The sequence below is a fragment of the Vidua macroura genome, chromosome 32, assembly GCF_024509145.1.
Source record: "Vidua macroura isolate BioBank_ID:100142 chromosome 32, ASM2450914v1, whole genome shotgun sequence".
NCBI lineage: Eukaryota > Metazoa > Chordata > Aves > Passeriformes > Viduidae > Vidua > Vidua macroura.
In genome coordinates, this window is record NC_071602.1 from 1 (window position 1) to 128,600 (window position 128,600).

The window sequence follows — 128,600 nt, forward strand, 5'->3', positions numbered from 1 at the left end:
GGGTCAGAGGTCAGCGGTCACTAATGGTCAGGGGTCACTAATGGTCAGCGGTCAGTGGTCACTAATGGTCAATGGTCACTAATGGTCAGGGGTCATGAATGGTCAGTGGTCACTAATAGTGGTCAGGGGTCAGCGGTCACTTATGGTCAGTGGTCACTAATGGTCAGCGGTCACTCATGGTCAGTGGTCAGGGGTCAGCGGTCACTAATGGTCAGTGGTCACTCATGGTCAGTGGTTAGGGGTCAGAGGTCAGTGGTCACTCATGGTCAGTGGTCAGGGGTCAGAGGTCAGTGGTCACTCATGGTCAGTGGTCACTCATGGTCAGTGGTCACTCATGGTCAGTGGTCAGGGGTCAGAGGTCAGTGGTCAGTGGTCACTAATGGTCACTAGTGGTCAGTGGTCAGTGGTCACTCATGGTCAGGGGTCAGGGGTCAGAGGTCAGTGGTCAGTGGTCACTAATGGTCACTAGTGGTCAGTGGTCAGTGGTCACTCATGGTCAGGGTCAGTGGTCAGTGGTCAGTGGTCACTCACCTCACCCACGCCTCCACCCTCTCCTCCTGCAGGTGGTCAGTAGGGGTCAGTGGTCAGTGGTCACTCATGGTCAGGGGTCAGTGGTCAGTGGTCACTCATGGTCACTAATGGTCAGTGGTCAGTGGTCAGTGGTCACTCATGGTCAGTGGTCAGTGGTCACTCATGGTCACTCATGGTCAGTGGTCACTCACCTCACCCACGCCTCCACCCTCTCCTGCAGGTGGTCAGTAGGGGTCAGTGGTCAGGGGTCACTCATGGTCAGGGGTCAGTGGTCACTCATGGTCAGTGGTCAGTGGTCAGTGGTCAGTGGTCACTCATGGTCAGTGGTCAGTGGTCACTCACCTCACCCACGCCTCCACCCTCTCCTCCTGCAGGTGGTCAGTAGGGGTCAGGGGTCAGTGGTCACTAATGGTCAGTGGTCAGTGGTCAGTGGTCACTCATGGTCAGTGGTCAGTGGTCACTCATGGTCAGGGGTCAGTGGTCAGTGGTCACTCATGGTCAGTGGTCAGTGGTCACTCATGGTCAGGGGTCAGTGGTCAGTGGTCACTCATGGTCAGTGGTCAGTGGTCACTCACCTCACCCACGCCTCCACCCTCTCCTCCTGCAGGTGGTCAGTAGCGGTCAGTGGTCAGTGGTCACTCATGGTCAGTGGTCACTCATGGTCAGTGGTCAGTGGTCAGTGGTCAGTGGTCACTCATGGTCAGTGGTCACTCATGGTCAGTGGTCAGTGGTCACTCATGGTCAGTGGTCACTCACCTCACCCACGCCTCCACCCTCTCCTCCTGCAGGTGGTCAGTAGGGGTCAGTGGTCAGTGGTCAGTGGTCACTCATGGTCAGTGGTCAGTGGTCACTCACCTCACCCACGCCTCCACCCTCTCCTCCTGCAGGTGGCGCCGCAGCAGCTCCCGCAGGCGGGGCCAGGGGGGCGGGGCCTCTGCGCTGGCCCCGCCCCAAACGCCATCGGGGGTGGAGCCTCCTGGCAGAGGCCCCGCCCCCACGGCCCCGCCCCTGCACGGGGTGTGGCCAATCCCAGCCACCAGCAGCCCTGAGGGCGGGGTCACAGAGGGGTGGGGTCACAGGGGGTGGGGTCAAAGAGGGGTGGGGTCAAAGAGGGGTGGGGTCAGCGATGGGCGGGGTCACAGAGGGTGGGGTCACAGAGGGGCGGGGTCACAGGGGGCGGGGTCACAGAGGGGTGGGGTCAAAGAGGGGTGGGGTCACAAAAGGGCAGTGTCATAGAGGTGGAGACTGGGGGTCACTCAGGGGTCACTCAAGGGTCACTGGGGGTCACTGGGGGTCACTGGGGGTCACTGGGGGTCACTCAAGGGTCACTGGTGGTCACTGGGGGTCACTCAAGGGTCATTGGGGGTCACTGGGGTCACTGGGGGTCACTCAGGGGTCACTCAGGGGTCACTCAGGGGTCACTCAAGGGTCACTCAGGGTCACTCAGGGTCACTCAGGGGTCACTGGGGGTCACTGGGGGTCACTCAAGGGTCACTCAGGGGTCACTGGGGGTCCCGGGGGGGTCCCCGGGTGTTCCCAGGTGTTCCCAGGTGGTCCCGGGGGGGTCCCGGGGGTCCCGGGGGGTCTCGGTGGGTCCTAGGTGGTCCCGGGGGTCCCGGGGGTTCCGGTGGTCCCGGGCGGTTCCCGGGGGGTCCCGGGGTTCCCGTGGGGGTCCCGGGGGTCCCGTACCCAGCAGGAACGCCGTGGCCGAGCCCAGGCCCAGGGTGGCCAAGGGGTGGAGCCAGGGCCGCGCTCGGGGGCGTGGTCTGCGCCGGGGGCGTGGCAGCCGCACGGTTGGCTCCGCCCCCTCCTCCTCCTCCTCCTCCTCCTCCTCCTCCCCCCCCCGGGGGGGGTCCCTGTGCCGCGAGTAGGACACGGGACCCCCCCCCGGGGGGCTGCGGCCGCGGTCAGCGGGGTCGGGGGGGGTCGGGGGGTCCCCGGAATCGGGGCCGGCTCTGGGGGGCTCCGGACCCCCCAGTTCGGGGAGGGGAGGGGGCTTTACCCGTCGAGGAAGCAGCGCCTGAGGGTCTCCATGGCAACCGGGGGTCTCGGGGGGTCCTGGGGGGGCGCAGGAGGGTCTTGGGGGGGGTCAGGGGGGTCTTGGTGGGGGGCGCAGGGGGGTCCTGGGGGGCTCAGGAGGGTCTTGGGGGGGTTCTGGAGGGTCCTGGGGGGGCTCAGGGGGGTCCGGGAGGGGCTCAGGGGGGTCCCGGGGGCTCAGGAGGGTCTCAGGGGGGTCCTGGGGGGTTCAGGAGGGTCTTGGGGGGTTCTGGAGGGTCTTGGGGGGGGTCAGGGGGGTCCGGGAGGGGCTCAGGGGGGTCCCGGGGGCTCAGGGGGGTCTCAGGGGGGTCTTGGGGGGGTTCTGGAGGGTCTTGGGGGGGGTCAGGAGGGTCCCGGGGGGCTCAGGGGGGTCCAGGGGGGTCTCAGGGGGGTCTTGGGGGGTCACAGGGGGGTCCCGGGGGGGGTTCCCAGAGGGCTCCAGAGACATTTGGGGGATCCCGGGGGGGCTCTTAGGGTCACCCGAGGGTGTCCGAGTGCCCCCAGTGGCTCCGGGGGGCGCTCGGGGGAGTCCCCAGAGCGTTTTGGGGTCTCCCGGGGGGGTCCTGGGGGTCCCCAGGGGCCGCGGTTCCCCTCCCCCCGCCAAAGGACAGACTTTGCCCCCGGCCGGATTTGCCCCTCCCCCACCCCAAAGCCGCGTCCCCCACAACCCCCAAACCCCCCCGAGCCCCCCGAGGTGACCCCCAAACCCCCCAGAGCCCCTCTGAGCCCCCCAACCCCCCAAAATCCCCTAAAATCCCCCCAAAATCCCCCCAAATTCCCCCCCGGTCCCGCTCACCCGCGGCCGCCGCTCCGGCCCCGCCCCCACAGGTGAGAAAAAAGGGCGTGGCCTGAGCCGGATGGGCGTGGCCAGCGGTGGGGGAAAGGGGCGTGGCTGATGGGTAAACGGGTGTGGTCAGAGGGGGCGGGGAGTGGTGGGCGTGGCCGAGAGAGGCCCCGCCCCGGCGCCGCCGGGTCCCGGCGCCCATTGGCTGGGCCAGACCCCGACCCGGGGGGGTCTGGGGGGATTTGGGGGGGTCCCAGGGTTTGGGAGCCCCCGAATTTGGGATTGGCGGGGATTGGGGGGTGCCAGGGGGTTTGGGGGTTGCAGGTCGGGGCATTTTGGGGTCCCGGGTCATTTGGGTGTCCCATTTTGGGGTCCCGGAGCTTTGGGGGGTTTCGATTCGGGGTCCCGAGGCATTTGGGGGTCCGGGGGCATGTGGGGGCCCCGGTTTTGAGGTCCCGGGATATTTGCGTGTCCCAGTTTTGGGGTCCCGGGCTATTTGGGGCTCCCGGGGCATTTGGGGGTCCCGGGCTATTTGGGGGTCCCGGGGCTTTGGGGGGGTCCCGTTTCAGGGTCCCAGGGCCTTGGGGGGTCCCATCATGGGGTCCCGGAGCTTTGGGGGTCCGGTTTCAAGGTCCTGTTTCAGGGTCCCGGGGCATTGGGGGGGTCCCATTTTGGGGTCTCGGGCTTTGGGGGGGGGTCTCATTTCGGGGTCCCGTTTCGGGGTCCCAGGGCTTTGGGGGGGTCCCGTTTCGGGGTGCCGGGGCATTGGGGGTCCCGTTTCAGGTTCCCGTTTCGGGGTCGCTTTTCGGGGTCCCGGGGCATTGGGGGGGTCCCATTTTGGGGTCCCGGGGCTTTGGGGTTCCCGTTTCAGGTTCCCATTTCAGGGTCCCGTTTTGGGGTCCCGGGGCTTTGGGGGGGTCCCGTTTCGGGGTCCCGGGGCATTGGGGGGGTCCCGTTTCAGGGTCCCGTTTCAGGTTCCCATTTCAGGGTCCCGTTTTGGGGTCCCGGGGCATTGGGGGGGTCCCATTTTGGGGTCCCGGGGCATTGGGGGGGTCCCGTTTCGGGGTCCCGTTTCAGGGTCCCAGGGCATTGGGGGGGTCCCGTTTCAGGGTCCCGTTTCAGGTTCCCATTTCAGGGTCCTGTTTTGGGGTCCCGGGGCTTTGGGGGGGTCCCGTTTTCGGGGGTCCCGTTTCGGGGGTCCCGGTGCAGCAGCCCCCGGGGGTCTCATAAATACTCTCGTGTTTGCATTAAGTTACATGGGAGGGGGTGGGGGTGCGGTCTCCCCTGAGTGACAGCTGTCAATCAATCACCCGCGGGGCCTGGGCAGCCCAGGGCGCTCAGGCGGGAGGGGGATGATTGACAGCTGTCAATCACCTGCCGGCACGTCCAACGTGCCGGGGGGGAGGGGAGGGGGGGCTGTCGAGCAACGGCTCCTGATGGTGATGATTGACAGCTGTCAGTGCTGTTGATTGACAGCCGACAGTCCTGATGATCCCTGATTGGCAGCTGCTGCTGATGACCGGCTGCTCTCCGTGCTGATTGACAGCTGTCAGTGCTGACTGACAGTCGCCGATAATGATTGGCGGATGGGGGTGTTGATTGACAGCTGGTGATGATGACTGGCAGCGCTCTGTGATGATGATTGACAGCTGCCAGCGGTGACTGACAGCTGCCAGATGTGACTGACAGCGGTGGGCAGTGACTGACAGCTGCTGGCGGTGATTGGCAGCTGCCTGCAGGGATTGACAGCTGGTGGTGATTGACAGCTGCTGGCGGTGATTGACAGCTGCTGGTGATGACTGACAGCTGCTGGCAGTGATTGGCAGCTGCCGTGGTGATTGACAGCTGCTGGCGGTGATTGACAGCTGCTGGCGGTGATTGACAGCTGCCGTGGTGATTGACAGCTGCTGGCGGTGATTGACAGCTGCTGGTGATTGACAGCTGCTGGCGGTGATTGACAGCTGCCGTGGTGATTGACAGCTGCTGGCAGTGATTGGCAGCTGCCGTGGTGATTGAGAGCCGTCTCTGGCGCTGACTGACAGCTGTCAGTGGTGATTGGCAGCTGCCGGCGATGATTGACAGCTGTCTCCGGCGGTGACTGACAGCAGCCGGCGGTGATGATTGGCAGCTCCCCGCGGTGATTGACAGCCGCTCAGCGCGGGCAGGTGTCCGCCAGGTAGAGCCGCACCTTGCCCCGCAGGAAGCGGCTCAGCACCCCCAGGAGCCGGGGCAGGGTCCGGACCCGCACCGGGGCGGGGGGCGCGGGCGAGGGCAGGGCCTGCCGGGGAGGGGCGGGCTCAGGGGCTGCCCCAAAAAACCCCAAAAAAACCACAAAACTCCCTCCGGAGCCCCCCAAAAACCCCAAAACTCCCTCCGGAGCCCCCAAAAACCCCAAAACTCCCCCCAAAACTCCCTCCGGAGCCCCCAAAAACCCCAAAACTCCCTCCGGAGCCCCAAAACTCCCCCAAAACTCTCTCGGAGCCCCCAAAAACCCCAAAACTCCCCTCCGGAGCCCCCAAAACTCCCCCCAAAACTCTCTCCGGAGCCCCCAAAAACCCCAAAACTCCCTCCGGAGCTCCCCAAAACCCCAAAACTCCCCCCAAAACTCCCCACCGGACCACCACAAACCCCCTCGCACACCCCAAAACCCCCCCCAAACCCCACCGGGGAGCCCCTAGAACCCCCCAAACCCACGACCCGACCAGGGCTGGGACCACCAAAAGCCCCCCAGGAAACCCCCGCCCGCCCCCCCAGAGCTCCCCACGCTTGTCCCAGACCCCAAACCCCCCCAAACCCCCCCGGAGCCCCCCGGAGCCCCCCGGATCCCGCCGTTACCGGCGCGGGCAGCCCCCGCAGCAGCCTCGCCAGGCTCCGCGCGGCTCCGTAGGCGCGGTCCAGGCTGGGGCGCACTCGGGGGTCCCGGAGCAGCTCCCGCGCCCGCAGCACCGCGGCCGCCAGCGCCGCCTGGCCCCCGGCCACCTCCTGCGCGCGGGACCCCGCCTGGCGACACCGGGGGGACACCGCGGGTCACACCCCGGCATCGCCGCCCCCTTTTCTCCGCGGTTTTCCCGGCTTTTTTCCCCCCCTTCCCGTCGCGTTTCTCGCCGCGTTTCGCCGGATTTCAGCCCGTTTCTCCCGGTTCCGACCCGTTTTGCCCGCTTCATCTTCGTTTCTCCCCAGGTTTTTTTTTTTGCCCGTTTGCCTCCGTTTCTCCTGGTTTTCCACATTTCTCCCTGGTTTTCCCTCTGTCTCCACTCAGCCTCACTTCTCCCAATTCCTCCCATGCGTTTCCCCCCCCATTTTGCCCCGTTTTACCCGTGTTTCACCCCATTATTCCCAATTTCTCCCCCGTTCACTTCTTTTTTCCCAGGTGTTCCCCGTTTCCCCCATTTCTCTCCCATTTCACCCCAACTCTGCCCCATTTCCCCCCGAATTTTCCCCCCATTTCCAGGGTCCCCCCCCATTTTTCCCCATTTCCCTGGATTTTTCCCAATTTCCCAGGGTTTCTCCCCATTCCCCTGGGTTTCCCCCCATTTTTCCCCATTTGCCCGGGTTCCTCCCGGTTTTTCCCCATTTCCCGGGTTTTGCCCCCGTTCCCACTCACGTCCAGGCTCCGCCAGAGGTTGAAGTTGACGCCGGGGTCGGGGACAGCCACGGGCTCGGGGAGGTCACAGTGGGGGCCACACCCGGCCTGGGGGAGGGGGGGACACGGTGACACCCCCGCCACGACCCCCGAGACCCCCCCCACCCCCAGGGAGCCACTGCGGGGTCCCCGTGTCCCCACCCGTGTCCCCAACCCCTCAAAGGTGTCCAACACCCTCAGGGTGACCCCCACGATGTCCCCGTGTCCCCCCCCATGATGTCCCCATGTCCCCCCACGATGTCCCCATGTCCCCCCCATGATGTCCCCATGTCCCCCCCACGATGTCCCCGTGTCCCCCCACGATGTCCCCGTGTCCCCCCCACGAGGTCCCCATGTGTCCACGGGGGTCCCACCTCCCCCCCAGCCCCAACTTGGTGTCACGCCCCCCTAAATGTCCCCACGCCCCCCAATGTCCCCACTCCCTGCAATGTCCCCATGTCCCCCCCGATGTCCCCACGTCCCCCGATGTCCCCACGCCCCCCAATGTCCCCATGTCCCCCAATGTCCCCCCATCCCCCAATGTCCCCATGCCCCCCCGATGTCCCCATGTCCCCCAATGTCCTCATGTCCCCCGATGTCCCCACACCGCCCGATGTCCCCACGCCCCACAATGTCCCCACGCCCCACAATGTCCCCATGTCCCCCAATGTCCCCATGTCCCCCAATGTCCCCACGCCCCCCAATGTCCCCATGTCCCCCAATGTCCCCATGTCCCCCAATGTCCCCACTCCCTGCAATGTCCCCACGCCCCCCCAATGTCCCCACACCCCCGATGTCCCCATGCCCCCCAATGTCCCCACTCCCTGCAATGTCCCCAAGCCCCCTGCTGTCCCCACACACCCCGCTGTCCCTGCACCCCATAATGTCCCCACGCCCCCTCACCGCCCCCCGCTCGGCGTCGCGGGCCTCCAGGATGAAGCGTTCGATCACTCGGGGGTCGCAGAGCGAGGGGGGCCCTCGGGGGGGGGCTGGGGGCGCCCCGGGACCCCCAACAGCAGCAGCAGCAGCGCGCACAGCCCTGGGGGGGGCGCGGGGGGCGGGGGTCAGCGGCCGCGGGGGACACGGGGACATCCCCACGGGACGGGGGCTCGGGGCCGCGGGACCCCCGAACCCCCGGGACCCCCCGGCCGCGGGACCCCCGGGACACCGGAGTGCCCCCCCTCACCTGAGTGCCCCCGCCCCCGGGAATGTCCCGGGATGTCGGGGACCCCCCGCCCACCCGGTGACCCCCGAGACACCGGGGATTCCCCCCCCCCCCACCCGTGTCCCTGCCGGACACCTGAGCGCGCCGGGCACACGTGGGGACCCCCAGACCCGCGGACCCTCCCGGCCACGCGGGTCCCGCACCCCCCCCTCCCCGCGACCCCCCCGACCCCCGGCGGGTCCCCCCCGTTACCTGCGCACCCCCCCCCGCGCCCGGTCCCGCCGCACACGTGGGTGTCCCCCCCTCCCCCGCACACCTGGATCCCTCCCGCACACCTGGGTCACTCCCACCCCCCTCCCCGGGATGTCCGATCCCCCCCCCTCCCCCGACCCGAGCGACCCCCCCCCGGCCCCCCCACTCACCCGCCGCCCCCATCGCCGGCTGCTCATGGCACGGGGGTCCCTGGTGGCCCCGGGGCTGTGGCCGTCCCCCGCGCCGCGTCCCCCGGCCCCGGCCCCGGTTAATGTTTGATCCGAGGGGCCGCGGGGCCGGAAGGGCCCTTGGGGGGGGGTTTTCCATCCGCTCCCCCCCTCGCCCCCCCCAGACCGTCGAGGAAAAGGCCGCGCCGGCCGCCGCACGTCGGCCCCTGGCCACGGGCCACCCCCGGCCCCGGCCACGGCGCCGGCGAGGCGGGGGGGGGGGACACGGGGGGGACACGGACACGGGGAGGGGGGGCTGGAATGGGGGGACACGCGTGGGGGGACGGCGGGGGGGGACACGGGAGGGACAGGGACGGGGGGAGCCGGGCACGGAGGTGGGGGGACACGGAGGGGACACGGAGGGGACACGAGGACGGGGGACACGGGGGGGGACAGCGGGGACAAAAAGGGGGTGACAGGGGATGGGGAGCGAGGCATGGAGGTGTGGGGACACGGGGGGGACACGGGGGGGACAGGGTGGGGACACGGGGACAAGGAGCCGGACACGCAGACGGGGGGAGCGGGGATGAGGGGACAGAAGTGGGGACAGGGGGACGGGGACTGGGGACACACGGGGACAGGGATGGGCACAGGGAGGGCGGGATGGGGGGGACACGGGGACAGCGATGGGGGACAGGGATGGGCACAGGGAGGGCGGGATGGGGGGGACACGGGGACAGTGTCCCGGGCACGGAGGTGTGGCACGGGGACAGCGGCGGGGGGCACAGGGACGTGGGGATGGGGACAGAGGAGGGGACAGCGGCCGGGGGACACGGGGGTGACACGGAGGTGACACGGGGGGTGACAGAGTGGGCGTGGGGACGGCGACACCGGGATGGGGGGACACGGACGGGGACAGAGGCACGGCGACACGCGGCTGCGGGCGAGGGGACACGGCCGCAGGGGCGGCACGGGGACACGGGGACACCCCGCCTGCGGGGCCGTGGGACCGCGGTGACACGCGCGGGGACACGGGGACGCGCCAGGCCGGGGGATCCCGGGATCCCTCGGGCCGGCGGAAGCGGCCGAACAATGGGGCAGCGTCACTGTCGCCGTCACTGTCCCCGTCCCCAGCGCCACCGCGGCCCCGGGGGCGGCCCCGGGGACCCCCGCGCGGGGAGGGGACACGGGGGACGCGGGGGGGGGGACACGGGCACGCGGGAGGGGATGGGGGGGGGGACAGAGGTGACGCGGGAGGCGACACGGGGAGCCGGGGGACGCGGAGCGGGATGCGGGCGACACGGCGGACACGGGGGACTCGGGAGGGGAGCCGGGGGACCCAGGTGACACGGGAGGTGACACGGGGGACCCGGGAGGTGACGCGGGCCCCCTGCCAGGCCGTACGTGCGGCTCCGCACAGCCCGGCCGCGGGTCCGGCGCCAGCGGGGCCAAAGGGCACCCGGGGGCGGGGGGGACGGCGACAGCGACGTCACCGACGCCGCCGGGTCCCCCCGTGGCACCCGGGAGTCCCCCGTGGCACCCGGATGTCCCCCCCGCAGGGACACCCCCACACGGCCGGGACTGCCCGGGAACGGGGGCTGCGCACCTGGGGGTCCCCCGGTGTCCCCTCTGGTCACCTGCCACCCCCCGCGGTGCCCGGCGGTCCCTTCGGTCGCCCGGGTGTCCCTCTTGCCACCTGGCTGTCCCTTTGTCACCAGCACCCCCCTCATTTTCCCACCCTCTCCTCCCCCCCCCCCCCCCCCGTGGACGTTTAATGTCCCCAGTGTCACCTGGACCCCCCCAGGTCACCCAAGTCCCCACATTTCCCCCTGGGGTCCCCCCCCGGCCACCCACAGTGTCACCCACAGTGTCACCCGGACCCTCTCCCTGTGCCCCCCCCCCCCCCGGTCCCCCGGGTCCCCCATTGTCACCTGGGGGGTTTCCTGCCCCAAATGTCACCGATGACGCAGAGGAAGCCCCAGCCCCGCCCCCCACCAAATCCCCCCAAAAAGCCCCCGAGGCGTCGCTGCCGCCGCCACCGACTTTATTCGGGTGTCACGTCCCCGTGTCCCCCCCAGAGTGCCCGACGCTGCCGCGGGGGGGGGGTTCGGGTTGACATCGAGGGGCTGGGGGTGACATCGCGGGGGTGGCCCCGGCCCGCGGCGGTGGCGGCTCGGTGGCCTCGAGCCGCCGGTGGCCTCGCCCGCGCCGTCCCCGAGGCCAGCGGCGGCTCGCGGCGGCCTCAAACAACTCGCGGTGGCATCTCGGTCCTTGCCGGCTCCTGGTGGCCCCGGGGTGCCCCCCAGACCTCCGGCGGGGCCCCCGCGGCCGTGGCAGCCTCCGGGCGGGTTTTGAGGCGGCGGAGGCCGGGGCAGCGGGACCGGAGCCCCCCGGGACCCCCCCTCAGGCGCAGGGGGCCTCCCTGCAGAGGCGGATGTGGATGGCCGAGTTGTGCCGGGGGGGGGTCCCCGTCCTCGCCGTCGCCGCCGCCGTCGCCGGTGTCGCCGCGGGCCGGGGGGGCGCCGCGGCGGGCGCGGGGGGGCCGGAGGGGCACGGAGGAGGTGCTGGCGTGCAGCCGCAGGGCCCCCCCCGCGCCCGCCTGCAGCTGCAGCGCCAGGTTGATGGTGCGGGGCACGGCCAGCCCCAGCCCGTGCAGCCGCAGCTCCCCGGGACCCCCGCCGGGACCCCCGCCCGGCGCCAGGAGCCGCTGGCAGCGCCGCAGCTGCGCCCGGAAATCCGAGCGTGACGTCACGAACACGTCATTGCTGCCCGGGCCGCCGGCGGGGGGGGATGGGGAGCCCGGGGGGGGCGGCCCCGGGGCCGGGCCCCGGCGGCGGCGGCGGGGCCCGGGGAGCCCCCCCGGCGGCGGGGACGGAGCTGCGGGGCGGCCCGAGGACATTCTGGGGGGGGGGAAATGGGGAGGGGGCGTCAGCGAACCCCCCGGGACCCCCGAACCTCCCCCTGCCCCCAGGGACCCCCCCAACCACCCCCGGACTCCCCCAAACCCACCGTGACCCCCCGAACACCCCCTGACCTCCGACCCCCCCCCCCCTCCCCGGGACCCCCTCCCCAAAATCCCCTCCCGGCCGCACCTCGCGCGTCCCGCGCCGCCGCCGCTTCCGCTACGAGGCCACGCCTTCCCCGGAGCCACGCCCCTTCGGCGGGGACACGCCCGTGTAGGCACCGCCCACGCCGGACCACGCCCCCCCGCGCGTTTATAGGGGTTTTTGTGTTTTTTTTTTTTTTCTTTTTAACGGGGAGCGCTCAGCCCCGCCCCCGGATCCGCCATTTTGGGGTTTTTAATCAACGAAACCGTTAATTGCTGCCCCGCAGGAGGGGCGGGGCAAGGATGGTGGCGTGGGACGGGCTTAACGGAAGCCACGCCCCTTTCCACAGTTTGCGCAGCTGACAGGCCACTCCCACAAAGGGGAGGAGCCACGCCGCACAGGACACGCCCCCTCCCCTGGAACAAAGGGCCGCGGCCCCTTTAAGCGCCGCCATGGCGGCCGCGGCCAATGGGCGCGCGCGCCGCACGGCGGGCGCTGATTGGCCGCGGGCGAGGCCCCGCCCCCCCCGGCCGGCGCTGTCCCGGTGCTGAACGCGGCCATGAGCGGCGGCGTCTACGGCGGCGGTGCGGGGGCGGGGCCTCGGCTCGGGGGGGCGGGGCCTCGCGCGGCGGGGCGGGGTCACGGCGGGAGGGGCGGGGCCAAGGCGGGGGGTGCGGGGGCAAGGGGAGCGTGAGGGGTGGGGGATGGGGGGGGGGTCCCCGGTGTCACCGTCGCTCCCCCCCCCTCCCGTGCGCGGCGGGCGTCCCGGGGGTTTCTGGGGGGGTCCCGGTGTCACGGTGTCCCCGTGCCCTCCCCCAGACGAGGTCGGGGCTCTGGTGTTCGACATCGGCTCCTTCTCGGTGCGCGCGGGCTATGCCGGCGAGGATTGTCCCAAGGTCGGTGTCACCGTGCCCCCGCCGTGTCCCCCCCCCCCCGCCCCCGGGACGGACAAGGCCACCGTGTCCCCAGCATGCCGTCCCAATGGCCACGGTGTCCCCAGGGCCACCCCCTGGCCAATGTCCCCATTGTGGTGATGGTGCCACCGTGCCCGTCATGGTGACAACGCCACCGTCCCTGTTGTGGCGATGATGCCGGTGTCCCCATCGTGGTGACAATGCCACCAACCCCATCGTGGTGACAATGCCAATGTCCCCATCGTGGTGACAATGCCAATGTCCCCATCGTGGTAATGATGCCCTGTCCCCATCGTGGTGACAATGCCACCAACCCCATCATGGTGACAATGCCACTGTCCCCATCGTGGTGACAATGCCACCGTGCCCATCATGGTGACAATGCCCCCAACCCCATCATGGTGACAATGCCACTGTCCCCATCATGGTGACAATGCCGCCATCCCCATTGTGGTGACAATGCCACCGTGCCCATTGTGGTGATGATGCCCTGTCCCCATCGTGGTGACAATGCCACCATCCCCATCATGGTGACAACGCCGCCATCCCCATCGTGGTGACAATGCCACCGTGCCCATCGTGGTGACAATGCCACTGTCCCCATCATGGTGACAATGCCAATGTTCCCATCGTGGTGACAATACCAATGTCCCCATCATGGTGATGATGCCAATGTCCCCATGGTGGTGATGATGCCCTGTCTCCATCATGGTGACAATGCCACCGTGCCCATCATGGTGACAATGCCACCAACCCCATAAGGGTGACATTGCCACCAACCCCATCGTGGTGACAATGCCACCATCCCCATCCTGGTGACAATGCCGCCATCCCCATCATGGTGACAATGCCACCGTCCCCATCGTGGTGACAATGCCACCGTGCCCATTGTGGTGATGATGCCCTGTCCCCATCGTGGTGACATTGCCCCCAACCCCATCATGGTGACAATGCCACTGTCCCCATCATGGTGACAATGCCACTGTCCCCATCATGGTGACAATGCCGCCATCCCCATCGTGGTGACAATGCCACTGTCCCCATCGTGGTGACAATGCCACCGTGCCCATCGCGGCGACGATGCCGCCGTGCCCGCGGCCCGCCGCGGTGGCATTGTCACCAGGGCCGCGGTGTCCCCAAGGCGGATTTCCCCACCACGGTGGGGCTGCTGTCCCCGGACGAGGTGTCCCTGGAGCTGGACGGGGACAAGGACAAGAAGGGCGGCAAGGTTTATTACATCGACACCAACGCCCTGCACGTGGCCCGCGAGGGCGTCGAGGTCCTGTCACCCCTCAAGAATGGCATGAGTGAGTGGGGGACATGGGGACACAGGGGACAGTGGGGACATGGAGGGACATGGAGGGACATGGGGACACAGGGACAGCGGGGACATGGGGGCACTGGGGACATGGGGGACAGTTTGCACATGGGGGACAGCGGGGACATGGAGGGACAGCGGGGACATGGGGACAGCAGGGACATGGAGGGACAGCGGGGACATGGAGGGACATGGGGACACGGGGGACAGCGGGGACATGGAGGGACATGGGGACATGGGGACAGCAGGGACACAGGGGACAGCAGGGACATGGAGGGACATGGAGGGACATGGGGACATGGGGGACAGTGGGGACATGGAGGGACATGGGGACACGGGGGACAGCGGGGACACAGGGGACAGCGGGGACATGGGGACATGGAGGGACAGCAGGGACATGGGGACATGGGGGACACGGGGGACAGCGGGGACATGGGGACATGGAGGGACAGCAGGGACATGGAGGGACATGGGGACATGGAAGGACATGGGAACACAGGGAACAGCGGAGACATGGAGGGACATGGGGGACAGTGGGGACAGGAGGGATGGGGGGACATCGGGGGGGTCACAGGGGACCAGGGGACACAGGGAGAGAGCGGGGACAGGAGGGGCAGCACGGGGACATTGGGGGACACAGAGGGAGACACTGGAGACACCCCAGGGACAGCGGCGGGGGAAGGGGACCCCGGGGCCGTGCCGGGGTCACCGATGTCACCCCCCCGTCTGTCCCCGCGCCAGTCGAGGACTGGGAGTGCTTCCAGGCCATCCTGGACCACACCTACGGCAAGCACGTCAAGTCGGAGCCGGGGCTGCACCCGGTGCTCATGTCCGAGGCGCCGGTAGGTGCCGCCGCGGGGGGGGTGGCTGTCCCCTCGGTGTCCCCTCGGTGTCCCCAATGTCCCTGTGCTGCAGTGGAACACCAGGGCCAAGCGGGAGAAGCTGACGGAGCTGATGTTCGAGCACTACAACATCCCGGCCTTCTTCCTCTGCAAGACGGCCGTGCTCACCGCGTATCCCTGCGCCGCGCCGCTGTCACCCCGTGTCACCCCTGTGTCACCCGTGTCACCCCTGTGTCACCCCTGTGTCACACCACTGTCACCCACGGGTCACCCCTGTGTCACACCTGTGTCACCCCTGTCTCACACCTGTGTCACCCCTGTGTCACCCACGGGCCACCCCTGTGTCACCCCTGTGTCACCCACGGGCCACCCCGTGTCACACCTGTGTCACACCACTGTGTCACCCCTGTCTCACACCTGTGTCACCCCGTGTCACCCCTGTGTCACACCTGTGTCACCCACGGGCCACCCCGTGTCACCCCTGTGTCACCCCTGTGTCACCCACGGGCCACCCCGTGTCACACCTGTGTCACACCACTGTGTCACCCCTGTCTCACACCTGTGTCACCCCTGTGTCACACTGCTGTCACCCACGGGTCACCCCTGTGTCACCCCTGTGTCACACTGCTGTCACCCACAGGTCACTCCTGTGTCACACTGCTGTCACCCACGGGTCACCCTGCTGTCACCCCTGTGTCACACCGCTGTCACCCACGGGCCACCCCGTGTCACCCCTGTGTCACACTGCTGTCACACCGCTGTCACCCACAGGTCACTCCTGTGTCACACCACTGTCACCCACGGGTCACCCTGCTGTCACTCCTGTGTCACCCCCGTGTCACACCACTGTCACCCTGTGTCACCCCTGTGTCACCCCCGTGTCACACCGCTGTCACCCACGGGTCACTCCTGTGTCACACCACTGTCACCCACGGGTCACCCCAATGTCACCCCAGTGTCACACCGGTGTCACCTCAGTGTCACCCCAGTGTCACACTGCTGTCACCTCTGGGTCACCCCAATGTCATCCCCAGTGTCACCCACGAGTCACCCTAGTGTCACCCCTGGGTCACCCCCGGGTCACTCCAGCATCACCCCTGTGTCATCCCCGGTGTCACCCTGGTGTCATCCCATGTCACCCCTGCAGCACCCCCAGGTCACCCCCAGTGTCACCCTGGGTCACCCCCAGTGTCACCCCCGGGTCACCCCTGCGTCACCCCCGGGTCGCTCCAGCATCACCCCTGGGTCATCTCAGTGTCACCCCCGCTGTCACCCACCCCTGTGCCACACCCTGGGGCGTGTCCGGAGCTGTTGGGCGTGGCCGGGGGGTGTGGTCAGCGGTCAGGGCGTGTCCCCTCCCCGTTGTGGCCCCTTGACCGGCGCAGCTTCGCCAACGGCCGCAGCACGGGGCTGGTGCTGGACTCGGGGGCCACCCACACCACGGCCATCCCTGTGCACGACGGCTACATCCTGCAGCAAGGTGAGAGCACACCTGGCACAGGTGAGAGCACACCTGGGGCGGGGGAGGGGCTCCGGGGACACACCTGGCACAGGTGAGAGCACAACTGGGACACACCTGACACAGGTGAGAACACAGCTGGGGCGGGGGAGGGGCTCTGGGGACACACCTGGCACAGGTGAGAGCACACCTGGGACACACCTGGCACAGGTGAGAGCACACCTGGGGCGGGGGAGGGGCTCCGGGGACACACCTGGCACAGGTGAGAGCACACCTGGCACAGGTGAGAGCACACCTGGGGCGGGGGAGGGGCTCCGGGGACACACCTGGCACAGGTGAGAACACACCTGGCACAGGTGAAAGCACACCTGGGGCGGGGGAGGGGCTCCGGGGACACACCTGGCACAGGTGAGAGCACACCTGGGACACACCTGACACAGGTGAGAGCACACCTGGGGCGGGGGAGGGGCTCCGGGGACACACCTGGCACAGGTGAGAGCACAACTGGGACACACCTGGCACAGGTGAGAGCACACCTGGGGCGGGGGAGGGGCTCTGGGGACACACCTGGCACAGGTGAGAGCACACCTGGGGCGGGGGAGGGGCTCCGGGGACACACCTGGCACAGGTGAGAGCACACCTGGGACACACCTGGCACAGGTGAGAACACAGCTGGGGCGGGGGAGGGGCTCTGGGGACACACCTGGCACAGGTGAGAGCACACCTGGGACACACCTGGCACAGGTGAGAACACAGCTGGGGCGGGGGAGGGGCTCTGGGGACACACCTGGCACAGGTGAGAGCACACCTGGGATACACCTGGCACAGGTGAGAACACACCTGGGGCGGGGGAGGGGCTCTGGGGACACACCTGGCACAGGTGAGAGCACACCTGGGGCGGGGGAGGGGCTCCGGGGACACACCTGGCACAGGTGAGAGCACACCTGGGACACACCTGGCACAGGTGAGAACACACCTGGGGCGGGGGAGGGGCTCCGGGGACACACCTGGCACAGGTGAGAGCACACCTGGGACACACCTGGCACAGGTGAGAACACACCAGGGACACACCTGGCACAGGTGAGAACACACCTGGGGCAGGGGAGGGGCACTGGGGACACACCTGGCACAGGTGAGAACACACCTGGGGCGGGGGAGGGGCACCAGCGACACACCTGGCACAGGTGAGAGCACACCTGGGGCGGGGGAGAGGCTCCGGGGACACATCTGGCACAGGTGAGAGCACACCTGGGGCGGGGGAGGGGCACTGGGGACACACCTGGCACAGGTGAGAGCACACCCAGAACACACCTGGGACACACCCAGGGTAGGGGAAGGGCACTGGGGACACACGTGGGACACTCCCAGGACAGGTGAGGCCTTACCAGGGACAAGTGCAATGGCCACACCCCCCAGCCAGGTGAGCGCACACCTGTCCCAGGTGAGGGGAGGGCGGAGCTGATGCTGGCCCCGCCCCGCAGGCATCGTGAAGTCGCCGCTGGCCGGGGATTTCATCTCCATGCAGTGCCGGGAGCTCTTCCAGGAGCTCAACATCGACATCGTGCCCCCCTACATGATCGCTGCCAAGGTGGGCGTGGCCGCGGGTGGGCGTGGCCAGGGGACAGCCAATCAGATGGGACAGGGCAGGGTGGGGCTGACCAAAATGCTCCTCCCACTTGTGGGTGGGATTATCCTTAGTCCCACCCTTTTTGGGGTGGGTCCGTTTAGCCCCACCCCCTTCTGGGCAGCCAAAATGTCTTAGCTCCGCCCAGTTTTGGGGGGTGCACCCTTAGCTCCACCCCTTTGACGTCACACCCCCATTCGGCCGTCCTGTCCTTTAGCCCCCTCTCCCTGAGTGACGTCACCCTTAGACTCCTCCTCTTGCCCCACCCAGGGGAGGCTCCACCCCTTTCCTTTAACCACACCCGTTTAGCCACGCCCCTTTAGTGCTGGCCACGCCCCCAACTCCCGGCTCCGCCCCCTCTCCAGGAGCCGGTGCGGGAAGGGGCCCCCCCGAGCTGGAAGAAGAAGGAGAAACTGCCGCAGGTGTCCAAGTCCTGGCACAACTTCACCTGCAACGTGAGTGGGGGGATTTCGGGGGTCCCCGAGGGGGGTGCCGGCGCCCCCGACCCCCTTTCTCGGGGTCCTGTTCCCCCAGGAGGTGATCCAGGACTTCCAGGCCTCCGTGCTGCAGGTCTCGGACTCGCCCTACGACGAGCAGTGAGTGCCTGGGGGAATTTTGGGGACGCCTGGCTGGGGGGGGGGGGATTTTGGGGCGGGGGGGGGGGACCCCAAAACCCGCTGCTGCTCTCCCCCCAGGGTGGCGGCGCAGATGCCCACGGTTCACTACGAGATGCCCAACGGCTACAACACCGACTACGGCGCCGAGCGGCTCCGCATCCCCGAGGGGCTCTTTGACCCCTCCAACGTCAAGGTTTGGGGGTCTCGGGGGGGCCTCTCTGAGCGGGCTCAGGGGTTTTGGGGTCCTGGGGGGTTTAGGGGACCCCCACGCCTCGGGTTCTGCCTCCCTGAGAGCTCTGTGACTCTTCCAGTGTCAGGGTTCGAGGGTCCCCAGCGGGGTTTTGGGGGGAACAGGGAGGTCCCGCTGGGGGGGGGGGGGTCCCTGGGTTTTTGGGACCCCCGTGACCCCCTCCTTTTCACAGGGCCTCTCGGGGAACACCATGCTGGGCGTGGGGCACGTGGTGACCACCAGCATCGGCATGTGCGACATCGACATCCGGCCGGTGGGTGCCGGGACGGCGAGGGGGGTCCCCACCGGGACGGGGGACGTGGGGAGCAGCGGGGACACCCCACATCCCGCTGGTGTCCCCCCCTCCCCGCCAGGGTCTGTACGGCAGTGTCATTGTCACCGGGGGGAACACGCTGCTGCAGGGCTTCACCGACCGCCTGAACCGGGAGCTGGCACAGAAAACCCCCCCGGTGAGGGACCCCCGAGTTCGGGACCCCCGAGTTTGGGGGGACCCCCGAGTTTGGGACTGGGGCTTGGGAGGGGCTGACGGAGACCCCAAACCCCCCCTGCGTTCGGGACCCCAAACTCTCCCCTAAATTCGGGATGGGGGGAGCCGGGGGGGGGGGGGGGGGACCCCAAACCCCTCTGAGGGACATTTGGGGGTGGGGGGGGGACCCAGACCGGCCCTCAGGGTTTCTCCCACTTATCACCAGTCACTCCCAGTCACCTGCAGTGGTTTCCCAGTCACCCCCAGTGCCTCCCAGTTGCCACCAGTGGTTCATAGCTGTCCCCCCAGTGATTCCCAGTAGCCACCAGTGGTTAATAGCTGTGCCCCCAGTGATTCCCAGTGCTCCCAGTGACCCCCCCCTCTCTCAGAGCATGCGGCTGAAGCTCATCGCCAGCAACAGCACCATGGAGCGGCGCTTCAGCCCCTGGATCGGGGGCTCCATCCTGGCCTCGCTCGTGAGTCCGGGGCTCCCAGGGTACCCGGGGGGGGGTTTTACCCTCCAGAACCCCTCAGACCGCCCCAACCCCAATTGCAGGGCACCTTCCAGCAGATGTGGATCTCCAAGCAGGAGTACGAGGAGGGCGGCAAGCAGTGCGTGGAGCGCAAGTGCCCCTGAGGGGCCTGAGGGGCCTGAGGGGGGGCACGGGCCGGGAGCCAATAAAACCCCGCGCAGCCCACCTGGAACGGCCTCTGGGGACGCGCCGCGGGGGCTCGGCGGCGGGGGGGGGGGAGTGGTTGCCGGGGGTCGTTGCCGGGGGTGGTTGCCGGGGCTCGTGCCCCGATTCCGGCGCTTTTCGCCCCAAAAAACGGCGCTTCCCGCGCGCTCGGTCACGTGACCCGTGAGGGGGTTGTGGGCGGGGGGGGGGGGGCGAGGCGAGGCGCGCGGGAGGCACGTGCCGGGACGGGGGCGCCCAACCGCGCAGGCGCGAGAGCGCGTGACACAGAAGGCGCGGGAAGGCGGCGGGGGGGGCGGGGTGGGGCGAGCGCGAGGCGCCCGCGCGGCTCTCGCGGGGATTCGCGCGCTGTTCTCGCGAGAGCCGCGCGCGCGCCCCCCGTTACCGGGCGGGGGGGGGGGAGGAGGAGAGAGCCGGTTCGGTGACGTCACGAGCGAAACGGTGACGCGAGTACTCGGCCGATGGACTGAGGAGAGACCGGCGCTGGAACGGGACGGGGAGGGTGTGTGTGTGTGCGTGTGTGTGTGTGTGTGTGTGTGTGGGGAGAAGGCGCTCGCCCTGCGCACGCGCGGCCCCCGCACGGACTCCAAGTGCCGGCAGCCTCCGCGCGCGCGGCGAGGCCCACGCGCAGGGCGGCCTTACCGCGCCTGATCGTCTTTCCAGCCGCCCGCCCTCGCCGTGCCCGCCGCTCTCCCCTCCCCCAGGCCTTCAGCAGATCCCCCCGCTCCCTCCTCCCCTCCCCTCCCCCTGCCGCCGCTCTCTGCGCAGGCACTCGCCGCGGCCACCCCAAGCTGTTGAGGCCCCCGCTCTCTCTCTCCCCGCGCGCCCACTCTCGTTATTGGCCGCCGTGCGCCCCGCAGCCGCTCCTATTGGCAGAGCTCCGTGGCCCCGCCCCGTTCCGTGGGCGTCCCCGCGCTCGGCCCCGCCCCTCGCCTATATAAACCCCGCCGGGCCGCCGCGGCGCTGCCATCGCGGGCGGGAGGCGGCGGGCGCGGAGGCCCCGCGCGCGCGGCTCCCCCCGCTCCCCCCCTCCGGCGGCGCATGCGCGGGGGCGGCGCGGCGCAGCGCGCAGGCGCGGGCCGGGCCGCCATGGCGGCGGCGCCTGAGGCCTTCCTGGTGCCGCCGCCGCCGCCGCCTCCTCCCGCCGCCGCCGCGCCCCCCCCGGGACCGCCGGACCCGCCCGAGCCCCCGCGGCCCCGCAATGGCCTCCGCGCCGCGGGCGGCGGCGGCGGGAAGCGGCGCAGCAGCTGCGGGGCGAAGCAGCCGGCGTGGAAGCGGCGGCGCCGCGCGGCCTCGGAGTGCGGCCCGGTGCTGCCGTCCGAGTTCCTGCTCGGCGGGAACATCTTCGACCCGCTCAACCTCAACAGCCTGCTGGACGAGGAGGTGAGCCGGGCGCTGAACGCGCGCACCCCGCAGTCCTCGCCGCTGCCGCAGCGCGGCCGCGACCCGGTGGAGATCCTGGTGCCGCGGGACATCACGGACCCGCTGAGCCTGAACGCGCCGGGCGAGGGGCTGCGCCTGGCCTCGCCGGCCAAGAGCGCCCGCCGCCGGCATCGCCACCGCGGCCAGCAGCGGGCCAACGCCGCCGCCGCCGCCGGCGGGCCCGCCGAGGAGCCCGCCCGCCCCGCCGAACCCTCCGCCGCCTCCACCGCCCCGCCGTGCCCCGCCGCCCTGCCCGCCGCCGGCCGGCACCGCAAGCGCCGACGGACTTGCAGCAAATCCGAGGGGCCTCGCCCGCCGCCGCCCCCCGCCGCCGCCGCCGCCGAGAAGCCGAAGCCCGCCGGGAAGGCGGCGCAGCGGCCGCGGCACCAGGTGCGCAAGTTCCAGTACGGGAATTACTGCAAATACTACGGGTACCGCAACCCCGACGTGGAGGACGCGCGGCTGCGGGCGCTGCGGCCCGAGTGGTTCGCGGGCAAGGAGGTGCTGGACGTGGGGTGCAACGTGGGGCACCTCACGCTGAGCATCGCCAAGCGCTGGGCGCCCGCCAGGATGGTGGGGCTGGACATTGACGGGCGGCTGATCCGCTCGGCCCGGCAGAACATCCGCCACTACCTGTCCGAGGGGCTGGGGGCGGACGGCGAGGCCGCGGCGGGGGCCAGGAAAGGCTTCCCCGCCGCGCTCCTGGCCAGCCGGGGCCCCATCGCCGCCCCGCAGCTCCCGCCCGACGGGCCCGGCGCCGCCGACTTCCCGCACAACGTCGTGTTCGTCACGGTGAGCGCTTGGGGAGGGGGTGACCAGCGGGAACGGGGGCTCGGGATGGTGCTGGTGGGTCGAAAAGAGGTTTGGGCAGCGCCCCTGCATGGGGGGAGTCTCGGTGGATTTAGGAACGGGGGTTGCAGGGGGCGTGGAAGGTCAGAGGAGGCTGGGATGGAGTTTTAGGGGGGTCTCGGTGGGTCTGAGGGGGTGACAAGTGCGTGTGGGGGTTTGGGGTGGGCTTTGGAAGGGCTCAGAGGGTCTGAAAGGGACGTGAGGGATGTTTTAGGGGGGTCTCGGTGGGTCTGAGGGGGTGACGAGTAGGTCTGGAGGGCTGGCGAGGGTTTGTGTTGGGTTTTAGGGGATCTGGGTGGGTTTGAAGGAGCTGGATGGGTCGAGGAGAGTTTTCAGAGGATCCCGGGTGGGTTTTGGGGGTCTGGGGAGGCCTGGGGAGATAACGGGAGGTGGGTTTGTGGGGTGCCAAGCGGCGCAGGGGGATTTTGGGGGGTCTCGGGTGAGTCCAGGGGGCTCTTAGTGGGTCTGAAGGGGTCACCAGGAGGTCGGAGTGGTGCGGGACCCCCCCCATTCCATCCTTGGGGTCTGTGTGGGGCAGCTCTGGGCCCCCAAGACCCCTGAGTGGGGTTCAGTGTGTGCCTCCCACCCCCCAAATCCCTGTGGGGGACTGAAATCCCTCCGTGGGTACCCCAAAAAACCCTTCCGTGGGGCTCAGTGTGTGCCCCCCGCCCCCCAAAACCCTTCCGTGGGGCTCAGCCCCTGCCCCCCGCCCCTAAAACCTCCTCGGGGGGGGGTCTCCCCACCCCCTCATTCCCCCCCAAATCCCCCTGTGGGGCTCAGCCCGTGCCCCCCACCCCCTCATTCCCCCCCCATAACCCTTCAGTGGGGCTGAGCCCGTGCCCCCCACCCCCTCAGACACCCCCCAAACCCCTCCGTGGGGTTCAGCCCGTGCCCCCCACCCCCTCAGACACCCCCCAAACCCCCCTTTGGGGCTCAGTGTGTGCCCCCCACCCCCTCATTCCCCCCCCATAACCCTTCAGTGGGGCTCAGCCCGTGCCCCCCACCCCCTCAGACACCCCCTCATTCCCCCTCTGTGGGGCTTAGCCCATGCCCCCCACCCCCTCATTACCCCCCCTGTGGGGCTCAGCCCGTGCCCCCCACCCCCTCATTACCCCCCTGTGGGGCTCAGTGTGTGCCCCCCACCCCCTCAGACACCCCCCAAACCCCCCTGTGGGGCTCAGCCTGTGCCCCCCACCCCCTCATTCCCCCCCCATAGCCCTTCAGTGGGGCTCAGCCCGTGCCCCCCACCCCCTCAGACACCCCCTCATTCCCCCTCTGTGGGGCTTAGCCCATGCCCCCCACCCCCTGAAACACCCCCCAAACCCCCCTGTGGGGCTCAGCCCGTGCCCCCCACCCCCTCAGACACCCTCAAACCCCCCTGTGGGGCTCAGCATGTGCCCCCCACCCCCTCATCCCCCCCCCATAACCCCCCTGTGGGGCTCAGCCCGTGCCCCCCACCCTCTCATTCCCCCCCTGTGGGGCTCAACCCGTGCCCCCCACCCCCTCAGACACCCCCCAAACCCCCCCGTGGAGCTCAGCCCGTGCCCCCCACCCTCTCATTCCCCCCCTGTGGGACTCAGCCCGTGCCCCCCCACCCCTCATTCCCCCCCCGTGGGTCTCACCCCGTGCCCCCCCGCCCCCCGCCCGGCGCTGAGCCCGCCCCCCCCGCAGGGGAACTACGTCCCGGAGCGGGAGGAGGCGGTGGGGGCGCAGCGCCCCGAGTTCGACGTGGTGCTGCTGCTGTCGCTCACCAAGTGGGTGCAGCTGAACTGGGGCGACGAGGGGCTCAAGCGGCTCTTCCGGAGGGCGTTCCGGCACCTGCGGCCCGGCGGGCTCCTGCTGCTCGAGCCGCAGCCCTGGGAGTCCTACCGCAAGCGCAAGGGGCTGACGGTGAGGCCGGGGGGGCTCCGGGGGGGCTCCGGGGGGGCTCGGGGGTTTGGGTCCCGCTCGTGGAGGTCCAGGAGTGGAGTCGGAGTGTCAATGTGGGGGGGTTGGCGGGGGGATTTGAGGGGTTACGGAGGGGTCTGGGGGGTTATAAATGGGTCTGGGGGTGATAAAGGGGTCTGGGGGTGACAAAGGGGTCTGGGGGGGGTCATTGTTGGGTTATGAAGGGGTTTGGGGGGTGATAAATGGGTCTGGGGGTGGTAAAGGGGTCTGGGGGGTCATTGTCGGGATGTGAAGGGGTCTGGGGGGTCATGGGGAGGGTTATAAAAGGGTCTGGGGGATCATTGGGAGGGCTATGAAGGGGTCTGGGGGATCGCAGAGGAGTTGTAAAGGGGTCTAGGGGTGATAAAGGGGTCTGGGGGGGTAACAGGAGTGTTATAATATGGTGGGGGGGTCATTGTTGGGTTATGAAGGGGTTTGGGGGGTTATAAGTGGGTTTGGGGGGGGTCATTGGGGGGATTATAAAGTGGTCTGGGGGATCGCAGAGGAGTTGTAAAGGGGTTTGGGGGGGTTATAAATGGGTCTGGGGGTGACAAAGGGGTCTGGGGGGGGTCATTGTCGGGTTCTGAAGGGGTCTGGGGGGTCATTGGGAGGGTTATAAAGGAGTCTGGGGGATCGCAGAGGAGTTGTAAAGGGCTCTGGGGGGTTGTAAAGGGGTCTGGGGGGATCTTCAGGGGGCTCTCGATGGGGTTTGGCAGGCCAGTGATCTTTGGGGTGGTTTTGGGGGGTTTTGGGGGGGCTTTGGGGCGTCCTGGGTGGCGTTCCAGCAGTTTGGAGGGGCTCCCAGGACACTTTGGTGCCAGAATTGGCTTTTTTGGGGGGGGTTAAAAGCTGCCCCCTCGGGCTCAGCGGGGCCGGGGGGGTTCGGGGGTGACTCAGGCGGGTTTGGGGGGCTCATTTAGGATCCTTGGGGGGGGGGGGGTCTGGGGTCCCCAGGGAGGGGGGGCTGGGCTGACCCTTCCCGCTGGCCCAGGAGACGACGTACAGGAACTACCAGCGGATCCGGCTGCGGCCCGAGCAGTTCCCGGCGTACCTGACCTCGCCTGAGGTGGGCTTCGAGCGCTGCGAGCTCCTGGGGACCCCCCAGCACAGCGCCAAAGGTAGGGGCACCCCCAGTTTGTGGGGGGAACCCCCGAATCGGGGTCAGGGTTGGGGAGGCGCCTCAGATCCGGGGGGGGGGGGGTGTGTGAAGAATTTGGGGTCCCCCCCCCCCATCTCACCCAATCCTTTCCCCCCCACCAGGCTTCCAGCGGCCGATTTATCTCTTCCACAAGGGACGAGGTGACGCTCCCTGAGCCCCCCGAAACCCCCCCGGGCTGGGGGGGCCCTGACGCGGTGGGGGTGGGGGGGGGGGTCGCTCCCCACCCCCCACCGGATGCCAAACGGGGGGAGGGGCTCTGTTTGCCCCCCCCTCCCCCCAATTTTTGGGGTGTTCCCTCCCCCCCCCCCGGCGTTTGCCGTGGTTTGCTCTGTGCGAGGGGGGGGCCCCGGAATAAAGGAGGTGATTGGTCAGCGGGGGGGGGATCGTTTTTTTTGGGGGGGGTGGGAACAAGGGGCACGCGGCACATCCGAAGTAACGACTTTATTTTTTTGGGGGGGGCGAAAAAAAAAAGGGATTTGGGGGGGGGGGTTGATGTTCCTCAGCACCCCCCCCACTGCTGCAGCTTGCGGTACATGGCGAAGGCGGCTCCGGGGGGGCGCGGGAGGGCCCGAGGGGGCTCGGGGGGCGCGGGGGGGGGGCAGCCAGGGCCACCCCCCACCCCGGGCGGCGCCCCCCGCCAGCACCCCCAGCTGCGGCCCGGGCACCTGGGGGGCGGCACGGCAAAGGTGGGGGTCCCGCCAGCACCGGGGGAGGCACCCCAGGGTGGGATTTGGGGTGGGGGTCTCACCTGCGGGGGGGGAGCGGAGGGGGCCGGGACCCCCCTGCGCGGCGCCGGCGGGGGGGGCACGGCCAGGCTGACGAGGCCGCGGAAGAGGCGCTGGGCTGGCGGCACGTTCATGGCTGAAACCGGGGGATTTCGGTCAAACCGGGGCACCGGGGAGGAGGAGGGCCCCCCCTCCCCACGGCCCGCACTGACCGGCGGCCGCCGCCCCGCCCAGCGCGGAGCGGGCGGCGAACGAGCTGCCCAGGAGCGCGGCCGCGGCCCGGGGCGCGTCGAACGGCTCGGGGGGGGGCCGCACCGGGACCGCCCCGGCTGCTGTGCAGGGTGGGGGTCGCCAGGGGGGCGATGGCGACCCCCCCTCCGTCTTCATCACCCTCCTCCTCCTCCTCCTCCTGGATCGCGGGGTCGGGCGCGAAACGCACCTGGGGGGGTGGGGGGGGGAGAATTGGGGGGTCACACCGGCCCTGGCCCCCCCGCGCTCCGGTTTTTGGGGTGTCCCGGCCCCTCCCGCCTGTCCCGGGGCTGTCCCGTTCACCCTCCCCCACCTGCCGGTTGCCCCCCCCGCGCCCCCCCCGCCTCAGGATCCCCCCGGGCGGCGGCGGCGGCGCCGGGAGCGCGCGCGGCCTCATGGCGGCGGAAGCCACGCCCTCTTTCCGCCGGTGGCCACGCCCCTGCCGCTGACCTCCCCAACATGGCTCCGCCCGTTCCCTCGGTGGCCCCGCCCTCCCCAACATGGCCCCGCCCCTTCTCTCGGTGGCCCCGCCCTCCCCAACATGGCGGCCGCGCCTCGGAGGCCGCGGGTTCGAGCCCCGCCTCGGCCGGAGCCGCCGCCCCCCTTCCTTCACCGCCGATTCGCGCGGATTTCCCCCCAAAATTAACACGGCGCCTCCCCCGTGCTGTAAAAATCGCGGGTTTATTAAAAAACGCCCCGAATCGCGCAGGAAGGCCGAGAGAGCCCGGCGGCGCTCCGTGCCTTCCTCCCAGCGAAGCAGCAGCGAGCGCGGAGCCCCGGCCCGCCCCCCCCCCGAGCGCCTCCCGGGAGCCCCCCCCGGGCTCAGGGCGGCCCCGGGGGCGGCGCGGGGGGCGGCAGGCGGGCCAGCTGCTGCGGCGTGGCGAGCGCCCGGAGCAGGCGGTTCTCCCTCTCCAGCGCCGCGCGGCGCTCGCTCAGCTCGCGGATCTGCTCCCGCAGCGCCTCCACCTCCTCCCGCACCGCCAGCAGCAGGTGCGACTTCACCAGGTCCTGCGGGGACAGCGCTCAGGGCCAGCCCCGGGACCCCCGAGCCCCCCCCGCCGTTTCCCCCCGCTCTCACCATGGCCCTCTCGATCTTGTTGTCGATGGCGGTGACGCCGCTCCCGGCGCTGCGGACAAGGCCGGGGTCAGACGGACAGACGGACAGCTCGGGGGGTGCGGGAGGGGCAGAGCTCTCCCCTCCCCCCCCCCGTTTCCTTCCCCGGTTTTTTTTTTGGGGGGGGGGGGGAGGGGAACTGGCGCCCCCCCCCCCGCACCTGCCCGGCCCCGCCCCCAGACCGGAAGCGCGCCGCCGGAAGCCCCGCCTTACCCCTCGTCTTCGCTCTCCTCGCCAGCCAATCCCAGGCGCGCGCTGAGCTCGGCCCCGCCCCCTGGGCGTGGCGAGGGGGGTTTGGGGGGCAGCGCCTGTAAACAAAGCGGGATTGGGGGGCTCGGGGGCGTGGTCGCCTCCGGCCCCGCCCCCAGGAGGCCCCGCCCCCCTCACCTGCTGCACGAGCTCCGCGAAGGCCCCGAGGGACCGGGGCTGGTGGGGGGCGGGGCCGGCCCGGGGGGCGTCCAGCGACACCGGGACCCTCCCGCCGCCGCCGCCCCCCCGCGGCGACGCGTCCCGCTCGTAAAAATCGCGGCACAGCCACCGGCCCCGCCGCAGCACCTCCCCCGGCGACAGCAAGCGGACGAGGCGGAACCGGGAGCCGCTGGGGCTGCCGGAGGAGGAAGACGAAGAACCGGTGGCGGCGCCGGAGGCATCGCCGGGCGCGGTCCCGCTGCCGCCGCGGACGCTGGTGATGGCGAAGCCGCTTTTCTTGCGGCTCATGGGGGCGGCGGCGGCGGGAGGAGGAGGAGGAACATGGCGGGGCCGGCCCGGAGCCGTTACCGGCGGCGGCGGCGGCGGCGGCGGCAGGACCCGGAAGTGGGAACCGGAAGTGATGTTGCGCTTTAAGGCGTTGCCGGGCCGCGCGCGAGCGCGCCCCGCCCCAGGCCACGCCTCCCGGGGCGCGCCCTCCGCCCACGTGACCGCCCGGCGCCCCGCGGGTCCTCCGCGCCGCCAGGGGGCGCCGGCGCGGCCGCGGCGCGTCCCGGACGCTGCGTCAGCGCCAATGGAGCGGCGCGAGCGGGAGGCGGGAGCGGCCGGTGAGGGAGGAGGGGAGGGATGGGGGTGGGCCCGGTGCCCCTCCCGCGCCCGGTGACCACCCGCTGCCCCTCCCCCGCAGGCCGCTAGACCCCCCCCGCCATGGGCCAACGCCCCCCGTGAGCCCCCGGCCCGGGCCCGGCCGTGCTGGCGGCGGTGGGGGGGGGGGGTGCGGCGCAGGATTCCCCCCCCCCCCCCCAAGCCTGGGACCCCCGCGAGAGCGACAGGTAACGAGGGGCGGGGAGGGCGGGAGGAGGCCGAGAGCCCTGGGGGGGGACAGAGCAACCCCCGAAGTCCGGGCGGGGTGGGGGTCAAGGGGGGACCCCGGGATTGCGGGTAATTTGGGGAGGGGTGGTCTGGGGGTGCTGGGGGGGGGGGTCCCGACGGGCTGGGGGGGATCCTCAGCGTCGGTGTGAGGGGAGGGGGACGGGTGCCCAGAGGCGTTCGGTGGGTCCGGGGGGCACCCCGGCATCAGCGCGGAGGGGTCGGGGTGGGGTTGGGGAGGCGGCTGGCGGGGGTCGGGGGGACCCCGGGACCCCTTAGGGTGGAGGGAAGCGCAGAGGGACCGCGGCTCCGGGTGCGGAGGGGGCTCCTGCGGGGACCGAGGCGGCTGGGGGGTCTGGGGAGGGCGGCGGCGGGACCCGACGCCCAAGCGGGGGCGCGGGATTTGGGGGTCGCGGTAGCCACGGGCATGTGGAGGGGCGGGGGGGGTCTCAGGACTCGGGGTCCGGGTGGGTCTCGGGACCAGAATTCGGGGGCCGGGGGGTCCCCGGTCCGGGGGGGGGCGGGGTCTGAAGGCCCCGCCCCCAGCCATGAGCGCCCCCCCGCGGTCGGAGCTCGCCGCCGCCGCCGCCGCCCTGCTGCGCCTGGGCGAGGAGCGCCCCCCCGCGGCCGCCATGAGCCTGCTGCAGCGCAAGGGCCGCCCCGAGTGGCGCCCCCGCGAGGAGGAGCCGCGCAAGGGGTGAGGGGACACCGGGGACCCCCCGGGACCACCGCAGAGGGACACAGAGACCCCCCCCAGGACTGCCCCGGGGCCACACCTGTACCGCTGGGACCGCCCACAGGGGACTCCGGGAGCCCCAGGACCAGCCTGGGGTGGTCTCCCAGCCCCTCGTAATTCCCCAAAGAGCCCCAGCTCCCCCTTGCCCCTTCCCTGACCGCCCAACGCCCCTCTGCACTCCTGGCAGACCCACGGCTCGCCTTCTGCACCTCAGAACCCCCAAAAATGCGGGGCTCAACTTCCCCCCTGTACCTCAGTGCCCCCTGCACCATAGGAGCGAATTCCCTGAGAATCCCTGAGGGGGTCGGGGCGTCCCCAGAGATTTTGGGGTCGCCCTGACCCCGCTGTGTCCCCTCCCCAGGGTCCCCAGGGCGCGGGAGGGGGGGTCCCTGCGGCGCCCGCTGCGAGTGGGGTTCCTGACCCTGCCGGCGCCGCAGGAGCGCGGCCCCCGGCCCTGCGCCCCCGGCATGGCCCCCCGCTCCCTGTCCTGCCACGCCGTGGGGCTCCCCGACCCGGGGGTGCCCCTGCGCCCCCCCGGGCCCCGCACCGGGGCCCCCGAGGGCCGGGGCCTGGAGGCGCCGCCCGCCAAGAGAGGAGGTGAGTGGACCCGGCAGGGTGGGAGCGTGGCGGGGCTGGGGGCAGCGGAGGGGACAGCGAGGCTGGGGGAGCAGGAAGGGCTCCCGGGGAGGTCGGGGTGGCAGGGAGGGGACACAGGGAATCTGAGGGGACACTCAGGGCCTAGCAGCCCCTGACGGCCTTCCCTTCCCCAGGCACCCCCCGGGGGGGCTGCGTGCGGCAGACGCCTCCTCTGAAGCCCTCGCGCAGCCCCCAGACCCGGCTGTCCTCCGGGGCGCCCCCGCCGCCCCTGGCCGAGCAGGGCGAGGTGGAGGAGCCGGTGTACATCGAGATGGTGGGGGACGCCCGGGGGGTCCCTGGGGGGGAGCCCCGGCGGGGGGGGCCGGGGGGAGCGCCCCCCACCCCCGCCGAGGAGCCCGAGGCCATTTACGAGGAGATGAGCTGCCCCCTGCCCGCGGGGGAGGGGCCGGGACACGCCCCTTTCCCGGGACACGCCCCCTTCCACGGACACGCCGCCCACGCCCCTTTCGGCGGCCCCGTGCTGCACTCTGGCCACGCCCCCTACACCGGACACGCCCCTTTCTCCGGGCACGCCCCTCATGCCGGCCGTGCCCCCTTCATCGGCCACGCCCCCTTCTCCGGCCCCGCCCCCATCCCGCCGCCCTTCCCCAACCTGCTGCCGCCCCGCCCACCCCCGCTGGCCCCGCCCCCCGAGGGCGCCTCGCGCCTGCCCCTCCCCTCGCGCCGCGAGGGCCCGCCCCCCGCCCGCGCGCGCAGCCACTCCACGCCCCTCCCCCCGCACCACGCGCCGGGAGGGGCGGGGCGCGAGCGCGGGGGGGCGGGGCTCGGGCCGCTGCCCCTCCCCCCCTCCGCCGAAGCCCCGCCTCCCGGGAAGCGCCCGCCCGCCTATGAGAGCCTGCGCGGGGGCGTGGCCTCGGGAGGCACCGCCCTTGCCCGCGAGGAGGAGCCTCCCCTTCGCCGGGGGGGCGGAGCCTCCGCCCGCCGCGGGAAAGACAGCGAGAGTGAGTGACAGGGGCGGGGCGGGGCTTGTGGCTGGGCCACGCCCCCTGGGCGGGACTGACAGACACCCCTCCCCCCCCTTTTGGCAGAGGCGCCGGAGCCCCCCCGGGAGGAGCGGGGCGGGGCGGGGGCGGCTCCGCCCCCCTCGGGGATCCCGGTCCGGGCCGAGGGGCCCCGGGGGCGACCCGGGCCCCCCCTGCCCTGCCAGACCTTCCCGGCCTGCGGGAGACCCTCGGGTACGTGTGGGGTCGGGGGGACACCGGGGGGGACAACGGGGGGCACCGGTGGGAGGAGGTGACATAAGGACACCGGGGGACACCGGGGGACACGGGGGGATGAGGTGACATAAGGACACCGGGGGACACGGGGGGATGAGGTGACATAAGGACACCGGGGGACACGGGGGGGTGAGGTGACATAAGGACACCGGGGGACACGGGGGGACACGGGGGGATGAGGTGACATAAGGACACCGGGGGACACGGCGGGGGCACCGGGGGACGCGGCAGGAGGTGACATAAGGACACAGGGAAGCACGGGGGGACACGGGGCGGGGGGGGGGGTGACATAAGGACACCGGCCTGGGGGTGCTGTGGAGCGACACGGGGCACGGGGGGACAATGTGAGCGCCCCTCGTCCTGCCGGGGGGGTGGCACCGTGTCCCCCTGACGCCCCCCCCCACTCCCCGCAGAGCTGCCCGGGGGTCCCCGCCTGGGCCGCTCCGCCTCCACCTCGGGGGTGCGCCAGGCCGGGGCCCCCCCGTTCCCACGCGGCCCCCCCTCATCGCGGCCCCTGTCCGGAGGGGTCCCCGGGGGGGGCTTCCCCGCCGCCCCCCGGCCGCGGGACGGGCAGCTGCAGGAGGTGATCGACCGAAAGCGCTGCGTCTGCACCGAGATCAAGGCGCGGGGGGGGCGGGGGGGGGGGGCTGTGCAAGCAGGACAGCCTGCCCCCCCTGCCCGCCCCCCCCGCCTGGAAAGGGGGGGCCGCTCCCGAGGGGCGCCCCCCGCCCCCGCCGCCCCCCGGGACCCCCCCCGGCCCGCCGGCCACACGCCGTGCTCTGGGACACCGCGATCTGACCCCCCCCGGGGTGCCTGGAGCACCCCAAATCCTGCCCCCGAAACTTGGAGGGGGGGGGTCCCCGAAATCATGGGGGGGGGCTCCTAGGGATAAAAGGGGGGGGGGGTCCTGAAGTGGGGAGGGGGGGGGCGACACGGCTGGGCCGGGTTGGGGACAAACGGGGGTGGGTATTTATGGTGTGCTGAGCCCCCCCCTCGCAAATAACGGGGGGCGCACCCCGAACACAAAGTGGGGGGGGGGGGATGGAGACCACCCCTCCCGCGGTAACGGGGAGGGACCCCAAAAAAAGGGGGGGAAAAAAAACAACACCCCAAAAAGTGGGGCGAGTTCCAGCCCCTCATTACGGGGGATTAACCCCCCCCCCCCCCAGTGCGGGGGGACCCCCATTAAGGGGGTGTCGAGCCTCAATATCGGGGAGCAGCTCCCCCCCTGCGAGCCGAGGGGGTCCCTGTGAAGGGGGGGGTTCACCCCTGCCGGGGGGGCCCAGCCCCCCGAAAGGGGAGGGTGCTGTAACTGCTTTGCAATGTATTTATGGGGGGGGTATTTATGGGGGTGCATCAAGCAGGGGCCGGGGAGGGGGTTCGGCTCCGGGGGTCCGCGGTGCGGCCTGTGGGGGGGGGTGGGTGGGTGCGGTGCTGGAGGGGGGGGGGGGCGCCCCCAGTGCGGGGTGGGGGGGGGTGTGTGAGAGGGGAGGGGGGATCTCCTCTGGGATTTTGGGTGGGGGGACCATTGGGGGGGGGGCAAAGGGCCCCCCCAACCCTTTCCTGGGACCCCCCCCCAGGCCCTCTGTGCCTCATCTCCCCCCCCACCTTCGCTCCCCCCCAGCCCCCCGTTACCAGAATTGCCTTCGTCCCCGCGGGGTCCGGGGGGGCCCCAGTTTGGGGGGGGGGGTCGTGGGGACGGGGGGGTTTTGTAACGTGGTTCTGTGCACTATTAAAGAGAGATGCAGCTGGAAACGCGTGTTGGTGGGGAGCACCCCAAAAATGGGACTGGGACCCCCCCTCACACACACACAGCCCCTCAGAACGCGATCAGAGCCGGATAATGGGGGATTTCGGAGGAAATTACCCCAAATGGGTTGGAGGAAGAGGTAATAGTAGTGAATTTGTGGGGAAATGACCCAAAAGGAATGGGAATAATAGTGAGTTTGTAGGGAACCAACGCAAAGGAGGGAGGGCGTGGGTAATAATGATTTTGTGACCCAAACGGGGATGGAGGAGTGGGAATAATAGTGAAGTTTTGGGGGAAAGGACTCGAAATGGAGGGGAGTAATAGGGATTATTGGGTGAAAAACACCCACATTGAAGGGAATTTATAGGAAAATGACCCAAAGTAGGGAGCCTTCACCTCGGTTTTGGGTATAAAATCCCCTTCAGAGGGGTTAATAATGGGGGGAAGACCCCGAGTGAGGGCATTGAGACTCCCCAGACCGTCTCGTGTTGTGCTGGAGAGGAACAATAACTGAGACTTTGGTAGAAATGACTCAAAAAAGGATTTTTTTCCCCTATTTTCGTGAGGGGGACGGCGCTGAGGGGACGGAAAGGGCGGGATGAGCCAGGGGTGCGGGGCCGCCCGGATCCCCGGCACTCACAGCGGGAGGAGGTGGGACCTGCCGGTGCCGCAAAAATGCTGGTTTTGTTGGTGGAAAATGCTGGTTCTGGTGGTGGAAAAATGCCGTTTTTCCGCGAAACCTGCCCAAAACGGGGCCGTTCCCGCCCCGCGGCGGCGAACCCCCTCAGGGCGGGGGGCGGGGCGGCGCTGAGGGGACGCAAAGGGCGGGACTCCAGGGGGGCGGGGCGCCGCGAGCGGCCAATCAGCGGCGGCGCTGCGGCGGGGGCGGGGCCGGCGGGAGCGGGAAGATGGCGGCGGGCGGCGGCGGCGGCGGCACCGGGCAGGGCGCGGGGCCCGGCGGAGGCCCCGGGGCCCGCAGGGGCAGCGCGGGCCGCGATGCGGAGGCCGAAGTTTGGTGCCGGCGGGTGCGGGAGCTGGTGAGCGCGGTTCCCGCCAACCGGCTCTGCTTCGAGTGCGGCCAGCGCGGCGTCACCTACGTGGACATCAGCGTGGGCAGCCTCGTGTGCACCGGCTGCTCGGGGGCGCTGTGAGCGGGGCGGGGCCGGGGGGTGTGAGGGCGGGGCCGTGGGAGGGGGCGGGGCTCATTCACACCCGAGCGCGGTGGGCGGAGCCTCGCCGGCTCCAGCGGTCATTGATTTGCTGCGCCCGGTGGGGGCGGGGCTTGGCTGGAGGGGGGCGTGGCCGCGGCACGTGGCTTCACATGCGTGGGGTATTTTTTGAGAGAAAAAAGCTCCGTTTTGGGTGTTTGTGGGCGCCGCTGGGGCGCTGAGCCCACGAATCCCTCCCCAGGCGGGGACTGAACCCCCCGCACCGCGTCAAGTCCATCTCCATGACGACGTTCACCGAGGCCGAGGTGCTGTTCCTGCAGGCGCACGGCAACGAGGTAAGGGAGCGGCTGTGGGCGCCCGGCCCTGTCCGTGCCGCGCTGCCCGCATCCCCACGTCCCCTCCCCGACCCCCCCCCAGGCCTGCAGGCGGGTCTGGCTCGGCACCTTCGACCCCCGGACGTCGCTGCTCCCCGACTCCCGCGACCCCCAGAAGGTGAAGGAGTTCTTGCAGGATAAATACGAGAAGAAACGATGGTACGAGAGGGGCCGGGGGCGCCTTGATGGGGGGCAGCACGGGGCGAGGGCCCCTCGGTCAATGTTCTGCCCTGCCATGGCAGGTACGTGGCACCAGAACAAGCGAAACCCCCCCAAAGCGCCGCAGCAGAGCCCGGCCCCCCCCAGCTCCTCCGTGGGGACACCGGGACACTGCCGCAGGTGGGACCGGGGCCGCTCCTGGGGGTGCCCGGGGGGGGGGAACGCCGCCCCCTGACCTCCCGGTGCCCCCCCAGCCCCGCCCGGCCGCCCAGCGCCCTCCCCAGCCGGCCCGAAAGGCCAGCACCGACCTCCTGGCCGACATCGGGGGGGACCCCTTCGCCAGCCCGGCCCCCGCGCCCGCCTCCGCTGCCTTCCCCGGTGAGCTGGGGGCTCTGAGGGGCCCGGGGGGGCTCCAGCAGGGCTGGGGAGGGGGTGGGCACGGAGCACGGGGGTCTCCCGGGGGCCTGGTGACCCCCGAGTGAGCGCAGCGCTGTCCCCAGGCCCGGCCCCACCCCGGTCTGCCTTCCCCAGTTTCAACGCCTTCGGAACCAGCCCTGCAGCGCCGACGTTTGGGGGGGCTGTGCCCCCCTTCCACACCCCACCCACCACCACAGGTACCCTGAGACCCCCCCCAGGACTCTTGGGGTCCTCCTGTCACCCTGCGGGGGACTGGGGAGGGGTTTGGTGCTCCCCCCCATATCCTCGGGACACCTGGGATTGATGGGCAAGGGGCAGTTGGGGTCTCCCCATCCCTGGGGGGCTTTGAGGAGGGGGCTTGGGGTCCCACCACCACCACTCCGTGGTAGCCGTGGGGCCAGTGGGGAAGGGTTTGGTGGCAACCTGAGAGGCCTGGGGTTTCTGGGGAGGGGGCAGGGAAGGAGTTTTGGGGCCCCTCCCACCCAGGAATAGCGTGAGCCCCCCTTTTGTGGAGTGTTACGGGGAGGTTTCGGGGTTTCTGTTACTCCCAGGAGTTTTTGGGAACCCCCCCTCCCACCCCCCATGGCTCCTCTCTTGCACCTGCAGGAGGTGTGGCTGCACAGGGCGTGGCCACCCCCGTTCCGCCCACAGGGGGAGGAGCTTCTGCCAGGTACTCCCCCCCCTCCCCCTCACCTTGCCGGCAGTGCGGGACCCTCCCCTCCCCCCCTCACAGCTCCCCCTCCCCCCGCAGCCTCTTCGGGACCCTCCGTGAGCCCCCAGCGCTGCCCCACGGGGGTAAGTCAGGCTTCACCCCCCCCTGCACCCCTCAAAGTCGGGGGGGGGGTCCAGGTGTGACACCTGTGCCCCCTCCCAGGCCACACCAACCCCTTCACGGCCCCCGTGGCCCCCAGACCCTCCACCAACCCCTTCGAGAGCAGCGGCCCCGGTGAGTGACCCCCAGACCCCCCTGTTCCCCGGCCAGGGTGGGCTCCGGGGGTCCCAACTCCGTGTCGCCTCTTTTAGGTGCTGCTTTCACCTCGCCCCCCGTTCCTGGGGGCTTCCCCAGCCCCTTCCAGGCCGATGGTAAGAGCCGGGGGGCAGCGGGGGGTATTAAATACTGTTAAATTATATATATATATAAGCTGCCCCGCCCCCCGACTGACCCATTTCCCCCCGGCCCAGGGTTGCCTTTCGGTGGGTTCAACGTTGCCAAAGCTTCCACCAACCCCTTCGTGGTGAGGACCGGGGGAGCGCGGGGCTGAGGGGGGGTCCCGGGCCCCCTTTCCCCGCCGCTGACCCCCTCGGTGCCCCCCCAGACGCTCCCGGCCCCGACGGCGCCGTTCGCCATCAGGCCCCGGACCACCAACCCCTTCCTATGAGCGCCGCTGCTCCAGGGGGGGCCTGGCCGTGCACCGCCCCTCCGCCGGGACCAGGTTTTATTTTTGTTTCGAGAGGTTTATCGCGATATCTAATATATATATTCGATAGAAACGGCTCCGGTCCCGGTGCGTCCCTCGCGCTGCCCCGCCGAAACCTCCCCCGGGCCCTCACCAAAGATGGCGGCCGCCGTGAGGCCTCCCCTCAGGGCTTTGCCCACGGCAAAGATGGCGCCCTCACAGCCCCCTACCCGCTCTCAGCCAAGATGGCGGCCGGGGCCTCGCCGCTGAGGGCACGGCCGTGGCGGCCTGCCCTCAACAAAGATGGCGCCAAACCCGCAATTAACGGGGCACCGGGGGAGGGGAATTAACGGGGGGGGGGAGGGGAATTAACGGGAGCACGGGGCGGGGGGAGAGGGGAATTAACGGGAGCACCGGGGGGTGGACACCGCCAGCCCCCCCCGCGGGGCCCGGGCCGGGCTCGGCTCCTCCCGCACCTGCTGGGGAAGGGCGGAATTAGCAGGGGGGCTTTGGGGAGGGGGGGGGTCGTGGGGCAGCACAGCACAGCTGGAGCGGGGGCGTCCCCCTTTTGGGCACAGAAAGGGCGAAAACGGGCAAAAACGGACAAAAACGGACAAAAAGCTGAGCAGTGGCAGCAGGAGAGGGGCAGGACTGAACCCCACCCCCCCCAGGTTTTGGTGTCGGCCGGTGACCCGAGTGTCACAAAGGGACAGGGATGTACCAAGTACAATTTTGAGGGGGATATCCACACTCAGAGACAAAATCGTTATTACAGTAATTAGAGTGACAACCGTATAATAGTTAAATATAATAATTTTAATAATAATTAATTACAATAAATTTTGGTCATCCGTATTTTAACGTTCTGCCATCATAATTAAATTACAATTCACTGTAATAATTAACTTATTATGCTCACAGTCCTGTATAACAACTCAATAATAGTGAGAACTCATTATAATAATAAAACTCATAATAATAGCTCATTATAATTAATTATAATATGAATAATTAAGGTCACACCCCCAGGGGGGCAAAAGGGGTTCAGCCCCTCCCCCTTCCCTGCCTCAGTTTCCCCAGCGTTAAGGCACAAGAAAAGAGGGGGGGGAAGGAAAGGTGCAAAGGCGGGACCCCCCCCCCCCGGGGGTTTGGGGGTTTCCCCGGGGTTGGGGAGCTGCCCCCAAGTTCTGGGGGGGCTCCCCGGGGTTTGGGGGGGGTCCCTCAGCAGCCAAAGAGCGCGCGGTGGGCGGCGACGAGCAGCGCCATGAGGAGGCCGTAGAAGAGGGCGAAGAGCAGCCCGGGGGGGGGGCGCCGGGGATGGGGGGGCTTCACCTGGGGTGGGGGGGGGGACCCCGCGTCAGCCGTGGGAGGGCACGGGACCCCCACCCCCCCCCCCCACCCCGAATCAACCTCCCCCCCCAGAACGGTACCTCGGGGACCCCCGAGCGGCGGCAGGGCGGCGTCGGCGGCGTGCGGTGGGCACTGGGGGGGCTCTGGGGGGGAAAGGGGCAGTCAGGGAGGGTTTTGGGGTGTTCGTTGGGGTCACTCGGGGTGGGGGGTCGCACTCACCGCCCAGGGGCGCAGCCGGGCGGCCACGCGGCCCAGCAGCTCCGAGTCCCCCAGCTCGTCCGGGAGTCGCAGCTGCAGCAGCGCCTCGAGGCTCTGTGAGGGTGGGGGGGTCCCCCCAAAACGTGTGAGGGGGGAACAGACCCCCAAACCCCCCCCAAAATACAGGGGGGAGGGGAGGGGTCATTACCTGGCGCACCTCAGCAATCAGCTGGTCGGGGTCCGGGGCGGCTGCGGGGAGATTTTGGGGGGTCAGGGGCTGGTGAGGGGGCACAGGGGAGATTTTGGGGGGTCAGGGGCTGGGGGGGAGGGGGCACAGGGGAGATTTTGGGGGGTCAGGGGCTGGGAGGGGAGGGCACAGGGGAGATTTGGGGGGTCAGGGGCTGGGGGGGGAGGGGCACAGGGGAGATTTTGGGGGGTCAGGGGCTGGGAGGGGAGGGCACAGGGGAGATTTCGGGGGGTCAGGGGCTGGTGAGGGGGCACAGGGGAGATTTGGGGGGTCAGGGGCTGGTGAGGGGGCACAGGGGAGATTTGGGGGGTCAGGGGTTGGGAGGGGACACAGGGGAGATTTGGGGGGTCAGGGGCTGGGGGGCGGCACAGGGGAGATTTGGGGGGTCAGGGGCTGGGGAGGGGCACAGGGGAGATTTGGGGGGTCAGGGGCTGGGAGGGGAGGGCACAGGGGAGATTTCGGGGGGTCAGGGGCTGGTGAGGGGGCACAGGGGAGATTTGGGGGGTCAGGGGTTGGGAGGGGAGGGCACAGGGGAGATTTGGGGGGGTCAGGGGCTGGGGAGGGGACACAGGGGAGATTTGGGGGGTCAGGGGCTGGGGAGGGGACACAGGGGAGATTTTGGGGGGTCAGGGGCTGGTGAGGGGGCACAGGGGAGATTTGGGGGGTCAGGGGTTGGGGAGGGGACACAGGGGGGGCTCTGTCCTACCTGGCTTGGTGGCACTGCGGGGAAAGGAGGGGCTGAGGCAGGGGCTGGTTTTTGGGGGGCCGGGGGCTCCGTCAGGGTCCTGGGGGAGGCAGGGGAATTAAGGCTGCTGTTAATTAGGGCTGAGCCTGGGGCAGAGGGTAACCAATTAACGTGTTAATTAGGGCTGGGCCTAACAAGGCCACCCGGGTCCTCACCAGCAGCGTCGTCGTCTGGGGGGGTCTCTGGGGGGGGGTCCTGTGGGGGGTGAGAGCAGCCAGTGCCTGGCCCTTGTCCCCTGTCCCACCCCCATTCCTGATCCCATTCCCAACGTCCCAAACCCACCCCCAATCCCCGTCCCAGTCCCCATCAATCCCAGTTCCCAAGTCCCAGTCCCCAATTCCCAGTTCCCAGTCCCTGGTCTCAGTCCCTGGTCCCAGTCCCCAGTCCCAGTCCCCAGTTCCCAGTCCCCAATTCCCAGTTCCCAATTCCAGTCCCAGTTCCCAATTCCCAGTCCCCACTCCCAGTCCCAGTTCCCAATTCCCAGTCCCAGTTCCCAATTCCCAGTTCCCAATTCCAGTCTCAGTTCAAAATTCCCAGTCCCAGTTCCCATTCCCAGTTCCCAATTCCCAGTCCCAGTTCCCAATTCCTAGTCCCTGTTCCCAATTCCAAGTCCCTGTTCCCAATTCCCAGTCCCAGTTCACAATTCCCAATCCCAGTTTCCAATTCCAAGTCCCTGTTCCCAATTCCCCGTCCCATTTCCCAATTCCCAATCCAGTTCCCAGTCCCAGTCCCCAATTCCCAATTCCCAGTCCCAATTCCCAGTCCCAGTTCCCAATTCCCAGTTCCCAATTCCCAGTCCCCAGTCCCCAATTCCCAGTCCCAAATCCCAGTCCCATTTCCCAGTTCCCAGTTCCCAATCCCAAATCCCGTCCCAAACCCCCCGTACCTGTCCGACTCCTCTCCTCTCTCTCCATCCACACCTCCAGGTTCTTGGGCGTCTCCGGAAGTGGGGACCACCCTGCAGGGAGAGGGGGCTCAGATCCCCCCCGACTGCTCCCTGAGCCCCCAGACCCCCCCGAGCCCCTCACCTGATACCCTCGTGGGTGTCACCTCGTGGGGTCTGGCCCTGCTGCCTCTGGGGGACAAAGGGGGGCCCAGGATTGGGGGGGGAACCCCAAAACTTGGGGATCAGAGAGGGCTGGGGGCTGACATCACCTCGGGCAAGGGCTCCTCCTCCAGCTGCTCCGGGTCGCTGTCACCAGCTGTGGGGACAAGGGGGGGGGGGTGACAGGGGGTCCCCAGAAGGTGACAGGAGGTCCCGGGGGGTTTTGGGGATCCCACTCCCTCACCTGCCCCGCCGCGTGTCTCCCTGTGCTGCCGGGACGGCTCCGAGGACTCATCCGTGGACTGGACGGTGCCAAAGGGGGTGCAAGGTGGGGGAGTAGGTCGGGGGGGGGACACCCCAGATTCCCCCCGTGGCCCCCGAAATGCCCCCAAATCCCACCTCGTTCCCCGACCAGCGCTTGCTGCCGCTGTCGACGCTGTGGAAGCCGGGAGTCCAGCCCCCCCCGCTGCCGGAGGGGACACGGCTCGTCCGGGGGGCTGCGGGGGCAAACAGCGCTCAGAGGACCCCCAAAAACCCCAAAAACAGTGGGGTCCCCCCTCTTCGAGCCCCCCCTTTACCATGCTGGGGGAGGATGGGCGGCAGCCTCGGCTTCCAGGTACTTGAAGATGTGGACTTTGCCCTTCAGGCAGATCTGGGGGGGGCACAGAGGGGTCAGCTGGAGCTTTTGGGGGGTCGGGGGGATCCCCCGGGCCCCCCCTCACCTGGGCGGGGGGGAACTGGAGGGGGTTGTTGTCCGCCAGCAGGATTTGGAGGTGCCGGAGCCGCCGGAAGCAGCGCGGGATCGCGGACTACCCGGTTTGCAGGAGAAATCCAGCCGGACCAGGGGCAGTTCCGAGAGCTCTGGCGGGGGGACACGGACACGCGGGATCGACACGGGATCGAGGGGACCCTCCCAAAGCGGCGGGACCCCCACCCCAGGGCCCTGACCCACCCTCGGGCAGCGCCGCCAGCTGGTTCCGCCGCACGCTGAGGTCCCGCAGCGCCCGCAGCTGCCCCAGCCCCGGCGGCAGCGCCCGCAGCCGGTTACAGCCGACGTCTGCGGGGCGAAACGGGGCTCAGCGGGGTCCCGGCCCGGCCCCGCGGGGCTGGAGCCCGGCCCCGGCGCTCACCAGCTGCCGCAGCGTGCGCAGGGCGCCCAGGTTCGGGGGCAGCTGGGCCAGGCGGTTGTTGCTGGCGTTGAGGACGCGCAGGGGCAGCAGGCACAGGCAGGCGGGCAGGGAGCTCAGCTGGTTGCGGCTGCGGGGGACACGGCGCGTCACGGGGCGCTGCTGGATCCCCCCCGCTCCCCGAGTCGCCGTGGCGGGGCTGGAGCGTACCTGAGGTCCAGGTGCGCCAGGGCCTGGAGGTTGGCGATGGCCGGGGGACGCTGCGCAGGCAGTTGTGGTACAGGCTCAGCCCCTCCAGCGAGACCAGGCGGCAAGCGGCCTCCGGCACCTCCCCGAAACGGTTCCGCGACAGGTCTGGAGGAACGAGGGCGACCCGCGGGAAGGTGTGGGACAGCGACGGGGACCCGTGGGGACGCGGCATTCTCGAGGGGGACTGATAGGGACAGGACATTTCCAGGGATAGGAACAGGGTCAAGGCAGCCTCAGGAAGGGGACTAATGGGGACCCCCGGGATAAGGAGGGGACGCAGATCCCCGCGGACAGGGGTGCTGATGGACCCCGAGCCGCCCAGCGCGACGGGCAAACTGAAGCCGCCGGACCGCCCGGACCAGGCGCTCCGGCTCGTCCCGTCCCGGCGCCTCCTCACCCGCCTCCGGCACCTCCCGCGGGCCTCGGGCTCCGGCAGGCGCCGAGGGAGGCGGGGCACCCGCAGCTTCCCCTGGGCGGGGGGAAACACCCCGATTCACCCGGGCTGGGGGGAAGGGTCGGGGGTCCTGCCCCGGGGCCGCGGCCTCACCGGCCTGTGTGGTGTCGCTGAGGTCCCAGCGCCGCGCGCCGCGCCGCCGGGAAGGCGCGCAGCCGCCGGCCGGCCAGACTGAGGGTGCCGGAGGCCTCTGCTTCTTCCAGGGCGCGCTCAGTGCCGGCTCCTCCGGGCAGGCGGCCCAGCGGCGGCGGCGGCTCAGCCGTGACAGCCCCCACCGCCCCCGCCGCCATGGCGGCCCCGAAGCTCCGCTCGCCGCGGCCCGCCGCTGCCCGACTGAGCCCCCGGACGCTTCCGGACCCCCGCCAAGGGGCGGGGCCAGAACGGCAGCCAATCAGAACGAGGGGCGCGCGGGGAGGCGGCGAATCGGAGAGGGCGAGTGGGGGGGGCTCTGCCAGGAGAAGCGCGGAAGTTCGCTCTTTGATTGATAGGTAGCTTGAGCCAATCGCCATCAAGCACTGGGGGGGTGTGCCGCCCAACTGCAGCCAATCACAGCTGAAGCACAATCTCCACCAATCGCGAGCGAGAACGGGGAGTTCGTTGCCTGGCAACGGGCACGAAAATGTTGGTGGCATCAGCCAATCGAAATGGAGGAGGCGGGCTCAGCGCCCGAGATTGACGTGCTGCCAACCAATCGCGTTGGGATTATAAAAGCCCGGCGCTTGGAAGGGGCGTGGCAGCCCACCATCAGGAGTTACTTACAGCAATGATTGACAGGCAGGGACGGCTGGAGGCCACGCCCCCGGCCTTCAGCCCCGACCCACCGCCCCTCTTAAAGGAGCCGCACCGTTTAAAGGGGAGGTCCCGGGGGTCCCATTTTGGGGGGCCCCCCCCCTCGAGTGCGGGGGCGCGGGGCGGGCTCCCCCCAGAACCTTGGCGCACACGCTCCATCTCTGCACCCTTTATTTGCGAATGCGCGGGGGGCGTCCCCCCGGCGGGGCGGGGGTCTCAGGGGGTCGCCCGGCACGGCCTCTTGCTGAGGTTCCCCAAAACCTGCTGCTGCTGCGGGCGGTAGGGCACCACGAAGGCCTCGGGGGGGCAGCAGGGCCCCCCCGTCCGCCGCCAGCCGCCCCATCAGGATAGCTGGAGCCTGGAAGGGATTTGGGGAGGGGGCGTCAGGCCCTGGGGGGGGGGCACGGAGAGCCCCGCGGGGTCCCCCCGGGCACACGCACCTTTCTTGAGCGCGGGGCAGGGGCGGCAGGGCAGCTGCAGGCGCAGCGCCGCGCCCTTGGCGGGCTCAGGGACCCCCAGGGCCCCCCGACTTGTAGAGGGCGAGCACCGAGACCACCGCCCAGCCCGGCTCCTGCGGCGGCCCCCGCGACACCGACTTCACCGTCCCCGTCAGCACTGCAGGTACAGGAACGGGGGGGGGGGGGGGGGGTCAGGCACCCCGAAACCTCGGACACCGCCGGGGCTGGGGGGTTTGGGGGGGGGCCGGCCCCGCTTTCTGCCTCAGTTTCCCCCTCGCGGTTCTGGGGAGTTCTCCAGCGCCCGGCCGGCCCCCCCGTTCCGGGTTTTTTTTTTTTCGGGGGGTTTCTCACCGAAGTCGCTGCTGCAGAAGTTGCTCTGGAGGGTCCCGGCGCGGCGGCAGCGCTGGGGGCAGGGGGCGGCCGTGGGGGGCGCCGCCCGGGGGCTGGGGGGCGCCTTCCCCTTGCCCCCACCCCGGGGCTTTTGGGCGGGGGTCTCGGGGGCGCTGCCCCGCTCCCGCAGGGTGTAGGTGGCCGAAAAGCCGTCGGCGGTGACGCTCAGGTCCGACACGAACTGCACCAGCAGCTCCGGGGAGCTGGACACGATGGGGCTGGGGGGGCACCGGGGGTCGGGGGGGGGTCAGGGGGGATTTGGGGGGGGGGGGGAGGAGTCCAGGGGTGGCCATCGGGAGGGGTTTGGGGGGGGGGGTCAGCGTGAGGTTCGCGGGGGTCCGGGGGGATGCGGAGGGGTCGGGATGGTTTGGAGGGAACGGAAGGAATTCGGAGGGGTCGGGGTGGGGTGGGAGGGGGGTTTGGGGGAGTCCCGGGTGGGTTTTGGGGGAGTCCCGGGTGGGTTCTGGGGAGTCCCGGGTGGGTTTGGGGGAGTCCCGGGTGGGTTCTGGGGAGTCCCGGGTGGGTTTGGGGGAGTCCCGGGTGGGTTCTGGGGAGTCCCGGGTGGGTTTTGGGGAGTCCCGGGTGGGTTTTGGGGGGTTCTCAGGGGGGGCCAGGTCGCTGTCAGGGGGGATAAGGGTGGTTTGGGGGGGGGGTCGGGACAGTTTGGGGGGGTCACGCGGGGTTGGGGCAGGTGGGGGGGGGGGGTTTGGCCGGGTCTGGGGAGGGGGCGCGGGAGCTCGGGGGGGGCTCACCCGGGGGTCTCCTCGCCGCAGAAGCGCCCGAGGCGCCGCGCGTCGTCCCGCGCCCCCCCCCTCGAACACGGCCACGTAATCGTAGCGACAGTGGGGGTCGGGCTCCACGTCGAACTTCCCGAAGCGCAGCTCCACCACCTGCACCCCCCCCCCCCCCCAAAAAAAAAACCCGGGCTCAAACCCCCGGCCCCGCATCCCCCCGGACCCCCCCGGCTTCCCTCAACCCTCCCAGACCCCTCCCCAAACTCTCCTGAGCCTCCCCGAACCATCCCGGTCTCTCCCCTTGTGACCCCCCCCAAAAAAGGATTTCTGACCCCCACCCCCCCCAAATCCCTCCGGCCCCCCCAAACCCCCCCCAGGCTCGCCCAGCCGCCCCCCCCCCAACACCTGCAAATCCCCCCTGACCCCCCCCCCCCTCAATCCCCCAAATCCTCCTGACGCCTCCGAACGACCCCGGTGTCACCCAACCCCCCCCCCCAAACGCGCTCTGAGCCCCCTCCTGACCCGCCCAGGACCCCCCAGACCTTGTCGGGGGGGGCCACGATGTGCCAGGAGCAGCTGATGCCGGGGGGGTAATTCTCCTCCGGCCAGTTCGGGGTGCTCAGGCTCCCCTGGGGCTTCTCCAGGCGCCCGCCGCAAAACTGATGCTCTGGGGGGGGGTGGGCAGGGCGGGGTCACATTTTTGGGGGGCACAGACACGTTTGGACACACCCCCCCCCCCACCCGCCCACCTCCCGCACCGCCGGCGTCTCCTCTCTGTCCCTGAGACCCCCCAAAATTCGGGGGGGAGATTTTGGGGGGGGGCTCCGCCAAAACCACCCTGGGACTGGGGGGGAAGGGGAGGAGATGGAATTTGGGGAGCGAGACCCCCCCCCGGGAATGTTTTTGTAAATTTTTTTTTTTTTTTTTTTTGGGGGGGGGGGGGGGGTCGTACTCACCGTCAAAATAGTGCCAGGACTCCCCGAAAAAATGGGGTTTATTAAAGACCCCCGAACGCCGCCGTCCCTGGGGGGGCCCTGCAAAAGGGTTGGGCTGGATTGGGGGGGGCCTGGGGGGGTCCGGGGGTCTCCACGGGGCTTTTTTGGGTTGTCTGTGGGGTTTTTTTTTGTCCACGGTGGACATGGGGTTCCATGTGGCTTTGAGGGGGGGGTCTCTGTACGGATTTGGGGGTCTTGGAGGGGTTTTGGGGTCTCTGCCGGCAGTGCTCCCTGCCCCCCTTTCCCCCTCAGCTTTTCCCTCCATTTTGTGCCATAGTTTCCTTCATTTTTTCCTGACACTTTGTCCCATTTTTTCCTCTGGCTTTTCCCTTCCAACTTTTCCTTTCTTTTCACTCATTTTTCCCTCAGTTTTTTTGAAATTTTTCTTTACAGTTTCCACCCCCCCCATTTTTTCTTTTCTTCCTGTTTTTCTCCTTATCCTTTCACGCTTTCCTCTCCTTTTCTCTTCGCCTTTCCCCTCGTTTCTTCCTTTGCACTTTTCCCTCATTTCCCTGTTTTCTCCTCACACTTTCCCCCCATTTCTTCCTCGCACTTTTCCTTCATTTCCCTCTTATTTTTTTCCCTCACATTTTTCCCCAGTTCCCCGTCTGGGTTTTCTCCTGTTTTCACTTTCACACCTTTCCCTCCTTTCCCACTTTCTCCTCATTCCCACTGTTTTTCTCCTCACACTTTTCCCAATTTCACAGCCCCCCCCTCGCCGCTTTTCCCTCTTTTCCCACCTCACTCCAGGATCTCCTGGAAGGGCTTTTGGCCTCTCAGCCCGCACGCTTTTCGGGGGGGTCTCCGTGGGAGTTTGGGGTCTCCGCAAGACTTTGATGCTGTTGCTGAGGGCTTTTGGAGTTCTCCACACTTCCAGGGATCTCTCTGGGTGGTTTTGGGGGCGTCCCCGTGGGATTGTCCCTGCTCCCCGCCGGCGGTGCTCCCTCCCCGTTGGTTTTATTTTTATTTTTTTTTTTTTTTGGGGGGGGGGGTCTCCCCCCGGCCCCTCTCTCACCCACCGTTGCTCGGGGGGCTGCCGGCGCTGAACCAGGCCAGGAAGCCCCTCCCGGCCGTGCCGCCGTCGCTCTCCATGTGCAGCCGGAGGCGATTTTGGGGCGCCCGCAGGGCCCCCGGGCGGAAGGTGCCGCAGAAGCGCCCCAGGAGCGGCGCCCCGGGGCCGTGGCCCCCGAACACCGAGAGGGCGTCGAAGCGGCACAGCGGGTCCGGCTCCAGGTCGAAGACGCGGAAGGACAGGGTGGCCACCTGGCCCTCGGGGACCTAGGGGACACTGGGGGGTCACCAGCTGGCCCTGGGGCAGCTGGGGGGGGGTGACGGGGGTTTTGGGGACCTTGGGGTGTCACCACCTGGCTGGCCCTCAGGAACCAGGAGGTTCCAGAAATGTCCCAGGGAGGACTTTTGGGGTGTCACCGCCTGGCTGGCCCTCAGATGGCATTTTGGGGTGTCACCGCCTGGCTGGCCCTCAGATGGCATTTTGGGGTGTCACCGCCTGGCTGGCCCTCAGATGGCATTTTGGGGTGTCACCGCCTGGCTGGCCCTCAGATGACATTTTGGGGTGTCACCGCCTGGCTGGCCCTCAGATGGCATTTTGGGGTGTCACCGCCTGGTCTTCACGGACCTAGGGGACCACGGGGGCTTGAAGGGCCGGGGTGGACATCGGGGGCATCCTCAGCAGAGCTGGGGACGTCGGCGTGTGGCCGCTGGGCCCTTGGGTTTCTGGGGGGGGGGGGGTGGCACGAAGCCACACCAGGGGGACACGTGGGAAGAGCTGGGACGACCCCAGCGTTTTGGGGTGCCCTGGGGGCGTTTTGGGGTGAGCGGGGCGGGGGCGCCGCTGGGTTTCGGGGCGCCCCGCGGGGTCCGTACCGTGATGGTCCAGGTGCAGTTGCTGCCGGGGGGGGTAATGCCGGGGGAAGCCCTCGCTGGCGATGAACCCCGACTCCCCGCGGTGGTCCCCCCCGCACGGGAATACCGGGAACACCGGCCTGGGGGGACAACGTTGGGGGGAGGTCACGAACGGGGGAAAACGCGAGCTCGGGGGTCCCGGATCCCCGGAGAAGGGTCCCGGGCTGTGCGGGATCCTGGTTCCGGGGAGTCTCGGGGCAGTCCCGGGGCTCAGGGCAGCTCCTGGCTCGTGGCTGGGGCTCCGGACCGAGGAGCGAGAAGCTCCCGGTGCGCAGGGTGGGTGTCCGGAACCGCGCGGGGGTCCCGGACCGGGAACGTCCCGCCTCGGGCCAAGCCCTGCCCGCGGGGGGCGGCGATCCCGTCCCGGGCTGCCACGTTCGGGGCGGGGGGGGGGAGGTCCCGTCCCGTCCCGTCCCGGGGGTGCCGAGTCGTGTCCTGTCCCGGGGGTCCCGTCCGGTGCCGGGGGCGCCGTTACCTGGTGGCGTTGAGCCGGGGGCTGGGCTGGGGGCTCGGGGCCGGCTCCTGCCCCGCGGCCGGGCTTGGGCTGAGAGCCGCCAGCGCCCCGAGCAGCAGCAGCGGCAGCGGCGGCGGCGGCGGCCCGAGGCGGCTCATGGCGCGGCCGGGCCGGGGCGAACGGGGCCGGAACGGGGCGAGCGGGACCGGGGGGGGGGAACCGGGGGTACGGAGAGGGACGGGGGGGGGGCGGGAACGAACGGGAAGGGGCGTGGCCTGGTAGCGACACGCCCGAAGGGGGCGGGACTCAGGCGCCGGGTCCGCGCTGCCTGCGTGGGGAGGGCGGGGCTTTGTTAAACACCACGCCCATAAATGGAAGGAGGCGGTGCCTCTGCGCGTGGGCGGAGACGCCGCTCGGCTCCGCCCCAAGGGGCGTATCAGGGGCGTGGCCCGGAGCTGCCAGGCTGGAGTGGGCGGGGCCAGCAGAGAGGAGGCACCAGAATGGGGGGGGCGGGGGGGCAGAAATGAGGCGCTTCTTTTTAATTAGCGGGATCGCCATTAATTAGGGACTCCCCTGTAAGAAGGGGGGCCCTCCAGACCGAGGGCCCCTCCCACAGACACACACACGCGGGGGGGGGAGGGGGCAGTGTGACAGCAGCTGGGGGCCCCCCCCCCCGGCGGGGAGACCCCCGATTGTGGGGTGGGGGGGAGACCGTGATTGTCCATTTGGGGGAGGGGGCGTCCCCAAAAAATCCCACACCCCCTACGGGACGGGGCCCCGCGCCTTCAGGTCGGGAGCCGAGCGCTGGCGGCGGACACGGGGCGGGGGCGTGCCCACGGCGGGGGGGGGGGACCCCCCGTCCAGGGACCCCCGGCGGGGACGCCCCGAGGGAGGGGGCGGCGGGGGGGGGCTGCTGTTGGCCTGGAGGGAGTCCCCCCCGCCCCCCCAGGCCAGGCGGTGCTGGGGGTTGCTCTTGAAGGGGAAACGCAGCTTGGAGTCCTGGGGGGCCGGGTGGAAGCGCGGGGGGCGGCGGGGGGGCTGCAGGGGCTGCGGGCCCCCCCCCATCAGCCGGGCCTGCTCCTGGCGCAGCCAGCGCAGCCGCCCCCGCCGGAACGCCGGGTCCTGCTCCATGAGCCGGCAGAGCCGCGCCGCCGCCGCCGACGGGGGCGAAGGGGGAGGCGACCCTCCGTCCGTGCTGGGCTGGGGGCGGTCCGGGGGACGCTCCTGGGAAGGTTCTCGGGGGGGCGGCTCAGCCTCGTCACCATCGTCCTGAGGAGGGGAGGACGGGGGGGGGTTAGAGGGGTCTGGGGGTGCTGTGGGGTGGGAGGGACGTTTGGGGGCGTCAGGGGATGGGAGGGGGGGACTCGTGGCGCTGTTGGGGCAGCTGGGATCCGTGTTAGGGGGTTGCGGGGGTGCCGTGGGACGCACGGCAGGGTGGGGGGTGCCACGGGAGGCCGTGGGTCAGGCCGTGGGCAGGCAGCCCCCACGGCGGGGCTCACCGGCGGCAGCGGGATGACGCGCTCCATCTGCCCCACGCGGTCGCGGAGGGCGCGGATCTGCTCGTCCTTGGCGCTGTTCTGCCGCTTCACCTCCCGCAGGATCCCCGCCAGCCTGTCCAGGTGCAGCCGCAGCCCCTCCACCTCGCTCACCTGCTCGCCGGGGCCCTCGTCCTCCTCGCCGCCGCCGCCGCCGCCCACGGCGTCCCACACGTCCCTGGCCACAGCGCGCCAGCCGTCGCGCTCGGTGGGCTCGCGCTTGCCGTGGCGGCGGCACAGCTCCCGCAGCCGCGCCAGGCTCAGCGCCTCCAGCTCGCGCCGCGCCGGCCGCGGCTCCCGCAGGGCCACCTCGAGGCTCAGCTCCCGCACGGCCTGGGCCTTCAGGTCGGCCATGGTCACCCACGGTGACGGCGACGGCGGGGTCGGGGAGCCGCGGCGGCGCTGCGGGATCTGGTAGACGCGCAGCGGCTCGCGGCGCTTGCCCGGCGCCGGCAGCGGGAGCCCGGCCCGGCGCAGCACCGAGCGCACGGCGGGCGCCGGCAGCGCCTGGCGCAGCGACGAGATCAGGCGCCAGCCGGCCTCGTAGCACGGCGGGTCCTCGGTGGCGGGGGGCTGCGGGGGGGGACACGTTGAGGGATGGGGCAGCCGCCCGCCGTGGAGCTCGGGCGGCCAAGGGAGCCCTGAGGGACACCCGAAACGCCCCCGAGCCACACCCAGAAGACCCCTGAGACACATCCAGGATGCTCATGGGACACTAAGGGGACCCAGGGCACAATTGTGACACCCAGGGGCCACCCAACTACACCCAGAGGAGCCGGGGGTCACCTCTGACACTCGGGGACTATCCACGGGACACTCGGGGACACCAGAGTAACCCAGGGAAGCCCAGGATTCCCAAATGATCCCCGAGCCCCCCTCACCTGCGGCTGCTCTGACACTTCCTTCTCCAGCTGGGGTTGGTTCTCCAGCTCCTGGAGCCTGAGGTGGGGGACACACATAGCGTGAGCCCCCCCAGGCCACCCCCAGGGCGGAGCCCGGGTGTCCCCAGGCAGTGTCCCCACCTCTGGAGGCGCATGTCGATGCCCTGCTGCTCCAGCAGCTCCCGCTGCGCCAGGTTCCAGTCCGGGGGGGGCCCAGGGGACGCCCCCTGTTCCCGCTCCCGCCGCGCTTGCTCCGGGTGCGTGAAGCGGAACACGTGGTTCTTCCCCAAAATGAGGCGGTGGCCTGGTTTGGGGAGGGGTTGGAGGGGTCACAGGGGGATTTAGGGGAGATTTGGACGGGGTCACAGGGAGTTTTGGGGGATTTAGGTGGGAAATGGGGCTTTCAGAGTGTCATAATGAATTTGAGAGAAAATTTGGGGGTGACACAAGATTTGTGGGAGGTTGAAGTGAATTTGGGGGGCACGGTGAGATTTTTGGGAGGGTTCAAGTGAGAGCCGTAGGGATCTGGGTGGGAGGGGGATTTTGGGGAGACACACAGAGATCTGGGAGGGCTTTGGGGGTCCCTACCCGACTTGAGCACCACCGGCTCCGTCACCTGCTTCCCGTTGACGTAGGTCTCAGCCCCCTCACACGGCTCCAGGGTCACCACAACTTCAGGAGGGGACAACAAGAGGAGGGCGAGTCACCTCCCTGCTAAACGGAGGTGGGGGAACCCCAAACCCCATCCCCAACCGCCCCAAATCCCCCCAGCCCCAGGGCCCTCCCTCTCCCACCGGCACGGGGGAGCGGTACCTGGGGGGGGCCGTGGTGACCTGCTCCAGTGGCAGCATTTGGGGGAGGGAGGGGGGGGGAGAAAGAGCAATTAAGGTGTGCCAGGAGGGGGCTGGGCAAGGGGGGCACCCCAAAAACCGGCGCCCCCCGCCCCGAATTCCGTACCTTCCCCCGAGGGGTCGGGGCGGCTGCGGAAGAGGCAGTGCTGCTCCCGGATGAACGGCCCCCGACAGCTTGATGTCCACATCCACCTGGCCCACCCTGCAAGAGGGGGGCACAGGGCAAATGGTGGGGCCTGGGGGGGGCCCTGAGGGGGCTTGGGGGGTGCCGCAGCCCCCCCCCCACTCACCTGGTCACGCCGTCCTTGATGTGGTACAGGAGGCACTCGGACATCAGCGGGTCCTCGTTGAGGTTCACCAAGTGCGGGGTCTTTTGGGGAAGGGGGGGCACAAAAATAAAAACAGAGTCAGGGTCGGGGGGGCCCTCGCGGTGCGGCCCCCCCCCAGCCCTGTCTGACTTGCCTTTTTAGGGGAGAACACCCCAACGGTGCCGCCGTCCTCCCGCAGAGCCACCCCCATCTCAGCCAGCAGCGCTTCCCTGGGGGGGGCACAGGGAATTTGGGGGGGCTCGAGAGGGCGTGGGGGGCCCAGAGGGCTTTGGAGGGGGTGGGGGGGAAGTGTTGGGGTGGGGTTTGGGGGGGCTACAGGGGCACTGGGGGGTGCATAAAGAGCGTTTGGGTTGGCTGTGGTGAGGCTGGGGGGGGGGGGTTCAGGTTATTTGGGGGGTTGGGGAACATCTTGGGGGTCGTGGTGGGCCCCCCCTCACCGCTCCAGCCTCAGGGCTTCCGTCCGCCGCAGCTTCTCCTCCCACGTCTCGTTGAGCTCTGCGATGATTTTCTCCGTCTCCTGGCGGGAACAACAATTTGGTGGTGGGGGGGTCCCCCACGGTTTGGGGGAGGGGGTCACAGACACCCCGGCTCCCCGTGGATCAGGGGAGGGGCTGGAAGGTGTTTTAGGGTCACCTGCAGTCGCTCCATGGCCTCAGTAGGGCCCAGGGGGGGCTCCAGCCCCGGATCCCCGTTGAGGGTGGGGGATGTCAAGGCAGCAGGGCCAGAGAGGGTGGTGTCAGAGAGACCTGGGGGGAGATGGGGGCTCGGTGGAGGGGGGGAGTTGCCTCCTGCACCCCCATATCAAACCCCCAGCACCACAGCCGCGCGCCCCACACTGTCCCCTAAACCCCCTCTGCCCCCAAACCCCACCTTAGCTCTGCCCCCAAATCTCTTCTCCCCCCCCCCAAACCTCTCTGCAACCAACACCCCAAACCCGTCCTGACCCCCAGATCCCACAAGCCCCTTTAACTCCACCCTCACAACCCCAAATCCTGCCCAGCCCTCACCCTGGGCGCTGAGCAGCTCCCGCAGCCGCGTCACCTCCTCCCGCAGCTCGCGGATCAGCCGCGCGTTCGGGTCCTCGTTGATCACCGCGTGGCACCGGATCTGCTTCGTGCGGTCGGCGTAGCTGGGGGTTAGGGGGACAAAAAGGGGCAGGATCAGGGCTGGGACCCCCACACACCTCCCCGAGCCCCAAAACCCAGCGGAGCCCCCTCCCTCACCGCAGCGTGCTCAGCGTCTCCTCGTAGTTGCTGTCGGCCGGGCTCAGCGCCGCGATCATGGCCGTGCGCGAGTTCCCGCCTGCGGGGACGCCGTTAGTGGGGGGCTGCGAACCCCGAAACGTCTCCTCGCGCTCCCCCACTCCTCTTCAAACCCACCCAGGTTCTCCTTCAGCAGCCACGTCAGCACCGAGTCCCGGTACGGGATGAAATCCGGCTTCTTCTTCTTGCTGGTCTGTTGGGGAGGGGGAAGGAGGAGGAGGACGGTTGCGAGGCCTCCCCAAAAAACGAGGGGACCCCCAAGGGTGGGTGCAGGGAGGGGGCGACCCCCAGACTCACCGCCTCGGCCAGGGCAGAGATGACCTTGCCCAGGGTGGTCAGGGACTTGTTGATGTTGGCGCCTTCCTGGGGAGGGGGAGGAGGGGGGAGCGAGGCTCAGGGGGGCTCTGGGGGGAGTCGCCCCCTCTTTTTGTGGGGCGCAGGGGGTCACTGCTCACCTTGAGGCGGATGCCCTTGGCCCCCGAGGCGTCGGCGCGTTCGCTGCCTGCCAAGTCCACCAGGCTGATGCGGCTCACCTGGGGGGGCAGGGGGATTTGGGGGGATCTAGGAGGGAATTCTGGGGGGAAACAGGGGTTTGAGGGGATTTGGGGGGAATCTGGGGAGCTTGGGGCAGGGTTTGGTGGAACTGCGGGGGTGATTTGAGGGAGAGGAGAGAATTGCTGATTGCCGACGGAAGAATTTTGGGGGGACTCCGGAGATTGCAGGGGGTGATTTCAGGGTGATCCAAAACCGGGGCGGGATGGATTTAGGGGGCGGCCCTCGGGCTCCCCTGACCTTCTCCGTGGTGAGGTCGCTGAGCGGGTCCTGGCGGCGCTGGCTGAACACGATGGTGAACACGGCGTGCGAGCGGCTGCTCGTTTCGTTCATGTTCGTGGCCGCCACCGTCCTGCGGGGGAGTTCGGCAGCACCCTCGGTGCCTGGGGGGCGTTTGGGGCTCGGGGGTGCCCGGGGGGCGTTTGGGGCTCGGGGGTGCCCCTGCGCCCCTCCGTGCCCACACCTGGCCTTGTTGCCGCTGTCCATGAGGTCGGCGATGTCGGCGAAGGAGGCGACGGCGAGACGCGACAGGTCCTGCACGTAGGGTCCGAGCAGGGGGTGCTCCCGCACCCGCAGCCCCCCCCGGCTCTTGGGGTTCAGCAGGTCCCGCACCCGCTCGCAGTAGATCTCCAGGTAGCTCACCTGGGGGCCCCAGCGTGGTCAGGAGAGCCCCCGAAACTCGTGGGGGTCGGGGGTGAAACCGCAAAATGGCAGAGAGGAGAGAGCCAGACTGGGGGCAAATGGGTGGGGGTGTGGGGGGAGGGATCCCCAAAATGGCGATGGGGCAAACTCCCGAAGTGCTGGGCTGGGGGGAAAGCTGAGCCACCAAAATGTTGGGATGGGTGGCAGACCAACCCCCAAACTGTTGTGGGGGGTGTGGGGCAAGTCTGCAAGAGCTCAACACCCAAATTGCCTGGGGAGGGGGGTCTGCAAGGCAGGGGCCGTGCTCTGAACCCCCAAACCCCCCTCACCTCCCCAGAGAAATAGAGCTCAGGGGCCCCTTCCCAAACCCCCGAATTCATCTCACCTCCACAGAAAAAGAAAGCTCAGGTGACCCTTCCCGAGCGACGCGGGCGAACAGATCCTCGCAGAGCTGCGGGTGAGCAGCGTTGAGCTGGGGCTGCGGGGGGCTCCAGCCTTCCCCAGCCCCTCGGGAGCCCCCCCAGGCCCCGGACCTGCGGGATAATCCCGCGCTGCCCCGGCTCCTGCCGCCCCATCATGGTGTAGGACTTGCCGGCGCCGGTCTGGCCGTAGGCCAGGATGCAGACGTTGTAGCCCTCGAAGGCGTGCGCCAGCATCTCCTCCCCAATGTCCTGGTACACCCGGCGCTGCGAGGCGAAGTTGGGGTCCTCCTCCTGCGGGGGAGTGAGTGAGGGACCCCCGGAGCCCCCCGCGGGTCCCCCCCGCGCCCGCCCCGGCACTCACCGAGGTGTGGGACCAGTACGAGTAGTCGAAGGTGAAGTGCTTGGTGCCGTCTTTGGGGACCTTGGGGTTGGTGATGCCTGGGGGGCGGAGGTGACGGTGGCGTTGGGGTGACCCCCCCACCACGTCACCCTCAACCCCCACAGCACCGTCACCCCCCCCCCCCCAAAAAACCTCTCAGTTGCTATTTTTAGCCCGGCGGCAGCTGGTCCTCCGGGCCCGAGGCCAGCACGGGACAAGGACGGGGACGGGCCGGGGTTGGGGGGGGGGGTCCCACACCGCGATCCCCCACCCCTGGGCTGTTCCCTCTCGAGACCTCCCCCCTCCCATGCGACCCCCACTCACTCACAGGTGGTGTTCCCTTGCATCTGGATGACACACTTGGCCTGGCGGCTGCTCTCCCGCGCGCTGAAGGGCCGGACTCTGACCGCCACCTTCACCGAGGCGCCCGCCATGCCCGCGACAGCCTCACCCTGTCGCGACGCGGGAGCGTCACCCCCCGGGACCCCTCTGCCAGGTGTGCGGGACCCCCGCTCATGCCCACCCCCAGCAGCTCCCCAGCTGGGGCTGCGGGGTGGGAAGGGGGGGGGGCCTGGCTCCGTGTTCCTCCCTCAATCCCGCCCAAGGAGAGCCCTAAAAATAACCCGGGGCGGTGCCGGGTGATGAAAGAGCCCCCAGCCCGACCCCCCCCCCCCCCCCGGCACCCCCAAAGCACGGGCGGCCTCCGGCAGGGTCAAAGATCAGGGCTGGGGGCAAAGGGTGGGGTTTGGGGCAAGGAGAGAGGAAGAGGAAGGTGAGAAGCCCCCCCTGGATCTCCCCCCCCCCCCCCGCCATTCCCAGGTGACTCCAGGTCAGCATAAACAGCACATGACACCCCCTACCCCGCCCCCGACCGTCCCTGACCCCCCCAAAATGCGGGCGTCCCACCCCCGGGCCTGAGCCCCCCCACCATGGAAAACAAGGGCTGTGACCCCACGACCCCCAGAGACCCCAGTGCCGGCACGGACTCCCTACAGCGCCCCTAAATCCACCGCTGCACCCCGAGACACCCCCGAACACCACTCCAGCTTCTCTACACCGGGCTCTACACCCACGTCTCCCCATAAACTCACCCTCTCCGCCCCTCAAACCCCCCGACACCTGCTCCTCACCTGCTCGGGAACGCTGAGGTTCCTCAGCTTCCCCTAGAGGTGCCCTAAACGCGTTCCTATAGCCCTGCGCTCACCCTAAACCCAGCCCCTACACCCCTCTGACCCCTTGAACTCCCCTACGGGACCCCCAAACCCGCCTTTTGGGGACCTGAGCCCCCCCCGAGCCCCGTGACACCCCCTAAGCCAACACCCCCAAACCACCCCACAGCCCCTCCAAGCCCCCCCCCCCCGGGATCTCCCTGCACCCACTTTCCACACTCCCAGGACCCCTCCCCGCTCCGGGACCCCCCAAACCTGTCCTTACGCCCCTGGGAGCCCCCCGGGACCTCCCGAACCCGCGCCCCCGCCGCCCCCGCTCACCGGCCCCGCGGTGCCGCATCCCCTCGGCCCGGGGCTGTCCGAGCCGCCGCCGCCGCTGCTCCGGCCCGGGGCTGTCCGAGCCGCCGCCGCCGCCGCCGCCGCTGCTCCGGCCCGGGGCTGTCCGAGCCGCCGCCGCCGCCGCTGCTCCGGCCCGGGGGCTCCGCGGCGGCTCCGGGGCTGCGGCCGCGCCCGGGCCCGGTGGGGCGGGGCCTGGTGGCGTGACGCAAGGGGCGGGGACTCGCTGCCCCGCCCACTCTTAAAAGGGCAACGCCGCGCAGATGAGGCCCACCTCTGGCGCGGCTTTTCCCGCGTTTTTACCTCAGGATTTTCCCCTCACATTTCTCTCTCCTTTTTCCTTCAGGGTTGTGTTTTCTCAATTTTTTCCTCACGCTTTTCTCTTCTTTATATGAAATAATTTTCTCCGCTTTTTCTTAGTTTTTTTCTTTCTCTTTTTTTTTTTTCAGGTTTCCCTACATTTTTTTTTTTTCCGCTCAGAAATGGCTGCAGAAAGCCTCCAAATCCTCAAAATGGCCCCAAAATCGCCACAAGAAATTTTATTTTCAATACTAATGGTATTTTTCATACAATTGCACACCTTATTTCGCAGTTGCCTAGTCCGAGAGTATAACCGCTGGTACTAGCTGTAGAGTTTGTTGCATTGGCAGGCCTGAACGCGTGTGAATTCCCACGAGTAATCCACAATCCAACCGACCGCGGGGGGCCGGCGCACCCTAATTAACAAAGTTCATCGCCCGGCGCCTCCCCGCCCACGCGACCCCGAGTGCCCCCACCCCACCCCTGGCCACGCCCATCCGCCCTGGCCACGCCCCACGCCCGGCGGCGCCGCCCCCTTGCGCGCCGACGTCACGCGCCGGCGGCGCCGTCGGCGCTGGCCCCCGGCGGGCGGGAAGATGGCGGCGGGCGGCGGGGGCGGGGGCGGCGGCGGCGGCGGCGGCCCTGAGGCGCCAGGTGGGGCCGGGGGGGGCCGGGGCGGGGCCGAGGGCGGGGCCGGGGAGGTGTGGGGCGGGGATGGGGGGGGTAGCGTTGTGGGGGGGCTGCCGTGGGGCGGGGTGTGGGGTGGAGATGTGGGGTGCAGTGGGCGGGGCCTGGGGGCCATAGGGCAGGGATGTGGGGAGCAGCGAGCGAGGGATGTGGGGCTCGGGCGCAGGGACGAGGGGTGCGGTGGGGCAGAGACGGGGGTATAGGGCAGGGTTGTGGGTGCAGTGGGGCAGAGACGTGTGGGGTTATAGGGCAGGGACATGTGGGGTTGTAGGGCAGGGACGTGTGGGGTTATAGGACAGGAATGTGTCGGGTTGTAGGGCAGGGACGTGTGGGGTTGTAGAGCAGGGATGTGTGGGGTTATAGGGCAGGAACTGTGTGGTTATAGGGCAGGGATGTGTGGGGTTATAGGGCAGGGATGTGTGGGGTTGTAGGGCAGGGATGTGTGAGGTTGTAAGGCAGGGATGTGTGGGGTTATAGGGCAGGGATGTGTGGGGTTATAGGGCAGGGATGTGTGGGGTTATGTATGGATGTGTGGGGTTGTAGAGCAAGGATGTGTGGGGTTGTAGGGCAGGAACTGTGTGGTTATAGGGCAGGGATGTGTGGGGTTGTAGGGCAGGAACATGTGGGGTTATAGGACAGGAATGTGTCGGGGTGTAGGGCAGGGATGTGTGTGGTTATAGAGTAGGGATGTGTGGGGTTGTAGGGCAGGGATGTGTGGGGTTATAGGACAGGAATGTGTCGGGTTGTAGGGCAGGGACGTGTGGGGTTGTAGAGCAGGGATGTGTGGGGTTATAGGGCAGGGATGTGTGGGGTTATGTATGGATGTGTGGGGTTGTAGAGCAAGGATGTGTGGGATTGTAGGGCAGGAACTGTGTGGTTATAGGGCAGGGATGTGTGGGGTTGTAGGGCAGGGACGTGTGGGGTTGTAGGGCAGGAACATGTGGGGTTATAGGACAGGAATGTGTCGGGGTGTAGGGCAGGGATGTGTGTGGTTATAGAGTAGGGATGTGTGGGGTTGTAGGGCAGGGATGTGTGGGGTTGTAGGGCAGGGATGTGTGAGGTTGTAGGGCAGGAACGTGTGGGGTTGTGGGGCAGGGATGTGTGGGGTTGTGGGGCAGGGATGTGTGGGGTTGTAGGGCAGGGAAGTGTGGGGTTATAGGGCAGGGATGTGTGGGGTTGTAGGACAGGGATGTGTGGGGTTATAGGGCAGGAACATGTGGGGTTGTAGGGCAGGGATGTGTGGGGTTATAGGGCAGGAACCGTGCGGTTATAGGACAGGGATGTGTGGGGTTATAGGGCAGGGATGTGTGGGGTTATAGAGCAGGAACGTGTGTGGTTATAGGGCAGGCATGTGTGGGGTTGTGGGGCAGGGATGTGTGTGGTTATAGAGTAGGGATGTGTGGGGTTATAGGGCAGGGATGTGTGGGGTTATAGGGCAGGGATGTGTGGGGTTATAGAGCAGGAACATGTGGGGTTATAGGACAGGAATGTGTCGGGGTGTAGGGCAGGGATGTGTGTGGTTATAGAGTAGGGATGTGTGGGGTTGTAGGGCAGGGATGTGTGGGGTTGTAGGGCAGGGATGTGTGGGGTTGTAGGGCAGGAACATGTGGGGTTATAGGGCAGGGATGTGTGGGGTTGTAGAGCAGGGATGTGTGGGGCTATAGAGCAGGGATGTGTGGGGTTGTAGGGCAGGGATGTGTGAGGCTGTAGGGCAGGAACATGTCGGGTTGTAGGGCAGGGATGTGTGGGGTTGTAGGGCAGGGACCTGAGGCGCAGTGGGGCAGGGCTGCGGGGATATAGGGCCGACATTCCGGCTGTAATAGGGGAAGGTGCTGAGGACGGTGACGGGGTCCCTGGCCCCGTGTCCCCCCCGATGTCCTGCCGTTGCTCCCCCGCCCCATCAGCCGTTTTTGGGGGGTCCCTGCAGGTTCCAGCCCCTCCCGTGCCCCCCGAGGGGAGCCCTGAGGGCCCCGCACGCGCTCCGAGATGAGCAGCAAGGACCCCCCCGAGGTCTCTGGTAAGGGCAGGGGGACACAGGGGCCGCGGGGGCCGGGGAGGACGCGCGGCGGGGACGCTGAGCCCTCCCCCCTGGCAGAGAGGAGCCACCTGAAGGTTTTCCTGCCCCGGAAGCTGGTGGAATGTTTGCCCAAATGTCCCGTCCTCCCCAAGGAGCAGCTGCGCTGGAACACCAACGAGGTGGAGGGCACAGGGGGGCGTGGGGGGGGGCTCGCAGGAGGAGATGTGGGGACACGGGGACAGAAGGGACATGGGGCGTGCAGGAGGCACTTGGGGATGTGGGGACACGGAAGGGGCGTTAAAGGGGAAGGGGGGGTTGGCTGGGGATGGCTGAAGATGGGGGACAGGGGTAGGGACATAGGACAGGGGACGTCGAGACTGTGGGATGGCGTGTCAGCAACAGCGGAGTGATGCAGTGGGTGGGGGACGGCGGGGACAGGGGACACAAACGGGCCACCTGTCCCCCCCCCAGGAAATCGCCTCGTACCTCATCACCTTTGAGAAACACGACGAGTGGCTCTCGTGCTCCCCAAAAACCAGGTGGGGGGGCCCAGGGAGGTGCCCTGGGGGGCCGGGGGGGTGCCCTGGGGGGCTCCCAGGGGCCCCCTGACCCCGTGTCCAGGCCGCAGAACGGGTCGGTGATCCTGTACAACCGGAAGAAGGTCAAGTACCGCAAGGACGGGTACTGCTGGAAAAAGCGCAAGGATGGGAAGACGACACGCGAGGACCACATGAAGCTGAAGGTGCAGGGAGTGGAGGTAGGAGGCAGGGGGCCCCCAAAACAGAGCCTCCCCCCTGCCAGAAAAAAACCTGATGCCCACAAAAAAGCGCTCCTTTCCACAAAACTGCCCCTGGTTCAGGTACGGGCAGCTGGGAATGCGCGTGGAGGGGCTTGAGGGCGTCAGGACACACAAGAGGGGGGGTCAGAGAGAGCCGGGTGCCCTCAAGGGATGGTTTTGGTGTGCTAGGGACACCCAGTGGGTGGTTTAGGTGGTCCAAGATGCCCAGTTTTGTGTCCAGGGGTGCTGGGAGCTCCCTGGTTGGTAGTTTGGCGGTGTTGGCAGATGCCCAAAATGGGCTTTGGGGGTGTCAGGATCAGCATGGGGTGGTTTGAGGGTGATGGGGATCCCTAGGGGGGCAGTTTGGGGGTCCCACAGGATGCAGGGACCCCCCTCCCCCCCCTGCAAAGGCTGCTTTGGGGCTCTGGTCAGGGTGGTGGGGTCCCCCAATCCGTGCTGTCCCCCCCAGTGCCTCTACGGCTGCTACGTCCACTCGTCCATCGTGCCCACCTTCCACCGCCGCTGCTACTGGCTCCTGCAGGTAACGGGGGGCACCGGGACCCCCCCCCGGCCCGCCGGGCCCCCGGCCCCTCCCCAGAGCTCCCGTGTGTGCCCCCCAGAACCCCGACATCGTCCTGGTCCACTACCTGAACGTGCCGGCCATGGAGGAGTGCGGGCGGCCCTGCGCCCCCCGGCTCTGCAGCCCCCCGCTGTGCGCCGGGGCCCCCCCGATCTGCGCCGCCAGCGCCGACCCCCGCGAGTGGCTCAAGTGGTCCCAGGAGGAGCTGGTGGCCCAGCTGCGCCCCATGTGTGAGTGGGGGCTGCCCCGGAGCCTTTTCCTCGGGGGTTTTACCCACGGTTCGCGGGGAGGAGCGGGGTCGGGGCTTGGCGTTTTCGGGGGGAGGGGGAGACGCCCTAAATCCTCTTTTTTGACAGATTTGTTGTCCCCTCTGTGGAAGTCTGCAGGATAAAGTGGGGTTGGGGAGGGGGAGGATGCCCCCAAACCCACCTGTGGGATTTTGCCTCCCTTTTGCTGTGGGGTGAAGCAGGACTGGGGCAGCACGAGGCTGTTTTGGGGGTTTGAGGAGGACACCCCAAACCTCCTTATAGAGGAACGTTGTGCTAGCTTTCCCACAGGATGCAGTAGGGTGGGGAGGGGGGTGTGTGTGGCTCTTTTGGGGGGCTGGATGGAGAGTGCACTGCACAACTCTCTTCCTGAGGGATTTTCCCCCCTCTCCCGCAGTCCACGGGGTGAAGTGGGGCTGCGGGAATGGGGGGGCTGCCCCTGGGCTGTCCCTGGAGCAGCTGGTGCAGCACGTCCTGGAGCGGCACCAGGCCCGGCCGCCCCCCCGCACCCACGCCTGCCTCTGCGCCGGGGGGCTGGGTGAGACAGAACCCCCCCGGGAACCCCCAAATCCCTGGGGAACCCACTGGGACTTCCTGGGGCTCCTCCAGCTCAGTGGGACCCCCCCCAAACCCCTGGGGACCCCACATGGACTCCCATCCCCCTGGGACCTCCCACAAACCTTCCATCTCTTCCTGGGGTACTCCTGAACCCTCCCTGGGGTCCCCCCACAACCACTGCAACGCCCTGAACCCCCTTGGGAACGCCCAGAACCCCTTGGGACCCCAGAACAGCCCCTGGGACCCCGAAGTGTCCTTTGGATTCATGTAGAACCACCCCAAACCCCTCGGGACAGCCCCAAATTCCTCTGGTCACTCTGAATGCCCCGAGTCTCTTTGGGACCTTCCCAAATTCTTCTCAGGACTCCCCCTGCGACCCCGAAATCTGCCCCGAACCCTCCCTGTCCCCTGCTGACACTCCCCCTTTGCCCCTCACAGGCACTCCCGGCCACAAGTGCAGCAGCACCAAACACCGCATCATCTCCCCCAAAGTGGAGCGGGGGGGCGAGGGGGGCACGCCGGGGGACCCCCCCAAACCCGCCCCCTCCTCCCCTGACACTACCCAGCCTTCCCCAGGCCTGGGGGGGGGCACGGTGCCCCCCGAGGGGCCCCGAGCCCCCCCATTCCCCCCCGCGGGGGGGCTGCCGCTCCTGGTGGTGGCCAGTTTGGGTGGGGGGGCAGCGCCAGGGGGGCCTGAGCAGCCGCTGGGCCTGACCCCCAGCCAGCACCTGGTGACCCCCGAGGGGACCTGTCCCACCGCCCCCGCCACCCCCGGCTGCCTTCGACCCTGACTGCTTCCTCAACAGCCCCCGCCGCGGGCAGACCTACGGCTGCGAGGCTGAGGCCCCCCCCGGCGCGCCCCCCCCGCCCCCAGCCGCGGCCCCAAAACTGGAGGAGGACGAGGAGGAGGCGGAGGAAGAGGAGGAGGAGGAGGGAAAGCAGGGCGCGGCTCCCCAGGACCCCCTCTGTGAACTCAGTGCCGCCCCCCTGCCCCAGCCCCCGTTCCCCCTGCCCTTCCCCGAGCTGCTGGTGGGGGACACGGGGGTCCCACCAAACCTGCGTGAGCCCCCCCACACCCCCCACCTCCCCTCTTCCCCCACGGGCCCCCCCAGCGACCCCCCTGTGGCCATCACCGATTTCTCCCCAGAGTGGTCCTACCCTGAGGTGAGCGCTTTGGGGGGGGGGTGCTCTCCCCCTCAGCCCCTCTCCCATCCCCAGGGGTCCCCAGTGACCCCACCCCTGTCCCCCCAGGGCGGGGTGAAGGTGCTGATCACAGGCCCATGGGGGGACCCCGGTGCCTACTCCTGTCTCTTCGACCGCACCTCGGTTCCGGCCGCGCTGGTCCAGCCGGGTGTCCTGCGCTGCTACTGCCCCCGTGAGTGTCCCCGAGACGGGGTCCCCGCTCCTCGTGTCCCCGCTCCCCGTGGTGCTGACACCCCCGTGTCCCCCCCGCAGCCCACGAGGCCGGAGTGGCCGCCCTGCGCGTGGCCTGTCCCCCCCGGCTGCTCTCGGCTGCGGCCCCATTCGAGTACCGGGCACGGGGAGCGGCGCGGGGCCCTCCCGGGGCGCAGCTGGACTGGCTGGCACTGGACGGTGAGTGAGGACCCCCAGAACGGGGCTAAACCCCCTGAAGCACCCCGTGCCCCTGGGGGGCGGCACCCGGCCTGGGTTCCTTTTGGGGGTCCCGTTGTGGTGACCCCGAACCTGTCCCTCTCTCGCCGTGGGGTGACGCTCTCTGGGGTCAGGGCGTTCGGGGGGGCTGTGGCTGTCAGGGTGCCCCCCTCACCCTCGGGTCCCCCCTCTCCCAGAGGCCCAGTTCCGTCTGTCCATCCTGGAGCGCCTGGAGCAGCTGGAGACGCGTCTGGGGGCCCTGCCTCCCCCCGCACCCCTTCCGCCCCCACGGGGGTCCCCCTCCGAGACCCCCCCCGAGCAGGTGAGGCCACCCCAACACCCGAGTCAGCGCGTGGCCCCTGAAGATCCCCGTGTTTTCTCACGTCCTCTGATGTCCCCAGTGGCCCCTAACGTGCTGTGGTGTTGCCTGGCATCCCCCGTGTCTGCCGGGTTCCTTGGGGTGCCCCATGCTCCCCCAGGTACCTTCATGTTCACAAGGGTGTCCCGATGCTCTCTGGCGTTCCTCGATGTCCCCGCTGTGTCCCGCAGTGGCCTGTAGTTCCCTGGTCACTATCCCCCTCTGCTATCCCCTGCCACCTCGCAGAGTCCCAGGTGCTCCCTCCCACCCCTGTGCCACCCTCTCCTTGTGGCCTGGCGTTCCCTGACGTGCTCCCTGGGACCAGGGGCCGGGGTCATCCTTTGAGGCGCGGGTGGTGGCCATCTGCGAGGCCATGATGGCGCGGCCAGGCTGGTCGGGGACGTCGCTGGGGACATCGGGGACCTCGATGCTGGCGCACGGGGTGACGTTCCGTGGGATGACGCTGCTGCACCTGGCGGCCGCCCAGGGCTATGCCAGCCTGGTGGAGGCTCTTCGGCGCTGGCGGTGAGCAAGGACACCTGGGGACACCTGGGGGACCTCAGTGGCCTGAGGCAGGGATAGCGATGGGCATCCCCCCAAGCAGTGTGCCTGAGTAGAGGTGACCCTCTCCAGCCTGTGTCCCTTCCTGTCCCTGCAGGGCGCTGGCAGTTGAGAGCCTGGAGCTGGAGCAGGAGATCGACCCCCTCAACGTGGACCATTTCTCCTGCACCCCCCTGGTAAGGGGACACTGGGGACATCGAGGGCACTGTGGCCGTGGTGGTGGCAGTGGAGCAGGGTGGCAGGGCTGGGAAGGCGGCAGTGCCAAGGGGATGGGGTGCAGGGTGGTGTCTCAGGCAGGGATGGAAGGGTGCCAGGGCTGGCATCTCGGGATAAGGGACGCCTTGGGGACACGCTGTTGACACGTGCCTCCGTGTCATCCCCCAGATGTGGGCGTGTGCCCTGGGGCACCGGGAGGCGGCGGAGCGGCTGTGCCGCTGGGACCGGCGGGCGCTGGCCGTCCCCCGACACCCTGGGGCGGCTGCCACTGGCCCTGGCACGTGCCCGCGGCCACCTGGCCCTGGTCACCCGCCTCGAGGAGCTGCAGATGTCACCTGTGTCCCCACGCTGTCACCTGCCTGGCCTGCGCATCCCTTCCCCGCTCTCTGCCAGCCCTGACACAGGTACGACGCTGGCACCTTGTACCCTCCCTGTCCTTTGTCACTCTGTCCTGTTGTCCCTGTGTCCAGTCCCGGGCTCCTGGTCACCACCACCCTGGTGTGGTCACTGTCACCCTCTTCTCCCTCTGTCCCCTTTTGTGTGCCAGGGCATCACTGGTCCCCTCCAGCCTTTCCCCTCTGTGTCCTCCCCATGTCCCCTGTCCTCCCCCAGCACCTCTGTGTACCCAGGTGTCCCAAGTTCCCCCTCCATGTTCTTTGTCCCCCCCTTCCTGTGTTCCCCTGTGCATCCCTGTGTGCCCCTTGTTCTCTGTCCTCCCCAGCTTCTTTATGTCCCTGGTGTGTCCCCGTGGTATCCCCTGTCCTCTTGCCATGTCCCACATGTCCCCCCTTCTCCTCGGGGTGTGTCTGTCCAGGACTAAACCCCCTCCGTGTGTCCCCCCCCGTCCCCAGGGCTCAGCACAGCCAGCAGCCTGTCATCCCCATCGGGTCTCTCGGAGGGCCCTGCCTCTGTCCCGCTGCCCCCCGGCCCCCCTGGTCCCTGCGAGGATGAGAGCTGGGGGGTGGCAGTGCCCCCCAGCCCCCCTGAGGATGCCCTGGCCCCGCCCTCCGACACCCTGCAGGTAAAGGTGGGGTTCAGCCAGGGCTGGGGACGCCCATAGTGCAGGAGGGTCCCAATGTCCCCCGTCCCCAGGCCGAGGTGGTGACGCTGGCGCGACAGATCATCGAGGCGACCCCTGAACGCATCAAGCAGGAGGCACCGGGGGGGCCACCGGGGGCACTGGGAGCGCTGGGAGCAGCAGGGGGGACAACGGGGACACCGGGGCCAGCCGGGCCAGCAGGGCTTGGTGCTGCCATGGCCTGGCTGGCCACGTACCTGGAGAGCGTTGACCGTCCCCCCGCTCCTGCTAACAGGTACTCCTGAGGTTGGGGGATGTGCAGGGGCACCCTCTGCTCCCCGTGGGGGTCGCCCACATTCAGGAGCACCCAGGGATGCTCTGGGGGATCCCATAGCCTGGGACATGCAGTATCCTGTCGGGAGGGTCCTGTACATCTGTGATACTCCATGGTGGGGGTCTCCCACATCCTCCAAACCCCAGTATCCCCCTGGGGACACCCCCTGGGACACCGCAGCGTCCTCCCGGGGACACTCCGTGACACTGAAATTCCTTCCTGCGCGTCCCCCATCCCCTCGTGGGGTGCCAGCCCTCGCCCCCTGACCCTCCTGTGTCCTGTGTGTTCCCCAGAGCGGAGGTGGCCTCACGGGGGTCCCCGGGGATCCCCGAGCGGCCGCCCCCCCCTTCGGCCGCGGGCTGGGCTGAGTTCCTGAACGCCTCGGGGGGGGCGCGGGGCGAGGGGGGGGCCGTGGCCCTGCTGACCCTCAGTGACCAGGAGCAGCACGAGCTCTACGAGGCCGCGCGTCTTGTCCAGGGCGCTTTCCGCAAGTACCGGGTGTGTGCCCCCCCCCCCCCTCAGCTCCTGGCACCCCAAAACCCCCCCGGGGCCCCTCCTGGCACTGCTGACCCCCCAACCCCCTGACTGCCCCCAGGGCCGGAGGCTGAAGGAGCAGCAGGAGCTGGCTGCCGCCGTCATCCAGCGCTGCTACCGCAAGTACAAGCAGGTACTGAGGTGTGGGGGGCCCGCAAACCCCCACGGACCCCTCCTGGGCACCCCCCGGGCACCCCAGACCCCCCCCTAAGCCTCTTTCTCTGCCCCACAAGCTGACCTGGATCGCTCTGAAGGTAACAGGGGGGAGTATTGCGGGGGTCACCCAGATTTTTGGGACTGTTTTGAGGGCTCTGGATGCCCGGGGTCCAGAGCACGTGGGCATGGGGGTCCTTGCTCGGGGGTGTTGGGGTGGATTTGGGGTGCCCCTCTCTGTATCCCCTGTGTCCCCCCAGTTCGAGCAGATGACACGGGGTGCTGGGGTGGCATTGGGGTCCCTGTTTGAGGGCGCTGCCACACCGGTGTCCCCCTGTCCGCCCCCAGTTCGCCCTGTTCCAGCGGATGACGCAGGCCGCCATCCTGATCCAGAGCAAGTTCCGGAGCTACGCGGAGCAGAAGCGATTCCAGCGGCGCCGGCGCGCGGCCGTGCTCATCCAGCAGCGCTTCCGCAGCCTCCGCCAGCACCGGTGTGACCAGGGGCACTGGGGGACGCTGGGGACGCAGGGGGCCGGGGGCAGAGGGGTCCTCACCCTCCCCTCCATTCCGCCCAGGAGCACCTTCCTCACCCTCAAGCAGGACCAGGCAGCCCGGAAGATCATGAGGTTCCTGCGGCGCTGCCGCCACCGGTACGGGGATGTCGACGTCGCAGAGGCACCGCAGGGAGGGGACGTGGGGGAGGACTGGCCGGGAGGTGTCACACGGGGGTGGGTGGAGACAGGTGACACTGGGGCTTCGGGGACAGGTGACGCCGTGGGGGCAGAGCCTCAAAAGAGCCTGAGCCTGCCCCAACTCGCGTTCCCTCGCCCAGGATGGAGGAGCTGAAGCAGAGCAAGGAGGTGGACAGTTTACAGACGCGGGGCCTGGCCTCGTGACCCCCCCGCTGCGGATCCCGGCGCTGGGGGGGCTCCACTCCCCCGCCACGTGGGACCCAGGCAATGGGGGACCCTCACTGCCCCCCAGGCGTGGGGGGGGAGCGCCCCTCCCTGCCCCCCCCAGGCGTGTCTGGGTGTCCCCGGAGGGCTCGTGCGGAGGGCAGGAAGGGGGAAGAGCCGCCCCGCGCCCCCTCCCCACTCGCCCCTGTACCTCCCCCGCATGCCCACTCCCCCCCCCCCCCCCCCCGCCCCGCGTGGGCTCTTTGTACAAAGTTCCATTAAAAGACGAGGAAGCGGGAGTGGAAGCCCCGAAGCGTTTTTGTGTTTGTGCGTGGGGAGGGACACTGCGGGGGACACGGGGAGGGAGGGGACATCGCCGGGGGGCGCCGGAGGACCCCGGCCGCGCCGGAGGGACGCGCCCTTTAAACGGGAGGCCACGCCCCCTGGCGCCGGGCCACGCCCCCTGGCGCCGGGCCACGCCCGCTCCTCCCCGGGGGCCGGGCCCTCCTACGTCCTCGACGCGATGACGCACGACGACGCCGGGGACGCGGCGTCACGCATCGCCCCGTCGCAAGATGGCGGAGCTGGACTTGCTGGGCTCCATCCTGAACTCCATGGAGCGGCCGCCCGCCGCAGCCGACGGCGAGACGCGGCGCCGGGCGCGGGGTCAGCAGGGCCGGGGAGGGCGCGGAGGCACCGGGGCACGGGCACCGACCGGGCGCGGCGGGGAGCGGCGCGTCCCGGCCTTTCGCCCTCAGAACCACCCCCCCACCCCCGGCGCCCGCCCTCACGCGAGGCCGCGCCCTCCGCGGGCTGCCGGCTCCGCCCCCGGCGCCCTGGGCACGCCCTCGCCGCCCTGATTGACAGTGGGGGGCTGTCTGGCCACGCCCCCGCCCTTTGCCCTGTTGGTCACACGCCACGCCCATCCCAGGCCACGCCCCTGCCCCTTTCAGAGGCGCCCCCGGGATGGGGCAGGCCCCGCCCCCTCCGCCGCCCCGACTTTTGGGGGGTCACCCCGGCCTGACCCTCCCTGTCCACCCCAGAACAAGCGGCTCGCATGAAGAAGCTGCAGGAGCAAGAGAAGCGCCAGAAGGTGGAGTTCAGAAAGAGGGTGAGTGCAGGGCCGTGCATCACTGGGTATTTTGGGCCACTCCCCGCGGGCCCCCCACAAATTCCTGGGCTCCCCTGGACTGCCCGTGTGTCCCCAGATGGAGCAAGAGGTGTCCCAGTTCATCCAGGCCACCGGGGAGCCCCGGCGCCGGTTCCAGCCCATGAACAAGATTGAGAGGAGCATCCTGTGAGTGAGGCCCTGGGGGGGCACTGAGGGAGTACTGGGGGGCACTGGGGGGCGCTGGGGGGCGCTGGGAGGGCAGTGGTGGAGCAGTGGGGACGCTGAGAGCGCTTGGGAGAGCACTGGGGATGCTGAGGGCCGTGGGGATGGGAGGATCCCGGGGGTACGATGGTGGCACTGTGGGGCAGTACTGCACGTGCTGGGGTTGGACACTGGAGACACGGGGGTGGCCCCAGGATGGCAGCACCCCTGGGGCAGCTGGGGGCCCTCACGGGGAGGGGAGGGACCCCACTGGGGAGCACTGGGGAGCCCCGGTGCCAGCGGTTCCGTGTTCCCCCAGGCACGACGTGGCGGAGGTGGCCGGCCTGACGTCTTTCTCCTTTGGAGATGACGAGGAGAGTCGCTACGTAATGGTGTTCAAAAAGGTGGGCGATGGCGGGAGGCGCCGTGGGGGGGACGGGGGGAGGTGGGGGAACACCGGGTGACGCCGCTGTCCCCAGGAGTTTGCGCCGTCGGACGAGGAGCTGGAGGCGTATCGGCGCGGGGAGGAGTGGGACCCGGCCCGAGCTGAAGAGCGCCGTCGCCTCCGGGTAGGCAGGGCTTGGCGGGATTTAATTGAGATATGGGTGGGGCACGCGTGCATGGCGGAGGGAGGGACTTACATGGGTGTGGCATTGGCTGGGTGGGTGTGGCCTGAGTGGGTGGGGTGGTGTGGGCGGGGCTTGTTGCTGACTCCTCACCTGCAGGAGCTGGCAGCACAGCAGGAGGAGGCGGAGCTTGAGCGCGGCCCCGCCCCCCCGGGCCCCCCCAACGACTACAAGGACAAATACCGGCACCTGATCGGCTCGGACGCTGCCAAAGCCGCTGCCCGCACCATGGAGGCCAACAAGGCGTACGGCTGCGGTGAGCAGAGGGTCCCGCCGAGGTCCTTAGGCCCTTCAGGCTCCGGGAGCCTTGGGGGTGTCCTGCATATCTGGGTCCCTTCCCAGGGAGGTTTTGGGCAGCCCAATACCTGGGCTGTCCGTGGGGCACCGGGGGGTGTCCCTGAGGGCGGTCACGACCACCTGGATCTCTCCTGTGCCCCCCCAGTGCCGGTGGCCAACAAGCGGGACACGCGCTCCATCGAAGAGGCCATGAACGAGATCCGGGCCAAGAAGCGGCTGCGGCAGGCGGAGGACGACGGCGGGGCCGGGGGGGGCCCCGGGGGGCCCGGTGTGTGATGGGGGGTGGTGGTGGGGGTGTACCCCCAGGGGTATTTAACAGCGGGGGGAGGGTGGCGGGGACACACAGAGGGGGTGATAAAGCGCCTCATCTCCTCTCCCGGTCCCCATGTCTCTTTTTGGGGGGGCGGTTGGGGTGAGGGGGGCGCCCCCACGTCCCAGATTGCGTGTGTGCGTGCGTCCCGCTCCCCAGACAAAGCGTGAGTGAGGAGCTCCTGGTACTTTACAAAGTTTATTGGGGGCGGGGGGAGCCCTCTGGTGGGGGGGCCAGCGTGGGCCCCCGCTGCTCTTCCCCCTCCTTCTTGGCCTTGGGGTTTCGGAATTTGCCCCCTCCCAACTTGGCCTTGTCCCCCAGCACCTCCTCAGCCCTGGGAGGGACGAGAGCTCAGTGGGGTGATGTGGGGGCGATCCAGGGGTCAGCAGACGTGGGGGGTTTGGGGAAGAGGGGGAGCACATGTGGGATTTGCCCTCGTGACAGACCCCAGAGGCTGCCACGTCCGTCCCGATGCCCGCCTTGTCCAGGTGCCCAGCCTTCCCAGTGGCTGCTTTCAGGAGCTCCAGCACTGGAAGCGCACGCAGGGAGTTGGGCCTGAATCCCCCCAGAATCCCCAAATCTCCCTGAACCCCCACCCCAACTGAGACAGACCTGGGGCGTCCAGGCCCCAAATCCCTCCTGATCCCCCAAATCCCTCCAGAGACCGCAGGGCCCCCACACATGAACACACCCAGCACTGACCCTTAGCCAAGGGGACCTGGGCATCCAGGCCCCAAGGCCACCCCCTCCAGATTGCTCTCCCACCGCGGGCAGATGGACCCTGATGTTCGGGTGCCCCCCTGCACCTTCTGCCCTTTCCTACCCTTTCCCCACTGCCCCATGACTTTTCTCCAATTACCAGAAATTTATGATGTGAGCCCAGAACCCAACCCCATCCTGGGGACCGTCACCGCCACCCTCCATGTCCCCAGCACTCCTGATATGTTTCACCACAACCCTGAGCCTCCTCCAAGTCCCCACACACCCCCATGACACCCCCCCTTACCCCAGCATCCCCTCCTGCCCCTCCGTACCCTTGGCTGTAAACAAATCCACCTCCAGCGTGAGATTCCCATGGGAATCTGGGATCTTCTGGATGGACACGGCTGTGGGGTAGGGGACCTAGGGGTCAAGGCCAAGATCCTGGGGGTCCCAGCCGGACCCCAGACTCCAGAGACAGCCCCCAGCTCCCGTGGGGAGAACCCCCGAGTCCAAGTGCCCTGAGCTGGCCGCGTGTCCCCCCCATCCCATGGGGGACCCTGAGTGAGCCCAGACCACCCTCCCCAAAACGCAGGACACCCAGAGGGGCCCAGGGTGGGTTCGGGCCCTTCTCACCCAGCGCTGCCTCTGCCCGGGACCCTGCCCCGCTCCCTCCCCCCTGGATTATTTATCCCTTTCCCTTCGCCCCTCCCCCCTGGAGGGACCGTGCTCAAATTCAGTCCCCGCAGGGGGAAACGGGGTGGGGCCACGAGTGCCCGGGGCTGGTGGCACTTGACGATGGTCCCTAAGTGTCCCCCCCACCCCCGGATTTGGGATTATTTTTAGCCCCTCCTCAAAGGTCACTAGAACACGACCCCCAACCGGGGGGGCTGCAGCGCCGCCTGAAGGCCCTGGGGGGAACAGCAGCAGCCAGAAGGGGAGGGGGCGAATGGGGGGGGTGACACGATTTTGGGGATGCAGAGGGTCCTTTGGGGGGGGGGAGTTCGGCCCCTAAGGAGTACCAGGGGTGGGGGAGGGGGGAACTCAGCCCCACGGGCCCCACAGCGTGGGGGGAGGGGCGGTGGCTTTGACCACTTCCCGGGGAAGTTCTCGCCGGGGGGGGGGGGGGGGCGGGGCCGGTCCTTTTATGGGGGGGAGGTGGGGGGGGGGGGGAAACGGGCACCCTCACGAGGCCTCGACCCCCCCCAGCCCAGTTCTGGGGGTCCTGACACCCTCGGCCCCCCGAGGGGGGGGGATGATCCCGAACGCCTCGGTCCCCCCCGTTCCCCGCGCTCAACCGCCGAGCCCCTCCCCCACTCCGGGGCAGGAAGTGAAACCGCTGCCCCTCCCCCCTCCCCCCGGAAAGTCCCGCCTGAGTCAAACCGCGACCCACGGGGGGAAGGGCGAGGGTCCTGCACCCCTAGACCCGCACTGAGCTGTCAGCCCCCGCCAGCGACCCCCGCTCGGGGCCGCACCTGGGGCCCAGCGCGGGGCGGGGTGTCGCGATAACGGCGTGGGTGTATCAGAATAACCGGGAATCACCGTATAGAGGGAGGAGGAGCGATAACGAGGGATTCGTTATCAGTCTGGGGCGGGGGGGGGGTCACGATATCCGTGAGGGTGTCGCGATAGCGGGGGGAAGTCGGAATAACGGGGAAGAGGGGGCACAATAAAGAGTGGGGGTTGAAGTAACGGGGAGGGTCCGAATAATGGAAGCGAGCGTCGCTGTACTGAGGGAGTGTTTGAGTTTTGATGCGTCGTGATAATCGCGGGACGCAGAGTACGAAGGGCTTGGGTTAAGGGGCGCGGCAAGGGAAGGGCTCACGGTAAACGGGAGTGCAGCGATCGCAGTAACGGTGGGGGCTGCAACAACGCGGGGGACCGCAATGGGCGGAGGATGTCGCGATAAGGAGGGAAGGGTCGCAATAATAAACCCCCCCCTCCCCCCCAAAATCGCCGCGCGCCCTCCGCGGGGCCGGGGCCGCTCGTGCCCCAAGCCCCGCCCCTCGGCCCCGCCCCCGGCCCCGCCCCCTTGCCGTCCCCTATGAAAACCGCCGCGCGGCGCCGCCGCCGCTCCTCCGCCGCCGCCGCGCCTCGGTCGCACTGCGCAGGCGCCGAACGAAAAGCCCACCCCTTCCCCGGCGAAGCCCCGCCCCCCGCGGAAGGCCGCGCCCCCGCGCCCCGCCCGCCCGCCCGCCGCCGCCATGAGCGGGTGGGCGCCCTACGTGGAGACGCTGCTGGCGGACGGCACCTGCCAGGATGCCGCCATCGTCGGCTATCGCGACACCCCCGCCGTCTGGGCCGCCGCCCCCGGCAAGACCTTCGCCAATATCACGGTGAGAGGCCGGGACCGGCAGGGCTGGGGGGGGGCAGCGCGCCGAGGCGTTTCCCGCCCAAGCGCGCGGAGGGCGGGGGGACCCAGTGGCCTCTGAGGGGCGGGGCTGACCCCCCCCCCACCCTCCCGCGACGGGCTCCGGGAAGGACAAAAAAGGGAGAAAAACGCAAAAGCGCCAGCGTGGAGCGCGGCGGGGCGGGGGGGGCTCGGGCGCTGCCCGTGCCCGCGGACCCAGCGCCGGGGGAGGGCCGGTGCTGGGGGGGCCCTGGAGGCGGGGGGGGCCCGGCGGCGAGGCAGTCCCCTCCTCAACCCCGCTTCGAGCGTTTTGGGGGGTCGCAGGCGGGCGGGGAAGGGGGGGGATGGGCGAACACCACGTGGTTCGACGACCTCCCTCCCGGCTCCCCGTCTCTTTTATTGCACTCCCGTCAGTGGGTGGCGGGGGGTCTCGGGGGGGGGGGGTTTGTGTGGAGGAACCCCTCCCCACTTAAAAACCCTCTAAAAATGCGCGGAATGCGGCCACTTCCCGGTGGAGGAGGGGCGGCCGGGGCTTCCTGTGGGGGAGGGGCGGCGCGCGCGCACCCCCTCCCCCCTCCCCACTTCCCCCCACGGAAATGGAGGGGAGGGGAGAAGTTTGGGGAAGCCCTTGGTGGGAAAAGGGGGCCTACCGGACCCCTGGTCCCTGTCTGGGGTCACGGAGGAGTTTTGGGGGTCCCCCGAGGGGCTCTGACGGGGTTCACAGGGGTCCCCGGACTTGAGGTCCCCATGGGGTTGTCTGGGTTAAATGTGGGGTCCCGGAGCGGTTTGCTCGAGGGGTCCTTTCTGGGGTTCCTGGCGGGCTGGTCTGGGGGTTCCTGACCTGTTCTCGCCCGTGGCAGGTGGTGGGAAGTGTTGGCCCTGGAGGGTGCCGAGTTTGGGGGCTCATGGGGATCCCTGGATTCTCGGGTGCTCTTGTGGGGACCCCTCGGGGCTCAGGGTTCTCACGTGGGGAACCTGGCGGGAGTTATGGGGGTCCCGGGACACCTAGGTCCCTTTTATGGTCATGGAGTGGGAGTTTTGGGAGTCCCTGTTTGCCGAGTGCCCTACAGGGGCCCTGCCTGGGGGTTTGGCGCCTGCGTTGGGTTTTGGTGGTCCCTGGGTGCGAGCCTTTGGGGTCCCCTTGACCTGTCCCCACCCCTGTCCAGCCTGCAAAAGCGATATGCCTTGAGCGGGGGGGGGGGGGGTTATGGCAGTCCCCAGACAGCCGCGTTCCTCACGGGTGGGCTTTGGGGGTCTGGGCTCTGTTTATGGGCTGCCCCTGACCCTTGTACCGACAGCCAGCGGAGGTGGCGGCACTGGTGGGCCCCGAGCGGGGGCCGCTGCTGGTGCAGGGGCTGACGCTGGGGGGGCTGCGCTGCTCCGTCATCCGGGACTCGCTGCTGGTGGAGGGCGAGCACAGCATGGACCTGCGCACCAAGGGGGCTGCCGGAGCGCCCACCTTCAACATCACGGCTGCCATCACCAACAAGAGTGAGGGACCCCCTGGAACTACCCCCCCTGCCACCCCTACCCCACAGCCTGTGTCGTCCCTGTCGCCCTCCCAGCACACCCCCTGCCATCCTGTCCCCTGGGACCCCCCACCTTCAAAATCACCAACAAGAGGATTCTTCCCCCGTGGAAGCGCCGTCACCCTGTGTCACTGCCCCCCCACCTCCCTGTCACCCTGTGTCACCCCCTGCCCACCTCCCTGTCACCCCGTGTCACCTCCTGACCAGTTCCTGTCACCACCCATGACCCCAAGCCTCCAGAGGTGCCTCCCATGTACCTTATGGCATCACAGTGTGTCACCCAGTGTCACTCCCCAGGTGCCCCCCACCTTCCCCAGTGTCACCCTGTGTCCTCTCCCCTACACAGCTCCACTTGGCCATGTCACCTGCCCTGTCACCTGTGTCACCCCTGGCCTGCTTCCCGTTAGTGTCCCCCCTCCCCCTTGACCCGGGTCCCCACAAATTACCCCTTGCCAACTCCTGGCGTTCCTTCATCCCAACTCCTGCCCCCCTGCCCCCCGTCTGTCTGGGGCTTGGTGGGGGCTTTGGGAGGCTTGGAGATGACCCTCCCACCTTGTTCCCCTACCCCTGCAGCCATCGTGCTGGCCATGGGCAAGGAGGGCGTCCACGGCGGCTGCGTCAACAAGAAATGTTACGAGATGGCCAATCACCTGCGGCGCAGCCAGTACTGAGGGGGCTGGGGGCGACCCCCGGACCCCCAGGGACCAGCAGGAGCCGCCAGGGACCAGCAGGACCCCATCCCCCACCCCCCTGTCCACCCCTAATCCCCGCTGCCGGCAGCAATAAAGTGCCCTTGTGGGGAGTCGCTGTGGGTCAGGCATATTCGGGGATCTGGGTGCTGTGGGGGGAACCTCGACGTGCGGCCGGGGCCGTGGGGTGCGGCTCCGTCCTCCACCCAGGGTGGAGGAGGCTGCCCCGGATACCCGGGTCCAAGGGTGCTGCCGTGCCCCAGGGGGACAAAGTCCGCGGTGGGGCGGGGGTGACGCCTCAGCACCCGCCCCACGGCGCCCCCCTCCCAACCCCCCGACTCTCAGGAGGCAAAGTTGGGGGGCAGAGGCTTTATTGGAGGGCTGCACTCATGGTGGAGGCTGCCCTTGCAGCGAGGGGGGGCAGTCAGCTGGGAGTCCGGGGGGGCGGTAGGATGGAACAAGCGGGCTGGGGGGACATCTGGGGGGGGGACAGAAGGGGAAGTGGGGGGCAGGAACTCTAGGTACTCTGGCAAGCTGTGAGGCAGGGCCCCAGGTGTTCGGGGGGTGGTGTGGGGCAGAGGTGGGGAGGTGGTGGGATGGGTTGATGTGGGGCAGCGGTGCAGATGTGGAGGATGGGGTGGGGCACAGGGAGATGGGGGGGGGGGGCTGATGTGGGGTGAAGAAGGTGGTGTAGGGCAGAGATGGGGATGTGGGAAGGTGATGTGGGGTAGAGGGGGAGATGTGCGCCAGGACGGGCAGGCGGAAGCAGCTCTGGTGCCGTCGAGTCCTTATAAGGGCAATGTGGTGGCTCTGGCGCTTCCTGTTCCCCCCCCTTCACAAGCCCCGGCTGACTCACGGAAGGGGGGAAGGGCCCGCAGTTGCCCCACGGCGGGAATTGGGGTATCAGGGGCTGGGCCGTGGGGGAGATGGGAGTGTCGTTCCCCCGGTCCCCCTCACCCAGCATGGATGGACTCGGGTGCTGGGGCCCCCTGCGTGCCTTTGCCCCTGCCATGAGGTGACCCCCCCATGGCTGTGAGGCTGGGGCTCACCATCACCCCATCACTGTCACCTGTGGAGCCACGGCACCCCTACATCCTGTAGGACGGTGTCGCTGCCCCCCTCCCACCCCACGTCCAGGTGATCCTGTCACCTGTGACACCTGTAGGATGCTGTCACCCGTGTCATCCCTGACACCGTGTGCCCTCTGGTGTCCCCAACACCTCAGGGGTACCCCAAAACTGAGGGGAGGGGGATGGAAGTGCTCGGGAGGGGGTGGGGTGCAGTACCTCACCGGTGACTCCCAGTTAGAATCAGCAGTAGGGGTCAGTGGGATGTGCCAGTACGAACAGGGGGACTCCGAGTGCCCCCGGTGCTGACTGATTGCCCCCGGTAGACCCAGACATCCTTCACTGCCCCCCCAGTGCACCCAAAGTGCCTCCCAATGACCCCAAAGTGCCTCCCAGTGACCCCCAGTGCGCTCAAAGTGCCTCCCAGTGCCCCTCAAATGCACCCAAGGCGCCTCCCAGTGACCCCAAAGCGCCTCCCAGTGATCCCAAGTGTACCAAGTGCTTCCCCGCATAGCCTCAGAGCCTTGCAGCACCTGACAGCGCCCTCCAGTGTCCCAAATGCCTCCCAGTATCGCCCGGTGCGTCCCAGTACCCCGCAGCACTCACCGCCTGGAACAGGACGGGACAGGCATCCCCCCGGGGCGCTGAGCAGCGGCGGGACCCACTCCGTGAGGCGCCGGCCGCCGACCCCTCCCGCCGCCGCCGGCTCCCCTCTGGCCCCCTCAGGATGGCGAAGTATCGCGAGAGAGGGGCGGGGCTACCTGGCACCAGCCTCCGCCCCGACCAATCCCCGTGGCTACCGAAGGATTTCCCTTCCCGCCTAAACGTGCTCCACCAATGAGAGGCGTGAGGGCGGGGCGGGGCGCACGGCCACGCCCCCATAGAGGCGGTGCTTCCCGCCAAGCCGCGCTCCCTGCGCGGGGCCCCCGCCCCGGCGCCGCGCAGGCGCCCCGCGCAGGCGCACTGGCGCCGCGCCCCCCCCGAGTCACCTTGGGGCGCCGCCGGTGCCGGACCCCGCGCCCCCCCCCGCGCCCCCGGCACCAGGGCCCGGCCGTGATGGCGGCGGTACCGGCGGCCGAGAGGCCCAAGACCTCTCCGAAATCCGTGAAGTTTCTCTTCGGCGGCCTGGCCGGGTGAGAGCCCCCCCCCCCCCCCCCCCCCCATCTTCCCCTCGTCCGCCAAAATCGGGATACCGCACTCCCAAACCGAGAATCCCCCTCCCAGACCCTTCAGGTCGCCCCTAAACCACCCCCGGTTCCCCTCCTAACTCCTCAGCCCCCCCCCCCCCAACCCTTTAATTTCCTCGGTTCCCATCCCTACCCCCCACAGCCTCCCCCAAATCCCTTCTGTGTCCCTCAAATGCTCCCCAAACCCCCTTCAGACCCCCCAACCCTCCCATCAAAATCAACCCTCCTCCAAAATCAGTTCAAATCCACTGAACCTTTTCAAAGCTCTCAGAATCCCATCCAGCTCCCCTCCAACCGTTCCTGTGCCCCCCCCCCAAATAGATCCCCAAAGCTCTTTCTGACTTCCTCGTCACCCCCAGGTTTCCCCCGAGAGGGCTGTGGGTGGATTTGGGGGGCTGTGGAGAGGGGTGTGAGTATTTTTGGGGCCCCCTGACCCTACCTGACCTCCTTCCTTCAGGATGGGGGCTACAGTCTTTGTGCAGCCCCTGGACCTGGTGAAGAACCGGATGCAGCTGAGCGGGGCCGGGGCCAAAGGCCGCGAGTACCGGACGTCCCTGCACGCCCTGGGGTCCATCCTGCGCCACGAGGGACTGAGGGGCATCTACACGGGGTACGGGCACCCCCCTGAACCTCCAAATCCCTGGGGCATCTCTCGAGCCCCCAGACCCCCCTGGGACCCCACTCAAACCTGCACGCCCTGGGGTCAGTCCCGTCCTGCAGCTTGCTGGCCATCTACATGGGATGTAGAAGCTCAAAACCCCAAGCACCTGCCAGGCTAAAGCTCTTTCCTGTCTCCCCCCACCCCGTTTTTGGGACTCCTCCCATTCTCTGTGTCCCTCCAGGCTATCAGCGGGGCTTCTGCGCCAGGCCACCTACACCACCACCCGCCTGGGCATCTACAGCGTCCTCCTGGAGCGTTTTGGGGGGGCTGATGGGACCCCCCCTCCGTTCCTGGCCAAGGCAGCCATGGGCATGACAGCAGGGGCTGCCGGGGCCTTTGTGGGGACCCCGGCTGAGGTGGCCCTCATCCGCATGACAGCTGATGGCAGGTAATCCCCCCAACCCTCCAAAACGTATCTGCGCCCCCGTCCCCCTCCCCAAGTCAGCTTTTTTTAACCAAAATCCCCTTTTTTTTGCCCTGAATCCCAGGCTACCCCCCGGCGAGCGCCGTGGGTATCACAATGTGTTCGACGCCCTCGTGAGGATGGCGAGGGAGGAGGGGGTGCTCACACTGTGGAGGGTAGGTGGGGGCTGCGGGACCCCAGGATCCTCCCATGACTCCCCTGCTGCCTCCGCAGGGATGCAGGGGTGTCCTCATGCTCTGGGGGGGGGGGAGCTGGGTCCCCCAAACTGCCATCTCCCCCCCCCCAGTGCTGTGTCCCCACCGTGGTGAGGGGGGAGAGCATGGTCTGTGGGGGAAGTGGGAATGCAGGGGGGGGTCTGGGGGTGCACAGCACTTACCCAGACATGCCTTTTTCCCCTAGGGCTGTATCCCCACCATGGCCCGTGCCGTGGTGGTCAACGCTGCCCAGCTGGCCTCCTACTCCCAATCCAAACAATTCTTGCTTGACTCCGGTGAGTTCAGGGGGTGGGTCTGCCATGGGGAAGCCCTAAATCCTAGTGCACTCTTCCCCCCCCTCCGTTCCCCTTTGATGTTTTGGGGTGCCCCCAGGGCATTTCCGTGACGACATCCTGTGCCACTTCTGCGCCAGCATGATCAGCGGGCTGGTGACCACGGCCGCCTCCATGCCCGTCGACATCGTCAAGACCCGGTGGGTTCATTTGTTGGGGGGGGGGGTCCCTGCTCCCCTTTAGATAACCACAGATATGACACGTGGTCACCCCAAAACCTCCTGTTTAACCCCTGAATTCTCCCCCAACAGGATCCAGAACATGAGGACAATAGATGGGAAACCCGAGTACCGCAATGGGCTGGTCAGTGAGCGGGCTTTGGGAGGGCGACACCATTTGGGACTCCCCATTTAGGAGGGGCTCCTGTCATTTTGGGAGTTCATTTTCAACTAGGGGGGGGGTTCATGCCATTTTGGGGGTGTTCCCTGACACTGGAGGTGGGGGGAGAAATTCAGGTCATTTTGAGGAGATGCCCATAATTTTGTGGAGCTCCCCAGGCATTTTGGGAAGCTTCCCCATTATTTTGGTGGGGGGGGAGGGTAACCCCTGTCATTTTTGCAAGGTTTCTCATAATTTTTGGGAGGATTCCCGATCATTTTGACAGTGTCCATGTTACTTCAAGAAAATTTCCCATCCTTCCCATGGAAGGGCATCCATGTCATTTTGTAGAAGGTTTCTCGTTATTCTGCTCCTCCTGCAGGACGTGCTGCTGAAGGTGGTGCGGTATGAGGGCTTCTTCAGCCTCTGGAAGGGCTTCACCCCCTACTATGCCCGCCTGGGCCCCCACACCGTGCTCACCTTCATCTTTCTCGAGCAGATGAACAAGTGGTACCAGCGGCTCTTCCTCAGTGCCTGACACCCCCAGGGGGGGTCGGGGGGATCTGACCCCATCCCGTGGGCTCTGTAGGGGCACTTGACGCCCCCCCCCCCCCATTGAAGGGGCTCTGGGGGCATCTGACCTCTCCCTCAGGTGCTGTGGGGGTGCCTGACCCCCCCCACATCACCAGGGGCTGGGGGGGGAGGTGGTTCTAGAGGAGTGCCTGACCACCCCCATCAAGGCTTTGAAGTAGCCCTGGGGCCCTACAGAGGGGTCTTGGGCCCTATAGGGGTGCATGACCCACTCCTTGGGGCTATAGGGATCCCTGGGGCCCTGTGAAGGGGCCCTGGACCTGATACAGGGGTGCTGGATCCCTCCCTTGGGGACAACAGGGGATGCCTTGTCCCTGCGGGGCAGCCCTCTAGAGACTGTAGGGTGCCCTCCCCCTGTGCTCCCTTCCCACCCCTCTGGGGGTTTTGTTACCAGCCAATATCAAGGTCACAGCGTGGGGCAGGAGCCCCCCTAAATTCCCCCCCCCTCCCTTCCCCCCAGCACCTTCCACCTTGCGCTTTGTTAATGAATCATGGATCGTGATAATGTAATTAAAGCAGACCCACAGACGTTGGGGGGTGCTTCATCTCTGTCACACCAGGGGCAGCGTCTGTGTCTGTCACACTGTGGGTGTGGCCTTGCCCCCAGCAGGGACAGGGTGATAGGAGGGGACTCCAAAGGCAGACCCCAAGAACATCCAGCAGAGGCAGCCGAGCTGTTTATTGTCTCCCCCGCCAAATTCGGGAGTCCTGGGAGTGGGGGGGGGGGCTCTCCCTCAGACAGGGGGGCCACCATCACCCCAGGGCAGGTCAGAGCCAGCCAGGACTGTCCGTTCCACCCCCTCCTCCGTGATGGCCGCCAGCCTGATGACTCCCCCGCTGGAGCCGTCCCGCACCATCGCCAGGGCCAGCGCTGGGGGAACACAGGTCAGGAACCCCCCAAACCGCTCATGTTCCCAAATCCCCAAGGCACTCCAAAACCCCGCAGCACTGCCCAAACTCCTCTGTGCCCCAAAATCCTCTCCCAGGGTCCCCCACACCCCTCCACGTTCCCAAAATCCCCTCCCAGCACACGCCCAAACCCTTCAATGCCAGCCAGACTCCTCTGTGCCCCCGAATTCTCTCCCAAGACCCCTCCCCCCCATCCGAATTCTCCAGTATGCCCCAAACTCACCACGGGCAACGAATTCCTGGCACTGGGAGCGGCTCATCCCAGGCTGGAATGTGGCGTCCAGGAATCCATAGATGTAGGAGCTGCCTGAGCCCCCCACAGCGAAGGGCTGGCGCAGGAGGAGCCCTCCCATCGGCACCACGTACACCTGGGGGGCAGAGGGGGGGCTCTAGGGCGCTGTGGGGCAAAGGAAGGGGCTGTGGCGCAGAAAGAGGGGACTGTAGGGAAAAGACGGGGTTATGGGGCAGAAAGCGGGGGGCTGTAGGGCAGAGGTGAGTGCTGCAGGGTAGAGAAGGGGACACCGGGAGGCAGAAGGAGACGTGGGGCAGGGTGAGACGCTCCCGGGGGCACTCGGGCAAAAGAAGGGACATTCTGGGACAGAAGAAGTGACGCTCCAGGGCAGAGAGGGGAACGCTCCGGGGTGGAAAAAAGGACGTGCCGGGGCAGAAGGAGGAATGCTGTAGGGCAGAAAAAGGAGACACGCTGGGGCAGAAAAGGGGACACGAACTGAAGGGAGCCCACCTGTCCCCCCCGCCGCGGGTCCCAGCCGGCGACGATGATGCCGGCGCTGAGCTCCTCACGGTAGCGGTAGCAGCTCTGCTGGAAGAGGCGGGCGGCCGTGCGCACCCGCGGCGGCTCCTCCAGCTCCACGCTGTGGGGCAGGGCCAGGCGTGGGGCTGGGGGTCGCTCTGCCAGCCCCCCACCCCCACCCCGGCCCTGCCCCACGCCCACGGCGGGGGGGGGGGTACCTGTGGAAGGCCAGCTGATAGGCCACGGCGTCGGCCACTGCCTGCGTGTCGGCGGCTGAGCCCGAGCGGCAGCAGAAGATGCGGTCGTGGACGGGGGTCAGTTTGTCTGTCACCCTGTTGGCTATGTAGGCCCTGCGGGACACCGCGGTGATGTCACCGTGCCGGCCGCCGGGTGACAGCAGCGTGACGTTACCGTCACAAACCAACGAACTGGAGGTGCTGAGAAACCCCTGGAAAGCAGCTGCCGGTCCCAAAGAGATGCTGGAATTTCTTTGGGCAGAAAGTGACGGGTTCTGCAAGGGCATGGGACTTAGAAACGTGGGGTTTTCTGTGGTAATGACAAAAAAGAAATAGGAGCGGAAATCCCGGAAAGCCAGGGATAACCCCTAGGGAATGCTGGGAAATGGATTTTACAGGATTACCAGGATGGAATCAATAAAAGTTATTTGTGTTTTGTTCTAAGATCTGAGGCACTGGGAAGAATTTTTACACATAATGGACCCAAGATTATAATAAAAATAGTGTGTGTGTCCCATATTTTACATATTAATCAAGAATTATATGACTTAGAAGGATGCAGGCAGCCCTTTGGACTGGGTGATTTCAATACGGGATTTAAATCCGATTTTTATCAACACGCTGGGTTCTGTGGGACTGAAAACTCTCCCTAAAAGAGGAAAACCGATTTGGCCAACAAAAACGTGATCTGTGGAGCGAAATCCAAAGACTGGGACCAAGAGGACAACCCTTAGCCTGAGAATGTTTTTTGTGGAAATTATTCCACATAAACAAAGGATCCTTGGGCGACTTTTGGTGACGGAAAATGCCTGTGACAAGGCAAGGTGCGGACACTGACACCCGGGGACCCTGCCCACAGCTTTGGGGGCGGCTTCCCAGCGGCATCGTCGTGACGCCCTGACACAGAGTGACAGCCCTACGGCGCGGCCCCGGGCCCCCGTGAGGTCACCGATGACGTCGCGGCCCCGGGCCCCCGTGAGGTCACCGATGACGTCGCGGCCCGTGGCGCTCACCCGGTGGTGGTTCGGGAGTCGGCCCCTATGACGACGCCTCCATCGAACTCCACGGCCATGATGGTGGTCTGGGGGAGGGGAGGGCTGCGCTGGGACTCCCCGCCCCACAGAAACCCCCTTCCCACAGAAACCCCCTTCCCACAGAAAGCCCCTTCCCACAGTAGGGAAAGAAAGCCCCTTCTCCCACAGAGAAATCAATCCGTGCCCCACAGAAAGCGTCTTTCCAAAGAACTCCCGGTCCCACAGCAACTCTCCCCCTCAGCAGAGGAACCGCCCCGTAGCCCACAGCACCCCTCTCCAGCGGGGTCCCGCTGACCCATACTCCCCGCACTCTTCAGGGAACTCTGCTGCCCCAGCCCCTTCCACCCCACACTCATCCCCACCCTCAGCCGCACATCGCAGACCCGCTGCCCCACAGCCCGCTCCCTCCACCCCATGGCGGGTTCTCCTGCTCCACAACACCCCCACCCCCCCCCCCCCGTAAGCCCATCGCGAGTCCACAGCCCTCCGAGAGGGTCCCCCCCCGCGCCACTCACGCCGGTGCTGACGGGCTCCGTCGTCCATTCCCGGTGCGGCCCGGCGGGGCCTGACCCGGCCCGCGGCTCCCACACCGTCACCGCCGCCATCTTCCGCTGCGCTTTACGGCAGCGTGATCGGCACGGCAGGGTTGGGCCGATGCTTTACGGCAGCGTGGCGGGAGGGGACAGGGCGGGAGCGGGATCGTGCTTTTCCTCGGAATTAAAACTCTTCCCTTTCCCTCCGCGCCCCAGCCCGTGCACTGACCCCCGGCCTGACCAGTGCGGACGAGGAGGGGGCGGGTGCTGCTGGGGCCTGTTAGTGGGGGTTACCTGGGCACACCTGAGCAGGGTGGGCAGGGGCCGAGGGAGCATCCGGGGGCTCTCTCAAGGAAGGATGGTTGGAACATCTCAGAGGCTGGGGCAGCCCACGCCACCCCCAGTCTCTCTCCACCCTCCGCCCCTGCCCCATCCCTCACTCCTCCCACCGCCCAGGTGTTGCTCCCTGCAGCAGGACATGGGAGCCCGGACTCGTGGGGATAGTGCGGCCCTCGCAGCAGGACAGCGCCCAAATAAAACAGGCAGGGACGGCGTCTGTGGGCCGCGCGGTGTCACAAAGGCAGCTGGGGCTGAGGGGAGGGGGCTGGAGGGTGACACAGAGCATGGGGGCAGCTGAGAGGCTTAAGGGGTCTTTAGGAATAAAAAGAGGGGCTCCAGGGTGGTGCTGAGAGGCTGCGGTGGGAGCCTGGGGGTGACACAAGGAGGCTGAGAGGCAGGGGCTGTCCTGAGGGACAAAGTGGGGGGTGCCTGAGGGTGACAGGTCACAGGGTCACAGCACCCTTAACCCCACCCTTAAAACCACCCCTGCCCGGGTGGAGAGTGCACGGTGGAGGTCAGGGGTCCACGGGACAGTGTCGGGGGGCTTGGGGTGACACACAGACATTGCGGGCTGAGGGGCAAAAATGGGGGGACTTGACAGGTGGAGAGCTGACCCTGAGGGTTAGGGGTACAAAGGGCAGGGCACGGGGTACCAGGAAGGGTTAGGGTACAGCAGCAGCCCTCACCTCACCCTAAAAGCACCCCTAGAACACCAATGTTCCTCAACAGCAGCTGCAGGCTGTGACCCTAATGAAAAGGTAGGGATGATATTTGCTGGCTAGAGAGTGACTGGTAAAGGTTGCTTTGAAGGAATTTTCTGGGAATATTTAGGATACTTTTAGGGCTTTTTCAGGGCTTTTAAAAGATTTTTTTTTTTAGGGTATTTTAAGGGCGTTCTTACTACTAATTAGAATTTTTAGGGTTTTTTTTGGGTGTTCTTGGGGCTTTTTTAGTACTATTTAAAAATGTTTAGGGCTTTTTTAGGACTATTGAAGGTATGTGGAGGACTCTTAGGACTAGGGTATTTTTAGGTCTTTTGAGGGAACTTTTAGGGTTTTTTAGGGTCTTATCAGGGCATTTTAAAGATTTTTGGGGTATTTTTCGAGCTCTTTTAGGGATTTGTTTAAAGGTTCTTTAGGGATATTTAGGTGTGTTTTAGGGGTATTTTAAAAGTAGGGTATTTTAAATTGTATTTTAAGGGTATTCTGAGGCTGTTTTTATGGTTTTGTGGGGCTTTTAGGACATTTTGAAGATGAGGGTTTTTTAGGGAATTTTTATGGTTTTTTTGGGTCTTTTCATGGCACGGCACATAGAGGCTGAGGGGCACTGTGGGGGCTTGAGGGTGACAGAGGCTGGGAGCTGAGGGAGGCACGGGGAAAGGGGACAGTGGGTGACAGAGAGATGCTGAGGGGGGCAGGGGCAGCTGGAGGGTGGCACGGAGAAGCTGGGGGCTGAGGGGCAAAGGAGAGGGATTAAGGGTGGCACACAGGAGCTGAGAGGGGGCTTGAGGGGAAAAGGGGGGGCTCGAGGGTGACACACAGAGCCTGAGGGCTGGGGGGCAGAGGGGAGGGCTTGAGGGCTGGACAGTGCAGTGGAGATCAGGGCTACAGGGTACAGCTTAGGAGGCAAGTTAGGGTACAGGTGCACAGCCCTAACCTCAGCCTAAGCAGCCCCCCTAACAAGAGCCTTTTCCCTTTTCAGCCCTGCCAGCAGCAGCACCACACAGCAACCCTAACAGCGAGAGCACGCTGGGACAAGGCAGTGACCCTCACACCAGGACAACAGCAGAACCCTCAGAGGACAACAGGACCCCCTGCAAAAAGGTAGGGATGACATCTGTGGGTTAGAGAGCAACAGGAAGGGTTTGGAGGCTGAGCAGGTTTCCTGGAGTGTTTTTGCAGGACTATTAGGAATATTTAGGGGGATTTTGGAAGGTTTTTTAGGACTTTTCTGGTGTCTTTTAGGGCATTGTTACACCTTCCTAAGGGCTGTTTTAGAATTCCTTAGTGCATTTTAAGGGTCAGGATGAGGGTCAGGCAGGCTGCCCGCTGGAAATGCAGAGTATTACTGGAATGTAGTGCAATGCTTTGGAAAGGTGCCAGTGGAGGGGCAGTGGGCAGGGTCCCATGCTGATGGTCTGAAGGTTGTGATTTCTGGGCCCAGCGAAGTGGTTGGTGTAAGGGTTACGTGCTGGCAGCTTTCTCGAGGAGAAATCCAGCACAGAAAAAATCAAGCACCAAGTTTTGTACAGTCAGTTTCCAAGAGGCATTCAGCACCAAAAAAATCCCCTGAGTATTTGGGGGTGGCAGATGGGGTCTCGGAGAAATCCTGCGCCGTTTGGAAATGGAGGAGGCAAAAGGACACTCGGGGCCTGACGGCCCAGGGGGAGTGCTGGGCCCTGGTCACAAACGAGAGATATCAACCCTGTGAAAGCAAATTCAGCAGCCCAGGCTCCTGATGTCAGTTTGTAGGGTGCCCTTGGGACTGTCAGGGCAGCACAGGTTTGAGGTGGGGGCAGCTTGGGTCTGGGACAAATCATTGTTTATTTGGATTTTTTGGAGGTGTCCGGCCACTCAGGGCCACAGGCCCCTGGAGACAAAGACTGGCCCTTTTCCCTGGGAAAGAAAAGTGGCCAGCCCAGGTTCCTGATGTCAGTTTGTAGGGTGCCCTTGGGACTGTCAGAGCAGCACAGGTTTGAGGTGGGGGCAGCTTGGATCTGCGACACATCCTCGATAGTTTGGATTTTTTGGAGGCAGCTCGGTCACGGGAGGCTGAGGCTACCTTCACCTTAGTGGAATTATCTTGATTAGTGTTTCCCTCCTTGAGTTGACACAGTCATGCTGCCAGGACAGAAGTGAGTTGATGAACTTTGGACCTGATTAGCATAAAAGATTTGATAGTCAGAATGCCTTGGCAAGAACAAACACAGCGTTGAAGACTGCAAGAAGACTGAATCAAGAAAGATTGAATCAACTTCTATTAGCAAGACATGTTGCAAAATGGATAAGTTTGTTTGTGATGATTAACCCAATCATTGTAGTAAAAAAATAATAGTCTTCCTAGAATTGTGTATAAGCATGTGTAGCCCATGTGAAAAACACGTTCACTCTCCTGTGAAAATGTAAAAAGTTTAATAAAGGACAATAGGAGACAAGGACCATGGAGCAAAGGTTATTTATGGCCAGGTGCATCTTGACACTCAGCCAAGAGCACCCTGTTACCTTCGGGGATACCCCTTAAATACCTTTTTCCTTACATCAGCCTGTTGCATATTCATAGACTCTTATGCATACCCATTAACTAATTTACATTTTCCAGGAACTATTTGACATGGCCCCTCCTCGGGTCTGCCTTTTTAGAGCATGCCTGTTTCTTGGCTGTGGTTTTGGCTCCTTCTCTTTACCACTTCCAGTCCGGGTCCCAGCCCACGCTGCCTTCAGATGGTGAATGCTGATCATTGGCAGATCTGTACAGGTGTCCTCATCCTGTGTTCACTGGATGTTATCCCATCCAAGCAGGCATTTTAACACAAGCAGACTTCTGTCAGCTATTGCACTACTATGTCTAAGCTTAATTAACAACAAAATTAGAAACTATATCTTTGGTACAAAGTTATTTAACATCACACATATAAAATCCATTTTAATATTTGTGAAAAGCCAGTATTATAATATGTATCTATAACACTCCTCTCCTGCAAGGAAAGGCTGAGACAGCTCGGCTTCTTCAGCCTGGGCAAGAGACTGAGACTTGATCCAACTGTGGCCTTCCAGGACCTGAGGGCAGCCTACAAGAAAGCTGGACAGGGGCTTTGTAGGAGGGCAGGCAAGGACAGGACAAGGGAGAATGGATCCAAATGGAAAGAGAGTCGGTTTAGGTGAGGGATTCAGAAAAAAGACTCTCCTGGAACAGGCTGCCCAGAGAAGGTGTGGCTGTCCCGTCCCTGACAGTGCTCAAGGCCAGGCTCCATGGAGCTCTAGTGCAAGGGGTGCCCAGCCACAGCAGGGGGGTTGCAGCCGTGTGATTTTTCAGATCCCTTCCAAGCCAAACCACACCACACCTCCATAATTCTGGGATACTTCCCCTCCTCATCCTCTGGCAGAAAAAGTAACTGGACCCCAAGTTCCACATTGCAGACCATGTCTTTTAGCAGCCTGCAACTGTCTCAACAGAGGATGAAAAGAGATGAATTTACTGACACGATTTCCCTTTTCTACTTGAAAATTAAATGCTCCACTCCTATCCACTCACGCCAAACTCTCAGAAGAGGCAATTCTTCCCCATGAAATGCTTCACCTCAGCCAAAGAAGAAAGAAGCCACAAGCCAACACTCTTCTTTATTGCTACATTGTTTGATTTGGTTACTTCTCTAATAGGAATTCCTCTGGGGTTTTGTTTGTTTGTTTCTCTCTTTCGTTCCGCGGGGCGCGCGGCGGCTCCTCCGCTGGGTTCGCGGAGGCAACGGAGGAACGTTCGCGAGCTGCGGCGGTTCCGCAGCAGCAGCAGCAGCAGCAACAGCAGCAGCAGCAGCAGCGCTTCTCTCGATCGGTTTTCCGCTCGACTTTCCACTCGCTCCCATCCCCTTCTCCCTCTCACACTCACTCCACTCCCGTCCCGTCCCGTCCGTGTCCCCCCCCGATGCCGCGTCCCGCAAGGCGCCCCTCGGCGGGGCCGCCCCGTGCCCGGCCCTGCCCGTCCCGCCGCGGAGCCGCCTCCGCCGGGCTCTCTCCGTACTGGCTGTGGCGCCGCTGGAAGTGCCGCTCGCTCTGGTGCTGGCGGAGCAGCGCGGTCTTTTGGCTCCGCCTGGCGCGGGCTCTGGCCCGGCCCCGGCCCCGAACGAAGCCCCTGCCGCGGTTCCGCCCGCAGCCGCCCCGCTGCCGCCCCGCGCCCGCCCCGTCGCCGACAGCGTCGCCGGCGGCTTCCCCGCTCCGAGCTCCGCCGCTCGTCAGCTCGGCCGCCGGCCCCGAGCCGCCGCAGCCCGGGGCGGCTCGGCAAGCAGCAGCGCGCCGGGCGCTCGGCTTGCCGGGGCAGAAGAGCGGGAGCGCGGTGCCGCCCGCACGGGCGGAGAAGCCTCCCCTGGAGCAGCTCTACCGGGAGGGCCCGCTGCTGGGGAGCGGCGGCTGCGGCAGCGTTTACTGCGGGACCCGGCTCGCCGACGGCGCTCCGGTAAGAGACGGGGCCCGGTCGGAGGGGGGCGGCGGGCGGCGGGCAGCGAGCTCAGCCCGGCGCTCGCCTTGGCTTGCAGGTGGCCATCAAGCGAGTGTGCCGCGATCGCATCTCGGAGTGGGCGCGGCTGGTGAGTGAGCGGGGCCAGCGGGAGAAGGCGGCGGGGCGTGCCGGGCGGGGCTAAGGCGAGGCCCGGCAGGGTGGCAGCCGGAAGGCTGCGAGGGGAGCGAGCGGGGAGTGAGCGGGGCCCGCGCAGCGTCCCGGGCCGGGCAATGGCGAGCGGCGGCGGGGCCGGGCAGGGGGTGGCCGAGGCGCGGCGCAGCATCGGCCCCGCTGAGGGCATCGCGGTCCCCCCGCAGCACAACGGCGCCCTGGTGCCCCTGGAGCTGGCGCTGCTGTGGATGGTGTCGTGCCCTGGCTTCCGCGGCGTCGTGCGGCTCCTGGACTGGTTCGAGCTGCCCGACGGCTTCGCGCTGCTCATGGAGCGTCCGCAGCGCTGTCAGGACCTCTGGGACTTCCTGCACGAGCGGCGGTTCCTGACGGAGCCCGTGGCGCGGGGGCTGTTCCGCCAGGTGCTGGAGGCCGTGCGGCACTGCACCAGCCGCGGCGTCCTGCACCGCGACATCAAGGCCGAGAACGTCCTCGTCGACCTGGCCACGGGCGAGGCGAAGCTCATCGACTTCGGCTGCGGCACGATCCTCCAGGACACGTTCTACACCCGGATGTCAGGTGAGCCCAAAGCCGGGGCCCAGCCGGGCAGCGGAGGTTCCCCCCTTGGCTGGCAGAGGGGGAAGAGGGAGAGAGGGAGGGGAGGGTGGGGAATCCTCCTTCAGCCGGCTGCAGCCAAGTTGCTTTTTGGCGGGGCAGGGGCTGGCTGTTGTGGAACGGGGGCGGGCTGGGAGGGAGGGAGGGAGCAGCATCGGCCTGATGAGCTGTGCCCGTGTCCCATAGGAACGCCAGAGTACAGCCCACCGGAGTGGATCCTCTTTGGCTGCTACCATGGCCAGCCAGCCACCATCTGGTCCCTGGGCATCCTGCTCTATGACCTGGTCTGTGGGCACCTTCCTTTCCACACAAACGAGGACATCGTCCGGGGCCAGCTCTTCTTCCCGCCCCGGGTGTCTCAAAGTGGGGATGTGCCTTCAGGGCTCGGGAGGAGGAACGGGGCTGGGAGGGGCAGCTGGCACATCAGTGTCCTGCTCTTGCAGCTAGTGAGGAGGTTGATCTCCTGGGCTTAGCTGGAGGAGGTGGCACGTGTGCCTCTGTGCTGCTCTCCTCCAGAAGGGAAGATCGATGGGAAGCTTTTGGCTGCAGCTCTGAGCACTCCTAGTGTGGCCTGGGCACCGTGGAATGTGGGAGAGCATGGACAGGAGCCTTGTCCCGCTGAGCGGCGGTTTCTGGTTTCTCTCTGCAGAGTGCCAGCACCTCATCAGGTGGTGTTTATCCATGGACCCCGCAGACAGGCCATCACTGGAAGACCTTTTTGAGCATTCTTGGCTGCAGGAGCCCTGCCTGGCCCAGGAGACAGCAGAGATCCATCCCTGTGCTCAGTAGGATCCAGGAGCCCAGCAAGCACCAGCTGCACACGTCTGGTGGCACTCCAAGAAAACCCCGGAGCGTTTCCCTGCGGCCGCAGCACGGAGGAGAGAGCGCAGCCGAGGAGATGCTTCCGCTGGTCCCCGGCGAGTTGTGGAGGGAGCGGCTCAGTGCTCCCCGTGCCACTGGAGAAGTGGTGGCAGTGCGGTGAAGGTGCCACGGACTGGAACAGGGGAAACATTCCCCTGCAGCTCAATGGCATCGGGATGTCCCCGCAAGCCGAGGCACAGCTGGCGTGTTCTTCTGGAGCACCACGTGGAGCTGGGAACACCATCCTGGAGCTGGCCGCTGGCGGGGCAAAGCCGACGGGCTTTGGCTGCGGCCCCTTCCTGGAGGACACGCTCTGCGCCCCGATGAAATCAAGATGAGTCCCCAGCCGGCGCAGGGGCGGGGGGATGCTCGTGCTTCCAGGCATGGCAGGGCTCGGCCTGGCCACGCGCCGCAGGTTCCCCGCTCGGCGGCGCTGGGGAATATTAATTTTTCCCCTGGCCGCCAAGCTGCTTTTTGGTGGGACAGGGGACGGATGTTGTGGAAGGGGAGCCGGCTCCTGGCCTTGCTGACAGCTTCTGCCAGCCAGCCTGGCACAGGCTGGGGCGGGGGCAGCCAGCCTGACAAAGCATCCATCCATGTGGATGGGGGCAGCAGAGGGGGATGGGTTCTGAAGCCGTGCCCAGGCTGGTCTGCTTTGCAGGCCCTCGAGGAAGGGGTGCGTTTATGGGTGGGAAAGGTGGGGTTTTTCCCCACCCGTGGACAGGTTTCATTCTCGCATGGAGTGGTCAGACCCTCCTCAGGCCTGTGAAATGGTGACAGGCTGTGTAGCTTCTTCTTGTTTCCAGGTCTTGTTTTGAATTGACTTTCATGCAATTGTTCTTTATTTTCCCAGGAAGATTACACCTGGTGCCCAGACCGGACGGGGAAGCCCCTGCACCGTCCGTGGAGCACATCCAGTGCCAGCGCTACCCCAGGGGCCACGGCCTGCAGGGACATCCCCTTCAAGAAGGACGAGGACCTCGTGCGGGATCGGCTCCTCTCCTGGCAGCAGGTCTGCAGAGGTGGGTACCCGGCTCCACAGCTGGGCTGGCAGAAGGGCTTTGGGCAGAGGGCAGCGGGCACACGGGCATCCCGCCCTTGCAGCTGCTGAGGAGGCTGCTGTGCTGTGCTGAAGCGGAGGAGGTGGAACGTGGCCTGCCACGCTGCCCTTCTCTCGAAACAGAGAATGGCTCGGGAGGTTTGGGCTCTGAGCACAGCCAGCAGCCTGGCCCGGGCACAGGCCATGGCAGGACAGGGCACAGGAGCCTTCTGTGACTGACCGTGGCTCTCTGGTTTCTCTCTGCAGGCTGCCAGCACCTCATGCCATGGAAACGGCTCCGCTCGGCCTGCCAGACTGGGAGGGCTGGAGGGCGGCGGGTGTTCATTTGCTGTCAGAAAGAAATCCTTATGTTTTTTTGTCATCATCATGATCAGAGCATTTCTTTCATCATTTTCCAAGCTTTTGGCCTCCCTTCCTCCAGGGTAATCTTTTTGTGTCCTTCCTCAGCCACTTGATGGCATTTGGCAGGGGGGGTTAAGCAACGTGGAAAATTCAACAACAGCTCCTGTTGCCAATTGCAGCAGCCCCTTCAAGAGCCCTGAGCTTCCAGTGAGGTCCACGTGTGCCTTGCAAAAGGGAGTGGTTTGCAGCCATGGGGTTGTCACCCTGCTGCAAAAGCTGGGAGGAAATCAGAAGTGGCAAAATGCCATTTTGGCTCAACCCCCGCCCAGGTTCTTCATCTTTCCCCTCTGCTCCATGGTGGGCAGGCAGGGCTGGACTCCAGCAAGGTTCGAGTTCTTGGTGCTCCCTGGCATCAAGGGGATCAAGTAAACTCTTGTATGCAGTGGCTGCAATAGGGCTACTGAAGGAAAAAAGGAAATGTCGTGAGGCGGGGAATCCTTCTTGTCTCCTTTGTCTCCCCAGGAGCCCCTTGGAAAGGGAAATGCCCACACGGGTTTATCTGACTCCTTCCCAGCCAGCCTTTCCCTCAGTCCCGGCTCTCATTTGCTCCGCAGGCTTCACCAGCTCGCTCAGCTCAGAGGAGCTCTCAGAGGAGAAAACGCTGCCTGGCGTGGGGCTGGCTGATCCCTGTCTCATCTTGATTCCATTTCCCCGCTCCCTCCCCCATCCAAGAGACCGAAGGATCCCCCGCAACTCCCCGGTCCTGCAGCAGATCCCGGGCACGTTCCCTCCTCTGCTCCTTGGTGGCCCTGGGGAGGCTCCAGAGCCCTCCCTGTGTGCGGGACAGCTGCTGCAGCACCGCTGCGCCTGCGTGCGAGCGGCGCCCCAGGAGCAGCTGCGCGAGTTCTGAGTCTGAAGCGGAGTCCTCAGCGCACACAAATGACAACTGGCATTTCAGGGGCTGGCAGGAGAAGCTAAATCCATCTGCTCGCTGCCCCTTCTAGCCATGGCCACGCTGATGCAATTGGAAGAATTGCCCCCACCCAGGAAGCTCTCAGGTGGAAGAGAGGAGCAAAAGCCACGTGTTTCTGAAACACAAAATACCAGAATAAGGCTCCTTAACGCTAATTTGCTATTTAAGAGGGGATCATTTATTCAGGCCTGAGGTCCAGTGAGGGATAACTCCTAACCTTATGTGGACATGCAATTTGACCAGTGTGTTGCTTATACACAGTCGCTAAATGTGTATTACAATTTCCCCATTTCCATAAAACCCACCCCAAGTTCCCAGATTCAGCCCTTGTTTTCTCTATCACTGCATTCTTGAGCCACATGTCTTCTTCTTATCTGCCAGCCATCCTTGCTGGGACAGCAGGACCTGCATGCCTTTTTCCTGTGCTAAAAGTTCACAGGCACGGTAAAAATGGAATGAACCCTTTTGGTATCAAGGCCAAGGCTTTGTGTGGCCAGGCAGGGGCAGGCAGGAGGCAGAGCTGTCAGCAAAGGAAGGGGCCAGCCAGGTGGGGCAGCCGGGGGATGAGGACAGCCTGCAGGGACAGAGGCGCAGGGCAGGGACACCGTAGGACAGCCTGGGCTGCAGAGGGCACAGGCATGTGCAGCAGCTGCAAGGCCCTGACAGAGCCAACCTGTGCAGCACTTTGGCCGTGGCTGCTGGCCCTGGCTCCAGGAGGGGACAAGTGACCCTGGCAGCCCTGGGGCCTCATTGCCTCCTTGTCCCTGCTCAGCAGCCTGGCAGGGGCCGCCCCATGGTCCTGCCCTTGGCACTGCACATCCCCACATGCCAGTGCCCATCTCGGGAAGAGCCCTGAGCAAGGAGGGAAGGACAGGATCTGCCTTGCCAGGGGCTCGGGTTCAGCCCTTGGCCCTTTGCATTCCTGAAACACATCTTCATGATTTCCCTCATCCAGCCCCTGGCACTCAGAGCAGCTGAGGAATGGAGTCACATCCAGGGCTGTCCCCAGGGCTCAGGACTGGGGCCAGGTCAGTGAAATCTCTTTATTGCTGATCTGGACGAGGCCATCGAGGGCACCCTCAGGCAGTTCCCAGGTGAGCCCAAGCTGGGTGGCAGTGTGGCTGTGCTGGAGCACAGGAAGCTCTGCAGAGGGATCTGGACAGGCTGGAGCCATGGGCCCAGGACAATTGGATGAGGTTCACCAGGGCCAAGGGCCAGGTCCTGCCCTGGGCTCACAACCACCCCAAATCCCTGGCTCTGCCCTGCCCCTGATCCCCACAGCCTGTCCTGTTTCCTCCATCCCTGCATTGCCAGGGACTTTTTGGGACAAGGGAGCTCTGCTCTGGGCATGGAGGGAGGTGCAAGTGCCACCACTGGAGTGGAGAACCACAACTCATCAGGTTTGTGTCCTTTGGGGGTCAGAGCTGGTGAGAGTCAGAGGCACAGGAAGTTTCTCTTCATGGCCATCAGACCACAGTTGAACAGGACACAATTTAATAACAATCATGCTCTTCCCTGAGCTATGTGCAACATCCCAGCAGCATCTGATGAGTCCACCATCCACAGGTGATTTTCATATTAAAATTAATTTTAGACAGATGTGGTTCTGTGATAGATATAACCACAATTAAGTTTTTGTATCAGGATGCTCGTCCTGGAGCGGGGGCAAAACAGTTCAGAACAATTTCTGAGCAGGGGCCCGCTGGGGCTGCAGCAAGTGCTGGCTCCCACTGAGGCTGCCTGGCCAAGAGCAGCCCCAGGGGCACAGGGCAGAGGCAGAGCAAGGTGGGGAGGAGAAAGAGCAGGGATGAGATTGCCCTTGAAAGGCAGTCGCGCTCTGGGGCCCGCTCCTGGCCAGGGAGCCTGCCCAGAGCCGTCCCCTGCTCACCGGGGCCTTGAGGGGCAGCTGTCCAGCTGGGCCAAGGTGTGCCAGCAGCTCCAGCCGGGCTGGGGAGCCTTGCCAGCTCTGGGCCCTGCTGTGCAGGAGGGTCCCAGTGTGCTACTGGCAGCTGGGGGCCTCAGCCACTCCTCTCTCCAAAGGTGCTCCTGCCCATCTTCAGAAGACGAGCCTAACAACGCAGGCAAAGAGAACTTGACCCGTGTTCCCAGCTCTTCACTTCTGTCCCCATCTGCCCTGCTGCAGCTGCAGCACCGTCTTGATCTCATCCCCAAACTCACCCCTCCATAACGAGACCCTCAGCCCCTGAGCCCCCTGGTCCTGTTCCCCAACCACGACTGAAGGTGGGCAGGCCCTGTCTGCCAGGGCAGGGCTTGGCCCACATTTTCTGTTCAAATAAAGAAATAGAGTTGTCAGAGATATGTCCAGGGCTGAGGGCACATTTCCTCCAGTGGGATTATCTGGGCCTGGACTTCATGAGGCACACAGGGATGTTTTGGGCTCTCTGCTGAGCTGTGCAGGGATCCCTCATGAGGCACACAGGGATGTTTTGGGCTCTCTGCTGAGCTGTGCAGGGATCCCTCATGAGGCACACAGGAGTATTTCCGGCCTCTCCTAAGGTGTGCAGGGATCCCTCATGAGCTGTGCACCAGGGTAAATGTCAGGGGGTTTTTTACTCTTCACAGCACAGCAAAGGGACACTTGGCCAAGGTTTTGCAAGGCTGGGAGAAAGCCTCTTGCAAAGCCTGGGGCCCAAAAGGCTGTGGGCACAGCGGCCGGGCGGAGCCCATCCCCTGGGGCCAGGCCGGGCTGCTCAGGCCGGGCCGGGCCGGGCCGGGCCAGGCCAGGGCCCCGGCAGGGAAGGGCCGCGGCCCTGGGCTCTGATGAGGCTGCTGAGCTCCGCCCTGGCCCTGTGCTGCAGCCCAAGACATTTCCAGCCAGGGCCGTGCCCTGGGGCACAGGAGGCACCGGGGCTACAAGTGAGGCCGCGCCTTCTGGCTCTCAAGGGGGCTGGCTCTGTTCCTTGGGAGGATGCAGAGCCTTGTGCCTCAGCCTGATGGGGCAAAAATCCCCCCAACATCCCTCTGTTTGCAAAAATCAAGGCTTTGTGCTCATTAATAGGAAAAGCTGTATGGGTGGCCTGCAGCTAATGTTCTTTTGTTGGCTGGACCCCAGTCCGTGCTCAGGTCTCAGTGACTGACCCAGCCCCAAGCTGCTCTTAAGACTGATTTGATCAAAGGCACTGAAGCTCTGTTGACTACAAATGCTCCAAGAAAACAAGCACAGGAACTTGGCTAATGTTGGTGACAAAAGCAGAGTGCAGAGTTGAACCTTTGAGGCCACTTCACTGCCACCTACCCCCACCCTTTTCTTTTTAATTGATTTAATATTCTGAGTGCCCGTTCTTGCATGAAATGGGCCCTCAGCAAGGAGCTGCTGGGCCTCCTTGTGGTAAACAGGTGAAATGCAATTAAAAGGAGGCTGATGACTTTTATAAAAAATGTGCCTGTTTATTAAAACTTGGAACAACAGAGGCCGAGGCCTCAGGGTAAGCCTAGGGCCTGCGCCACAAGCCAGAGGTAGCTCTAACAGCGCTGTGTGACAAAGTGTTCCTGCGGACACGAGGTACCCTCGAAAGAGCCCGGGTGCTCCGCACCCAGGGATTTTTTAAAGTCTCTTGGGGGTGCTCGATTGGTGCACTTTGGATCCTCTTGCCGACCGGTCCTTTTCTTGGTCGCTGATCGCTCTATAAGATGGTGCAGTCCTGACCAATCATTTTGGAACACAGCAAACTTACTGGGTGGCTCGTTTCCCAATCGTAGTTCCAGTTGCTGTCATCACCCTATTGTTATGAACAAGTTCAGTATGGTTAAAGTTGTTAAAACACTTACAGTTGTGATAAGCTAATTATGTCAATAAATGTTAACCCTTATTATACCCCCCCACTGTTAACACTCCCACATACACCCTTGTTGTACCCCTCACTGTTAATCCCCTTACATATACCCTTTGTTATTAGACACCCTTGTTGTACCCCCCCCGATTTATTAAAGAAATATGGATATTGATCTAGCACCAATATCCAACTGTGATGGACAAAAACTCTCTAACAGTTTAAAGTTAGAAAGTGTATGTTTATTGCAACGCCGGACAGCGTGCGGGATGGCTCCCAAATACACACCGTGCCTCTCAAATGATTACAGAGTCCTTTTATCCACACAAGAATTGAATACCCAAAATACAAATACATATTCATAATTTAGTACATCCCATTCCTTGCTTCGTATGCTAATCATTCCGAAAGCTATTAAGCATGTGTAGTTTGTTCCTTGAAATGGGTCAGTGGTCCCTTTCATGAGGAGGGGTCCCAAAATGAGGAAATAAATGAAGTCTTCCTCATTTTGACCTTTCTACCTTTTCAATGCAAATATGACAAATGAACCTTGGTAGAGCTCCCATTCCTTGTCTTCAATTGGTTTCAGAACAGAGGAGGCCCACAATTGTCTTATGTTCCTAAAAGCTATTTGTCAGTTTCTATATTCTTCATTATAAACCCAGCTAACTGAACATTGTGTTGACAAGCAATCAATTATTAGTTAACTACTAACTCTTAACTTCATCAAAGCCTACTTACAGAGTCCTTATATTTTAATTAACTCTAGTAAGGCTTATCTCTAACTAAAATCTTAGCTCTTCTAAAATCTCTAAATCCCTTAAAGTTTATCTTTCAACCCCACTGTTACTCTTTGTTCTTACACACCCTGGTTGTACCCCCCTTGTGCCCTCCCCACTGTTAAACCCCTTACATACCCCTGGTTGTACTCCCTTTACCTGTACCCTTATTGAGTCCCTCGGGTATCGCCTCTGCTGCTCCCAAAATGGCGGTCGGAAACAGTCCCGGTGATATGCAAATTAAGCAAAGCAGAAGAAAATCCAACCAAAGACCCTAGAAACAACGAGCCAACCTAAAATTCGGAAAACTAAGTGACTGGACCTGCTGGGGGAAAGCCCCCCTATTCCATCAACAGGGTTTTGGAGGTGACCACCACCTAGGGTAACTGGACTAGAATGAGGACCCTAGCCGACGAGCCAGAAGACGTCTTCCTAGGCATGCCCATGAGGACGGGAGTCCCAGTTCTGCTGTGAAGCAAAACTGATCACCTCGTCTGCGTTGCTGAAGGGAGCAGCGGTGGTGTGCACGACCCCTTGGGCCCCCACCCAGAGCTGATCACTTAATAAAGGCCTTAAAAAGGAGCTGGTCTCCTGGCCCATTTCTATCACTTGGGGGCTCGTCCGGGATAGCCACGCCCACCAAGGACACCAGGACTGGGACGGCCACCCACCCTGGGCCTCCGGGACTGCTGGCTACTCAGACCGCAGGATCAGCCTTTGACCAGCGACACACAGGAGCACCGGAGGAGTAAGTAACCCCGGTGGCGGGCGAAGGGGGCGTGCGAAAGGTGTGTGAGTGAGACGAGGGCCGGCAGCTCGGACCCTCAAAGCGATTGTGGACCCCCTAGTATCGCTGTTTCGGACTCCCACGAGGGGGCCGGCTGGGAACGGGGGGAAGCAAAAGGACTTGTTGAGTGAGGTGTCCCCTGGGGATAGTAAGGTCCCCCCGCGAGCATGCAGGGGATAGCCAAGTGTGAGTGGCACGCAGCAGGGCTAGGTCTCCCTTGATAGGACCGTTGAGGTCTGGGTAGGTCCGGGCGTGTGGAGTACCCAGGCAGTGTGTGAGTCACACACATCACAGGGTGACCCCAGGCACTGCCGGCACCAAGCGCCCACGAGGGTCCTCACTTCCCAGGACCGGGTCAGACGTGCTGTAGGTGGTGCGCTGCCCCGATCTCAGGGAGGAGACTGTGAACCACGGCCAAGAGCACTGGGGTGGGGAGTCTTTAGGTTAAGGCAAGGACAGGCACCACACATTCCCGCACACATCCCTTTTGCCTCGGCTATTCCGCTGGGGAGGGGTAGTTAAGCCGGGATGGTGGACAGCAAAGGGGTCGGGCCCCGCTTGGGTTGATCCCAGTTTCTGGGAAGGGATACCCCCGGGTAACCCCACAGAGTCTCCTGGAACCTTCCTACCTCCGTTTAAAAAAATTGAGGAAGGCAGACACGGTATTAGAACAGGACGGTCTAGCCTGGGGAGTGGACTCGTGGTCCAGCCTGGTGGGTCGCTAGACAAGGGGAGGTCCTGGTGCCCAGGGAGGGGCTTCTAATGCTAGGGACCCTGGCGTGCGTTGAAAAAGGTGCTCAACAGTCTCTAGGGTAGAGGCAAGGCGCGGGGGTACATTTAGGGGGGGTCGGATCACTAGGATAGGCCCCAAGGGGTACGGCAGAGGGCCGAACCCTAAAAAGGTGTGATTGTAGTGATTTACCCCGGTAAAAGGAGAGAGAGAGAGTGAGTGAGCCCCATCCCTTCTCCCTTAATAAAAGTTACTCCCTGGTATGAGAGTGGAAGAATGAAAGCATAAGAAGGGGTTTAAGTTATCTCAAGGAGGGAAAAGGCCTGTGTTAAAGTTAGATATTTAGTTAGAAAGGAGTTTTGAGTTACTTATAGATTTGTGTTGCCCGTCTGTAAATTTCCGTTCGGGTAGGGGCACCTTAGAGGTTTGAGTTGACTATTTAAGAATGGGTCAGTGTGTGAGTAAACAAGGAGGCCCCCTGAAAGAAAAAAGGAAAGCAAAAAGCATTCCCATAAACAGCCCACTAGGACAGTTACTAAACCATTGGGATTCTAAGGAAGCCACTAAAACCCTTGACCAAGTTAAAATGATTTATTACTGTACTGAAATTTGGCCAAAGCTAAAATTACAAGGGAAGTGGCCCTGGTATGGGACTCATGATCCATGGATCTGTTCTGAATTAAACCAGTATTTAAGAACCCAAGAGAATCTTGATATAGAGCAACTGACATATGCTGCCTGCTAGCAGACTGAGGATGCGGGTAAAGGAAGTGTGGAAATTTGTAAATTAAAGAAAAAAGAGGAAAATAAGGAGGAAGGTGAGGAAGAACAAACAACTAACAAGACTTGGGATCTTCTAGATCACCTACCCCCTCCTCCTCCAATTTACCCAGTCCTAAATCCCAGCCCCTTACCTGCCCCTCCCACAGTGATCCCACTACCACCTCCTCCTAATGTCCCTATCCAAGACCCCAATCCTGTTCCTGTTCTGACTCTTCCAGTGGTAACCCTAGCCCCTTCCTCACCCTCTCTCTCCACCCCGATTCCTTTGCAGGCTCCATTAACAACCAATTCGACCCCTACCACAACCTTTCTTTCTTCTCCAACCACTCTACTTCCCCCTAATGTTTCTAATCTTAAACTAGAGCCTTCACCTCACCCAATAGTGACTTTTCCATCTTCTCCTAGCTCTGCTATATCTTCACCTCCCTCTTCAGCTCTTCCATTGCCACCCCAAAGTCTAACCTCAAACCCCAGTCATATGAATTTACATCCTTCCCCCTCACCTGCGTCTATCCCCTTACCACCTCCTAATTGGGATTTGAGTTCATCTCCTTCTTCCACTAATCAGCAAGACACTACATACCAGATAACTCCCCAAATTGATAACACTATTGATGGCCCCTGGTGCAATACTAGGTCAAGGACATCAAAACCTGAAAAAATGATGCCCCTCAGGGAAGTCCCAATGGGAGGGATGTTGGGAGGGATAGGATTTGTAAATGCACCGCTCACAGCTTCAGAGGTTCGGAGCTTTAAAAAGGAGTTGGGAAATTTGGTGGAAGATCCAGTGGGTATTTCAAACCAGGTGGACCAGTTCCTCGGACCTAGTATTTACACCTGGGGGGAGTTGAATTCCATTCTTAACATTTTGTTTTGTCCTGAGGAAGTCAGGATGATAAGAGCGGCAGGCATACGGATATAGGAAAGGGAGAATAGAATAGGGCCTCCTGGAGACCTTAAGATGCCCTAGTAGATCCAGGATGGCATCTGAATCGGGAAGAAGGCAGAAGGAGTATGAGAGACTACAGGTCTCTAATAATTAGAGGTATAAAGGAGTCTGTTCCCCGGAGCAGTAACACCAAACTGGCCTTTGAGAGTACTCAAGAAAAAGATGAGACTCCAGCAAGTTGGCTCAATAGGTTAAGAAGAAATTTTCAGTTATATTCAAACATAGACCCTGACAGCCCAGAAGGGCAAGTGCTTTTAAAGGTACAATTTGTCACTAAATCTTGGCCAGACATTAGAAAAAAGCTAGAAAAGACTGAGGACTGGCAAGAAAAAGGTATAAATGAGTTGTTAAAAGAGGCCCTGTGGATCTATTTAAGAAGGGAAGAGGAGAAGGCAAAAGCAAAAGCCAGAATAATGGTAACAGTTGCCAGGGAGAGCGTTGGGGCTGACAATGAACCACCAACACGTTCTCCTAGAATAAATCAGGGAAAGCCAACACCCTTGAGAGGGCGATATTGGGAAAAACCCGGACTCAGGAGGGAAGGGGAAAGACCAAGAAGAATAGAAGGAGCACCTAATGACAGGGCATGTTATTATTGCGGGGAAGTAGGACACTTTAAGAGAGATTGTAAGAAGCTGAGGATGGATGAAACAATTGCACAAGAGCAAGAGGCCCTAGAGCGGGTCTTGAGGGGTGATGACTAGGGGTGTCAGGGGCTCTATATGTTGGGGGATCCAATGAAATACCAAGAAGAGCCCCTAGTAAATTTTAGTGTGGGTCCCCAAGAGGAAGACTTTGAATTCTTGGTAGATACTGGTGCTGATAGGTCTAGTATTAATAAGCTACCCTTGGGAATGACTACTGGGAGCAAAACATGTGAAATATTAGGGGCAGAAGGAAAACCATTTAGAGCATCAAATATTGAAAAGGTAAAAATAGAGGGAAATTCAAGGCAATGTATAGCAGATATAATTTATTTGCCTAACCTGGAAACCAACCTATTAGGAAGAGATTTACAAGTCCTGCTGGGGGTGGGAATTATACCAGAAAAAGGGAAAATGGTGGTTAGACTCATGAGGTTAACCTAAAGTGACATCGAAGAGATTTACCCTGAGGTGTGGGCAGAGGAAGGAAAATATGTGTATTTGGATATTCCACCAATAAAAGTAGAGATGCACAAAGACACTCCTCCCATACGGGTGAGGCAGTATCCTGCATCACCAGAGGGAAGGAGGGGATTGGTACCGGTGGTTGAACATTTATTAAAGGAAGGTATCCTGGAACCATGCATGTCCCCTCATAATACCCCCATACTGGCTGTTAAGAAGGCTGAAGGAAAGTATAGACTGGTCCAGGATTTAAGAGAAGTAAATAAGAGGATTATTGCAAGACACCCAGTAGTGCCCAATCCATATACATTATTGAGTCAGATCCCAAGAGAACATGCTGCAGGCAAGAACTTCAATGAGAAAATAATTTCAGCATTGAGTAAGAGCTTCTGACAGAGACCAAGTGTTGTCAGCAGTTGCTCCAAGTGCTCCTGCCAAGAGCCCCTGCAGGCAGGAGCGCAGCCCCCAGTGCACGTGGGCTTTGGCTCCCTCTGGCACAGAAGCCCCCCACGGGCACAGGTCTCTGGGGCAGGAGAAGGGCACCAGAGCTGCCAGGGCCCAGGGGGTGGCAGGTCTGCTTGGGCAGGGACTCTGCCACACCTGCTGATGTCAGCGCTCCCCGGGCCCCAGGGGTCCGAGCAGCATTGGTGCCCTGGCCCACACGTTCCTTGTCTGTGTCACAGCCGCGGGTTTAGGATGGCCACCAGCCGGGACGTGTCCCAAGGAGGCCGTGCCAGCTTCTGTGGAAGGCCCCGTGCCCTTCCCAGCACAGCTGCGTCGGCAGCCCTGGGGGCTCCTTCTGCTGCCCTGAGCCCGCAGAGCAGGGCAGCGTTTGCTGATGGTTTCAGCTGTTCCTAAAGACCCTGTCGGGCTGTCTTAGACACTTGGGGTGAGGAATTCCTTCCAACCTGGGCCACTTTGGGTGGGCGGAGGGCGGCCCCAGGGCAGGGGGCAGTGTGTGCAGGGGCCCTTTGTGACACGGTGCTGCGTGGTCACCGTGTCATGGAACGGGACAGCGTGTCCAAGGGCCCTTTGTGACACGGGGTGACATAGGAGCTGGCGGTGACAAGACCACGCCAGAGTGCTTGGAGCACGCGACGGGACAGGACGGGACAGAGCGGTGCCGTGAGGAGCCCCCGCACAGCGCACTCGTTCGTGTCTGACCCGGAGCTTTTCCCAGGCGTTATTCCTGCAGCTGACCTCGAGGCCAGACCACAGGACTTGGTGACCTGTGGCCTTCCCGAGGCTTCTCTTCTGCAGGTGCCCTTGAGGGCAGACCGTGGGACTCGGTGCCCCGGAGGCATCTCCCATCCCTGCCACCGGTGCCCTCGAGGCCTGACCACAATCAATCCTTGACAGGAGTCTCCTGTCCTTGTGGCAGGAGCCCTCGAGACCAGAGTGCAGGACTTGCTGTCCTGTAGCCTTCCTGAGGCTTCTGTCTTGAAGGTGCCTTCCAGGCACGACTGCAGGACTCGCTGACTCGGAGCTTTTCCGAGGCATCTCTCCTGCAAGTAGCCTCAAATCCAGTCACTGCCATGGAGCAGAGATCCCTGAGAGGGCCCAAGCTGGCCTGGGTGCAGGAGGAGGAAGAAGGCCCTGGAGCTGCCCCAGTAGAGGAGATCAAAGAGGTGGTGCGGTTCAAGACTCTACAGGAGGGTGAGTGGCAGAGCTGGGCTTAGGGTTGGTGCCTGCAGCCAGCTTGGCACCATTCCATCCCATCCCATGGCATCCCACGGCATCCCATGGCATCCCATGGCATCCCATGGCATCCCATCCCATCCCATCCCATCCCATGGCATCCTATCCCATCCCATCCCATCCCATTCCATCCCATCCCATCTCCTGAGGACATGCCCACGGACAGGACAGAAGAGGGGCCGGGCAGACACCCCGCAGCGGCCGTGCTCCATCCCCTGGGGTATCCCGGGGCTGTCCCTGCCTGGGGAGCTCAGGGCTGGGCTGTGTTCTCCGGCCTCTCCCGCAGCCCCTCAGCTCTGGCTGCGCTCGCTCTTTGCCAGATGCAGCCATGGACCGCACACAAGAGCAGGACCCCGCCCGTGGCCTCTTCCGCAGAACAGTGGAGGTACCTGCAGCCATCCCCACCTGGGCTGGGCCTGCTGGCACCGCTCAGCCGAGCACCGCGCTTGGAGCATTCCGTGGAACATCCCTGGCTTCCTGCCCTTCTCCTACACTTGGTTTGCAAATTCATCAAGAGGATTCAGGAGGAAGAGCCCAGCACCATGGGCAAAGGGCTCAGAGCATATTCACACACCTTCAAAACCAAGACCTGTGCTGCCCTGCTGGATATGCTCGTAGAGGGCGGGTTTTGCAATCCAAAGCAAATAAGCAGCCTGTGGCCAGGGTTTGATCCTCCCAGGAATTGCTTGGCCTCCCAAGCCACGCCCGCTGGTCACTGGAAGCCTTTGAGGCCATGGCAGTGTGGTGGGAAGGGAAGCACTTCTCTGGGGAAGCTGGGGACATTCCTCCCTCTGGCAGCTTTCCAAGTCTCCCCGTGCCTTCTCCAGGTGCCCGCCATGGTGAGGTACATCCACGAGTGGCTCATGGACAATCAGTTTGCTGAGCAGAGGCTGAACAGGGCCCTCCTGGATCTCACTGAAGAACAGCCTGCTGATGTAGTAATGACGCTCCTGTGTGTGGCCCCATCCTGTGACAGGTATGGGGCCACCTGCCCAGAGGGCTCAGGGCTCCCCAGCCCATCAGCCTGTACAGCCTGTCCCAGATGTCTGACCAACAGAGAGTCCCCAGGGCCCTCTGGCTGCTCCCTTTGCCAGCCCTGGCACCTCAGCCCCCGAGCCTGCTGCCATGCTCCCTCGCTGCCCCTCAGGAGCCTGTCCCCACAGGCCTGGGCTGCCTGGGCGCTGCTGGCGAGGGGCAGTGGGCAGAGGCAGAGCCGGCAGCCAGCTCAGGTCCCCGCTGCTGCCCAGGCTACGGTGCTGTGTCCCAGACCCCCCTGAGACAGAGCTCTAACCCCACAGAGCTGCTTTCACCATGTGGAAGAGCATCATGTGCTCGCCCAGGACTGCCGAGCCAGTGCAGCTGATGCTCCTCGATGTGCTGGGGAGTTGGCCAGAGCACAGCACGTTCACCTCTGATGGGGACAAAACGGGTGTCTTTGTCCTGGCTGTGAGTTTCTGCAACTGGCCTTTGCTGGCCCCAAGGCCACCTGCCCAGCAGCTCTCCATCCTCCTTGCCCCACTGCATCTCCCTGCCTCAGGCGCTGGGCTGAAACCTGGCCTCGGGGCAGCTTCAGGGGCACCAGGCCCGCTGCTCCCCCTGCGTCTCTCCGGGCCTCTCCCTCCCGTGCTCGGGCCCTGCCACACCGACACCTCGGCACTGAGCGCTGTCTCGGGGGGCTTTGTCCTTTGCAGGCAACTGTGGTGATGTGGGAGATCCTCCAGGTGCCCTGTGTCCCACATATGGTGACGGTGTATTTCCCCCACCTACTTGTGCATCTGCTCTTCCAAGTGTTCTTCAGCACTCTGGATATGCCAGAGGAGGTCGATACCTTCTGGAAGGGATGCCAGCAGCAATACGGCCTTGCCACCAGCCCCAACAGGTACTCCATCCCACTCCTCTGTCCCTGCCACATCCCTGGGCAGGAGCCAGTGCTCCCAGTGTTACCTGGGCTTTGCTCTGCACGCAGGTTTGCAGTGCGGACCCTGAAGTCCCTGCTCTGCCAAATGGAGCACGAGGATGTGGTGCTGGCAATGGAACGCAAGCGTGGCTGGGACACGCTGCTGTGTGCTGACACCCACCACTATGCCGTGGGTCTGCTGGCCAGGTGAGACCCCCTTCTCCCCGCTGCCTCTGACATTTGTGCTCTGTGCCCAGGGTGCCCCACACAGTCCCAGAGGTCGTGGGCCAGAGGGCCTTGTCACCGAGGCACAGCCAAGCAGACTGGAAAAGGCTGGCAGAGGAGGGTACCCACAAGGAGCCGCCTCCCAAATAGCCCAGGGCCCCTTGCAGGATGCTGGGGAAAGACCAGACCTCTGTGAGTCCGTCCTGGGAGAGGTTTGTCCCCCGGCCCAAAGTCTTGGTTACTTTTTCTCCTGCCAGGGAGATATCCCGTGTCTCCATCCCCTTGTGCTCCCGGATCGCTCGCTACCTGCTCCAGCTGCTCAACACACTGGAGCCACGCTGGGAGCTGCCCGCCCTGGCGTTCCTTGTGGAGGTGAGCCTGATGGCCAGCGCTGCCTCGCTCAGCTGCCTCCCAGCTCTCTGTCCTCTCGTAGCTGCACCTGCCTGGGACGGGTGCCCGCGCCCTGTGCTGCTGCCTGGGCCCGGCCCTGTGCGGTTCCGGGCTCCTGCCGGCCGGGTCCCCTGTCACTGCCCTGTGCCTTTCAGGTCCTCGAGTGCCTGAACTTGAGTGGAGGCAGTGCTAACAGAGTCCTGCAAATCTTGTCAAGGCACCTGCACAGCAAGTGCAGGGACAGGCGTCGCCTGGCGCTCAGGGCCCTTCTCAAGCTCATTGACAATCCCTCGATGGTGAGAAGGGGGCAGCGGCTGAGGCTGCGCTCGGGAATGCAGTCGCTTGGGCTTTGCTGGGCTTTAGGCACTGGGGCAGCTGCTCCCAGCTCTCCTGCCTCCTGCTTCAGCTGCCCAAGTGCTCCGCAACAGCCCTTTGGCCTCTAGGCCCTGCGGCAGCAGGATGGCGTTTCACAAACTTGTGTTCCGCACAGAGTGAAAAAATGGGGAGCCTGACTGAAAGTCTTGTGGAGCTCCTGTGCGACACAGATGGAGAGATAGTTAGCATGACAGTCACGCTCCTCAGCTTTATCTCCCAGGACAAGGACATGCTGATAGGCAGCTCCATTGCACTGCGGCTGGTTGAGGCGCTCCTGCCACTCTTTGACCACGTAAGGCTCGCTGCCTCCAGCCACAGGCACTGGCTGCTGCCCGGACACTTTGTGCCCTGTGGATTTCCAGGCCTGAGACAAGCTGAGCCCCATGCAGCCGATGCTCAGGTCTTTTTTTCTTCCTTTCATACAGGACAATAGCCAGGTGCAGCTGCTCTCCATCCTGCTCTTCCAAACATTGGTGTCTCTTCCACTGCAAAAGGACAAAAAGGCCCTGAAGACACACGCGCGCCAGAGTCTGCTGCCACTCTTCTTCCACTGCCATGATGAGGATGGGCGTGTGGCACAGGTGAGGACTCGTGGGCTGCTGCTGTCCCCCTGGGAGGTGGCTCAGCTGCCTCTTGCCCTGGCGCCTGCTGGGCTGCAGCCTCCTCCAGGCCTTGGCACAGGGACACAGGTCCTGCGCCCTGGGCTGTGGGGCCATCTCCGTGTCTCTGCTGCTCTCCAGGCTTCTCAGGAAACGCTGCTTTGTGTGGCCCAGTTCCTGAAGAGGAGGGATCTGGAAAAAGTGGTGAAGAACAAGAAGCTGTGGAAGTTCACCGAGTGCCTGGTAAGGATGGTCTGGAAGTGCCAGCCTCAGGCTGGAGAATCCCCCTGAGCGCGGTGCTCAGTGTGCGGGGCTGGCAGCTGTGCCCCTGCCCGCTGCTGCAGCCAGAGGCGGCGCGGGCTCTTCTCCAGGCTCCTGTGGGCCCGAGCTCACGGCGGTGCGGGCAGGGGAGGCTGGGGCTGGGCGCAGGGAGTGCCCGGCCCAGGGGCTGAGCCCGCGCCAAGCCTTCCCTCCTGCCGCTCTCTCCAGCTGGCAGACGACAGCAGCAGAGCGGCCGAGCACCTGCGCCAGGCCATGCCCTACCTGGAGAGCCCAGAGGAGCCCCTGCGAGAGGCGGCCATCAGGTTCCTGGGTGAGCCGCGAGGCCGGGCTCCCTCCCCGCCCCGCCGCAGCTCGGCCCCAGCCCCGCCTGCTGCCCCGGCAGCGCCATCCGGGCCCGGCGGGGTGGAGCCCCGGCTGGCCTGGGCGCTGCTGCCGCCCTCTCGCAGCCGTGCCCTTGGGCGGCAGCGTGCGGCAAGGGCCCGGCTGAGCCCTGCCGGGCCAGGAGGCCGTGTGGCCACAGGGCTGGCAGCGCCGCTGGCAGGGAGCTGTGCCGCTGGGCCGTGACAGGCTCTGTGTTGGCAGGGATGGCCGGGCGGCAGCTGAGGGGGAAGAAGGAAGAGCTCCAGCTCATCTGTGAGGGTGAGTGAGGGCAGCGGGCTGTCAGCAGGGGCTGGCGGGGGAGCTGCAAGCCGTGCCCCGGCTGCGCAGGGCTCTGCTCCCTGTGCGGACGAGGGGCGGCGTGGGCAGAGCACACGGAGATTTCAGGGCCACCTGGGGGATTCGTGGCCAGCAGCTTCGGGCTGATCCCGTTTGTCCCTTATTCCCTGCTGGCCATGGCCGGAGCCGGCTGGGATGGCCCTGGCAGGGAGGTCTCCTCGGGTCCCCTCAGATCCGGGATCTGACCATGGCTCTGTTGCTCTCTCTTTCAGCCCTTGAAGGCACGGCAAATGACATCAGCGTTGCCGTTGGAAGCCTGGCAATTCAAACGTTGTACATCCTCCAGGCAGTAGAGAGAGCTGGATATTCCCTCTTGGACAGCCTGCATGATCAGCTGCGCAGGGCATGGAGGACACGGCCTCGTCTCTTGGGGCTCGGCTGGCTGCGCTGCCGGAGCTGTGCAGAGTGCTGATCCCAGAGGCTCTGTCTGCTGGGGCCACCTGAGCCAGCAGCAGTGTTTAATTTCTTCAAGATTGTTCTTTCATTCTTTTTGCTTTTCTGTAGGATATAAATATAGGATGTGTTATAATAGACAGACTCCCAGGATCTTTCTTTTGCTGCCCAGGCTCTGCAGGGCATAGGGGAAGAGGGAGCAAAGGGTGCCTGGGCTCAGCAAGCTGCCCAGGCACGTGCAGGCTTGCAGGGAAAATGGCCAGAAGCCCCTTGGCCTTTGGTGGTTTTGCTGAAGCCTTTGTGCTGCCAACAGAGCCGGTGGGCAGGGGCCGGAGTTCCAGGGATCCCTGTGAGACCGGTGCCTGGAGATGGCCACAAGCCCTGTCCCAGGCAGGAACGGCCATCTGTGTCCTCCTGCCCGTGTGTTGCTGGCTGCATTGCTGAGGGCTCCGAGGTGCCTCTGGATGGGGCTCCTCGGGAGCTCCTGTGGGGCTGCGGCGCTGCTGCCGGGCAGGTTGGCCGGGCTGAGGGAGACCCTGAGGGGATGGGGCCAGCAAGGGATGAGGGGCTGCGAAAGCCCTGACAGGACAAGGCAGTGGGAAGGCACGGGGGGGATGTGGGAGGCAGTGGGTAACGTTGGCTCGAGAAGGAAAGTGGGTTGGAGCCAAAGAGGCCACTCAGCCCGATGTTCATGGGGCAAACAGAGAGCGTTTGTGCTCAAGCCCTTCCTTCTAAGGGGCCTTTGAAAAAGCCAGTCTGGATAATTTCACTGCTCTGACCTCTGCGCCCCTTCAGATTCTGGCCTGTGAAATGCCTGCAGCCTTGGGAGAGATGTGATGGGCGAGGCCCCTGTCAGTCAAAGCAGGGGCTGGTGCATTCACCCAGTACAAGGCAGCCTGCACTGTGACACACGGCAACAGAGTGCCAGGCACAGCTGCGGGTGCTCCCCATGAACCTCAGCTCTGGGACCACTGTCTGCCCCAAGCTTCAGGGCTGCAGTGGGAGCTGGTCTCTGCCCGGGGGCCGTCCTGCAGGGACAGCTGCAAACAGGGAGCATTCCCTTGCCACCAAGAGCCAAGCCAGGGCTGCAGGGCAGCTGCTCCAGCCCGGACGGCACTGTTGGGTGCTGCGCTCTGGGGCTGGGGCTCCCCGCACAGGGGACTGGACTGGTGTGCCAGAGGAGACAGAGAAGCTGCAGCTTCAGCCTAACTGAGGTGGGTGCATGGGCTGGGAAGAGTGGGGAGGCTCAAGGGGATTCACAGAGCTCATCCTGCTGAAAGGACAAGGAAAAGAGAGTGGGAGCTCAGCAGTGCGGAGAGCTGAGGGCTGGAGAGCAGCTCTGAATGCCAGTAAAATCCAACCAGACCTCTGAGACATTGCTGATCCTCAGCCAGTGACAGGATGAGTCCCTAAGCCAGGGGCTCGGCCTTCCTCGTGGTGAGGCGCATCAAGGAAGGCAGAAGTGTGATGGAGACTGCCACGGGCTGGGAACTCACTGGGGGAAAAGAGGGAGCAGTTGGGAAGTAAAAGGCAGGTGGGGGAGAGAATTGTTCAGAGAAGGGCTGAGCTACAGCTTGAGCAAGCTGCAAAATGTCATTTGGGGTCATCCCAGATTGATTTCATCTCAGAAAAGTATTGAACAAGTTTATTTTTTGGCTGGTGGCATGTTTTCCCTTGGAGGTGTACACTCTGCAAATTTGAGCTGTGTTGCTGAAATGCTCAAGCAAGTCTGTGCTGCAGGTCACACCATTTCTTCTTGGGCTGATTCTGGCCCGGTGCTGAGCTCCAGCAGAGCCCTGGCAGAGCCCGGAGCAGCCTCAGCACCCGCAGAGCCCGTCTGCAAGGAGAGAAACCAGAAAGTGCCCCTCAGCTGAAGGCTCCTGTCCCCTTGTCCCAGCCGCCCGCGGTGCCCAGGCCATGCTGGCCGTGCCCAGAGCGGGCTTTGGGGCTGTGAGGAGAAGCTGAGGGACCTGGGCTGCTGCAGCTTCTGAAGAGGAGGCCCAGGGCTCCTCCTGCAACTGCTCCAAGGGTGGTTTCAGAGAATCACAGAACCAGCCAGGCTACAAAAGACCTTGGAGATCATCAAGTCCAACCCGTGCCCTGACACCGCCTTGTCTCCCCTGAGTCTTCTATTCTCCAGGATAAACAACCCCAGCTCCCTCAGCTGCTCCTCACAGGACTCGTGTGGCAGAGCCCACACCAGCCTTGTTGCCCTTCTCTGGACATGCTCCAACCCCTCCATGTCCTTCCTAAATTGGGGACCCAGAACTGGACACAGCACTCGAGGTGCTGCCCAACCAGTGCCCAGAACAGGGGAAGAATCACTGCCCTGCTCCTGCTGGCCACACCATTCCTGATCCAGGCCAGGAGCCATTGGCCTTCTTGGCCACCTGGGCACACGGCTGGCTCATGTCCAGCCTGCTGTCCATCAGTGCCCCCAGGTCCCTTTCTGCCTGGCTGCTGTCGAGCCGCTCTGGCCCCAGCCTGTAGCTCTGCAGGGATTTTTGTGGCCAAAGTGCAGGACCTGGCACTTGGTCTTGTTAAACCTCACCTTGTTGGACCTGGATCCAGCCTGTCCAGGCCCCTCTGCAGAGCCCTCCTACCCTCCAGCACATCCACACTCACACCCAGCTTGGTGTCATCTGCAAATTTCCTGATGGTGGATTCAGTCCCCTCATGCAGATCATCAATGCAGACATTGAAATCCACGCTGGCTGGCTCTGATCCCTCGGCCATCCTGTGGGTGCCCTGTGATGGCACTCAGGGTGATCCATTCCAGAACCTTGCTGGGTACCGAGGTCAGGCTGACAGGCCTGCAGTTCCCCAGATCCTCCTTCCAGCCCTTCTTGGGGATGGGCTCACACTGGCATCTCCAGTCCTCTGGGGCCTCCCTGGTGAGCCAGGACTGATGGTAAATGATGGATAGCAGCTTGGGGAGCTCATCCACCAGCTCCCTCATCCCCCTAGGATGAATCCCATCTGGTGCCAGAGACACCTGTGAGCATCTGAGTGGCTCAGCAGGTCCCCAGCTGCTCCCTCCTGGATTCCAGGGAGCTGTTCTGCTCCCTTTCCCCATCCACCAGCTCAGGAGAACACTTGTCCTGAGCATGACCTGTCCTAATGATGAAAACTGGGGCAAAGAAGGCGGCTCAAGTTAAGCAGCTCAGCTTTTCCTTATCTTTAGTTACTTTATTCCCCACTGCATCCAATAAAGAGTAGAAGTTCTACTTATCCCTCCTTTTGCTATTAGTTTATTTTTAAAACACTTGTTATTCTTTTTCACAGAAGTGGCCAGCTTAAGCTCTAATTGACCTTTCACCACTCTACTTTCTGCACGACCTAACAACATCCTTAAAGATTTCCTGACATGCCTGATCTTCTGTCCAAAGTTGATGCACCCTCTTTTTTCCTGAGTTCCAACAATAACTCCATGCACAGACAGAACAGTCCTTTTTCCTCACTGGCTCAACTTTGGCACAGAGGGACAGGCTGCTCCTTCCCCCTTAGGATTTCTTTCTTGAGATGTGTCCATCCTTCCTGGACCTCTTTGTTTTTAAGGGTCGTTTCCCTGAAAAAATCAGTACTTGATTCGCTACTCTCCAAATCTGCATCCTGAATAAGCCCAGGTCTGCCCTCCGTAATTCCTGTGTAGAAGTTTGGTTGATGCCCCTCCTGCTTTCACAGAACATTGAAAACTTGATTATTTCATGGTCACTGTGCCCCAGGCAGCCTCTGAGCACCACATTTGGCACCAGCCCTTCTCTGTTTGTGAACAGCAGGAGACAGAGCTTTCCTTGGGAGTGGGAGTTACCAAAAATTCGGTAAACCAGAACACTCCTTAACCCCAATGTAGCATTAGGAAGCAGCATTCTTTATTCAGCCTGATGCATGGGGGAGAGCTCCTCCCAAAGCCAAGCATGCTGAGTGCAGGAAAGTTTCTGTTCGTATTCTGTATTTTGCACACATATTCATTGATTGTCCTGCACTAAACACACAGATGATAATCATTTCCCCAAAATCATGAACACATTTCCCCTCCCCTTTCGCATGCATTTTTCTGTCCTGGGGGGTCTCTCTGGTGGTCCCTGGTGGTCATGGACCCCAATGTTCCCGTCAGCCTGGCTGAGCTGGCAGGACACTGAGGCTGGTGAATTTCAGTTCCCCTTCTCACACAATGGGCATTGTGTGGTTTCCATAGGCCCGGGGTTTTGCAGAACGAGCATTGTGTGTGCTCAGCAGGTGGAGACAATTTATCATCTGGGAACATGAGGTCACAGAGTGGGATATGACACCACAGAGTGGGTTATGTGAGGTCATTGCGCAACTATGGTATCATCGGCTGTCTCAGTGACATCACAGAGTCAGCTGTGACATCACAGGGCAGAGATCTGACATCACAGAGCAGGCTATGAGATCACAGAACAGGCTGTGACATTAGAGACCAGCTGTGTGACATTCGAGAAAGGTAGAGGAATTTCTCATGGAACAAGGCCATGATATCCTTGATGGCATTTCTTTGCAGGAACTGGACAACCCTGGCCTGCAGATTACGGAGATACTTTAGTTACTTTAGAAGTATTTAGGACATCCTTGGAAAGACAATAAGCTTTGTATGAATACAATAGTCTATGCTGGATGCTGAAAATTGTCACGTACTATAACCTGATCAGACGCTTGTAGTATAACAGCCAATCAATAGGTGACTTGTAGATGTAATCACATGACCTTAACCAATGAATGTTAATTAGCTATTGTATGATGCAAGGCAGTAAGGTATAAACTATGGATAATTTAGACCATAAAGGAGTGTACACATCTAGCCATAGTGGTTTGAGTGTCATTACTCCGGCCGGCTCTCCATGGGACCCTCTTCATACTGGCGCCATGAAGAGGGACTCCTTTGCTTAAATGCGGATCACTTAAATGCGGAAGGCTCCCAAGCATCAGGGAAGCACCTGATTTGGGAGCCGGAGAGCTGGAGGCAGGAGAGGCCTGGTAGGCAAACGCAAGAGCAGAGTCCAGAGCTTGAGTGGCAGATCAAGCCCCTGCCAAGGTAAGACCAGGATGGAATTAGATGCGGCAGTTAAATTACTGACAACTATCCTCTCAAAGAGAGGTGAGGACACCAAAGAAGAAGAAGTAATAGCCCTAATAAAATGGGCATGTAAAAAAGGAAAGCTTTCTGAACCTGCCTTGCTCTTTAGTGAATCTGAGTGCAAGAAGTAGGAAACTTCCTCTGGGATATCATGATAGAAGGTGGAAAATATGGAAAAGAAGCAAGGGAGTTAGGAGTTACTTGGAAATCTATCACCAATACTTCAGAGACTATGAAAGCTGAGAAAAAGGTAGCTGCCGCAGCCATTGGGATTTGGGAGGCGATGTGAGTGGAGCAAAGCAACAAGTTCCTTCCAAGCCGTCATGTCTCGCTAACTTTTTTGGAGTTGGAAAGGTCCCCATGAAAGGAATCTCTGCCCCTGTTTGCTCTAATTCACAAGAGTTGCTAAATAATCCATCACAAAAAGAGGAGGTTGCCCCATCAGAGTCTGCTGCAGCTGGTCAAAAATGAGAAAAAGTAACTGATCCCCCTTCAAGAGAAGCCATAGATATGGAAGCAGTGCCTGAAGCAGCAGAAATAGAAGAAATTCCTGAGGCGGTGGGTGATGCAAGGCCAAAAAAGGCAGCTTCAGCTTGCGGGCAGAAAAGAGAAGAAAAGAATGCTGCCCTTCCCTGTGCCCTCCTTTGCCTGACATAGCATCAGACCAATCTATGCTGTCGGCTGAGTCCGAGGAAGAGGAAAAAGATAGAGTTAGAAGGTCAAAGCGCTCTGAATTTAAGTACAAAGCTAAAAAGTCGGATTCTAATGACTCAATTAAAGAAGTGTTAAAGAAATTAGCAGAATTATCCATACGGCAGGAACAATTGGAAAAACGAACAGAGACTGTGTCAGTGCTAAAGACTATTCCGACACCCCTTTCCGTCCTAGTCCCTGTGACACCCCCTGAGGAGCCGACTGCTCCACCCATGCCCGGATGCCTTGCAATACCCCCGCAGGCACCAAGGCCGGAAAAAGATCCAATTCAACAGCGATGGTCGGGTGTGATTCCAGATGCTATCATAGAAGGTGAATGGCAGGTTGCCAGTTCTCTTGCTTGCCCTGCAATAGTCAGTAATAATTAAGCAAATTGGGAACCTCATGATTGGAAAATATTACAACCAGCAAAACAAGCAGTTCCTAGCCATGGTATTTGATCAGAAGCTACCCGACAAATTATTCCGTTTATTTTTACAGCAGATGTCCTTGCCCCTGCTGACTGTGCAAGAGTTGCTTCCCTTCTCCTCACTCTGTCTCAGTATTTGTTGTTTGAAAGAGAATGGAAAAGATTAGCAGTTGAAGAAGCAAATAAACATTTAATAGTAGGAGACCCTCTGTAAGGTATACAGGCAGACATGCTAACTGGGCAAGGACCCTATTCTAACACACAGGTTCAGCTACCATATCCTATTCAAATGCACCAAATTGCCCAGACTTTAGCCCACTGAGCTCTTTTGTCTGTACCTGATAAGAAAATCCTGCACCTTAGACCGCTGTCCGCCAGGGAAGAACAGAGCCCTGTGGACTATTCCTAGACCGTCTGTCAGCAGCAATAAAAGATAATGCAGATTTGCCTCCTGAACTCCAGGAACATATGTTCCGCACTCTCGCTTTTGAAGGAGCAAATCCCAGAACGAGAGCAATCCTGGCAACATTACCACAAGGGAGCCCAGTTGACAAAATGCTTATGAGAGCCACTTGGGCAGAACAGAATAATCAGACAGCCGCCTTCACGGCAGCGAGGAAAGAAACATTAAAGGAACAAGGTCATGTAATTGCAGCTGCTCTGTCTGGAAACAGAGGCAAGCAAGCTAAAAAAAAGGTCAAAATAACGGAAAGATTAAAACTGCTACCTGCTTCCGATGCGGTGAATTTGGGCATATGCGGTGAACCTGTTCCAAAACCGTTTGGTGTCACGTGTGTAACTCTGACACTCATGCCACCGCTGCCTGTACTCACAAACCGTCAAGAAACATGCAGAGCAGCGCGACCTGTCTCCGCACAAAGACACAAGTACAGACCCCTTCAACCCAACACAACCCTTCGACACAGATGAAAAATACGGTTTCCTATACCAGCGCGTCCCAGCCACCCGAGGGAGTCTCAGAGTGGACGTGGCAACCACAGTAGAGGTAACCCTGAGCAACAAAGAGGTAACATTGATTCCAGCTGAAGTAAAAGGCCCTGTGCTCAGGGCTGAGTCTCCAGCCGGAGGGCTTTTACTTGGGAGGTCGTCAACAAGCAAACAAGGAGTAATTGCATTACCCGAAGTAATAGATGCAGATTTCATAGGGCAAGTACAAACCATGGCCTGTGCTTTACAACCACCTGTAACAATTCCTAAAGGCAGCAAGATTGCACAAATACTTCCCTATGAAAACTTTCTTACACATTGAGAGTATTATGAAAAACTCAGAAAACAAGGCCAAGTAGCTAAAGTAAGAGGAAATGAAGGTTTTGGATCCTCTGGATATGGTGTGTTTTTCACATTGGACCTTAATCAAAGACCATATGTGAAAATTCAACTGAAAAAGGGCAGTCAACAAATTAGTTTAGAACCATTACCAGACTCTGGAGCAGATCTCACCATCATTAATCAACATATGTGGCCTCTGACATGGGAATTACAATCTCCAGTTGCCCAAGCAGTGGGGGTGGGAGGAGCAAAAGCACCAAAACAAAGTAAAGACTTAATTACTTTGCAGTTTGAAGACGGCCCAACAACTGTAATTAAACCTCATGTAATGCAACTTCCACACACTTTACCAGGATTGATTGGACAGGATGTTTTGTCACAACTGGGACTGGTCCTGACAACAGATCAGCATTTTGTGCCACGGCCACTGGGCGGCAGCCGCCCATTCTAAAAATTACATGGTTAACTGAAAAGCCAGAGTGGGTAGACCAGTGGCCGATGACCTCAGAAAGGCTGCGCATTGCAGAAGAGTTAGTGCAGGAACAGCTAAAAGCAGGTCACATTCAACCTTCCACAAGCCCGTGGAACACTCCTATATTTGTCATCCTGAAAATAATCTGGCAAGTGGCGACTTTTGCATGATTTATGAAAAGTTAATGATCAAATGTTAGGTATGGGTGCACTGCAAAGTGGCCTTCCTGCTCCTACAATGATCCCACAAAATTGGCAAATAATAATAGACTTAAAGGACTGCTTTTTCACAATTCCATTACACCCTGATGATACACAGATGTTTGCATTTACTCTGCCATCTGTCAACCGTGCAGCCCCTTCCAAACACTATGAATGGGTAGTTTTACCCCAGGGGTCCAGAAAGTGTCCAAGTATGTGTCAAATCTTTGTGGATTGGGCACTTCAGCCTGTGCAAAAGCGATGGTCTCACATGCTCATTTATCACCACATGGATGATATTTTGTTTGCTGCCAAATCTGCTTTAACAGATAGTGAATTTGAGTGGATCATCAACCATTTGCACTCCTGTGGACTGACTGTCGCCCCTGAAAAGGTCCAGCGTTCTGTACCATGGAAATACCTGGGTTGGCTCATCTCGGACACTCAGATCAGGCCACAAAAGGTAACCATCACTGCACAGATCGGTACCCTGCATGATGCTCAAAGGCTTTTGGGAGACTTACAACATTCTTCTACCTTCTCTCCATCTTTATGGAAGCACCAGGACTAAGGGGAAGAAGTTGACAAAAACCAGAGAAATTCTTAATTTGCAAGGAATTTATGCATCATATATGAGATAGATGAATATGCAACAGGCTGTTGCTTTTAAGGGTTATTCCTTTGTTCGCAAGGCATGTTTTTGGCAGCTTAATGCACAAGAACATCCGGACGTCTGTAAGTCTTTGCTTTTAATTGTCTTGTCATTGTCCTAAGCCTAAATTTTTATTGCTCTAATTGTATTGCTTATTTTATAACCATTTTATTATTATTATTAAACTTTTAAAAATTCTAAAAACAAGTGATTGGCATTTTTCACAAAATGTTTCATCAAAATGCAAAATCATTGCAACGACAGAACAGAATCCCTTTGGCAGATGCAAAAGGAATTGTTCGTTCCTGTCCTCGGTGTAGTCATCATGGGCCTGGTATAGGGTTTAAACCCAAAAGGTTCAAAAGCATTCCAAATTTGGGGAAAGGATGTAACACACGTTCCTGAATTTAGAAAGTCTAGATGTGTCCATGTAACAATTGATACATACTCTCACTTCATTTGGGCCACTGCCCAGGCTGGAGAAAAGGCAGTTCATGTTGAAAGACATTTAACAGTCTGTTTTGCAGTTATGGGAGTGCCTGCAGAAATCAAAACAGATAATGGTCCTGCTTACAGTAGTTTATGGGTTGCTAGATTTATGATAACATGGGGCGTGAAACATGTCAGGGGAACTCCACACTCCCCTACAGGACAGGCCATAGTCGAGAGAGCAAATCGCACAATAAAAGAATACTTGAGGAAAGAAAAGACAACAGAGATTGATGCAAGTAAACGGTTAAATAAAGTAATTTTTACATGGAATTACTTGTCTCTAACAGAAGGAAGAGAGGGGCCTCCTGTTGTTCTACATCATCAGGCTATTCAAAACAGTCAAAATCAAACCATTCCTGGGATGCAAGTTCATTATAAAAACATGTGACTACGGGCAACTGGGAAGGACCCAGTCCAGTGTTCTTTATCGGTCAAGGATATTTCTGTATTTCCACAGGTAAAGAACCTTTGTGGGTCCCTAGCAGATTTGTCTGCCCTGCATGTCAACCCCAGCAGAATGAAGGGAATATCGATATCAACTCTACTTCTTCCCAATCTTCAAGAGACTCCACAAAGAACTCGGACCAATCCCACCTTCCAGAGAAGACGTCGTGTCAAAAGTCATAGCAGGACAATCATTTGGTCTGCTAGCTTGTAATGCTGTGTTAAGAAAGTGCTATAAAAATTCTGCTTGTGAGAATTGTGGAAAGCAAGCTGACATAGTGTTACCTTGCAGTAGTTGTGGAAAGAATTTTGTTATACAGTGGAACCACTTGCAAAATGATCATGCTTTGTGCTCAGACTGCTGAGATGTAATTGTTAGTATTACCTTTGAAGAACCTGGTAGAGCATTTCTGAACCTTGAGCCAGATCAGCCTTTTCCAGAAACATGGATACCAGAAAATATTGAAGGCTTGTATGAAGCTTTCTTTTGGCATCTTTTAGCCAAGGCTTACACTGTTGTCTTATCCACAAAAAGAACTCAAGCTCTTAGCCTGTGGTGTTCATTTTGCCAGTTAGGAACAAGAATTACAAAATTCTTGTTTCATTTGATTACAGGGCTGTTAGGACTGACAAAACTGTCCTTGGAGAAGACAGCATGGATTAACATCCAACCATGAACAAATATGTGGGTTACCTGGGCCAATCAGACAGGGCAAAAATCATTCTGTTTATCACTAGCTACCCCCCTCTGATCCCTTTTGTACTTGCTTAATCAGAGTTCCTTTGAACAATCTCACAGAATTCAGGCCTTGGACAAAAAGTAAAGTATATCCCAAGCCTGAACAAGCAGCAGATGAGTTTTGTACTACCACCTGTTGTTGTTGTTGTAGCAGGACAGGAACAAAGAACTCCAGTTCAGAAGTGAGAAGGAAAACTGATTTATTTCAAATGCACCACTCTCTTTAGAGAGAACATTGTGCAGACAAATTTCATTGGTCTTAAAGTAAAAACATCTCACACCATTGTGGTGCTCTGAATGATGCACGGTGGCAGAATATATCTATAAACAATATGAACAACAAGAGACATAGTGAATTCTTTACATTCTTTTCCAACTCTCTCCCAGGTCCAGCCTGGTAGAAATCTCTCTTTTTCTCTCTGACTGAACTGAGAATATCCACAACAATGAAATGAAACAAAAGGCGTTCCAATTAATTGCTGCAAACAACTCAACATTTCGACCAACCCCCCTAGGGTCCCGAGCATTCTTAATTGCAAAAAGGACTGAATGTTACAGGTATAAAAAGAACCTCAGGAGCTTGACATGTTAGGGTCTGCTCCAGGAAATTACTGTCTAGTTTTTGGATTTCAGAGAAAGGACATTAGCTCCGAAAACCTTCAGGCATTCAAACCAAGAAGTAATAGTACTTGCATTGCCCCTGGATCCCCTTGGTACAACAACATTCCTGCTGTTTGTGACAATTGGATTTGGCCTGTTCCATGGTTTAGGGCCATGGCACAGATGTAACCTCCAGGAGTATTCCTCATTTGTGCGGATCGTGCCTGACCTGCCATACCTGCAAAGCAGCAGGAGGACCGTGTTACTTTGGCAAATTAACATCATTTGCCCCCAGCATCCAACAGGTACTCAACATAAGTCACAAGTCTCAACGTGTTAAGCGTAGCGTACACCAATTAGAATTAGGACCTGGCTGTAGAGATGATGTTCAATTGTGGGGACGACCATCTGTCATTTTAGCATCAATTTTTGCACCAAATTTTGCACCAAATTTTGCTTCTGCCCGAGCTTGTGAACTAACAAGACGACTGGCTTGTTGGACAGGGAAACAAAGTAATATCACCTCCAAAATATTAAGTGAGCTCACCACTGACGTTGGCAGTAGAGGACACGCTGGATTACAGAATCGTGCCGCAACTGATTTCTTGTTACTGGCTCAAGGACATCGCTGTGAGGATTTTGAAGGAATGTGTTGCATGAATCTTTCTGATCACTCTGCTTCCATTCACAAGAGACTTTCCCTACTTCAAGAGAATATGAAAAAGCTTACTATTGTTGAAAATCCTTTGGACAAATGGCTCAAGGAATGTGGAATTAGTGGATGGCTGAAAACCTTCTTGATGGAAGGAAGTAGAATCCTTCTTGTCACTTTTGCTGTGCTTATTATCTTTGGCAGTATTTTTTTGTGTAAAGAAAACTTTAGAATCTATTACAAATAGAGCCTGGGTTGTCCAGAAAGAAAAAGGGGAATGGGTAGAGGAATTTCTCGTGGAACCAGGGCATGATATCCTAGATGATATTCATTTGCAGGAAGGTACTGGCAAGAGCATCCTGCGGGAACAGGGCTCTGGGCTCTGGCTGGAACAGCCTGGTTTTGCTGCCCTGACCTGAGGCACGAGTTGAGGCAGGTGAAGAGGCAGCGGGCAGCTTGTGTTTGTAGAGGGCCTGGGGCTGCACCTCTGAACCTCCACCTGGAAACACACTTGGGGGAATAGGAGCTACAGCTGGACTGCCTGTCCTGAAAGGACCTGAAGTCATTCAGCCTTGCCAGCTTTTCTTAAGAGTGTGTTGGTGTTCCCCAGGAAAGCTACACGTTTGGGGAAATGGCTTTGGAGGAAAGGGGCTTGCTTCTCAAGGGAAGTGCTTCCCAGGGAGGCAGGTGCAAGTGTCCCCCTTTGTCTCTCTGTGGTCCTTTCAGTCTTTGAGGCTCATTGCACTTGGCAGAGGGGCAGGGCAAGGGAGAAGGCTGTGAAGAGCAGGTTTGGCATCCGCCTGGACCTATGCAGACCAACCCAAGCACCTGCATCAGGGTGTGTTCCCCCCTTTGGACAGAGGTGTGAGCAGGAGCGCCTCTGTCCAGCCACGAGCCCCAAAGCTCTCTTTGAGAGCTGTGAATTAAAAGGCCTTTATGCATACACTTTTCACATCTTCCCTGTCTGCTGGGTTTCAACTCTTGGCAATATGCATTTGCCTCTTGCTTGGGGGATGCTGCTGTGGCCCAGGGCCAGCACAGAGCTGGGCTGTGTGGACCACGCAGCGTGGAGAGTCTTGTTTGATCTTGGTGTGTCCCTGGCCTCAGAAAAGGCAGGGAAGGTTTGCCTCCCAAGGCATCCTGCTCATTGGCTCTCCCTGTGCATCTTGGAGAGAGCAAGGTAGGCATTTCTGGCAGCTGGGCATCAGCAGGCCTTAAAATGGGGCTGTATTGTGGAGCGAGCCCAGCTGAGATACCCTGAGAGGAGTCCAGTGCTCCTTGCTCCCCTGTGCTGACACGTGAGCGTTTCTCTGGTTTCGGGATGACCCTGGCTGTGTCAGGGGGGGCTACGTGGACACGAGACAGCCGGTCCCGTCCCGCTGGGTCCCAGCAGTGCCTCGCAGCAGTCCTGCATCCACGTCAGGATGCTGGCCAAGAGAGGTCCTGGAAGCTGAGGCAGCTGATTTTAAGCTGGTGCAGGTGCCTACAGGTCAAGGTCAACGGTGTTCCCTCAGGATACAGCAGTCCTGAGGGGTCTCCCTTATTCAAAGAAATCGGCAGACAAATGCACTGTCTGCCAAAAGCCCTTTTACTGACCTGGCAAGAGGGCAGGGGTCTGCAGCCACCGAAATGTTTCTCCACCACCTATAAATTTCAGGGGGTTGATGTAGGAATTGTATCAAACATACCATCCATCTTTACACTGCTGAGGTGATTCGATAGGCAGGGGGTTAGAAATACATTGTGTCAGATTGCTGTACTTGAAGCTGATGTCCAGGCCCTGGCCAGGAGCCGTCTCCATGCCCCAAAGCAGCACAAAGTCTTCCTCATGGCTTCCCTGCACAGGGCTGACTCCACACTTGCCCTTAGTTCTTCTGCTAGACTATGGCTAAAGCTTTTTGTCAAGTCACTCTCAGGTCAAGTTAGGCCTGCCAGGTTTTTCTTATGCTAACTTCTGCTAAGTACTTCAGTATGTCTGTGCTCATTACTTGTTTACTCATGTGAATTGCTTGTGCTTCCTTCTGTCAAACAAAGGCCTTGTTTCCTTGCCAAAGGTGCCTGAGGCCACTCGCTCCTTGTGGCAGCAGTTGCTTTCCTGTGGAATGTTCTACCTCCCTGAGAGTAAAGAGGGAGCTGGAGAAAGAGCTTGCCAGGCTGCTCTCCATCCTTCCCCAGCACTCGTGGGTCAGTGGAGAAGTCCGAGCTGAGCACAAAGGTGCAAATGGAACAGCCGTGCACAGGAAGGCTCGGTGGGAAGGATGATGCAGGAACCATAGGCCTGGCAGCCTGAGCTTGCTCCAGGGGAAGGCCTTGGAGCAGATCCTCCTGAGTGCCATCCCATGGCACCTGCAGGGAACCAGGGCGTCTGCTGGAGGCTGGGAAAGCTCTGTGGAGGGACGGGGACAGCTGGGGCTCCTGGCAGGGTGTTGAGGGCTTCTGTGCGGGAGTTTGGGGGGGTTGGTGCTGGTGGGGTGTTGGAGAAGGAGTTGTGTGGAAGGTGAGAGGTCTAGGCTGGAATTGGAGTCAGTTGGAAGGCAGCATCTGTGCTTTGGCACAGCTTTGGTTAGGGAGGGCAGAAAGAATATCTGTGACTTTTCCTCTTCATGCTCCTGATTCTGCTGCAGGGAACAAGAGGGGAGAGCTGTACTTTAATGGCCACTTACATATCTGTACCAGGGGGAGGATTCGCCCTTTTGCCATCTACTCATTTCTCTGGGCTAATTTTGTACCACTGAGTGGACTTTGATTTCTTGAGAGCTTTTATTCCTTAAGAGAATTAGGATATTATCATCCCTTCATAGAAAACCAAAGAATGGCCCTTGTTTTTGCCCTAATTTTGTGTAGTGTTAGGTTCTGTGAAGTGACCCTCAGTGGATGAGGTTAAGGCAAATGAGTTGCTGCTTTGAGATGGGAAGCAAAATTCCAAATCTTCACCTCCTCACGCCATCCCAATTAATTTGGGAAGCTTGCAAATTTTTGGAACTACTTGAGTTGAACAACAGGAAGGAAAGGTTTCCTGAACTGAGGATTCTTACTTGCCAGATTCTTCCGTGCCTTGGCCACTAAGGTGTTTTTGTGCAGAAGGCAAGAACTTCAATGAGAAAATAATTTCAGCACGGAGTAAGAGCTTCTGACAGAGACCAAGTGTTGCCAGCAGTTGCTCCAGGTGCTCCTGCCAAGAGCCCCTGCAGGCAGGAGCGCAGCCCCCAATGCACGTGGGCTTTGGCTCCCTCTGGCACAGAAGCCCCCAACGGGCACAGGTCTCTGGGGCAGGAGAAGGGCACCAGCGCTGCCAGGGCCCAGGGGGTGGCAGGTCTGCTTGGGCAGGGACTCTGCCACACCTGCTGATGTCAGCGCTCCCCGGGCCCCAGGGGTCCGAGCAGCATTGGTGCTCTGGCCCACACGTTCCTTGTCTGTGTCACACCCGCGGGTTTAGGATGGCCACCAGCCGGGACGTGTCCCAAGGAGGCTGTGCCAGCTTCTGTGGAAGGCCCCGTGCCCTTCCCAGCACAGCTGCGTCGGCAGCCCTAGGGGCTCCTTCTGCTGCCCTGAGCCCACAGAGCAGGGCAGCGTTTGCTGATGGTTTCAGCCGTTCCTAAAGCCCCTGTTGGGCTCTCTTAGACACTTGGGGTGAGGAATTCCTTCCAACCTGGACCACTTTGGGTGGGTCAGGGGCGGCCCCAGGGCAGGGGGCAGTGTGTGCAGGGGCCCTTTGTGACACGGTGCTGCGTGGTCACCGTGTCATGGAACGGGACAGCGTGTCCAAGGGCCCTTTGTGACACGGGGTGACATAGGAGCTGGCGGTGACAAGACCACGCCAGAGTGCTTGGAGCACGCGACGGGACAGGACGGGACAGAGCGGTGCCGTGAGGAGCCCCCGCACAGCGCACTCGTTCGTGTCTGACCCGGAGCTTTTCCCAGGCGTTATTCCTGCAGCTGTCCTCGAGGCCAGACCACAGGACTTGGTGACCTGTGGCCTTCCCGAGGCTTCTCTTCTGCAGCTGCCCTTGAGGGCAGACCGTGGGACTCGGTGCCCCGGAGGCATCTCCCATCCCTGCCACCGGTGCCCTCGAGGCCTGACCACAATCAATCCTTGACAGGAGTCTCCTGTCCTTGTGGCAGCAGCCCTCAAGACCAGAGTGCAGGACTTGCTGTCCTGTAGCCTTCCTGAGGCTTCTGTCTTGAAGGTGCCTTCCAGGCACGACTGCAGGACTCGCTGACTCGGAGCTTTTCCGAGGCATCTCTCCTGCAAGTAGCCTCAAATCCAGTCACTGCCATGGAGCAGAGATCCCTGAGAGGGCCCAAGCTGGCCTGGGTGCAGGAGGAGGAAGAAGGCCCTGGAGCTGCCCCAGTAGAGGAGATCAAAGAGGTGGTGCAGTTCAAGACTCTACAGGAGGGTGAGTGGCAGAGCTGGGCTTAGGGTTGGTGCCTGCAGCCAGCTTGGCACCATTGCATTCCATCCCACTGCATCCCATCCCATGGCATCCTATCCCATCCCATCCCATGGCATCCCATCCCATCCCCTGGGGACATGCCCATGGACAGGACAGAAGAGGGGCCGGGCAGACACCCCGCAGTGGCCGTGCTCCGTCCCCTGGGGCATCCCGGGGCTGTCCCTGCCTGGGGAGCTCAGGGCTGGGCTGTGTTCTCCGGCCTCTCCCGCAGCCCCTCAGCTCTGGCTGCGCTCGCTCTTTGCCAGATGCAGCCGTGGACCGCACACAAGAGCAGGACCCCGCCCGTGGCCTCTTCCGCAGAACAGTGGAGGTACCTGCAGCCATCCCCACCTGGGCTGGGCCTGCTGGCACCGCTCAGCCGAGCACCGCGCTTGGAGCATTCCGTGGAACATCCCTGGCTTCCTGCCCTTCTCCTACACTTGGTTTGCAAATTCATCAAGAGGATTCAGGAGGAAGAGCCCAGCACCATGGGCAAAGGGCTCAGAGCATATTCACGCACCTTCAAAACCAAGACCTCTGCTGCCCTGCTGGATATGCTCGTAGAGGGCGGGTTTTGCAATCCAAAGCAAATAAGCGGCCTGTGGTTTGAGGGTTTGATCCTCCCAGGAATTGCCTGGCCTCCCAAGCCACATCTGCTGGTCCCTGGAAGCCTTTGAGGCCATGGCAGTGTGGTGGGAAGGGAAGCACTTCTCTGGGGAAGCTGGGGACATTCCTCCCTCTGGCAGCTTTCCAAGTCTCCCCGTGCCTTCTCCAGGTGCCCGCCATGGTGAGGTACATCCACCAGTGGCTCATGGACAATCAGTTTGCTGAGCAGAGACTGAACAGGGCCCTCCTGGATCTCACTGAAGAACAGCCTGCCGATGTAGTAATGACACTCCTGTGTGTGGCCCCATCCTGTGACAGGTATGGGGCCACCTGCCCAGAGGGCTCAGGGCTCCCCAGCCCATCAGCCTGTACAGCCTGTGCCAGGTGTCTGACCAACAGGGAGTCCCCAGGGCCCTCTGGCTGCTCCCTTTGCCAGCCCTGGCACCTCAGCCCCCGAGCCTGCTGCCATGCTCCCTCGCTGCCCCTCAGGGGCCTGTCCCCACAGGCCTGGGCTGCCTGGGCGCTGCTGGCGAGGGGCAGTGGGCAGAGGCAGAGCCGGCAGCCAGCTCAGGTCCCCGCTGCTGCCCAGGCCACGGTGCTGTGTCCCAGACCCCCCTGAGACACAGCTCTAACCCCACAGAGCTGCTTTCACCATGTGGAAGAGCATCATGTGCTCGCCCAGGACTGCCGAGCCAGTGCAGCTGATGCTCCTCGATGTGGTGGGGAGTTGGCCAGAGCACAGCACGTTCACCTCTGATGGGGGCAAAACTGGTGTCTTTGTCCTGGCTGTGAGTTTCTGCAACTGGCCTTTGCTGGCCCCAAGGCCACCTGCCCAGCAGCTCTCCATCCTCCTTGCCCCACTGCATCTCCCTGCCTCAGGCGCTGGGCTGAAACCTGGCCTCGGGGCAGCTTCAGGGGCACCAGGCCCGCTGCTCCCCCTGCGTCTCTCCGGGCCTCTCCCTCCCGTGCTCGGGCCCTGCCACACGGACACCTCGGCACTGAGCGCTGTCTAGGGGGGCTTTGTCCTTTGCAGGCAACTGTGGTGATGTGGAAGATCCTCCAGGTGCCCTGTGTCCCACAGATGGTGACGGTGTATTTCCCCCACCTACTTGTGCATCTGCTCTTCCAAGTGTTCTTCAGCACTCTGGATATGCCAGAGGAGGTCGATACCTTCTGGAAGGGATGCCAGCAGCAATACGGCCTTGCCACCAGCCCCAACAGGTACTCCATCCCACTCCTCTGTCCCTGCCACATCCCTGGGCAGGAGCCAGTGCTCCCAGTGTTACCTGGGCTTTGCTCTGCACGCAGGTTTGCAGTGCGGACCCTGAAGTCCCTGCTCTGCCAAATGGAGCACGAGGATGTGGTGCTGGCAATGGAACGCAAGCGTGGCTGGGACACGCTGCTGTGTGCTGACACCCACCACTATGCCGTGGGTCTGCTGGCCAGGTGAGACCCCCTTCTCCCCGCTGCCTCTGACATTTGTGCTCTGTGCCCAGGGTGCCCCACACAGTCCCAGTGGTCGTGGGCCAGAGGGCCTTGTCACCGAGGCACAGCCAAGCAGACTGGAAAAGGCTGGCAGAGGAGGGTACCCACAAGGAGCTGCCTCCCAAATAGCCCAGGGCCCCTTGCAGGATGCTGGGGAAAGACCAGACCTCTGTGAGTCTGTCCTGGGAGAGGTTTGTCCCCCGGCCCAAAGTCTTGGTTACTTTTTCTCCTGCCAGGGAGATATCCCGTGTCTCCATCCCCTTGTGCTCCCGGATCGCTCGCTACCTGCTCCAGCTGCTCAGCACACTGGAGCCACGCTGGGAGCTGCCCGCCCTGGCGTTCCTTGTGGAGGTGAGCCTGATGGCCAGCGCTGCCTCGCTCAGCTGCCTCCCAGCTCTCTGCCCTCTCGTAGCTGCACCTGCCTGGGACGGGTGCCCACGCCCTGTGCTGCTGCCTGGGCCCAGCCCTGTGCGGTTCCGGGCTCCTGCCGGCCAGGTCCCCTGTCACTGCCCTGTGCCTTTCAGGTCCTCGAGTGCCTGAACTTGAGTGGAGGCAGTGCTAACAGAGTCCTGCAAATCTTGTCAAGGCACCTGCACAGCAAGTGCAGGGACAGGCGTCGCCTGGCGCTCAGGGCCCTTCTCAAGCTCATTGACAATCCCTCGATGGTGAGAAGAGGGCAGCGGCTGAGGCTGCGCTCGGGAATGCAGTCGCTTGGGCTTTGCTGGGCTTTAGGCACTGGGGCAGCTGCTCCCAGCTCTCCTGCCTCCTGCTTCAGCTGCCCAAGTGCTCCGCAACAGCCCTTTGGCCTCTAGGCCCTGCGGCAGCAGGATGGCGTTTCACAAACTTGTGTTCCGCACAGAGTGAAAAAATGGGGAGCCTGACTGAAAGTCTTGTGGAGCTCCTGTGCGACGCAGATGGAGAGATAGTTAGCATGACAGTCACGCTCCTCAGCTTTATCTCCCGGGACAAGGACATGCTGATAGGCAGCTCCATTGCACTGCGGCTGGTTGAGGCCCTCCTGCCACTCTTTGACCACGTAAGGCTCGCTGCCTCCAGCCACAGCCACTGGCTGCTGCCCGGACACTTTGTGCCCTGTGGATTTCCAGGCCTGAGCCAAGCTGAGCCCCATGCAGCCGATGCTCAGGTCTTTTTTTCTTCCTTTCATACAGGACAATAGCCAGGTGCAGCTGCTCTCCATCCTGCTCTTCCAAACATTGGTGTCTCTTCCACTGCAAAAGGACAAAAAGGCCCTGAAGACACACGCGCGCCAGAGCCTGCTGCCACTCTTCTTCCACTGCCATGATGAGGATGGGCATGTGGCACAGGTGAGGACTCGTGGGCTGCTGCTGTCCCCCTGGGAGGCGGCTCAGCCGCCTCCTGCCCTGGCGCCTGCTGGGCTGCAGCCTCCTCCAGGCCTTGGCACAGGGACACAGGTCCTGCGCCCTGGGCTGTGGGGCCATCTCCGCGTCTCTGCTGCTCTCCAGGCTTCTCAGGAAACGCTGCTTTGTGTGGCCCAGTTCCTGAAGAGGAGGGATCTGGAAAAAGTGGTGAAGAAGAAGAACCTGTGGAAGTTCACCGAGTGCCTGGTAAGGATGGTCTGGAAGTGCCAGCCTCAGGCTGGAGAATCCCCCTGAGCACGGTGCTCAGTGTGCGGGGCTGGCGGCTGTGCCCCTGCCCGCTGCTGCAGCCAGAGGCGGCGCGGGCTCTGCTCCAGGCTCCTGTGGGCCCGAGCTCACGGCGGTGCGGGCAGGGGAGGCTGGGGCTGGGCGCAGGGAGTGCCCGGTCCAGGGGCTGAGCCCGCGCCAAGCCTTCCCTCCTGCCGCTCTCTCCAGCTGGCAGACGACAGCAGCAGAGGGGCCGAGCACCTGCGCCAGGCCATGCCCTACCTGGAGAGCCCAGAGGAGCCCCTGCGAGAGGCGGCCATCAGGTTCCTGGGTGAGCCGCGAGGCCGGGCTCCCTCCCCGCCCCGCCGCAGCTCGGCCCCAGCCCCGCCTGCTGCCCCGGCAGCGCCATCCGGGCCCGGCGGGGTGGAGCCCCGGCTGGCCTGGGCGCTGCTGCCGCCCTCTCGCAGCCGTGCCCTTGGGCGGCAGCGTGCGGCAAGGGCCCGGCTGAGCCCTGCCGGGCCAGGAGGCCGTGTGGCCACAGGGCTGGCAGCGCCGCTGGCAGGGAGCTGTGCCGCTGGGCCGTGACGGGCTGTGTGTTGGCAGGGATGGCCGGGCGGCAGCTGAGGGGGAAGAAGGAAGAGCTCCAGCTCATCTGTGAGGGTGAGTGAGGGCAGCGGGCTGTCAGCGGGGGCTGGCGGGGGAGCTGCAAGCCGTGCCCCGGCTGCGCAGGGCTCTGCTCCCTGTGCGGACGAGGGGCGGCGTGGGCAGAGCACACGGAGATTTCAGGGCCACCTGGGGGATTTGTGGCCAGCAGCTTCGGGCTGATCCCATTTGTCCCTTATTC

At 63.8% G+C, this 128,600-nt stretch overlaps 19 protein-coding genes across 22 annotated transcripts in view; 11 read left to right on the forward strand and 8 right to left on the reverse strand.

The window, feature by feature from the left end:
• Positions 1 to 531: 531 nt before the first annotated feature.
• Positions 532 to 4,118, reverse strand: LOC128820946 (proline-rich protein HaeIII subfamily 1-like; the record flags this gene model as incomplete). The annotated part of the gene is made up of 7 exons (XM_054001787.1): positions 3,933 to 4,118; positions 3,365 to 3,460; positions 2,534 to 2,685; positions 2,221 to 2,426; positions 1,392 to 1,576; positions 1,112 to 1,132; positions 532 to 557 (listed from the first exon to the last, which is right to left on the reverse strand). Coding segments are annotated over exons 1-7 (872 nt in total), but the record flags the coding sequence as incomplete, so codon positions are not given.
• A 6,467-nt stretch (positions 4,119 to 10,585) lies between these two features.
• POP7 (POP7 homolog, ribonuclease P/MRP subunit) lies at positions 10,586 to 11,925 on the reverse strand. The gene is made up of 2 exons (XM_054001786.1): positions 11,651 to 11,925; positions 10,586 to 11,458 (listed from the first exon to the last, which is right to left on the reverse strand). Exon 2 carries the CDS (start codon positions 11,455 to 11,457, stop codon positions 10,801 to 10,803), a length of 657 nt encoding a protein of 218 aa, XP_053857761.1. The 5' UTR covers position 11,458; positions 11,651 to 11,925; the 3' UTR covers positions 10,586 to 10,800.
• A 186-nt stretch (positions 11,926 to 12,111) lies between these two features.
• Positions 12,112 to 19,793, forward strand: ACTL6B (actin like 6B). Its single transcript, XM_054001785.1, has 14 exons — positions 12,112 to 12,189; positions 12,425 to 12,501; positions 13,661 to 13,826; positions 14,579 to 14,679; positions 14,753 to 14,850; positions 16,065 to 16,159; positions 17,620 to 17,726; positions 18,128 to 18,217; positions 18,297 to 18,358; positions 18,458 to 18,572; positions 18,802 to 18,882; positions 18,983 to 19,078; positions 19,485 to 19,571; positions 19,652 to 19,793. Exons 1-14 carry the CDS (start codon positions 12,165 to 12,167, stop codon positions 19,730 to 19,732), a joined length of 1,281 nt encoding a protein of 426 aa, XP_053857760.1. The 5' UTR covers positions 12,112 to 12,164; the 3' UTR covers positions 19,733 to 19,793.
• A 1,038-nt stretch (positions 19,794 to 20,831) lies between these two features.
• MEPCE (methylphosphate capping enzyme) lies at positions 20,832 to 25,517 on the forward strand. The gene is made up of 4 exons (XM_054001783.1): positions 20,832 to 22,004; positions 23,733 to 23,951; positions 24,979 to 25,105; positions 25,248 to 25,517. Exons 1-4 carry the CDS (start codon positions 20,832 to 20,834, stop codon positions 25,298 to 25,300), a joined length of 1,572 nt encoding a protein of 523 aa, XP_053857758.1. The 3' UTR covers positions 25,301 to 25,517.
• A 62-nt stretch (positions 25,518 to 25,579) lies between these two features.
• On the reverse strand, positions 25,580 to 26,549 carry LOC128820942 (actin nucleation-promoting factor WAS-like). Its single transcript, XM_054001782.1, has 4 exons — positions 26,434 to 26,549; positions 26,084 to 26,310; positions 25,895 to 26,007; positions 25,580 to 25,811 (listed from the first exon to the last, which is right to left on the reverse strand). Exons 1-4 carry the CDS (start codon positions 26,515 to 26,517, stop codon positions 25,588 to 25,590), a joined length of 648 nt encoding a protein of 215 aa, XP_053857757.1. The 5' UTR covers positions 26,518 to 26,549; the 3' UTR covers positions 25,580 to 25,587.
• Positions 26,550 to 28,165: 1,616 nt separating this feature from the next.
• Positions 28,166 to 32,031, forward strand: LOC128820947 (basic proline-rich protein-like). Its single transcript, XM_054001788.1, has 7 exons — positions 28,166 to 28,268; positions 28,349 to 28,493; positions 29,077 to 29,227; positions 29,628 to 29,863; positions 30,037 to 30,864; positions 30,952 to 31,098; positions 31,554 to 32,031. The coding sequence occupies exons 3-7, from the start codon at positions 29,079 to 29,081 to the stop codon at positions 32,024 to 32,026; spliced, it is 1,833 nt and encodes a 610-aa protein (XP_053857763.1). The 5' UTR covers positions 28,166 to 28,268; positions 28,349 to 28,493; positions 29,077 to 29,078; the 3' UTR covers positions 32,027 to 32,031.
• Positions 32,032 to 33,798: 1,767 nt separating this feature from the next.
• AGFG2 (ArfGAP with FG repeats 2) lies at positions 33,799 to 36,500 on the forward strand. The gene is made up of 12 exons (XM_054001756.1): positions 33,799 to 34,037; positions 34,301 to 34,394; positions 34,477 to 34,592; positions 34,676 to 34,772; positions 34,847 to 34,970; positions 35,093 to 35,206; positions 35,616 to 35,679; positions 35,761 to 35,804; positions 35,884 to 35,955; positions 36,033 to 36,092; positions 36,192 to 36,244; positions 36,326 to 36,500. Exons 1-12 carry the CDS (start codon positions 33,799 to 33,801, stop codon positions 36,386 to 36,388), a joined length of 1,140 nt encoding a protein of 379 aa, XP_053857731.1. The 3' UTR covers positions 36,389 to 36,500.
• A 1,042-nt stretch (positions 36,501 to 37,542) lies between these two features.
• On the reverse strand, positions 37,543 to 42,147 carry LRCH4 (leucine rich repeats and calponin homology domain containing 4). The gene is given in 19 exon segments (XM_054001721.1): positions 37,543 to 37,738; positions 37,837 to 37,899; positions 37,976 to 38,068; positions 38,163 to 38,203; positions 38,908 to 38,986; positions 39,102 to 39,141; positions 39,975 to 40,021; positions 40,102 to 40,148; positions 40,236 to 40,293; positions 40,391 to 40,438; positions 40,440 to 40,488; positions 40,570 to 40,643; positions 40,714 to 40,800; positions 40,803 to 40,852; positions 40,944 to 41,248; positions 41,329 to 41,377; positions 41,380 to 41,472; positions 41,915 to 41,954; positions 41,956 to 42,147. Coding segments are annotated over 19 exon segments (1,530 nt in total). The 5' UTR covers positions 42,112 to 42,147; the 3' UTR covers positions 37,543 to 37,627.
• A 617-nt stretch (positions 42,148 to 42,764) lies between these two features.
• PCOLCE (procollagen C-endopeptidase enhancer) lies at positions 42,765 to 47,767 on the reverse strand. Its single transcript, XM_054001722.1, is given in 13 exon segments — positions 42,765 to 42,916; positions 42,918 to 42,961; positions 43,045 to 43,135; positions 43,137 to 43,225; positions 43,420 to 43,676; positions 44,211 to 44,269; positions 44,271 to 44,348; positions 44,735 to 44,859; positions 45,149 to 45,226; positions 46,207 to 46,465; positions 47,072 to 47,104; positions 47,106 to 47,190; positions 47,586 to 47,767. Coding segments are annotated over 13 exon segments (1,425 nt in total). The 5' UTR covers positions 47,723 to 47,767; the 3' UTR covers positions 42,765 to 42,826.
• A 321-nt stretch (positions 47,768 to 48,088) lies between these two features.
• KIF1C (kinesin family member 1C) lies at positions 48,089 to 55,949 on the reverse strand. The gene is given in 23 exon segments (XM_054001720.1): positions 48,089 to 48,833; positions 49,064 to 49,672; positions 49,981 to 50,038; positions 50,122 to 50,284; positions 50,569 to 50,652; positions 50,938 to 50,998; positions 51,000 to 51,033; positions 51,122 to 51,201; positions 51,294 to 51,369; positions 51,598 to 51,677; positions 51,794 to 51,906; positions 52,168 to 52,289; positions 52,384 to 52,462; positions 52,540 to 52,615; positions 52,720 to 52,785; positions 52,878 to 52,955; positions 53,215 to 53,326; positions 53,438 to 53,616; positions 54,002 to 54,067; positions 54,150 to 54,329; positions 54,400 to 54,476; positions 54,746 to 54,869; positions 55,908 to 55,949. Coding segments are annotated over 22 exon segments (3,006 nt in total). The 5' UTR covers positions 54,852 to 54,869; positions 55,908 to 55,949; the 3' UTR covers positions 48,089 to 48,326.
• An 843-nt stretch (positions 55,950 to 56,792) lies between these two features.
• On the forward strand, positions 56,793 to 67,088 carry CAMTA2 (calmodulin binding transcription activator 2). The gene is given in 24 exon segments (XM_054001719.1): positions 56,793 to 56,876; positions 58,837 to 58,926; positions 59,005 to 59,105; positions 59,398 to 59,465; positions 59,548 to 59,683; positions 60,174 to 60,245; positions 60,325 to 60,514; positions 60,948 to 61,088; positions 61,547 to 61,869; positions 61,871 to 62,272; positions 62,360 to 62,483; positions 62,564 to 62,701; positions 62,917 to 63,041; positions 63,403 to 63,602; positions 63,736 to 63,814; positions 64,023 to 64,097; positions 64,099 to 64,258; positions 64,706 to 64,875; positions 64,947 to 65,167; positions 65,500 to 65,704; positions 65,802 to 65,873; positions 65,974 to 65,994; positions 66,242 to 66,543; positions 66,726 to 67,088. Coding segments are annotated over 23 exon segments (3,420 nt in total). The 5' UTR covers positions 56,793 to 56,876; positions 58,837 to 58,895; the 3' UTR covers positions 66,790 to 67,088.
• A 209-nt stretch (positions 67,089 to 67,297) lies between these two features.
• On the forward strand, positions 67,298 to 69,325 carry SPAG7 (sperm associated antigen 7). Its single transcript, XM_054001781.1, has 7 exons — positions 67,298 to 67,455; positions 67,833 to 67,900; positions 67,998 to 68,086; positions 68,421 to 68,505; positions 68,581 to 68,670; positions 68,827 to 68,983; positions 69,170 to 69,325. Exons 1-7 carry the CDS (start codon positions 67,365 to 67,367, stop codon positions 69,298 to 69,300), a joined length of 711 nt encoding a protein of 236 aa, XP_053857756.1. The 5' UTR covers positions 67,298 to 67,364; the 3' UTR covers positions 69,301 to 69,325.
• Positions 69,326 to 72,142: 2,817 nt separating this feature from the next.
• Positions 72,143 to 74,717, forward strand: PFN1 (profilin 1). The gene is made up of 3 exons (XM_054001718.1): positions 72,143 to 72,369; positions 73,682 to 73,874; positions 74,486 to 74,717. The coding sequence occupies exons 1-3, from the start codon at positions 72,238 to 72,240 to the stop codon at positions 74,581 to 74,583; spliced, it is 423 nt and encodes a 140-aa protein (XP_053857693.1). The 5' UTR covers positions 72,143 to 72,237; the 3' UTR covers positions 74,584 to 74,717.
• A 1,892-nt stretch (positions 74,718 to 76,609) lies between these two features.
• SLC25A11 (solute carrier family 25 member 11) lies at positions 76,610 to 79,924 on the forward strand. The gene is made up of 8 exons (XM_054001715.1): positions 76,610 to 76,801; positions 77,313 to 77,465; positions 77,698 to 77,904; positions 78,005 to 78,095; positions 78,340 to 78,430; positions 78,528 to 78,627; positions 78,739 to 78,790; positions 79,188 to 79,924. Exons 1-8 carry the CDS (start codon positions 76,725 to 76,727, stop codon positions 79,341 to 79,343), a joined length of 927 nt encoding a protein of 308 aa, XP_053857690.1. The 5' UTR covers positions 76,610 to 76,724; the 3' UTR covers positions 79,344 to 79,924.
• Positions 79,925 to 80,051: 127 nt separating this feature from the next.
• On the reverse strand, positions 80,052 to 82,972 carry PSMB6 (proteasome 20S subunit beta 6). Its single transcript, XM_054001716.1, has 6 exons — positions 82,842 to 82,972; positions 82,306 to 82,373; positions 81,275 to 81,406; positions 81,048 to 81,177; positions 80,529 to 80,673; positions 80,052 to 80,267 (listed from the first exon to the last, which is right to left on the reverse strand). Exons 1-6 carry the CDS (start codon positions 82,929 to 82,931, stop codon positions 80,131 to 80,133), a joined length of 702 nt encoding a protein of 233 aa, XP_053857691.1. The 5' UTR covers positions 82,932 to 82,972; the 3' UTR covers positions 80,052 to 80,130.
• A 4,864-nt stretch (positions 82,973 to 87,836) lies between these two features.
• On the forward strand, positions 87,837 to 91,411 carry LOC128820917 (serine/threonine-protein kinase pim-1-like). Its single transcript, XM_054001757.1, has 6 exons — positions 87,837 to 88,364; positions 88,444 to 88,494; positions 88,724 to 89,093; positions 89,316 to 89,492; positions 89,779 to 91,012; positions 91,297 to 91,411. The coding sequence occupies exons 1-5, from the start codon at positions 87,837 to 87,839 to the stop codon at positions 89,916 to 89,918; spliced, it is 1,266 nt and encodes a 421-aa protein (XP_053857732.1). The 3' UTR covers positions 89,919 to 91,012; positions 91,297 to 91,411.
• A 10,824-nt stretch (positions 91,412 to 102,235) lies between these two features.
• LOC128820870 (uncharacterized) lies at positions 102,236 to 108,007 on the forward strand. Of its 4 annotated transcripts, none has more exons than XM_054001703.1 (15): positions 102,236 to 102,553; positions 102,653 to 102,949; positions 103,312 to 103,376; positions 103,819 to 103,967; positions 104,290 to 104,437; positions 104,683 to 104,870; positions 104,958 to 105,095; positions 105,371 to 105,485; positions 105,659 to 105,799; positions 105,994 to 106,170; positions 106,304 to 106,459; positions 106,619 to 106,720; positions 106,967 to 107,069; positions 107,342 to 107,398; positions 107,689 to 108,007. In XM_054001703.1, exons 2-15 carry the CDS (start codon positions 102,829 to 102,831, stop codon positions 107,886 to 107,888), a joined length of 1,860 nt encoding a protein of 619 aa, XP_053857678.1. In that variant the 5' UTR covers positions 102,236 to 102,553; positions 102,653 to 102,828; the 3' UTR covers positions 107,889 to 108,007. The 4 variants fall into 4 exon arrangements, with proteins under 4 accessions (XP_053857678.1, XP_053857677.1, XP_053857676.1 ...); XM_054001702.1 differs by having other exon boundaries at positions 102,675 to 102,949; XM_054001701.1 differs by having other exon boundaries at positions 102,236 to 102,949.
• Positions 108,008 to 124,229: 16,222 nt separating this feature from the next.
• LOC128820872 (uncharacterized) overlaps positions 124,230 to 128,600 on the forward strand; it is a 4,758-nt gene continuing 387 nt past the window's right edge. The window contains exons 1-12 of the mRNA XM_054001706.1: positions 124,230 to 124,392; positions 124,837 to 124,985; positions 125,308 to 125,455; positions 125,701 to 125,888; positions 125,976 to 126,113; positions 126,389 to 126,503; positions 126,677 to 126,817; positions 127,012 to 127,188; positions 127,322 to 127,477; positions 127,637 to 127,738; positions 127,985 to 128,087; positions 128,360 to 128,416. Coding sequence (XP_053857681.1) covers positions 124,846 to 124,985; positions 125,308 to 125,455; positions 125,701 to 125,888; positions 125,976 to 126,113; positions 126,389 to 126,503; positions 126,677 to 126,817; positions 127,012 to 127,188; positions 127,322 to 127,477; positions 127,637 to 127,738; positions 127,985 to 128,087; positions 128,360 to 128,416 — 1,465 coding nt within the window. The 5' untranslated portion in view covers positions 124,230 to 124,392; positions 124,837 to 124,845. The remainder of the gene's footprint in view (positions 124,393 to 124,836; positions 124,986 to 125,307; positions 125,456 to 125,700; positions 125,889 to 125,975; positions 126,114 to 126,388; positions 126,504 to 126,676; positions 126,818 to 127,011; positions 127,189 to 127,321; positions 127,478 to 127,636; positions 127,739 to 127,984; positions 128,088 to 128,359; positions 128,417 to 128,600) is intronic.
• The window catches only part of LOC128820873 (serine/threonine-protein kinase pim-1-like), a 7,369-nt gene continuing 6,379 nt past the window's right edge, over positions 127,611 to 128,600 (reverse strand). Inside the window, exon 7 of the mRNA XM_054001708.1 lies at positions 127,611 to 127,687. The gene's annotated coding sequence lies outside the window, so the exon portion shown is untranslated. The remainder of the gene's footprint in view (positions 127,688 to 128,600) is intronic.

What these genes read in the sequence shown, in the direction of transcription:
- POP7 (XM_054001786.1), bottom strand. Translation starts at nt 11,457, where the DNA reads ATGTCCTCGGGCCGCCCCGCAGCTCCGTCCCCGCCGCCGGGGGGGCTC.
- ACTL6B (XM_054001785.1), top strand. Translation starts at nt 12,165, where the DNA reads ATGAGCGGCGGCGTCTACGGCGGCG. An exon ending in CGGCGGCGTCTACGGCGGCG is followed by an intron (nt 12,190 to 12,424) that starts GTGCGGGGGCGG and finishes GCCCTCCCCCAG; the next exon opens with ACGAGGTCGGGGCTCTGGTG. An exon ending in CGGCTACATCCTGCAGCAAG is followed by an intron (nt 16,160 to 17,619) that starts GTGAGAGCACAC and finishes CCCGCCCCGCAG; the next exon opens with GCATCGTGAAGTCGCCGCTG.
- MEPCE (XM_054001783.1), top strand. Translation starts at nt 20,832, where the DNA reads ATGCGCGGGGGCGGCGCGGCGCAGCGCGCAGGCGCGGGCCGGGCCGCC. An exon ending in ACAACGTCGTGTTCGTCACG is followed by an intron (nt 22,005 to 23,732) that starts GTGAGCGCTTGG and finishes CCCCCCCCGCAG; the next exon opens with GGGAACTACGTCCCGGAGCG. An exon ending in GCAAGCGCAAGGGGCTGACG is followed by an intron (nt 23,952 to 24,978) that starts GTGAGGCCGGGG and finishes CCGCTGGCCCAG; the next exon opens with GAGACGACGTACAGGAACTA.
- LOC128820942 (XM_054001782.1), bottom strand. Translation starts at nt 26,517, where the DNA reads ATGAGGCCGCGCGCGCTCCCGGCGCCGCCGCCGCCGCCCGGGGGGATC. An exon ending in GCGGGGGGGGCAACCGGCAG is followed by an intron (nt 26,311 to 26,433) that starts GTGGGGGAGGGT and finishes CCACCCCCCCAG; the next exon opens with GTGCGTTTCGCGCCCGACCC. An exon ending in GGGCGGGGCGGCGGCCGCCG is followed by an intron (nt 26,008 to 26,083) that starts GTCAGTGCGGGC and finishes CCCCGGTTTCAG; the next exon opens with CCATGAACGTGCCGCCAGCC.
- LOC128820947 (XM_054001788.1), top strand. Translation starts at nt 29,079, where the DNA reads ATGAGCGCCCCCCCGCGGTCGGAGCTCGCCGCCGCCGCCGCCGCCCTG. An exon ending in GAGGAGGAGCCGCGCAAGGG is followed by an intron (nt 29,228 to 29,627) that starts GTGAGGGGACAC and finishes TCCCCTCCCCAG; the next exon opens with GGTCCCCAGGGCGCGGGAGG. An exon ending in GGCCTGCGGGAGACCCTCGG is followed by an intron (nt 31,099 to 31,553) that starts GTACGTGTGGGG and finishes CACTCCCCGCAG; the next exon opens with AGCTGCCCGGGGGTCCCCGC.
- AGFG2 (XM_054001756.1), top strand. Translation starts at nt 33,799, where the DNA reads ATGGCGGCGGGCGGCGGCGGCGGCGGCACCGGGCAGGGCGCGGGGCCC. An exon ending in ACACCGGGACACTGCCGCAG is followed by an intron (nt 34,773 to 34,846) that starts GTGGGACCGGGG and finishes GTGCCCCCCCAG; the next exon opens with CCCCGCCCGGCCGCCCAGCG. An exon ending in CGCCTCCGCTGCCTTCCCCG is followed by an intron (nt 34,971 to 35,092) that starts GTGAGCTGGGGG and finishes CGCTGTCCCCAG; the next exon opens with GCCCGGCCCCACCCCGGTCT.
- SPAG7 (XM_054001781.1), top strand. Translation starts at nt 67,365, where the DNA reads ATGGCGGAGCTGGACTTGCTGGGCTCCATCCTGAACTCCATGGAGCGG. An exon ending in AGGTGGAGTTCAGAAAGAGG is followed by an intron (nt 67,901 to 67,997) that starts GTGAGTGCAGGG and finishes GTGTGTCCCCAG; the next exon opens with ATGGAGCAAGAGGTGTCCCA. An exon ending in ACGTAATGGTGTTCAAAAAG is followed by an intron (nt 68,506 to 68,580) that starts GTGGGCGATGGC and finishes CGCTGTCCCCAG; the next exon opens with GAGTTTGCGCCGTCGGACGA.
- PFN1 (XM_054001718.1), top strand. Translation starts at nt 72,238, where the DNA reads ATGAGCGGGTGGGCGCCCTACGTGGAGACGCTGCTGGCGGACGGCACC. An exon ending in AGACCTTCGCCAATATCACG is followed by an intron (nt 72,370 to 73,681) that starts GTGAGAGGCCGG and finishes TTGTACCGACAG; the next exon opens with CCAGCGGAGGTGGCGGCACT. An exon ending in GGCTGCCATCACCAACAAGA is followed by an intron (nt 73,875 to 74,485) that starts GTGAGGGACCCC and finishes CTACCCCTGCAG; the next exon opens with CCATCGTGCTGGCCATGGGC.
- SLC25A11 (XM_054001715.1), top strand. Translation starts at nt 76,725, where the DNA reads ATGGCGGCGGTACCGGCGGCCGAGAGGCCCAAGACCTCTCCGAAATCC. An exon ending in ACAATTCTTGCTTGACTCCG is followed by an intron (nt 78,431 to 78,527) that starts GTGAGTTCAGGG and finishes GGGTGCCCCCAG; the next exon opens with GGCATTTCCGTGACGACATC. An exon ending in CCGAGTACCGCAATGGGCTG is followed by an intron (nt 78,791 to 79,187) that starts GTCAGTGAGCGG and finishes CTCCTCCTGCAG; the next exon opens with GACGTGCTGCTGAAGGTGGT.
- PSMB6 (XM_054001716.1), bottom strand. Translation starts at nt 82,931, where the DNA reads ATGGCGGCGGTGACGGTGTGGGAGCCGCGGGCCGGGTCAGGCCCCGCC. An exon ending in CGGAGCCCGTCAGCACCGGC is followed by an intron (nt 82,374 to 82,841) that starts GTGAGTGGCGCG and finishes CCCCTCCCCCAG; the next exon opens with ACCACCATCATGGCCGTGGA. An exon ending in TATCAGCTGGCCTTCCACAG is followed by an intron (nt 81,178 to 81,274) that starts GTACCCCCCCCC and finishes CCTGCCCCACAG; the next exon opens with CGTGGAGCTGGAGGAGCCGC.
- LOC128820917 (XM_054001757.1), top strand. Translation starts at nt 87,837, where the DNA reads ATGCCGCGTCCCGCAAGGCGCCCCTCGGCGGGGCCGCCCCGTGCCCGG. An exon ending in TCTCGGAGTGGGCGCGGCTG is followed by an intron (nt 88,495 to 88,723) that starts GTGAGTGAGCGG and finishes GTCCCCCCGCAG; the next exon opens with CACAACGGCGCCCTGGTGCC. An exon ending in CCCGCCCCGGGTGTCTCAAA is followed by an intron (nt 89,493 to 89,778) that starts GTGGGGATGTGC and finishes TTCTCTCTGCAG; the next exon opens with AGTGCCAGCACCTCATCAGG.
- LOC128820870 (XM_054001699.1), top strand. Translation starts at nt 103,534, where the DNA reads ATGGGCAAAGGGCTCAGAGCATATTCACACACCTTCAAAACCAAGACC. An exon ending in CGGGTGTCTTTGTCCTGGCT is followed by an intron (nt 104,438 to 104,682) that starts GTGAGTTTCTGC and finishes TGTCCTTTGCAG; the next exon opens with GCAACTGTGGTGATGTGGGA. An exon ending in GGAAGTTCACCGAGTGCCTG is followed by an intron (nt 106,721 to 106,966) that starts GTAAGGATGGTC and finishes CGCTCTCTCCAG; the next exon opens with CTGGCAGACGACAGCAGCAG.